The sequence below is a fragment of the Mustela nivalis genome (genome assembly GCF_964662115.1).
Source record: "Mustela nivalis genome assembly, chromosome: 1".
NCBI lineage: Eukaryota > Metazoa > Chordata > Mammalia > Carnivora > Mustelidae > Mustela > Mustela nivalis.
In genome coordinates, this window is record NC_139020.1 from 91,792,048 (window position 1) to 91,934,724 (window position 142,677).

Here is a 142,677-nt window from a genome sequence, read left to right on the forward strand (position 1 = left end):
ATTTCCTGCCATGCGGACCCTCGCGCCCCTCCTCCACGTTCCTTAGGGAGCGTGTTGTGGGTTTTTTTCCGTCCGTGCTTCAGAAGTGGAAAGTTGCAATAAATCTCGGCTCCGTTTTCCATCCCCTACGGACCGGACACGGTGCGCTCAACCACCTTAAAAAGTGGAGTTCACAGAAAAATTTTAGGGCCGGGGAAACAGAACAGGGATTCGTAACTCACATTTGTTAGAGATCTTTAAAAAAATAGATCTCGGACAGCCTTGAGTAAACCAGAATATTGGCGCAGCTCCTTGGACCGCCTTGGAGTTCCTACCCTGCTCCTCATTAGAATGCCGCTCTTCCAACTTCTCCTTGAACAAAGAATGGGTTTTATTAAGTATAACTACTTCGTTCTTAATTTTAACATTCAGGATGGAATCTACCTTTTATTACGAATAAAAGCTTCTCAGTCGTTGACTTTGCTTTAATATTGTGACTAGTTTAAAAAAGAACAATCCACCATAAGTTGTAGCGGGTTTCCATAATAGCCGGTGTAATGCTGTTTTACATACAACTGGCAGATCCTGATTGTTGAATTCATGTTGCATTGGGTGAACTCTGGGGAGCTGTCGCTGTGGACACTTCAGTCTGAGAGAAAAGCTAAATGTTAGGGGCATCAGTTTCCAAAGATTGTAAGGGCGGGGAAAATACAAACGTGATTTTCTAATTTTATTCTCTATCCCTAGATTATTTGAGAAGGATCATCTATGACCCCATGTTAGAGGCTGGAGTCAGTACAGAATAGTACAGGTTGGTTGTTGGGTTAACTACCTGAGACCATGCTTAAGGATTGTTGGCCTGCCTAATGTAGCAAGCTACTTTGGGGTCACTTTAAACTTGTCTAAACTACTAACCTGTTTAAATCTCAATTTCTTAATTTGCAAAATGGTAATAAGACTTGTCTTGCCCATCTCTCTGGGATGTCGAAGTTGAAGTCAGATAATTAGGTAGCCTTATTTTCTTTTAGAAAAAAAAAAGCACTTTAAGAATTCTAAAGTGAAAAGTGAGTTCATGCTCTCTACAGTGATTTTGAATCTAGTGAGTGCAGCATCAACTGTTCAAACTGCCCTCAGAGAATTATTTTTCACACTTTATCCAATCTAGGTTTGCTTACAATCACGAAAGTGGGAGAGAAGTACCAAGGAACAAAATGCATCTCTTCACAAATGCTTGACTCAGGTCTACTTACTGATACTTGTACAATGTGCCCATTGTTTTTACACCTTGGAGCCTTTGCACTAACGTTCCCACTGCCCAGAGTATGCTTCTGGTCAGTTCTAAATCACTACATACTTACCGGGAGTGCACCATAGAGAGCATCAGGGAGGGAGATAGAGATGAAAAGGGAAATTCTGCAATCCCTAACTTCTAAGAACATAGCTAGTGCAGGAGAAAGACAAGCAAACCAAGTAAGGCTGCATAAATTAAGTGGTCAATAGAAGTACAAGTAATGCAATATGCTGGAGTACAAAATGAATTTTGGCTGCATGGAGGAAGTAGCATCTGAGTTGGACCTATAAGTTATCTAATTCTATAACCAAGAAAACCTTTTATTGTATTTTGAAAATATCTCTAGGGACATTATCCCATTTGAACCCCACAACGACCCTGTGAGACGGACAGAGATCAGCAGCCCCACTTTATGGATGAAGAAATTGATCTTCAAATTGTGGTGCAGTTGGTAGGTGGTAGAGCCTGGACCGAAATCCATATAGGCTGTCCCTAAATTCTGAGGAAAGGGCATTGCATTGGGTTCAGTTCCAGCTGTCTTTCAAGCCCAGCCCCAAACCTAAGTCTACTAGAAAAGTCTACCATGAGCCTTCAAGGTATTTCCCTCCGTTGAGCCCCAGAGCATTTCATATTTCTCTGAGAACATTAAATCACTTCTATCCAGTATTACTATAATTAAGGTAAAAATTTCACCTCTAATACTAGACTGCTGGCTTCTTAAGGAAAGGCTCTGACTCCTAATTGAGCATTCATTGCACTTAGCACAGTGCAGTGTATAGAGCAGATATGAAATACTTATGTTAATAGTGCCATCATTATCAGGAACCCAGGTCATTTTACACCTTTCTTCTACCATTCATATCTAATTTGACACCAAGACTTGTCAGTTTTTTGCAATTTCTTCTTTTTAATTCCTATTGCCTATAATCTTGAGTATAAAACTTGACTACTTTATATCTAGACTAATAAATTAACTGATCAAATCTCCAGGGCCTTCCCAGTCCAATTTATCTTCCAGCCTACAACCACATTCATCTTAATTTCCTGTGTCTCCTGCTTTTTGTCTTTAATTATTCCCCTCTTTCTATGGGACATTTAACACGAAGACTTGTTCTTAGCCTGTTCCCTGTGAGACCTTCGTTTCACTACCACCAGTCTGGTAAGCGTGCTTTGAATATGCTTTGTTCATTCTCGTCCGGAGACCCTGGCTCTTTTCCATTATGCTTTTCTGGATATCTGCCCTCTTCCTCCTCCTCTACCACACACCCATTCTAATGCCACCCCATTCATGATGGCATACCTTTGCTATAAAATCTTTCCTCACAACCACCTTCTTTCCATAAACCTTAATAAACTTAAATCTATATCACTCATTTGGCACACATGTTGTACTACAAATTATTCTTTTTCCAAAGGAAGTACAAGATCTCCAAGGTCAAGAATAGTTTCCTCTAGCATTTAATTTGGCTCTACTCAATGGTTTACCATTATTTTCCCCCAACATAGAAATGCAAGAGACATGGACAGTCCAATAATTCAAATACTTCCTGTTCCCCCAGGTACTTATAATATACAGTTTTCTGTCACAAATACTCAAAACATTTTTTTCTAACCATTTCATCTGTATTCAGAAGCATCTTTGATGTACTATGTTGGGTCCAACTTCTTTAAACTCGGCCTCGGTGATCCACATGTCCTGGAAGGCAGACAGGGATGCAAGAATAGAGCCTCCCATCCACACTGACAGTTTCCTTTCTGGGGGAGCTGTAACCTGCACAGGCGTATTGGCAGGTACCATATTTGCTATATCTTTAACTAGCCGCTTGTCCAAACCAGGGAAAGAGGTTGATCCCCCAGCAAGGACAATATTAGAGAAAAACGAATTCCTCAGGTCCGTATCGCATTTCATTATGCTGCTGAAACACAACTTATCGATGCCAGGGGTATCAAGGTTCATAAGATGTGGAGAGAAGAGGGCCTCTGGACAATGAAAGAGCTGGTCATGGAGCTTGATCATCTTTCCATCAGGCAGGTGGTAAACTTTCTCTACAGACTCAGGATTCTTGGCCATTTCCTCTTCATAGTTCATTACCACATAACAAGAGGTTTCCTTAATGTCTGCAACAATCTTTCTGTCTGCAGTACTAAGCAACATGATGCCATGGTCCTTCAACAGCATCATGAGGTAGTTGGTGAGGTCAAGGCCTGCCAGATCTAGCTGCTGGACGCCATGAGGCAGACAGTAACCCTCGAAGATGGGCACACACTGGGTCACTCCAGCACCTGAATTCAACACAAAGCCAGTTGTGAAGCCAGCGGCAAAGAGAGCAAGCACCCCTTGGATGCACATATAGAAGGCAGGAACCTGCAAATGCTCAAAAAACACTTCAGTGATCTGTTGCCGGTTCACCAGTGGGTTCAGTGCTGGCTCGGTAATCAAGACTGGGCCATCACAGGCCTTTAGCTTCAGATTATGATCATAGATATGCTTCCACATGATTTCCATGTCTCCCCAGGAAGTAACCAGACCACGCTCCACTGGGTAGCTGTAGGAAAAGCAATAAGATAAATGGCAGCAGGTTTTGCTATTTTGTTTTTTGTTGTTTGTTTTTGTTTTTGTTTTTTTACAATGACAGCTTTTAATTTTTCTAGGGCAGTGACTGCCAGTCAGAAAAGGTAACTGCCAGCAACAGTTAGCATAGCTACTCTCTTCCTCCGCAATTTTTGTTGATTTCCATTTTTCCCACCTTCAGAAGACAAATAATCCTTTTTTTTTTTTTTAAGATTTTATTTATTTGGCAGAGAGAGACACAGCCACAGAGAGAACACAGCACGGGGAGTGGGAGAGCGAGAAGCAGGCTTCCCTGGGATCAGGGAGCCTATGAAGGGCTGATCCCCGGACCAGGATCATGACCCCAGTGGGAGGCAGATGCTTAACATCTGAGACACCCAGGCGCCCCCACAAAAATCTTTTTTTTTAAAAATCAGGGAATCTTTACATAATAGTACAGTTTTAAAATCAATTAATTAAACCCACATGATGAGGGTACTATGAATTAAGTGATATTCTTAATGAACTTATATTTTATGAATAACTTTATACATTTGAATACATCTGTTTAGATACCGAGAGCAAGTGATGTTCACTCTTGGATGTTTAGCACCCCTTGGAGATTTGTGGCCTGCACCAGCGGGGCTGAAACTTTCCTGTTCCTCATTTCCATATCCTCGCATCTTTGAGCCCCTCATCTGGATTCCCACTGCCCCTAGTGGGTCCTGCCTGCTGGGAGAAGGCCATACCTGATGGACAGTGAGTGTCTTCTTTCCTGCGCCTCATCGCCCACACACAGTTCTAGCGCGCTCTTGGCCTCCCAGTTCTGGCCTTTGGCTCGGCCAATAATATTCGGGTATACAAACTGGGGTTCCCGCGAGCCAGCCAGGCCCGCCTTGATCATTCCCGAGCCGTTGTCGATCACCACTGGTAGCTGGTAGTAGCTCATGCCGCCGCTGCCTCCTGTCGCCTGGCCACACCGGCCACCCTGCCTGTGGGCTGCGCCAGTGGGGCGGAAAGTGCGGGGCACAGGCCCTGGACAGAGTTAACAGACCCACCGCCTGGAACGTCGCGTCACAAAGGCCCCGGCCTGCCCCACTAGGCCTGCGCCCTGGCCAGGGCGCGCAGGGGGCAGGGAGAGGCCTGGCCCATTGACTCTCCAAAGTACTGCCCACCGATTGCCTCTCACGGGGGCTGGGTCACTTGCCACCCCCTGGAATCCAGGGATGCCAGTATCAGGAAAACCCAACTTTCTTCCCTGAAGATACAAATCTAGCCCTTTACAAGTGGCTTTCTCTAATACCTGGGTGGGCCATGAAAACAATTTTCTTTTCCAAAGGCTTTAAATTCCGCCTAATAGGCATCTGTCCATGGAAAGCTCTGGAATGTGCCCTTGAAAGTAGGAAAAGGTGGAGAGAAACAGGGGAAAGTTGTCGAAGAAGCTGAATTTCAGAAGAAGCTTCTGAAACCCTCAACTTATGAAAAGAAAAAGGAAAAAAAAATGCTGTGATTTAACGTGGGTTTTATACAGATGAACAAAGGGGAAGGGAAGGAAAAATGAAATAAGGTAAAGACAGGGAAGCAAACCTTAAGACACTCTTAAATATAGGAAACAAACTGAGAGGTGCTGGGGGGGGAGGGATGGGATAATTGGGTGATATAATGAGCACTGGGTGTTATGTGCAACAGATGAATCACTAAATTCTGCCCCTGAAACTGATACTATAATATATGTAAACTAACTTGAATTTAAATAAAATCTTGAAAGAAAAAAAAAGTGGGTCTTATATACTTTTATTATTGTTTCTATATGATGGGCAAATACTTTGTTGTGTTTCTTTCCTGCAGTTTCTAAGCAAAATGTACTCAAAACCAAAATGGTAGAGACTTGCTTTTTTTTTTTTTTCTTTTGATTGATTGATTTTTAAGAATCTCAGCTGGTTATCCCTTGTGTGATATGTAAGGTCATTCTCATTTCCTAAAAATACTTGATTTTTAGGCATAAGGACGTGCCTGCCTGTTTACAAGAAAAGTGATATTCCCTCGGTCATGTGAAGTGCAAGATTAGAATAATTTAAGTACACTGCGTGCCAAAAAGTGCATCTTGGTGTTTGATTTTTTTTTATCCCCTTAATTCTACACACTGTGTAGAGAATTTTAAAGTAGATAAGTTCGGACCTCTGGTTGGTCTATGAGAGCAGGGGAGGAAATTCAAAAAAGCCCATCCTTCCACCAGAGGCTGGAAGGGTCAAGTTACCAAGTAACAGAGGTGGCGTTTGCTGCTGCAGACCACTGCAAGAAGGGGGACTCCAACGAAGCCCCGCACTTGCCCCGGGCTTCTCAGCACTGCGTGGCGGGGAGAGAATGCCAAATAAAACATTTCTTTCCCACAGAAGAGAGTGTACCAAAAGGAAGTGCAAGGAGCCAGTGCCTGGTTTCTGCAGCGGTCCGTCCCTAGGAGCCGGGGGCGGGGGGCGGGGGGGGGGGTGGATCGCACGCAAATTCCAACTTTCAAAATACTTTCAGCATCACACAATTAAAAGTGTAGTCATTTTTCCTTTTCTGTTTGTTTGTATCTTTTTCTATAAAAGCTACCTTAGTACTGCTTTAAGTGCCGGGAAGTCCATGGAACTACATCCATATCTAGGCCATTCTGAAGCTGACAAGCCAGCGAAGTTTCCGTAGTGTAGTGGTTATCACGTTCGCCTAACACGCGAAAGGTCCCCGGTTCGAAACCGGGCGGAAACAAGTGCTGTACATTTTTCTTTACTACCGGGTTCCCTCAAACAGGGCCGTGTCACTTTTACCAATCTAGCTTTCTAAAAGACAATCTAAATACAAACTTGTGGAACAGTATAAATTTGAACTTTCACCTTGGTTATTTTATTCAGCAAATGTTTTCACAGACCACTGGAGACGCAGAAATGTTTCAAAATTAGAAAAAAAAAAAATTTCAACTCCCAAACAACTACTGATAAATAATGTAATGTACAACCTAGAGAGGAGCGCAAACACGGTGTTAAAAACTGTTAGCCCTGTTGCCTCCTGAGCATTCTTTGTATTACAAGTTATTTAATTTTCCATTAGTTCTCCCCTTCAGATTGCAAATTCCCCTAAACGCCAAGAGACCATATATTACTCATACTATGCATAGTTGGTGTTACGCTTAACACCTGGTAGACTCATAACTATTTCTACTGAAAAGGGTTCCGACAAAATATAAAAGAAATAAGAAAGATGAAATCAAGAACCCAACTCAGCTTTTTCCTGTTATAAACATAATGATAGTGACTTTATCCACAAATATGATTTTTACAGACGAGAGAAAAGAAGCTAAAGAGGAAACAATGTGATTGGAAAAATCTCGGAAGAAACGAATAAATTCCAGTTGCTGTCCTTTAAAACGAAATCATAAGTAAATATCCAAAAGTCCTGACACTACTTTTTTTTTTTTTTTTTTTTTTTTTTTTTTTTTTAGTATTTTATTTATTTGGCAGAGAAACAGCCAGGACAGGAACAGGAGCTGGGGGAGTAGAAGAGGGAATGCAGGTTTCCCGCCGGGCAGGAAGCCCGATGCGGAGCTCGATCCCAGGACCCTGGGACCAGGACTTGAGCTGAAGGCAGGCGCCTAACGACTGAGTCACCCAGGCGCCCCTGACACAACTTTTAACAAGAAAAAATGAAGTTTTGTTTTTCTGAGGCTTATGACGCCCACCAAAAACTAGGGGGAAATTCACCCTAACATACTAACTTATTAACTAACATATTAACGTTTGTATGTTACGCAGATATCTGGCATCCTTTTCCTTCACTGTACAAAATCTGCATTCGATGTAAATTATTATATTAAAATTTTCCTGGTCCAGACGCAGAACCTCTTCCGGTATAAAGCCCACCTTCCTGCAATGTTGCGCGTGCCCAGTGTACCCTACTGCTTTGCTCCGCTTTGCTGCATCTCAGACTTGTAACAGGTAAGGATATCCTGGAAACTAAGCTGCAGTCGGCTGATGCAAACCAAACCCAGGGGGGTCCCAAGAGCTTTCGGGTACGTAAACTGAAAAGGGGTGATCTGTCTCAGCTTGAAAATCTCCCACGGCCAGGAGCCTAAGTACACAAGCTGCCTGCACTCGCGGGGTCCCGAGGAAGGGGAGGATGATGGGAGAAGAAGAGGAACTACAAGCCCCAGCATGCAGTGCACACTCTGGCTCCTGGAAAGAGGGCCTCGGAGAGGTGCAGCCCAACCGCGGGCCGTCGAAGAGATGCCGACGGCCGACCACAATGTTCAGAATGAGGAAGACAAGCGCGGCGCTGTGAAAAAGCCTTAAGTCCCGTATTCATGACGTTTGCGGTTTCGCGGGGGGCCCTACTATGCTGAGGAGTGGAATTTCCGGACCACACTGGCCGGTCCTCGCCAGGCTCGGACCTCCACAGTCCCAGAGCCTCCTGCGTTTCCATGGAATGCACGGGCCGGATATGATGTCTTCGTAGAGAAAAAAGGAAGAGGCGGAGCGGGGCGCGGTGACGTCCTTCCAAGATGGCGGAGAGAGCGTGAAGAAACTGTTCCCCTTTGGTTTGCTTTAGGTGAGTTCTTTTTTCACCCCTTAGATTGCCAGTCCCACTCTCTAGACCCTGGGCCATCGGAGGGCACTCTTTTTGGAGTTCCAGTTCAGGTCGGGGAGAAGGTATTAACGTGGAAAGCTCGAGGAGGCAGCCCGATGTTGGCCTTGGCCACAACCTCTGCTGTGGGAACTGGAGGTAGTGGGAGCTGGGCGAAGGGCAGTGCGGCACAAGCCGGGAGACGTTGGCTTTGGTTGTCACTCTCCGTTGCGGTCGGGAATGGAGAAGTGGGAAGAAAGGGGGTGTGGCTTCCTCCGGGCGAGTGACGGAACCTTGACAACTCTTGGCTCTGCTCATTCTCCGCGCCTGGGTACCCACTTGGCGTTTTAAAGCAGCTGTGCACTACGGAAACTAACTGCTTTAGTGATTTGAGAGCAATTTTAAAGAACTCATACCGTGTTTTTTCGCCATCTGTTCAAAGGGGGTCATTTCTTAGTGGTTTGTTGTCTTTTTTCCCCAGCATGTGCGTGCGAACTGAGCTTGAAAGTCTGAAGGTTCTATTTCTGCAAAAGCGTGAAATTTTGCGGTTTTTTTTTTTTCAGGTCATGCAAGTGTTTTCATTTATCGCCATTTATTTATGTGACCCAAGGATTGTGTTAGTTGTCCAAGATGTAACATAGACAGGAACTTACCCTTCAGCATTTTAAACTATTCTGTTTGATAAGAATTTTCGTTGGGGGAGGCAGTAAATGAGAACTGACTTTGTTTTTGTCCATGTTCTGTCCCATGTCCCTTCTCCCCTTACCAATTGCTTGGGTGAGATGTTTGATGAAAACTTAGGGTTACTGACTTGCTATTTCTTTTTGTCTTTTAGAACAAGGGTAAAATTCCATTCTGATACCAAAATGCAGTATTCGCACCACTGTGAGCACCTTTTAGAGAGACTGAACAAACAGCGGGAAGCAGGTTTTCTTTGTGACTGCACTGTGGTGATTGGGGAATTCCAGTTTAAAGCTCATAGAAATGTGCTTGCCTCATTTAGTGAGTATTTTGGTGCAATCTACAGAAGCACTTCTGAGAACAATGTGTTTCTTGATCAGAGTCAGGTGAAGGCTGATGGATTTCAGAAACTGTTGGAGTTCATATACACAGGAACTTTAAATCTTGACAGGTAAAGTACACATTTTATTTTCACTTATAAAAGCTAGTCAGCATTCTGTGGGGATAAAGTAGACTTGTATTTTTTCCATTCAGTCCCTTAACTTGGAGTCTTCTTATAGTCATGTGTACAATACTATTGTTGTTTTTAATAAAGAAGTCAGTATTACTGATTTGGGGTGAACAGACTGCATTTCTTAAGCACAAAAGGCACAGGCGTTAATAAGATTAAAGCCTTGTTTCTGACACATTTGATTTATCTACTGAAATAAAGCCTGTGATTTCAGTTATGAAAACATGAGGAACATATACAATGAATTCTAAGTGAATTCCAGTTTCTTTGGTCTTTATGTACCTCTGCTCTTCTCCCTCTCTCACTCTATCCCCTACCTCTTATGGTGGTGGAGGTAAGGGAGTATAGATGAAGAAAGAAGGATAAGCCTCTGTTCATTTGGTAATACTCCCATTTCTAACCATAGATAGCAATGTGCAGGACCTCTTCCTGATCTTGTTTCAGAAAAATAATTTCCTTGGAGCGTAAATGGCAGTGGTTCCTTTTATCTCTGTAAAGCTATCAGTGCTAATGCTTAAATCAGATCTGAGGTGCTAGAATGCTTTTTTGAAATGTTTAATGCTCTCACTGCACTAACAAGAAGTAGATTCTGAGGAATTTGATAATGTAGGTGCTGTGTGTCTCCCATGCATAGTGAACTACATAATTAAGTTTAATACTAATGCATTTATTAGTTGTGGAGGGAAATGTGGAGGTGGAAGAGAAACCTATCAAATTACTCCTGTTTTCTTTATCTCTTATGAAAGTGTGAACATGACTAGATCATAATCTGACATGAAAATATTATGGGCTTTAGAGTTAGGTCTATCCTGTCAGTCACTGTGTCTCTGAGCAAGATGCAACCTCTGAGGGCCTCAGTTTCCCCATCTGTAAAAGTGAGATGGTAATAACTACCTTGGTGTTACTGTAAAGATCAAGGATTTACTTGAAGGCCCTCCTCCTGATGAACATTAGTTTCATTTATCTACCCTTTTCTACTCTCCTCTTCCTTTAATTCCACAATTTTTGGAGAATTAGGAAAGAAGCCAAAAGGAAACACCTGAAATTCTGCCACCCACTGATAATCATTGTTAACATTTCGATTAAATATTCATTCATTCTTTTCTAGATGATCTCTCTCTCTATATATATACACTATATATATACACATAACACAGTAAGCAGAATCCCTCTCTCTGTTTTACACTGCAGCTTATTCTTTAAAAAGCTAGAAGCAGGATGTTCCTTAATCCTTTTGAAAAGAAAACATTTGTACTGTTTGGAATTATTTTTAAATTTTGGGGTGATGACATCTTTGAGTCAGTTCTATATGAATTGATTAAAGGAACAGACCAGTGTCATAGATTAACCCACATGACAGATTATTTAAACTTACTGAATAGTTGACTCTACAGGTGCCTCTTACTTAAATATTTAGAATATGTAATATAAAATAACCATAAAACTAGTGAATTTGGGTTGATCTTCAATTTAGTAGTTTCCCTTTCTCAATTAACTTTTCCAGAACAATCTTGAATTGATTTGAACACACTGAAGAGCATCTTACTTTGAGCCTTCATGCAAAGGACCAATGTGAAAAGAGCCAGATTTTTGCTCTTGGCAAATGGATAGAGATCTATAGATATTGTAGTATATGTTTGAAGATCTGAGTGATTTATGACACTAGTTAATTTTTAATTTCAAATTAAGATTTTTTGGTACATACCTTTCCTGGGAACTAGTTGTTTGAGCCCAGCCACAGATGTGAGAAGGCTTACATCAAAAGTAGAAAGTCTGTATATAACTTAGTGATTAAATTTAGTGGAAAAAAAAATAAAGAATTAAGTGGACTCATGAGCCAGATTTCCTTGATCAAATCGTAGTTTTAACACACTGTGATCTTGTACAAGTTAGCTTTTTTTGGACCTCTTAGCCTTCATTTGTATGTAAAATGAATTATTACGGATTGCATAGACATGTCCTAAGAATTAAATGAACTGTTCATGTAAAGTGTTTAGCCATATATCTGGCACTGTGTAGTTAAATGACTTTCAGTGACTGTTTAAAAGATGAAAGCAAGTTTGCAAGCACTGTAACTTCATGCTTGTAAACAAAAGCAGTTATTGATGTGAACAGATGCTGATTGGTTCTCTTAACCGTAACTGAGATTATAGGCTGTCTATGAAATAGATGAATAATTGGTATGAAATACTGTATCAGTACTGAACAATTAATGTGCCAATTTGTGTTGGGCTTAAATGCTACCAGACCTTGTTATGTGTTTGGTGGTTCATTTTATGGAACACTAAGTCACAATTATAATTGGAGGCCTTAGTATAATGAGTGATAAATTTGGTTTTGTTCTAGTGGTATTTCTCATTTATTATAATTTAATAATAGACTGTAACAAAATTAATAAACATGCTTAAGGAAAAGCATAACATTTTTAGAAAGTGTTAATGCTACTGTATATGTGGCAAAAACAAAATACTTTGTATAAAAGATGAACAAGATTGTGTTTATATTTGGAGCATTTGTGCTTTATCTTTGCAAATAGAGAATTAACTTCATTATAAAGATCATTTGTTATATATTCCAAAATTATAACTGAGGGACATAAGAAGTCTTTAGGTAATGTTTTCTTATCTAGGGAAAAGACTCCATTTGCAAGTAGGTTATATTCCAAGAGTTTATAGTATGTTTAGGAACTCAGGGTATATTTTCCCAGAAAATAAAATGTTCCCTAAACTTGTGATTAGGTTTCCAAACTGGCCTATCAACCTACTTAATCTGTAATGAGCTGAAAAATGATTATATATATAAGAAAGGCAATTTTTAAAAAGCCAGTGTAATGTTAAATTAAAAAAGAAGAAACAGGGACACCCAGGTCCTAGAACTGAGCTCTACATTGGGCTCTTTGCTCAGCAGGGAGCCTGCTTTTGCCTGCCTCTCCTGCTTGTTCTCACTCTCTGACAAATTTCTTAAATAAAAAAAAAAAAAAAGAAGAAGCATACAGGTGGCACTTGAAGGAAAGAAGTTTTCATTAGATGATGAGAAAATGGATAGAGATCTATAGATATTGTAGTATATGTTCGAAGACCTGAGTGATTTATGACACTAGTTAATTTTTAATTTCAAATTTTACTCTTTTTTTAAAGATGTATTAATAGCACTATATATTAATCAGCTGTGACTAAAACCGTTTTCTGGTTTATATGTATAATGAAGAGGGGACAGGGAAAATACATTTTTTTCTGAAGAGTTTAATATTATTTGGGGGAAATGGCAAGTAGTAAGTTTGCTTGGAGGGTGTGTTTCTGTGTGTGTATGTATATTTATTTGCAGATACTTAAAAGGGTCATATTTTTATATTAGTTACTCAATTCTCAGATTTTTTTTTTTTTAAGATTTTATTTATTTATTTGACAGAGCTCACAAGCAGGCAGAGAGGCAGGCAGTGGGGGAGGGGGTGGTGAAGCAGGCTTGCCGCTGAGCAAAGAACCCAATGCAGGGCTCAACCCAGGACCCTGGGATCATGACCTGAGTCGAAGGCAGAGGCCTTAACCCACTGAGCCACCCAGGTGTCCCAACTCTCAATTTTTTTTTTTTTTTTTTTTTTTTTTTTAAAGATTTTATTTATTTATTTGACAGAGAGAAATCACAAGTAGATGGAGAGGCAGGCAGAGAGAGAGAGAGAGGGAAGCAGGCTGTCCGCTGAGCAGAGAGCCCGATGTGGGACTCGATCCCAGGACTCTGAGATCATGACCTAAGCCGAAGGCAGCGGCTTAACCCACTGAGCCACCCAGGCGCCCCTCAAATTTTTTTTAAATGAAGGTTTTGTTTATTTATTTGAGGGATGGAAGGAGAGAGCACAGAGGAAGAGGGAGAAGCAGGCTCCCTGCTGAGCAGGGAGCCATATGTGGGGCTCTCTTCCAGGTTTTCAGGATCATGACCTGAGCTGAAGGCAGACATTTAACCAACTGAGCCACCCAGGCACCCCTCAACTCTCAGATTTTATAGCTAAGAAAATCAAAGTGCCTAAATGTCCTGACTTACCGTGATGAATTCACCTTGTAATGCCAGAGCCAGTACTAGAGAAATCAAACAATTTTTCTTTGCAATATAAACTTCTGAAGGGCAGGGACTATCTGATATTTCTAAATATCCCTCTTAGTGGACCACACATGATAGATGCTTAGTAAATATTGACTGGAATGTTGAACTGGGTGAACTTAAGTCTTTTTATATAATTCTAGTAATGACAGACTCTCCAACTAACATGAGTTGAGTCACACACACACACGAGGATTGTTAGAGCTGAGTGCATTCTAAATCCTTGTTCCTTCCAAGTATAATCAGTAAACCAGCAGCATTGGCATCACCAGCAGGTATATTAGAAACGCAGACACTTAGGTCCCACCACAGACCTCCCCACAGAATCTGAATCTACATTTAACAAGATACCTGGGTGACTCACAGGCATGAGAAAGTTTCAGAAGCACAGTTAAGGTCCCTCACAGGGGAGCATAGAAAGATGACAGGAAGTAATTTTTTAGACTCGCTGTTGTCAGTCCACAAAAGATGGTTGTATCTGAATAGGCCTCAGGATGAATGAGAGGAGGCAATAAGTTGCCAACAGCTACTTTTTGTGTTGCCAGTATTTTTTAAAACACACAGTTATTATTTAACATCTTATTTTCTCATAGTGGTACATAATGTAGTATGTAACGAATTGTTTACATCTTTTCAAGTTGCAAAACTGGAGATTTTTGCCTACACGTTATTCTGAATGAGTGAATGAATTTTTGTAAATTTGTTCTTTTAGTTATGCCTTTTTCATCATTTTGCTGCATTAGGTTTTTAAAAGACATTGAAATTTATGTGCAGCTCTGTTTTCACAAATAGCTTTTCTTTGTTCAGAATATTGTCATTTAGCCTTGTTTCCTTACAGTTGGAATGTTAAAGAAATTCACCAGGCTGCTGACTATCTCAAGGTGGAAGAGGTGGTCACTAAATGTAAAATAAAGATGGAAGATTTTGCTTTTATTGCTAATCCTTCTTCTACAGAGATATCTAGTATTACTGGAAACATTGAATTGAATCAACAGACTTGTCTCCTTACTTTACGAGATTATAACAGTCGGGAAAAATCAGAACTGTCTACAGATTTAGTTCAGGCCAATCCTAAACAAGGGGCTTTAGCAAAGAAGTCATCTCAAACTAAAAAGAAGAAGAAGGCCTTCAACTCCCAGAAAACAGGACAGAATAAAACAGTGCAATATCCCAGTGACATTTTAGAGAACGCGTCTGTTGAATTATTCTTAGATGCAAATAAAGTATCCACACCTGTAATAGATCAAGTTTCACAAAGAAATGATAATTCAGAACTTGAGTTGACGTCAGTTGTGGAAAATACTTTTCCAGCACAAGATATTGTGCAGACTGTTACAGTGAAACGGAAACGTGGAAAATCACAACCCAACTGTGCTCTAAAGGAACACTCTATGTCTAACATAGCCAGTGTCAAGAATTCTTACGAGCTGGAGAGCTCTGGGGAAGAGCTGGATCAGAGGTATTCCAAGGCCAAGCCAATGTGTAACACATGTGGGAAAATGTTCTCAGAAGCCAGCAGCTTGAGAAGGCATATGAGAATACATAAAGGAGTTAAACCTTATGTCTGCCACTTGTGTGGAAAGGCATTTACCCAGTGTAACCAGCTGAAAACGCATGTAAGAACTCATACAGGTAAGACTGGTTTGTGGGAGATAAAATTGCTTTTATATTGAAATAACATCTTTGTACAGAACATATTAATAAGCAGTGTTGACTTGTTTTTGACCAACATTTGGTATATACTTGCATTCACAAATGCATGTTAGATTGTTGAAAATTTATTTGTAATTGTGACCAAGTATTTAATGGTTATTTGTTTTATTGCTGCTGATCACTCTGAAGTCCTAATGTTTGAGGTCTTTGTGCCATTTTCTCTCATAGTTACAATAAACACAAACTTGATTCTAGCGTGCTAAGTATTTAACAAACAGATTAAGAGAACTGATAAAAAGTAGTTACAACTCAGGACAATTCTCAGACTTCGCCAACCATCTTACCTTCTGCTTCCTAGAGTGTCAACTTCTGAACATGTTTCTTAGAATTACACACACATTCATTCCTCAGCCTCTGTGTTAACCTTTGTCAGTACACTTAGATTTGTACATTTTAAGATTCAATGTGTATTTCTCTCATTGATCACCTTTCACTATTATGAAATGAGAACACTGATTTCTTTTAATTCTACTAATGTTTTCAATAGACAATCCGGAAAAAAATCCCATTTGTTTTTTTTACTTCTAGCAGTTAACATTTTCTGAATACTGAAAATAGTACTGTTGATGAACTCTTTTGAAAGCTTATGTGGTTCAAGCAGCTCAAACAATATCTCCTTTTAAATATAAATTTTATTTGCTTGTTCTTTTAGGTGAGAAGCCATACAAATGTGAATTGTGTGATAAAGGATTTGCTCAGAAATGCCAACTGGTCTTCCATAGTCGTATGCATCATGGTGAGGAAAAACCTTATAAATGTGATGTATGCAATTTACAGTTTGCAACTTCTAGCAATCTCAAGATTCATGCAAGGTAAAAAACAAAACAATGAGTTGTTTGGTCTTTGAGTCTGCTATTCACCGTAGTCTTTGGAATAGCCTACTTTATTAGCACTCAGGACAGAGTTCTAATTGTGGCTCCACCATTAAATTTTCTTAACATAGTCAAGGAACCAGAAGGAAGCCATAGTGACTGGAGAGGAATAAATAAGGGAGAGACATAAGATTAGAATGGTGATAGGGCATCTAGATTGTATAAGATTTTGTAGGTCATTATAAAGCTTTTACTCTTGAGATTGAAAAGTAAGTAATATATCTTGTTTACATTTGACGGATATGACTCTGGCTGCAATATTAGAAAAAGAATGTAAGATTGCAAGAATGGGAGCAAAGTTACCAGTTAAGAAGCTATAGAAAAAATCCAAGTCAGAGTGATAATGATACAGGCCAAAGTGGTAACTGTGGAAGAGATAAGTAATTGTCAGATTCTAGACATACCTTTACAGGTAGAACAACAGATTTTGCTGCAGATTGGATGTTGGGTATGAAAGGAGGAAAGAAGAGTGGAATCAAAGATAATTCTGAGGCTTACAGACCCAAGCCTTAGATAGAATTAATATTAACTGAAATGGAAATTTGTGGATAGAGCAGTTTAAGAGGGACTGGAGATCCAAACATGTTAAATTTGAGGTGATTATTAGACATCTGAATGGAGATATACATTGGTTATGTAAATCTGTACCTCAGGGGACTGGTTTGAGCTGAAGGTACAAATTTGGGAGTCTTCAGTGTATTGATAGTATTTAGGGCTATAACATGAATGAGGTCACCAGGGTAATGAATGTGGATAGAAAAGATACCAGAGGACTGAGTCAGAGTCACCCAGAGGTGACTAGGAAGGAACAGCCAGTCTGGGAGGAAAACCAAGAGCAGACTTCCCTGGAATCCAAGTGAAGGAAATTATTCCAGAAGGGAGCAGTCAGCTCTGTCAAATTCTGAGGATAGGGAGGTAAAGACTAAGAATTCAGTTGAATTTAGTAGAGTGAGAGGTCAGCAGTGCTCTTAACAAAAGCAATGTTAGCAGAGACTAGTAGAGAATAGTAGATAAGAAAGTGGAAACAGTTGGAGACTCAAATTTTTGATAAAGGGGAGCAGAGAAATGGAGGAGCAAAAGAGGTCAGGGGTCTTTTTTTTTTTTTTTTTAAAGATTGAAGACTTCAGTATATTTATGCTGTGATACAATGGGATGGGAAAACTGAATGGTGGAGGAAAATACAGGAGTGATACTGAGTAGGAATGGGGGATAGGATAGTATCTTCATTATGCAAATAGGAGTAGTTGAGTTCAGATGAACGGTCACCTTCATGTTAGAGTTAAGAAAAGAACAGCAAATACATGAGTACCTCTATAGGTGGAGAGTTGGGATGGTGGAAATTTTCTTCTGATTGCTTAAACTTTCTCAGTAAAACAGGAAGCAAGGACATCGGCTAAGGAAAGAGTTTTAAAGAGTGAGTGAGTGGCGGCTGGGCGGTTCAGTTGTTAAGTGATTGCCTTCAGCTCAGGTCATGATCTTGGGGTGCTGGAATTGAGACCTGCTGCTTCTCCCTCTCCCATTCCCCATGCTTGTGTTCCCTCTTTAACTCTGTCAAATAAATAAATAAAATCTATAAAAAAAAAAAAAAGGCATGAATGGACAAGTGAAAATAATTGCCTGTGGTATTAGGGGCATACTTGACAACCATATAAAGATGATGACAATTTTTTTTTATTAACATATAATGTATTATTTGCCCCAGGGGTACAGGTCTGTGAATCATCAGGCTTACACAATTCACAGCACTCAACATAGCACATACCCTCCCCAATGTCCATAACCCAGCCACCCTATCTGTCCCCCACCCAGTTCATTTCCTAAGAGTCTCTTATGGTTTGTCTCCCTCCCCGGTCCCATCCTGTTTCATTTTTTTCCCCTCCCTACCCCCCAAGACTCTGCCGTGCCTCTCAAATTCCTTATATCAGGGAGATCATATGATAATTGTCTTTCTTTGATTGACTTATTTTACTTAACATAATACCCTTTAGTTCATCCATCTCGTTGCAAATGGCAGGACTTCAGATTTTTTGATGGCTACAGAGTATTGTGTATATATATATACACCACATCTTCTTTATCCATTCATCTGTTGATGGACATCTAGGCTCTTTTCATAGTTTGGCTATTGTGGACATTGCTGCTATGAACATTTGGGTGCATGTGCCCCTTCGGATAACTACATTTGTATCTTTGGGGTAAATACCCAGTAGTATGATTGCTGGGTCGTAGAGTAGCTCTATTTTCAACTTTTTGAGGAACCTCCATACTGTTTTCCAGAGTGGCTGCACCAGCTTGCATTCCCACCAACAGCGTGGGAGGGTTCCCCTTTCTCCACGTCCTCGCCAACATCTGTTGTTTCCTGACTTGTTAATTTTAGCCATTCTGACTGGTGTGAGGTGATACCTCATTGCTTGGCACAATTTTTTGTTAACTAATTTTAGAACAGGTTTTTTGATAACAACCAAAACATTTATTTTTGACAGTTTACATTGAAACTATTAATTTTAAATAGTATTTTTGGTCTGTTAAGATGAAATAAAATACTGCGTGAAAACTGTATGAAAGATGTTTATTGCAGAGACTGGCCCAAATTGTTTTACTTACCAGCCTATAACTTTATATTTATTTATGAATAGGAAGCATAGTGGAGAGAAGCCATATGTCTGTGATAGGTGCGGACAGAGATTTGCTCAAGCCAGCACACTGACCTATCATGTTCGTAGGCATACTGGAGAAAAGCCTTATGTGTGTGATACTTGTGGGAAGGCATTTGCTGTCTCTAGTTCTCTTATCACTCATTCTCGAAAACATACAGGTAAGAATTTGACAGATGTTTAAAATAAGGAAAAGCTGTAAATAAAAGAAAGAAAAAGGGAAATTGAGCCCTTAAGGAAAATAGATTATAGACTTTGTGTTGTATATCTGTTGCGTTTGTGCTTGTTAAAGCTTTTTGTGTTTGTGGTTTTCACATAAATACTAGCTATTAAAGCAGATTTATTTTTTAGAGTAATAATGGTGGTTGGAATTTTTTTTATCATTTAACTTGTGTACATTAAAATCAGATAGTTTTGACAGGATATAAACTTGAGTTATATTTTATGACCTTAGAAAAACTCCTTAGCCTCTGTTTTACTTTTCTTGGGTAAAACTGTAGAGTGAAATTATGGGGTGAGGGTGGGTTTAGGTAGAACATAGATTTTTATGACTTCTTAGGACTTTTCCTAAGGGAAAAGCAGACATTCTATGATTTGCAAATTAAATGGATACTTCAGAGGCAGAGTATCAGTTTTGAAGCAAATCATACTCAAAGTTTATTTTCAGTTTTGATAGGGTACCTTTAAAAACAGATCTTTCCTAAATAATCTTACTCTTCTTAATATAGTAGGTAGCAAGAATGAAAGTAATGGATTGATGAATTTTTAATCATATGTTTGTAATCATATAAAAATTGAACTTCTTGCCCAACTCTAGTCTACTGGAAGAATTTTGCAGAAATCAAGTTTTATTATATGAAAAGCATCAGGTTACATGAACAGTGTAAAATAATTACTAATGTTCATCTAAGTAGGTTCACACTGAAGATACCTCTAAAATACAATATATAAAGAGGTTTTAATTTAAATTCAGGTTACTTTAGATTATTGTAATTGATAAATATTATATTGGTATAGTACACCACTTCGCTATCTTTTATTTTCCATCTAGGTGAAAAACCATACATATGTGGTATTTGTGGGAAAAGTTTTATTTCCTCAGGAGAGCTCAACAAACACTTTCGATCCCATACAGGTCTGTGTTTAGGGAGAACGTATTATTTTTGGTTCTCTCTAATTTCTTTTTATGTAAACCTTGACTTTTAAACCATTATGGACTATATGGTATCTAGTCATACTCTACCTATAGTAATGTATAAATATTAACTTTACTTGCTTTGATTTTTTTTTTTAGTTATTTGAAGTAGTATTAATTAAATTTGGTCTAGAATTGTATAGACTTTCTAATATGCCAGATAATAATAGTTTTTAGATTAATTTGGATTAAGTTGCACAGGTATACCAAGAAATGAAAAGGAATAGATAATATCAAGATAATATATTTTCTTATCAAATAGCGTTCAGTAAGCAGGTTTTCAGAATGAACTTAGCATTGACATGTTTTTTGTAATAGTATTGTGTAGTATGAAGAAAATATGGAACAAATTAACTTAAAGGAAAATGCCATTTTGAAATGAAATCAAAAGTGAAAATATACTGTTGTGATTTTTTATTTTTAAAATTATTCCTCACGATTCCTATCTAGAGTAATGTGAGCACCTAGTAGACATTTAATAAGCATCTATTTTCTCACGCTCTTTGTTTATAAAGCATTGAACAGTTCTTATTTCAGAGGAATTACAATTTTGTAGCATTTTATTCTGTCACCGTTTTTAAAGGATTTTCTAATTTGTAAGCTGCCAGAAAGCAGAAACCATAATTACACTTTTTTCCCTTAGCTGTTCCTCTTAGGGTCTGGCAGATAACTCACACTCACTAAATGTCTAATAGAATTAAAAGCGTAATTAAATTTCTGTTAATAAACATGCTCCATTTTCCCAGAAATGGGGATGCTTTGTTAATAAAGTAAAGGAGTGCCTAGTATGTATAGAAGTTTTCATTTCACTGTATTATAACCAAGTGATTAAAAAGATCATTTAAAACTAAATTTAAACAGTATAGTAGTGTTTGCACTTTGTTCATAGGCATTGATATTTTTGTCTTAGCAGTTTCTAAGATATTGAGCTTAAACTTTTTAACTTGCTTTTCAGGAGAAAGGCCATTTATCTGCGAATTATGTGGAAATTCTTACACAGATATTAAAAATTTAAAGAAGCACAAAACAAAAGTCCATTCCGGTAAATGTTTGTGTTTTATAAAAATTTGGTGCTCTCATATTGGTGCTATTCCTAAAATTTTGAGATGCACATTTTGACAGCTTAAATTAGGTATATATTTTTGAAAATTAGGTATACCCATATTAGGAAGGGAGCTTCATAATTTGTAGATAAGTTCACTAAGAATTTCTTTCCATATTGACTTTCTAATAAACAATACTTGAGATATTTCCTCTTAAAAACCTGATTTATGGAGTTTCAAGAGTGAAAGAATATAAAAAACATATATATATGTATCTATCACTATTCTCCATACTAGAGTCTGGGTTACCTGGGAATAACTATAGTTATGTGAAGAAAAGGGCATCATGAGCCCTAATCCAGAGACCTATAAGAAGGAATATAATAGAAAGATATAAATAGGGGAATAGGTAGCCCCAAATTGTTACATAGAAATGGAAGGATAGACTATAAAACTTTAAGTCTGTTGCTTAAAATAAATCTTTGAAAAAGTTTTACTGTGTTTGTCATGATTAGAAACAAAATACTAGGCTTCTTCAGTGTGTAGAGATGTTAACAAGTCTGATGGTGAATAGAAATATAATAAGGATTAAGTCAGTAACTTCTGAAAACTGCAGTGTTGTTAATTGAACAAACACAAAATGCCTCTACCTCCAAAGTACACATTACTGCAAGATACATGAAGTTGAACAAGGCACATTCTTAGTCCTCAAAGAATTTGCAGTCTAGTGTGGGAGACCAGAAAGCTAAATAACTGTGATTACAAGATAAAATGTAGGGTATTATAGAGATACAAAAGTGTCAAAGAAGAGATAAAGTCTTTCTGTGGTAAGTTTTGGAAAGGCTTAATTCTAGGGAACTTGAAGGTTGAAGGATGGAGATAGGAAAAAGAGCATTTGTCTCAGGCAGAGAGAGCATTGTAAGAGGAGTCGTTGGGAAGTGCAGGTTACATTCTTGGCTGGTTGAACTGAAGAGTGGTTTGGCAAGAACAGAGAAGTACAGTTTTATGAAAGTTAATAGGCAGTTTTGTCTAATGAAGACCGGGAGATTGAAATCATGTAAGTACTTTGGAGTGACAGGAGTATGATAAAGCTGATGGAAAATTTGAAGTCAAAAGTGTATCATGGTCAGGGTGATAATCACTCCCTAAGTGGAGCTAAATTTCTCACTTCTGGAAATAAACAAAAGTGCCATACCTCTGAACTTGAACTCAGAGAATAGTATGAACTAATTAATATGTTCAGCAAACAAATTTATTATGTATATAGCACTATTATTAAGTACTTTTAAGGAATTAGGGAAGCATAACTTGATCTATACCCTTAAGGAATTTATAGTCTGGTTGAGAATTCAGGGCATACTGAAGTAGAATGATCAGTAGCAGTAAGAGAGATATCGCAAGGTGGCACATGAAAAATTGACAAGCGAGTGATAAAATAGATAACAGCTCACCCTAGTCTAGAACAGTTAAGTCCATTTTAATTTCAAGTTTGTGCTTGAACCTAGGCTTGAGGCCCCTATTGGATTTGAATAGGTGATGAATGTGAATCAGTGTAAGAGAAACAGCATGAGTAAAAGGTGTGGAGGTTGGAATGCAATGTTCTGAAATGGTAAGCAGATTTAGTCTGTGGGGTTTTGTTTGGTTTTCAAAGATAGCCTAAATTTGTTTCCCTCTATTTTAGGTGCAGATAAAGTTCTGGATTCTAGTATAGAGGATCATCCCTTGAGTGAACAAGATTCTATACAAAAAAGTCCGTTATCAGAAACATTGGATGTGAAACCTTCTGATATGACTTTACCACTATCTCTTCCACTTGGAACTGAGGACCACCACATCCTTCTGCCTGTCACAGATAATCAGTCTCCTACATCAGATACATTGTTGAGATCAACTGTGAATGGGTATTCAGAACCACAGTTGATTTTTTTACAGCAGTTATACTGACTTTGTGAGGAATATGGAATTGCTAAGACGTCTCTGGTAGTAAACATAAACATCTCTGGTAAGGTGCATATGTTCATGTTAAATTACCATTCATTTGAGTTGTGACCATTATTTTTCATTCACTGAAGTAAACACCTGATGCTGCATCGTAACTGCAACGCTTGTTTTGATTTTTAGCTTTTATGTCTAGATTATAAACACAGCGTGTTAAGGAGTGAATTATACTGTAGTAGTACTATTTTGCATGGGTAAGTTATATTTTCTTTTAGAGCTGCCTTAATTCATGTTTATTTTGCATTTTTAAATTGCCTTTCATTTATTGAAGTGGAGTCTTTCCATTTATATGAGTCAGTTTTGACCTGTGGGATTTTTTAGGTTTTTTTTTTCCCTCAAAATTTTAAGCAAAATCCAGGATAGTATCCGGCCAAGAATGTTGCAGTTACCCAGCCCCATAGATCAATACATAAATTCTGGGGGGGAAGTAAATTTTCATATTTCTACTTAAGAGAGTTTAGGTACTGAAAGACTTGTGCTATTTAATATATTCCATTGGAGGTAACTTTTCTAATGAATTTTAAAAAGTGTTTTTCTTAAAAGCTAGAAAACTGTATGTACGTTTTTGTTCTTTTAGAATTCAGTATTCTGGAGAAAAGCAAGCTTCAGTACTTTCGACTCAATAACTGAGTTATCCTAGACTACTTTTGCAAAATGAGTTTTGAATAGATCATTTGATTTTTTTACCTTGTTAAAAGACAGTTTAAAAATGTGATTCAGGTTATGTTTTAATAGGTTTCTAGATTACTGGCGATGAGGAAAATATACTGAGTTTTGAGAATTTTTGATAAGCCTCTCTTACACCTGTTATAATCTTTTTAAAATACTAAGCTCTAAAAGGAATTTTTTAAATATAAACTTAATGCATACTCTAAATCACTTGGCCTCTGAATTGACACATAATAATTACAAAGAGAGTTAAGAAACCAGCTTCAATTATAAGTAAACATTTGAGTTACCAGAAAGCCAGTTTATTTACTATTTTATATTTAAGTTTTCTGTGAGTTTTGAGTTTTAAAATTTTATAAATTAAACCATAACATTTGGCTGTTGTCATAATTTCACAGTAGTCTCTTTCCTTCCTGCTGAATGTAGAAAATAGAATATCATTCTAATATTCACTACCAGTCTTCCCCATTCCACTTTTCCCACATAATTGATTTATTTTATTGCCTAATCTTTGGACATTAAATTATCAGTTCCACAGAGTCAATTCCTATACTGCCGATCAAACACCATGGTGACATTATTTCTTATTTCTGCCATTGCTTTAGCTGTGGCTTATTTGTTTTCTGACTTTAAATTACACCTATAATAAATTTAATGTGAGGTTTTGGGTATTGATTTCTTTAATTGTATTTTCTCTGGCATCTTAGTCAGAGGAACCAACTAGAAGAGGATATAGTAAAACTCCTTAATTCTTGTGGAGATTGTGACCATTTCCCAACACAGTCAGCATTTTCACAATGGATTGCCACCAGTGGGACTGACTTAACTGAATAGACTTTGAACTGTTGCCTTTGTATAATAGACATCAAGCTTAGTATTTAATAATTTATCGAAGAAATCTAATTATGCTTGTGTATTAATATACTGGTTTAAATACAATTTACAAAGTTACAAAATGTTCAACTAATCTATTCTGGCTTAAATTCAATAGGAATTTATTGGAATGTGAAGAAATTAAAGAAAATTAAAAGACTCAGCCTCTTTAAGAAGTCTGCTGAAATGGAGAGGTTATATTTAATTCACATCTTCATTAATCCAAGCATCTAAAGAATAAAATTTCAAAATCTACAGTGATTTCAAAATTTTATGAGAGCAGTAGTTACCAAATTTCCACTAATATGATGGTAGTTAGCATTTACATAGACTAGTCTTCAAACTTATTATTTTTAGTATTACTGGATTGGAATGGCTAAGGTTGATTTATTGTGCTTTTTCTTCATCACGTTATCTGCTTCATAGCTAAAATAATTCTATTTTAAATTGACATGGCTTGGTGTTCTTCCATAGTTACATATAGTAAGTCTCAAAGGCTGAGGTTCCTGTCTTTTCATTCTTCTCATAATGCTATACTCTTCTTTATCATAATGTGGATATATTTCAGTTGTATCTGGTATCATCCTAACACTCATAATTACCATTTTAATTATGCCCATTTTTAAATATATTTGTTACAATACAGTTTGTGGAAGTCTATTCTTAATTAAATATGACTACATTTTTGAAAGTCTGTTTAGGATGTTGAAGATCTTACTGAGAAATTATTTTCTAAAATAATTTTGTATGTATTAGATTATTTCTACTGTATTGTTAGACTGTAGAATTTTAAAAAAGAAACCATAGATTATATATAAATGATTTTTTGCTGTTTTTAAATGGTATTTGTTTTATGTTTAATTTTATAGATTGATTTTGATAGACAACTTTTAGAAAAAATTTTTTTAAAGAAAAGGTTCCATCCGTTCTCTTGTAAAAGTTTATTACTTCTGTATGTTTCAGTTCTGCTGAAATTGTACAAATGAGAGTAGTTGAAATGTACATTTATAAAGACAATGTACATGTTCTTGTTTTTTAAAATTATCCTAGAATAACTGTTCTGACATTTGATGCATATCAGAAACATTTTAAAAATAATACTAGCCAAGCCCCACCCCTCCTTAGGCCTTTGGGAAGTACATGCTAGAAAATCTCCACGGGTCTTTTAATGTAACCAGATTTTGAGAACTGATAGCCTAAATGTTTCTTGGTTTTCTTTTGGGAAGCATTTAAAATTGAAGCTCTTGATAGAAATTTCCATTTTATACTCAGATTTTTGAGTCTTTAGAATTTACCTAGAAATACCGCCTAGTAAATTCTACATTTTTACTCATTATTTATGAACACTATGGAGATTTAGTTACTGGAACATTAATTTCTTGAGACAGTGATATGGTTACTCTTTGATTCTCTGCGACCCCTGCTCCATTCATTCAAGAGAGATTTGGTATATTTGCTTAAGGAATTTGGTGATTATCAGGTAGACATAATAACGATCTAGAAATAGGGTGTTTAATTTCAAGAAGAATATACTAAAGTAAACATCATGGATGTGAACATCTATTTGGATTAAAATGTCTGGCCAGGGGGCGCCTGGGTGGCTCAGTGGGTTAAGCCGCTGCCTTCGGCTCAGGTCATGATCTCAGGGTCCTGGGATCGAGTCCCGCATCGGGCTTTCTGCTCAGCAGGGAGCCTGCTTCCCTCTCTCCCTCTCTGCCTGCCTCTCTGACTACTGTGATCTCTCTGTCAAAATAAATAAATAAAATCTTTAAAAAAAAAAAAAATGTCTGGCCAGTATTTCAGATACTGGAAAATTGAGATCAGGATACATAAACCTAACAAAGATAAGATAAATGCCACCCTTAAGTCAAATGGGAAAGACAGACGTGACTATAATGGCAGTAAAACAAGGCAGAATGTCAAGTGTTAATGGGGGAAGACAAGGAAGGAACTACGGAGCAGTCAGTGAGAGTTGAATGGACAGAAAAAGGACCATTGTTCCCCTGCATAGACAAACCAGAAGAGATGGATGATGGTGATGGGAAGGAATGTGCACACAGCTAACTGAAATAGGCCAAATGAAGAAAGTATGAAACAGGGAGGAGATAGGAGTCAAAGACATATCCAGCGCTATGCCTACACCATCTTACATGAAATAGTCCTCTGTCCTTAACCTGTGCTGAAGGAGTAGGATTGAACAACTAGGTTTGTAACTCCTATAATCTCACACACCCAAGCACAGTTGACTGCTGAAGGGCAGGGATTAGAGGATTAGACAGCCACATTTATAATATATGACTCCATATCAATGTCCAGAGCTTAATTGAACACCTTACCAGGGAGAAACAGTTCTTAAGTCTGACTGAGCTAGTTAGATTCTCAATAATTTGAGCTCTGAAATTCAGAGACTGTTATGTTTTGGCATACGTGTAAGTGAAAAGATAATTTAGAACTGGCGAAATATAAAGGAAATGATGAATAAGCAGAGAAAGCTAATCTATAGAGTGAAGCAAGGGAATGAAATAGGTTCACAGAACCAAGCCACTGATTGCCTGTGAGAGATTGGTGTGGCCTTGGTGTCTGGCTTTGCAGTCCCATTCTTGAGCTGGCGTAGCTTTATGCTTTATTTCCTTATCCCCTGGGTGCCAGTTATTTTTTCCTGTTACATCCACACAGTAAATCCCCCTCTTCTTAGACAGTCTTGAATCTGTTTCTTTTCCTTGCGGTTAACCCTGACTTAGACACCTTAAATTTTGTTTTGTTTTAACATTTTTATTTGTTTATTTGACAGACAGAGATCACAAGTAGACAGAGAGGCAGGCAGAGAAAGAGTGGAGGAAGCAGGCTCCCCCCGGAGCAGAGAGCCCAATGTGGGGCTCGATTCCAGGACTCTAGGATCATGACCTGAGCCGAAGGCAGAGGGTTTAAAACCCATTGAGCCACCCAGGTGCCCCGAGACACCTTAAGTTTTGATCCTTAATGATTAAGAAGGTGGTGATGCCATTAACTGTGATAGGGAAGATAAGGAAGAGGTTTATGGCAGAGAAGACTTTATTTTAGATGCACTGAATTTGTTTGGTGGTACAATAGCCTTGTGAAAATGTCTAGCAGTACTTGGAAATGGAGCCCCAAATCTAGGAGAGGTTAAAGCTAGGGATACGGATCTTGTAGCATAAGGCTAATAATTACTGCAATAGAAATGATTAAGGCAGCCGTGGGATATGGTAAAGAACAAAAGCTAAAAAAATCTTTGGGGAAATACATTTAAAGAACGAGCAAAAGATAGGAGTGCCTGGGTGGCTCAGTTAAGCATCTCACTTTTGATCTCAGTTCAAGCCTTGATCTCAGGGTTGTAAGTTTAAGACCTGCTTTAGCTCCACACGGGGTGTGGACCCTCCTTTTAAAAAATGAGCAAAAGATAAAAAAGGAGATTAAAAAGTAGAAGGACACCAGGGTAGTGCAAGTTTTAAGAAGGCAAGTGTTTTGTACTGGTCATACAGTACAGAGAAATGAAATAGGATGCAAATCAAAGACAACTTTGGGTTGGGTAATGGGGGCATGATGACACTTGGAGAAGGCAGTTGTATTAATAGCAGGAGTAGAAGTTAGGTGGATATGGTTTGAGTAGTTAAGACATTGAATACTACTATTTAGCTGAAAAGCAGTGTGGTACAGGATCATTTTTTGTCAAATACGTAAAAAATACAAAGCACATTATTATTTGTTTTCGCATCTCAAACACTAAAATGATCAGCATAATATGATTTGCAACACTGTAATCAGAGGCTGTATTTTCGAGCCTGATCTTGAAAGTGGAAGGAGACTATATGGTTGCAGATTTACTCACTACAGTTCAGGTGTGCAGAGGAAGTGGAGTTTCTGACAACTTGAATTTCTTTCCTCTTGAGCTCATACCCCATGGGAAGTCAGGAAAAAATTAACTTTTGAACCAGTTTAAAACTTAGTTTGATAAAAAGGAGATACGATTTATAAGATTTTGAGGTAATGCTTAAACTTTTGGGAAAATGCTCTTATTTCTATCCTTCGTCTCCTCTTTAAACTGGTGTTTAGGTATATGAAGGGGACTTAACGTGATACAATGTTATCAGGGAAGACAACGTCTTCAGTTCTTCATTCTCTGGGCATCCTACTGGCCTCTGATGCAGTAGGCCACAGCTTGTGAAATATGCGATCAGGTTTTTCCTAGCTTGGTCAAATACCGGTAGTTCATGACTGAGTTGGCCTCATCTTAGTTCCAAGAAATGTGGAGAACTCTCACACTTCTGCAGCTCTGTCTCAAGCAGGCCGGTATAGATCAGGATGCAGGTTTCGCCTGTGCTACCTTCCTGCAGGCTCAAAATAAGCCCCCCCCCTTTTTTTTTCCCATTCATGAGCTTTCTTCCTACTCAGCTACCTTCTGAGTTTCCCTTTGAGAGAATATAGAAACTCTTGGGTCCCCTTCATACCACAGAAGAACAAAGATTAGCTTGGACAAACAAATCTCATTACCAAGATTTACTTTCATGTGACTGTGCCCTGCTTAGCCTGATGAGAGGCCATCTCATTCCAGAATCCTATAAACTCTTCTACTACCCAGCATATTACAGATACTTCAAAGCAATAAAAGATGGACTGTTGCTACATTAAACATGAATGAATCCCGTTAATGTTGTTCAAAAGAAGTCAGACAGTGTATTCTGTTAAGATTCAGTTTATATAAAATTCAAAAGCAGGCAAAACTACTTGTGATGTTAGAAGGCAAGAGAGTGGTGTTTTTTGGAAGAAGTTTGGAAGAGCTTCTTGAAACATGTGGCATTTACTATCTTTATCTAGGTCATGGCTGACATGGGTGGGTTAGCTTTGTGGTAACTCGTTTACCTGTTCAGTTAAGATTTGTGTACTTTTCAAGGGGTGCCTGAGTGGGTCATTCTTTTAAACACCCAACTCTTGATCTCAGCTTTGGCCCTGAGCACAGGCTCTGATGTCTGAGTAGTGAGTTCAAGTCGAATATTGGGCTCCACGCTGGGCATGGAGGCTTCTTAAAAAAGATTTGTGTACTTTTTGTATGTACATTTAAAAAAGTACATATTAAAAAAATGAATTTGAAGAATGAAGAAAACTAGAGTATTGATTTTTAAACTTTAATAAGCCTAAAGACCTGGATTGTAAAAATGCAGATTCCCCAGACTGTCACCTGAAGTTCTGATTCAGTAGGTCTGACTCTAAGAATCTGTAATTTTAACATTTGCCCGAGTGGTTCTGATGTTCCATGCTTTAAAAATGCCGACTTAGCATCTGTAGTTTAACAAATTCTCCTTAACTCTCTGGACAGATATTTAAGTATAAGAAGTTTGTCATATTAATTGTTACTTGGATCTCTAATGTCTAGGAGTAACATTTCCTCACCACCTTAATGTCTTACAAATGTAATGACAGTTGTTTAAAATGTTCCTTTTTTTTTTTTTCTATAGCGTGGTTTTATTGCATCCATTGAATTCTGCAGATTTTCAAATTTGATTAAAAGAAAAAATTTTATTCATTTCCTATTGCAATTTTTACAGTACAAAGACATTTGATTTTCCTGGGATATATTGCCTTTTTAGATACAGATATTTAGATCTAGACTACTCAACATGTGATAATGTCAAAGAACTCTCTAAAAAACAACCAGTCTTTATATCTGCAAAGCAGAGATCTTAAAATGGAAATAAAATAAGATTTGAACACATAGAATGTTGCCAGGTAAGGTTTGGTAAAACTTAATAAGTAAAATCAGTCAGTTTAAGTGTCAGGATACATAATGTCATTTATAGAATTCCATAGTCTATAAAGTATAGCTTTGTTAGTTCCACTGTAAACAATGGCAGATCTTTATGTGATTTTCACATCAGTGGAAGGTTGTATTATTTGTAAAATTCCATGATTAGATTGTGGTAATTTTCTTTGATATAACATATAAACTATATTTATCTAAAAAAATACCAACAACTTGAAATCCATTTCACACATACTTAATATGAATTATAGAGTATGTATTTTTCAGCCAATTCCAGATGTTTTAAGATTTTGTTTTTCAGCACAGACTCATCCTGATAGCAACCATCTGTCCTGTCCTGGGTGATTCACATTCATCTCTGAAAGCATGAGAATGGATTTGGTAAGGCATTTAGGTCTTTTCTGGCTCAGTAACTCTATAACATTAAGTGAAAATAATGCCTGAACAGTTTATTAGATGTTCTTCCCCTTATGTAACCACCACTACCCTCTGTGCCCACCCTTCATTCCCCCCAGGGAATATAGGAACATGGTGTTAGGTGCCAAATACAAGGAAATACCTGTAAACCTTCAAAACTCATTAAATAGTGGGTAGGGGTTACTGATCTTAAGTGTTTAATCTACTAAAGGGGTGGACAGATGTGATTTTTTTGATATGCTAATTTTTAAAAAAATAAATACAGCTATAATTGAGGAATTCACAGTACTTTTAAGTGAAGGCTGGTATTTTGACAACTATGTAAAGTTGACCATCACCTTTATTCCACCTCCTCCCTGTAGACCTTTAGAGATAGATGGTATTTTCTTTTAGACTGTAGGACCTAAGCATAATTTAAAGTAACCTTTTAAAACTGTCCACATGTCTTTTTTTCACACTTTGACGAGTAAATCATTCAGGTGAAGCATCATCTTGGCATGTGTGAATAAATTTGTGAATATAGGTCTGTAATCAAAGCATCATAGTGTTTGTTGCCTCCTCATAGAAATCTTAATTTGAAAACAAGATTGGCCATAGACAACAGAAATTTGCCATCAAATCATTAAAATCTTACTGGCATCTTCTAAAAGAGAGTGATCTTAAAAAGTTCACTGGCATTACTGACTTGTTTAAAAAGCATAAATTTAGGGACACTAGGTGGCTCAGTGCGTTAAGCCTCTGCCTTTGGCTCAGGTCATGATCCCGGGTTCTGGGATTGAGCCCCACTTCGGGCTCTCTGCTTGGCAGGGAGCCTGCTTCCCTTCCTCTCTCTCTCTGCCTGCCTCTCTGCCTGCTTGTGATCTCTGTCAAATAAATAAATAAAATCTTAAAAAAAAAAAAATGCATTTATATGTGTTTCTATATATTTCCCTGTGTTTGCAAAATTGTATCAACAATCATTATTATCTAAATAAGTTATATAAAATACCTTTTCAACTCTGAACCGCCTGAAATTCCCTTGGATTCTGCCACCTGAGCCATTTTTACCACTTCATGACAACTGTCAGTTAGGATACCTATAATGGCTTTTCCTTTTTATGCTATTTTACTACTTAATGATATTTTGTTTTTAAAAGCATATTGGTTTAATTCCTTGATTTTTTTTTTTTTTCTCCATGGCTAAAATTTTAGCCTCTACTCTTCCCCCCCCCCCCGTCTTTTTTTTATTTTTTAATTGATATGTAGTTGACATAGTAGTTTCAGAGTTACAACACAGTAATCCAACAATTATATACATTACAGAGTGCTCACTATGATAAGTATGATTATCATCTGTCACTGTACCATGTTACTAAAATATTAATGAATATGTTCTCTGTGCTGTAGTTTTCATTTTCTTCACTTATTTTAATAAGTTTGGAAATTTTTACTTCTTAATCCCTTTCACCTATTTTGTCTAAATTCTCATCTCCCTCCCCTCTGGCAACCCCTAGTTTGACGTCTTTGAGTCTGTTTTAACATTTTAACAATATTACATCTTCTAATCCTTGAGCACAGGATATTTTTCCATTTGTGTTGTCCTCAGTTTCATTCATCAGTTGTGTGTGTTTTTTTTAACTTTAATGTTTTTAAGAAAGCTCTACACCCAGCATGGTGCTCAAACTCACAACCCCAAGATCAAGAGTCAGATGTTTTTCTGAGCTAAACAGGCATCTCAGTATTTTACTCTTTTTGATACAGTTTTACATAGGGTTGTTAATTTCCCTTTCTGCTGTTTTGTTATTAGTGTACAGGAATGCAGCAGATCTTTGTATTTTGTATCCTGCAACTTACTGAATTCATTTATTCTAATAATTTTTTTGGTGGAGTCTTTAGAGTTTTCTATATATGGCCTGTGTCTCTGCAAACAGTGATGGTTTACTTCTTCCTTACCAATTTGGGCACCTTTTATTTTTCTTGTCTGAGTGCTATACCTAGGACCTCTGGTACAATATTGAATAAAAGTAGTGAAAGTTTGGACATCCTTATTTCTGACCTTAAGGGCAGAGCTTTCAGCTTTTTTACCATTGTGATGTTAGCTTTGGGCTTATCATATATGTCTTTCATTATGTTGAGGGATGTTCCTTTTGTGCCCACTTTGATAGTTTTTATCAGTGGATGTTCAATTTTGTCATTCTTTTTCTGCATCTACTGCAGTGGTTATAACACTTTTATCCATTTTGTAAATGTAGATCACATCAGTGATTTGCAGGTATTAAACCGTCTTTGCATCCCTGGAATAAATATGACTTGAGTATAGTGAATGATCCTTTTAATGTATTTTTGAATTCTGTTCACTAATACTTTGTTGAGTTTTATGCTTTTATGTTCATCAAGGATAATTGGCCTATAGATTTGTTTATTTGTTTTGTAGTTTGTTTTGGTATCAAGGTAATGCTGGCCTTGTAAAATGAATTTTGAAGAATTTCTCCCTCTTCTGTTTTTTGGGATAGCTTGAGGATAGGTATTAACTCTTCTTTAAATGTCTGGTAGAGTTCATCTGTGAAGCTCTCTGATCCTAGCTTTATTGGGAGTTTTTTATTATTGGTCCAATTTTGTTACTAGTAATTGGTCTGTCCAGATTTTCTGTTTCCTCCTGACTCAGTTAGAAGATTGTTTCTAGGAATTAATCTCTTCTGGGTTGTGCATTTTGTTGGCTTTTAGTTTTTTTGTAATTGTTTATAATTTTTTATATTTTTATGGTGTCAGTTTTAACTCGTCTTTCATTTCTGATTTTGAGTTCTTCTTGATTAAAACTTCTGGCTGAAGTTTTTACCAATTTTGTATCTTTTCAGAGAAACAGCTCATGGTCTCATTCATCTTCTCTGTTGTTTTTTTAGTCTCTATTTCATTTATTTGGGCTTTGTTGATTCTTCTTTTTCTGGTTCCTTAGATATAAGGTTAGATTGTTTAAAATGTTCTTGTTTCTTGAAGTAGGCCTATATCATTATAAATTTCCCTCTTGGAAATACTTTTGCTGTGTGCTGAAGATTTTGAACTGTAGTGTTTCCATTTCTGTTTGTCTCCAAGTATGTTTTGATTTCCTCTTTGTTTCTTTGTTGATCCATTGGTTGCTTTAGTAATCTGTTATTTAGCTTCCGGTTATTTTGTTTTTCATTCAGTTTTCTTATAATTGATCTCTTTCTAGTTTCATACTCTTATAGTGGTAAAAGATGCTTGATAGGATTTCAGTGTTTTTAGACTTGTTTTATGGTCTGCCCTGTGATCTGTTCTGGAGAATATACCATGTGCACTTGAATAGACATTCTGCTGTTTTGGGGTGGAAAATTCTGTGTGTATCTGTTAAGTCTACCTGGTCTAGTGTGACATTCAAAGCCACGGTTTGATTTACTGTCTGAGTGATCTATCCATTGACGTAAGCATGTGTTAAAGCCCCCTACTATTACTGTGTTATTGTCAATTTCTCTCTTTATGTCTGTTAATATTTGCTTTATATATCTATATGGTGCTCCTATGTTGGATGCATAGGTATTTGTAATTATTATATACTCTTAATGAACTGATCCTTTTATCATTATTCAATGACCCTTTTTGTCTCCTTACAGTCTTTTTTTTAAAGTCTATTTTACCTAATAATTAGTATTGGTATCCCATCCCCCCCACTTCATTTGCATGGAATATCTATTTCCATCTCTTCTTTTTTTTTTTTTTTTTTAGGATTTTATTTTTTCATTTGAAAGAGAACATGTACAAGCAGAGGGAAGGGATGGTGGGAGAGGGAGAAGCAGACTCCCCGCTGAGCAGGGGGCCCAATGTGGGGCTCTATCCTAGGACCCTGGGATCATGATCTGAGCTGAAGGCAGACACTTAATCTACTCCATCCCTTCACTTTCAGTCTGTATGCATGTTTAGGGCTGATGTCTCTTGTAGGCAGTATATAGATGGGCCTTGCTATTTTATCCTTTCAGTCACCGTATATCTTTTCCTTGGAGCATTTAGTCCATTTACATTTATTCATTCATTTATTTACTTAAGATTTTATTTATTTATTTGATAGTGAGCACAAGTACGGGGAGCAGCAGGCAGAGGGAGAGGGAGAAAGCAGGCTCCTTACTGATCAGAGAGCCTTGTGAGGGGTTGGATCCCAGGACCCTGGGATCATGACCTGAGCCAAAGGCAGATGCCTAATGACTGAGCCATCCAGTCATTTATTTTTTTTAAGATTTTATTTATTTGACAGAGAGAAATCACAAGTAGTCGGAAAGGCAGGCAGAGAGAGAGAGGGAAGCAGGCTCCCTGCTGAGCAGAGAGACCAATGGGGGGCTCGATCCCAGGACCCTGAGATCATGACCTGAGCCGAAGGCAGCGGCTTAACCCACTGAACCACCCAGGCGCCCCCATCCAGTCATTTAAACATCCAACATTTAAAGTAATTATTGATAGGTATGTATTTACTAGCATTTTGTTGTTTACTGGTTGTTTGTGTAATTCTCTCTTCCCTTGTGATTGATGGTTTTCTTTAGTGTCCTGCTTGAATTCCTTTCTCTTCTTGTGTATCTGTTAGAGGTTTTTGCTTTGTTGTTACCCTGGGGTTTATATATAACACCCTGTGTATAGCAGTCTATTTTGAGATCATGGTCTCTTAAGTTCTCTAAGAGCACTTAAGTTTTATTCCCCCCTCCATGTTTTAGGTATATGAGGTCATATTTTACCTCTTTTTGTGTATCCCTTGACTAGTTTTTATAGATAAAATTGATTTTACTACTTTTATTTTAACCTCCTTACTAGGTTTCTAAGTGATTGATCTACTACCTTAACTATATGTTTGCTTTTACTGTGAAATTTTCTCCTAATTTTCTTCCACTGTGGCCTTTTCTTTCCACTTAGATAATCTCCTTTAACATTTCTTGTAAAGCTAGTTTAGGGGTGATGAACTCCTTTAACTTTTGTTTGTCTGGGACACACTCTTCCCTTCAATTCTGAGTGATAATCTTGCTGGATAAAGTATTCTTGGTTGCAGAGGTTTTGTTTTGCTTTTTTCTTTCAGCGCTTTGATGATGCCATGCCCTTCTGGTCTATAGCGTCCTGCTGAAAATGAGCTGATAGCCTTATGGGGTTTCCCATGTATATATGTAATTGCTTTTCTCTTGCTTTTGGGACTTTCTCTTTAATTTTTGTCATTTTAATTATGTGTCTTGGTGTGGACCTCCCTGGGTTCATTTTAAGACTCTTCTTGCCTCTTGCACCTAGAGGTCAGTTTCCTCCCCAGATTAAGGAAGTTTTCAGCTGTTATTTCTTCAAATAAGCTTTCTGTCCCCCTTCTCTCATCTCCTTCTGGGATCCCATAATGCAAATGTTCATGTACTTGATAAGTCACAGAGATACTTTAACCTATTCTCATTTTTTATTTTTACTGTTGAGCTTGAATGTTTTCCATTACCCTGTCTTCCAGATCACTGATTGATTCTTCTGTATTTTCTAATCCACTGATTTCCTCTAGCCCATTTTTAATTTTAGTTATTACATTCTTCACCTCTGACTAGTTCTCAGTTCAGCCACTCTTCTCTCAAGTCTGGTGAGTATCTTTCTGACCATTACCTTGAACTCTATTAGGCATATAGCTGATCTCTTTTTCTGTGGTTTTGCCTTCTTTCATTTGGAACGTATTCCTGTGTCTCCTCATTATGTGTTTCTGTGAATTACATAAGTCACCTGCTTCTCTTGGTCTTGAAAGTAGTGGCCTTGTGTGGAACGTGTCCTGTAGTTACCTGTAACATGGCCCTCTCTGGTCACCAGAATTTATTGAGGTTGAGCTATGATGGATGCTGGCATGCTGGTGGATGATGCTAGCCCTCTGCCCTACCGTCTACAGTGATCATCCTGTAGTGTTGAGGGCACACTGGTGGGCAGGGCTTGTCTGCTGCACAGCTGGCTAATAAGCCCTAGTCATCTCTACATCATGCAGACTGGGCCAGCACTCAGCCTGTCTGCGGTGGTCTGCATTGCCTGCTCTGGGCTCACTTGTAGGCAGTGCTGATTTCCTGTGTGGGTGGCTGTGAGACCTGGTTGCAGCCCTTGTGGGCTTGCTGTCTGGAATGAGAGTCTGTAACTGCTGCAGACACACTGAGGGGTAGGGCTCTAGAGGCAGCTGAGAAGCACAGATACAGCATCTGCATGTGCACTGGTATATGGGGTTAGCTCCTCACTCCCTAGGGCAGGAAATGTGCCTATCACAGTGGGCAGGTTGGAAGGGCAGGGCACACAGTGCTAGCAAGGTAGGGGGAGAATGTCAGAACTGGCTTCTACAAGTGACTGTCTAGGCTGGGAGAGGACAAGAAAAATGGCACCCACCAGCACTTTCAAGCCTGGGGAAAGCTCCTGTTTATCTCCTATAGATTCCTGCCCCTCCTGTACACATCCTAAAACTAGTTGATAAATCTCTCTCAGATGTACCCCAGGCACTTTTCAAACTGCTGCTTCTATGCTCTGTCTTGGGCCAAGTTATTTAATGTGTTGACTTCTAAAGACTTGGTTTCTTGCAGCCCTCCAGCTCTTCTGGAGTTAAGCCACACTGATTTTCAAAGCCAGACATTATGGAGACTGGTCTTACTAGTGCAAGTTCTCAGGGCCAAGGGTGTCCATTGTGGGGTTGCTCCTCGCCTGTGATGTCCCTCACCTTTGTGAGTAGTCACTCCAGGAGTTTCATTACCAATGGCAGATGGCAGCTCTGTACCTCCTGCGCTTTTGATGTGACCTTGCTACACCTAGCTGTGGATGATCTTCACCTAGCTGTAGATGATCTGTTCTGCCACCCGTCAGGTAGTTTTCAGAGTGAGTAGCAGTACATGCAGCAGTTGCCACCATGTGTGGCCGGGGTGGAGGGAGGCGGTGAATTTAGGATTCTCCTACTCTGCCATCTTCCCTCTCCTGTAAAATTTCTTTTAAAACAATGATACTGTTTTTCCACAGTGGACAGTTATACAAAGTCATTTTAATATAATCATTTTTTTCAAATGTATAAAAGGTAAGATGTTCTAATTTAAGAATTTAATAGGCAATAAAATATTAACATAAGACAAATAATGTGAAAATTTCAGAGCTTGTTTTTCATAGATGTCCACCTACTGGTACAAGAGTAAAACCTGCATTAGGTGAGTTTGTGCAAGCTTCTCCATAAATTGGTCTCCAGTAGTAATGCTTTTTAAGGCCATTGGAGACTTCTGCAAGATACATATGTCCATCCACCACAAATGGCTCCACATCTGTATTGTCTGGTTTTAGACGGCCCGTTTGAATTAAGTCTGAATAAGCCTAAGATTTTTAAGAAAAGAGAGACCTGTCATTAAGAAAATTGTTTAATTTCCATAAAATGAATAAGCTAATTGCAATTTTCAGATTAGCTGTGCTGATTTTCAGTTTAAAATATTCTGAGTAAATACTAAATTTTAGTATTTTTTACATACAATTTTTATTCACTTAATTTCACATAATTATAATTTTGAAAAAGTTACTTCTAAGTTTTGAAGTATTTTGTTTTATGGCTCCCAGAATTAACAGTTCTCTGTATTACAGATTTTGTGGGCCAAAGGTCTCATTGTCAAAATTTTCAAGTCCTGCAGGGGTTTGTAAGTGAGGGAGGAAGGGGTTGTGTATGCCTTGAAAATCTGATGATAGCCAGGGACCCATTTCACAGGAAAATATGCAACCAGATTTTGGCATATGGGTGTATGGAGTTCATGAACTCCCTGAAGCTAATTTATAGATTGAGGCTAAGACAGTTTCTGTAGTATCAGATGCTGACCTGGCTGTAGCCTAATTCTGTCTTCACTGTAGAATTTTCTTTGTATATCACTAATGGATCATTGGTATCTTTGTAAGGGTATCATACAAACATGTTAAAATGGTTGGTTAATAAGATTGTGAGTATAGAGAAAGATATATAGACAGTAAAAAATTTAAAATTTTAGCTGTTTTCTGCTTAGGCTTATTATTCCAAACTCATTCTAGTGTGCAGAATATGATCTTTTTCTGAAATCAAGGGTTTAAATAGTATATTTTATTACTCTTTTTGGAGGTGGAATTTTGGATAGTCTTTTTGCAAATTGAGAATTTTAGCATCTTCATTCTTTCCAAATAAAAACTATTTGTTACAATGCTTTTTGTTTTGCAAGTGGTATCAAGGGCTGTGTTTACATAAGCAACCTAAAAGCAACATAAAAGACTAGGTCTCCAAATTCCATGTCTTGGTTTAATTATTGGGCAACAGACTGGAGATTGTGCTACATCAAATTTAGAATAAATCAATAGTTCTGGTTTTTAAAATATTTTTTTAGAGGAATTGGGATTGCATAATTCATTGATCTCTATATTAATATGTGGTATTCGTTGCCTTCTATTTAAACCACAAAACTTTCCAGTGCTTAGTTTTTAGGACTTACGTTAAAATTTATCAAAACTGAAGTGTCTTACTATATTTTGGAATAATTTCCAAGGCCACCTGTAAATGCCCGATACTATAGAGAAGACCCCAGGAAAAGCCTTTAGTGAAGGAAGAAAAAAAAAAACTTACCACACATGTAGCCTCATCAAATTTGTTTCCCCAAATGTAAACATTCGAGAGTGTGGGATTTGTTTTCATTGACTGTGAAAGTGCAACCAGTCCTTCTCCCTGTATGTTGTTGCTGACTACTGACAACCTATCAGAAACAAGAAGTAATAACCCTGGAAACCAATACATACTTACACAAAGAAGATGCATAAGTTAGCCAACAACATTTATTTTATTGTGTAAAATCTTAGAAAGTAAAGATACTAAAGAAGAATGCTAACTGGGGCGCCTGGGTGGCTCAGTGGGTTAAAGCCTCTGCCTTCCGCTCAGGTCATGATCCCAGGGTCCTGGAGCCCCACATGGAGCTCTCTGCTCAGCAGGGAGCCTGCTTCCCCCCACCCCTCTGCCTGTCTCTCTGCCTACTTGTGATTTCTGTCTGTCAAATAAATAAATAAAAATCTTTAAAAAAAAATAATAATGCTACGGTGCTTGGGTGGCTCAGTTGGTTAAGCAACTGCCTTTGGCTCAGGTCATGATCCGGAGTCCCGGGATCAAGTCCCACATCGGGCTCCCTGCTCTGCAGGGAGTCTGCTTCTCCCGCTGACCTCTCTCCTCTCGTTCTCTTTCTCTCTCATTCTCTCTCTCAAATGTCAATATGTCAGCTTAGAAATTTTTCATATTTCATCATGAATCTTGGGTTTTAAGGGGATTGATGTCAGTTTTTTTTTTTTTTTAAGATTTATTTATTTGACAGAGATCACAAGTAGGCAGAGAGGAAGCAGGCTCCCCACTGAGCAGAGAGCCCGATGTGGGGCTCGATCCCAGGACCCTGGGATCACGACCTGAGCCGAAGGCAGAAGCTTTAACCCACTGAGCCACCCAGGTGCCCCTTAATGTTAGTATTTTAAAAGTTTAAGTTTTTTTCTTGATTAAATACAAAACCATACTAACGCTCTAAGACTCCTGTTGTGTGAAGCAAGAGTTTCACTGAGATGCTTTGCTCCTGCATTTTCTATTCTGTTAAAAGAAAGATCCAGTACTTCCAGGGTAGTATTGCTTTTCAGTACGTCAGCCAAAAACACCATTCCGTCACAAGTTATTTTATTGCTGGGAAGGGAAGAATACATGGTTACATTTGAAAATATGAAGTATTCTTTTATTTATAGAGATTAACATGCCTCAGAATTGTTGTATAGAACATTATTTTTCTAGGTTAGTAAAAGATTTTAATCACTCAGTTTCCAAAAAGGTAATGAAAATTTGCTATAAAATGTTGCTCCATTCTGGTTTACTCATGATTAAATGCTCCATTCACACTGTTGAGATAAAATAATCAGTATAAACTAGATACTAAAGCTTAGTACAAAAAGTTGACAACAATGATTGTATCTTCTGATCTTAGGAATTACTGTCTTAACAATATAGCCTCTGTATCATGAATATTTACATAGATTATTCCCAGGACTTCTAATGTATTATCACTTACCAGCTGACATCAAGGTAGCGTAGGCTTCTGTTCAGATACAGTGCGTCACATAACTGTTTTATACCACAGTTTTTTATATTATGCTTACACACATGTAGTTCAACAAGGCAGTGATTTTCTTTCAACATGTGGCCTAGATGAACTGTGGATTCTTCCTAAAAATAGGTAAAATCTTCTAAAATACAGTTTTGAAGCTGTACATTTGAAGCTGTACCAAATATATGCTAAGTTACTTAAATTAGCTTTTTCTTTTTTTTTTAAGATTTTATTTATTTGACAGAGCTCACAAATAGGTAGAGAGGCAGGCAGAGAGAGAAGGGGGAAGCAGGTTCTCCACTGAGCAGAGCCTGACATGGGGCTCGATCAGGACCGAGACCATGACCTGAGCCGAAGGCAGACGCTTAACCCACTGAGCTACCCAGGCGCCCCATTAAATTAGCGTTTTAAAAAGATACCAGTTGAGACTATTAGCCTATAATTTGTATTTGCTTTGGCTCGGTTTTTAAGAAAAATCACTTTTGCCACAAATGATACTTTATCATTTTAAAAACCAGCAGCAGGCACTTGGAAAGTACGGTGACTAAGTGAGGTAAATAGGCTGGTGTAAAAAAGTCTGTTCTAAACAATCACTCCAGAAGGGTTGGGCGGGGGTGATTGGCCCCATGATATATTGCACATATTAAGCTCCCTTACTGTTGTCCTTTCAAGAATCTCCAGATGTTTCTTATACCCATATGTTCCTGAACTTTACTCTTTATCTCCACTCTTTATGGATAAAATACAAAGCCATTTCTCGGGGTGCCTGGGTGGCTCAGTGGGTTAAAGCCTCCCAGGGTCCCAGGGTCCTGGGATCAAGCCCCCTCTGCTCAGCAGGGAGCCTGCATCCTCCTCTCCCTGCCTACTTCTCTGCCTACTTGTGATCTCCGTCTGTCAAATAAATAAAATCTTAAAAAATACAAAGCCATTTCTCAAATGTTGGTTCTATTTTAAAAATACACTCAGTCCTGTGATATCCAATTCTTCCTTTTTATAATCATCCCAAATCTCTAAATACATTTTCCAGTCACTGGAAGACTTATTTTTAATTCCAAACTCTAGCTCCTTCCAAGGCAAAAAGTATATAACATCAATGAGGATTTGAATACCAAGCACTTTTTTTTTTTTTTTTTAACAAAGTCAAAGTAGGTCTTAAAATGAATGGGTCAGTATTTTATGGTAAGAAGTCCTCTTACTTGATTGCTGCTTTTTTTCTTTGTAAGTAAGCTCCATGCCCAGCAAGGAGCCCAATGCAGGGCTTGAACTCATGACCCTGAGATTAAGACCTTAGCTGAGATGAAGAGTCTGATGTTTAACCGACTGAGCCACCCAGGCGTCCACAGATTGCTGTATTTGTAAGTTTTACAGTCACTGGAAATGCTGATCACGAACATGGATATCTATGTATGCTCAAATTATGTACTTCTACATAATAACTGAGAAAAACTACAAAAGTTAAATCATGTAGCAGTAGCAGATAGTACATGAGTTGTAATAAAAGTATATGAGCTTTATGAGAAAACTGTCCAAATACTAGCTCTATACTAGCTGCCTGCCTTTGGGCAAATGATTTCATCCAGCTAAGTCTGTTTCCTTTTCTGTAAGGTAGGTAAAATTATACTTCCCTCACAATTAACAAAAAAGTACCTGGCATAAAATAACTGATCTATAGGACACTATAAAGCATTTTTTATTGTTCAGTAGTCTATAATCCTGTATCTGATTTATTTAAATTATTGCTGACACTGAAAAAGGCCCAAAGGGAAGCTATAGTTTGGGATCTTAACAAATGCAAACTGACCACTTAGGGGGTCCAGTGTTGCTCTGCATGGTGCCTGGAACCAGGATACATGTTTGTGTTTTATGCTTTGATTGTGTTTTTTTTTTTAGATCAAGAAATTTGGTTGAGGGACCACCCTTATTAAGGAAGGGAACTAAAATAGAAATAGTGTTTTTAGATCATTTATCAACTTTGACAGTTTGCTTAGGATGGCACCTGGCATCAGTATCTTTCCATGCTCCCCAGATAGTGAAATGGAATAGGTTTGCAGGCTTATGTTTGGGAACAGCAAAGTATGAAGAAACCCAGGAGGACTCTACTCCACAGCCACTGAAGAGACTAGGACTCAAAAGGACAGAGAGTGCCTGCCTCGGAGAGGAAAAGAAAGCAGCCTGGAGTTTAGCTGACTGCTAGAAGCACTGGGCTAAGAGCAAGAGCCTGCACCTGAGAAAGACCTTGGGCTTTTCTTAACTATTCTCCAATTTGGGAAAAATGACACCACTCAACACACTTAAAAGAGGAATGGTGTTTCTAATGTGATTTCACATAGTTTAACATACTTATTTCCTCAAGGCTTTAATCAGAACATTTTAATTTAGCCTTCAGATCTCATGTCCTCAATCTGAGAACCTTGTCTGCCACTTCTAAAAGAATGTTAAAGAACAAGGAGAAGCCTTGAAAGCAACTACCATCTTGTCTCCAGAGTGCAGCTTACCTATAGGATCAAGTCCAGACTTCCCAGGCTGCTCTTCATACACATTCTGCCATTGTTACTCATGATTTCAAAGCAGTTTAGTGATAGTAATATAACAAAATTCACAGCCTTTAAAACTTTAATAATTGTTTCCGTCTTGACTACTCTGCCTCTTTACAGGTTTACTCACCGTTAATCTGAGTTTACAAGAAAGAAAAAAAAGACCTGTTTACTGCTTAAATAAACATCTAAAATCATAATTTAACTCAGTTTTTCTTCAAATAAGTTCTTTGTAAATACAGTAAATTCTAAAAATATTAACCTTGAAATAACCTTCAGTAAATAGTGCCTTCGTTTTTTTCACATGTAATAATATTAGCTGTCATCACTTTGAATACATACCTGTTCACCATACAGTATAGGTCGGTTTAGGTTTATTCCCTTAATTGTTTGGTTTTGCGTTAGGACTGTAGCAAATGCTATCACACTTTGCATTCCCTAGAAATAGTAAATTCGTTAAGGAGCTGACAAAGTATATAATCTCCCTATTTCAAAACCAGTAATCTAGATTCAGAGAAATAAACTATTTTAAGATTTTATTTATCTGTCAGAACTGTAAACCCTGAATTATAGTTTGGTCAAACTCAGAAGTAAATTGTTACTATGTTCTTTTCTCTCTGCCCTAAAATCTATAACATGCACAGGGAGTTTCTTAAAGTTTCAGTATCTATTTCTTAGGACATTCACCTCTTGGTTTGCTCCTGAGTCCTTAAGTTTCTATGTGTTTCTGACCTCGGATATCCAGACACACAAGCAGATCTCAGCTAGGGTTCTACACTACTTAGAACAGACCTTGTGAAAGCATTCTTTTATGTGCATACTTGTTACTTTCAGTGCGTGTGTGCAGTGGAAATACCTTATTGGAAGGGCCGAATTCTCCCTGATTTCTGTGTTGGACACCACCACACAACCCCAGCTGTAACACTAGGAAACCTGGGCCTCCACTTCACCAGTCTACTCACCGTCCCATCCAATTAATCAGTAAGTCTTAGAGATTGTCTCTAAAAGACATCTCAGATTAACCCATCTGTGTGCCACCACCCATCCCCAGTCCTTTTAACCCACCTGGACCATAACTTGAAGTGGTCAGCGAGCTTCTTGCTACCCTCTAATTCCCCACAGAAACCAGAGTGATCTTTTTTTTTTTTTTTTAAGGACAAATCAAATCACATCACCCCTCAAAGCCTTAAATACATCTCAGAGATGTATTTAGAACTCAATTCCTTTTTCCCCTGGCCTTGACCCACAACCCATACAGCACTGCTTGATCTGGCCTCTGCACACCTCTCACCCACACTTTGAGATACTCTGACTAGCCACTCTGGCTTTTCAGGGCTTTTCAGGTCCTAAACCTGCCAGACTCAGCCTTTCATTATTCATGTACCACTCATGATTTTTGCCATATTATAATACCAGTTTTACTGTTTACTTAATAGTTTTCTATTAAGTCAACTTACTTTTCCCACTTTAAAGTTCTATCACTACCATAAATGGAAAACTAATTCCTCAAAATAGAGCATCTGCAAAAATAAATACATGAGTAGTAAAATTACCTCTATCTGTAATAGCTGTGCTACCCGTACCGTAGTCAGGGTAGCACTATCTTAGAGTCTGTGTGTGCTGGACCCCTGCCTGGGATGTTCTGCCATGGACCCTCTCCAAGGTAGTTCCTCAGATATTAGGCGACTGTGTTATTATGCAGATTACCTCCTACCAGACAGAGTACTTAGCTATCTTTGTAGCGCTTTTCTTTTTGATGTTTTACCAACTAGAATATAGGCTTTCTAATGAAGTAGCGTTTTTCAATTAAATTTTTTTTCTCAAAAACTCCTGTATAGGTTAAGAAGTGTTATAGATAGAAGCTTAGGAAGAATTTTATTCTAGTTATTCCTCTATAGTATTATTTAATACAATCTTATTAATAACACTGATATGCCTAATAGTAAAAGCAAAACAAAACAAAAAAGAAATTCCCTGATATTAGATATTAGGGACAAGCTTAATCAGTCATAAGACTCTCATTTAGCTGATCTCTTCAACAATTCCTTATCCTATTTCCAAAAAGATTGATGCAGTACATGGGTGATTTTTCTCAACCATTTTACTTACCAGGTCACAGTCACCCAAATCTAATTTTTCTAAAGATGAATTAATTTGTAGCATTGCAGCAAAAAACATTCCACCTTTATTTTCAATCTTGTTTCCAGTCATTCTTAGGTATTTCAGAGTTGTATTCTTCTGAAAAGAAAAAGAATAAAAACTTCATTAAATTTGTATTCCACAAAATTTTTTCTTGATTACAGCAGACTTTTACTATTTGCAGACTCAAGTTTTCATGGTTTCATGGAGATAGAATAGGATATTCCTTAAAGGTAACATTTAGTTTCCCAATAAGATAAAAATCTGGTTTAATTTTTTACTGGAAAGAATGCCCAGGAAACATGCTCAGTAAACGAAGCAGATTTTATAAGTTTTCCTTTCATTGAGAAATCTATAGATTCGTTTTTAAGAAAATTATACCACCTTTTTTTTGAGGTAAAATTCACATAACCCAAAGTAAACCATTTTAAAATATACAATTCACTGGTTTTTAATAAATTCACCATGTTATACAACCATCACCTAGCTAGTTTCAAAAACACTTCAATCCCCCTCACCCCCAACAAAGGAGACCCTATACCTATTAAGCAATCACTTTATATTCTCCCTGTATCACTTATAAAGGAATGTAATTCTTCAGACACTTGCGAAGTTTAACTCCTCTCATTCCACTCTTGATAATCCTTTCACAAAGAAAATTAGACATTTCAGTGTCCTAATAAATAGTAGAGGACATAACTGCAAATAACTGAAACCCCTTAAGAACAGGAAGAAAGCAAGGAGGTCCACTGTTAATACTGCCATTTAACAGTGTACTGCAGGTTCTAGATGAGGCAGTTAGGCAAGGAAAAGAAAAAAAGGCACCCACATTGGAGAAGAAAACTATGTCTGCATGTAACAGGATATATGGAAAATTCTAAGGAATCCACCTAAAAAAGTTGTTAGAACTAATGTGTTCAGCAAGACTGCAGGACACAACACCAATATATAAAATCAATTGTATTTCTACACACTAGCAATGAACAATCCAAAACTGAAATTAAGACTCCCATTTAGGGGCACCTGGGTGCCTCAGTCAGTTAAGCATCTGCCTTCGGCTTAGGTCATGATGCTGTTGTCCTGGGATCGAGCCCCGCATGGGGCTCCTTGCTCAGCGGGAAGCTTGCTTTTCCCTCTCCCACTCCCCCTGCTTGTGTTCCCTCTTTTGTTGTATCTGTCAAATAAATAAAATATTAAAAAAAGAAGACTGTCCCATTTGTAGTAGCATCAAAAAGAATAAAGTATTAGGAATAAATTTAGCAAAATCAAGACCTGTTCATTAAAAACAAACCACTGTGGGGGGCGCCTGGGTGGCTCAGCGGGTTAAAGCCTCTGCCTTCGGCTCAGGTCATGATCCCAGGGTCCTGGAATCGAGCCCCACATCATCAGGCTCTCTGCACCGCAGGGAACCTGCTTCCTCCTCTCTCTCTGTCTGCCTCTCTGCCTACTTGTGATCTCTGTCAAGTAAATAAAATCTTTAAAAAAAAAAATAAAAAAACTACTGTTGAAGGAAGTGAAAGATACAAATAAATGAAAACACATCCCACGTCATTAATCAGAAGACAATACTGTTAGGATGACAGTACTCCCCAGATTTTCTAAAGATTGAAAGCAACTCTCTCAAAATCCTTGTTTTGGGGGGCACCTGGGTAGCTCAGTGGGTTAAAGCCTCTGCCTTCAGCTCAGGTCAGGATCTCAGGATCCTGGGATCGAGCCCAGCATCGGGCTCTCTGCTCATCAGGGAGACTGCTCCCTCTCTCTGCCTACTTGTGATTTGTCAAATAAATAAAATCTTTTAAAAAAAAATCCTTGTTTTTCTTGCAGAAATTGATAAACTGGTCTTAAAATTCATATGAAAATGCAAAGGACCCAGAAGATCCAACACATCTTGAAACAACAAAAAGGACTTCTTGACTTCAAAACTTGACTACAAACTACAGTAATCAAGATTGTGTGGGACTGACATAAGGACAGACATACAGGTTAAAAGAATAGAATGAAGAGCAGAGAAATAAACTATTTGTAATAAATTTTTGACAAGGGCATCAAGAAAATTAATGGGGGAGGAATAATCTTAAACAGTGTTGGGACAACTGGATATCCACATGCAAAAGAATGAAATTAGACTCCTACCTCATACCATATACAAAAATTAACTCAAAATGGATCAAAGAACTAAACAAAGGAGCTGAAAACACACTTAGAATATGCAAATATAAATCTTAATGATTTTTAGATAGGCAAGGCCTTAGATATAACACCAAAAGCACAAAGGAAAAAAGCTGAACTTTATCAAAATTAATTTTGTGCTTCAAAGGATGCCATGAAGGAAGTGAAAAGGCAATCCACAGAATGACAGAAAACATTTGCAGATCATGTATGAGAGACTATATCCAGAACATACAGACTACTCTTAGCATTTAAAAAGACAACTAGACATGGGCTTTGAACAGACATTTTTTCAAAACAATGCCATATGAAAAGATGCTAAGCATCATTATTCATGATGGGAATGCAAATCAAATCCAAAAAACCTCTGCATATCTACTAGGATGGCTAAAATCAAGAAGACAGTAACAAGTGCTGGATGTAGAGAAACGAGGACACTCCTACAGTGCTGGACTTGTAAAAAGGCAGTTTGGAAAACAGTTGAACAGTTGCCAAACGATCTAGCAGTTACATTTCTAGGTATACACCCAAGAAAACTGAAAACATGCACACAAAAAATGTGCAAATATTCATAGTACATTATTGTAGACAAAAAGTGGAAACCTAAATGTCCTTAACTGATGGATGAATAGGATATATCTAAACAATGGAATATTATTTGGCAATAAGAATCAAGTATGTTACAATACAGATGAACCTTGAAAGCATTAAGCCAGTCATAGGAGACCACATATGTTAAGATTCCATTTATGTGAAATGTCCAGAATAGGCAATCTATTAGATGGAACACAGATTAGTGACTGCCAGGGGCTGGGAGGGTGAAAGAAGCATAGAGAAGGACTGCTAATATGTACACGGTTTCTTTCGGGAATGAAATGTTCTAAAAACAGTGATGGTCATGCCATTCTGAATGTACAAAAACCCACTGAACAAAAATCTTAAAGGTAAATTTTGATGGAGAAAAAGTAAGTTCTTATGTATGCTAAGTATCTTAAAGCTTTTTAAAAATGAATTTAAAAATGCTCATGTAATATTACATTTTAATAAATTAAAGTGTAATAAAAACACACATTTGCACAATGAGTTCACAATAACATTTTGGTTAATTACACGCTATCAGAAGTTAAAATGCCAAAAGAAAATGTCTGAGGTATATAAATGCTTACATGTAGTGCTTTAGCAATCAGTTCTCCACCTTCTGGCCCAATATCATTAAACATAAGGTTTAAGTAAACGAGTTTATGTTGCTTCTATAATAAGAGAAAAGAAGCTATTACGTATGTAATTATTAGGGGGGAAAAATACAGGCACTGCTTTATTTAAGTAAAAGAATTTACCTCCAAAGAAAATCTTTGTAACAGAAAATCTCAAAGTCCAACAAAAGAAGCTACAAGGGGGGTGGGGTGGGCTGTGGGAAACATCATGCTCATTTAAACATAATTGCAATGTAAGTGAAAGAAAAAGACTATTCTATTTTGATCAATTATTCAAAGTATGAATGCCCTTTATTTAACCACAGTGTACAAGTTTGCAAAAGATGACTTAGAAGCTCTAGTTACCAGCAATCTACCAATAACAAATACACAAGTGGGTTTTCAGTTTATTTCAAGTGTTGTAAATATAGTACAAGGTCAGGACCTGGACATTTTGCAAGACTAGCATTTTGTGTGTGCCGCTAGACTAGGTGGTTTCACTGCAAACAGAATTAAGAAAACTTAAGAACATTTTGGTGATTTTTGCAATATTTTTGTAATTGCTGAGAATTAGTTCATATTTCTTAATCTTCACTCTGTCCTTGTGCTGTGTGCCATCTCATGGATAGGAGAAATTTTTTTTTATGATTTTATTTATTTAACAGAGGGATACACAGCAAGAGAAGGAACACAAGGGCAGAGGGAGAGGGAGAAGTAGGCTTCCTGCCAAGCAGTGAGCCCAATGCCGGGCTCTATCCAGGACACAGGAATCATGACCTGAGCTGAAGGCAGATGCTTAAGGACGGAGCCACTCAGGTGCCCCTCATGGAAATGAGAATTTTAAGATCATTTTTAAGCTCATTAGAAGCATATTTAGCGATTGGGGAAAGCAGTTAGGAACTTAAAAAGCCAATTTAAACAATAATGATAATGCTGCTTTAAACATTTTAACTGAAAATACAAACATACACCTATATTTGCCAATCTTCTGAGGTTGAAACAAAGCCTTGAAGTACACCTACTCTGATTGGTGGACCACACTTTTTTTCTTTTTTCTTTTCTTTTCTTTTTTTTTTTTTTTTTTGGACCCCACTGTCTCTCTTAAATGAAATGCAGCCACAAGGCAGCATTTCAGCATGGGCATCTTCAAAGAAGTCTGCAATAAAGGGTTATTAACTTAGCGGACTTGAGGTACTCAAACCACGTACATTTTCAAAGAAAAAGTACTGGCTCTTAACTGACTCCTGGAAGAAAACAAAAAGAACTAACAACATTTTGTAGTAAAATACCTGAAGCAGTCTTGCAGCATAGTATGCACCAACATCACTTATGAGGTTATATCTAACATCCAAACCTGAAGAACACGGATGAATAGAGGCTGATATTCCTTATACTGAATAATTAAAATCAGGAAAATTAAGAGGTAATGATTTTTAAGGAGACATATACCACTGATATATGGACTCTTCTTTAAAATTCTGAAAAGAATCCAAAAATCTTTGCCTGTTACTCTTTCTTCTGGCATTAAGCGACTGTTACCAGCAATATTTAATGTGATTCCTTCTGACCTATTAAAATGCAAAAAAGAAACCCACTAAAGAAATAGAAGTATTTTCCCCCTATATAAATAGTAACATCATGAATAGCATTTACTGAAACCAAGTATGTATCACAATATAGATTTATATCAAGTAACTTAAGACGACTGAATATTCAATAGATTTTGTAAACACTTCTATAGTATATAATTTTATTCTCTCTCTCTCTCTCACACACACACACACATACACACACTCCTCCTGATAGGTAATCACATCAAAGACTTCAATATTTTCACAAATAAATCCAGCTCCCAGGAGCTCAGGACAAATCTGAAGGCTAGACTTGGAGGCCACTGGTCTACTGTTTTTCCTTGTGTACTCTGCTACCTCCAAGACCAGCTAACAGTGTCCATCAGACACTGTTCTAAATCAAAAGGTAGATCTGTTTTAAAAGCCATGTACAAATCGCTTTAAACAAATCACTCAGTATTCCAGGATTCTCATACAGAAGGAGGTCAGTGTACTACTTTGTAATCAAGTATTTGTCTTCCTTACCCCTTTTCGAGTTCTTCATCGACTTCTTGGAGTATATGCAATATAAAAGTATTAATTTTCTGGGACTTTTCCATACAGAGATTATAGTAAGTTTCCTGGAGATGGCCAGTAACTTCTGGAGCTTTTGAAAAATAAGTGCATTACTCTTCATCACATATAAATTATATCAGGACCTTTCCTGTCCCCACTCCTTCCCCTCCCTAAAAATTACACTTCTTCAAAGATACGAATGTGTATGTTTAGAGTCAGGAGTGAGGAAGAAAGGGCAAAAGAATTAAGACTAGAGAAAGGAAGAAAATAGAAGGAATTAGGGGGAATAAAAATGCTGTTTGGAGAAGCAGGGCCATAGAAACACCCACTGAGGCTAGGCAGACACTAACTTGCAAGTGACACAAAGAAGAACTAACATCCTGGTAGCAGAGGAAAAGGATATTCAGAGAAATTAAAGATTTTGCCAAAATCATACAGCTAATAAGGGTAGAGTATAAAAACAGACTCCAAAGCCTCTTTCCACTCTACCACACTGGGTTAGGAGACTCACATTTTCTTATTAGGACGTCAAATAAAAAATTTTTATTTTTATTTTATTAAAAATAAAAATTATTAAAAATATTAAAATATAAAAATATTTAAAATAAAATTTTATTTTTTATTTTAATCAAATAAAAACATTTTAATCAGAGGATCTAAACTCAAAAAGGATCTGAAAAATCCGTGAGTCCCCAAGGCTCCCTGGATACCCTCTACACATGCACGTTGATGGCATCTTTGACTACAGCTCTGTTGGTTCCTCCTAAAACTGAGTTGAGGCCAGACTCAGAGAAGCTCTTCACCTACCCTGGCCTTTCACATCCTCTTTGTAAAGGTTGATTTTTCTCTGTTCAGTCCTTAATGATAGAAACAAAGCAGGAGTTGAAATCTCCTTCCTCTGTTATGCCTGAAGCTTTCCTTAATGGTCTTACTGTTTTGGATATTAATTTACAAGGATCTTTGGAAGACCCAAGCCTTCTGGGGGTAGAAGTGATGTTGTTCCTCTTCTTAGAAGCACCTACCACTATCTTTGTTTTCTGTCTTATCTTTTGTATAGGTCTTTTTTTTTTTTTTAAGATTTTATTTATTTATTTGACAGAGATCACAAGCAGGCAGAAAGGCAGGCAGAGAGAGAAGGAAAAGCAAACTCCCCACCGAGCAGAGAGCCCGATGCGGTGCTTGATCCCAGGACCCTGAGATCATGACCTGAGCCGAAGGCAGATGCTTAAGCCACTGAGCCACCCAGGTGCCCCTGTACAGGTCTCTTAAAAAAAAAATAACAATAAAATAAAAAAATAAAAATAAAAATCTGTGCTCAGAGATCTCACTACTCAACCAACTTGGGGTCTTCAGGAGCCAGCCTCTTGAGTTTCTGCATCTCAAGAGATGTACTTGGCTGAGATTTCTGCACTGTATGAACTCAAGAGTTTGCTAAACAAACTTGCAGAACAAGATTTAAAATGAGGAACATTACATTAAAAATGGAAGCACTAAACTTTTCTTAATAGTTTTCTTTTAAATCAGCTTTTAAAAAATTAATTTAACCCACTTATTCCAGACAAGTTGAAATTTCAATATCGAAAGGAAATAAATATCAGCAATCCCATGTTAAAGAACCATTACAATTAAGGTCTCTGGGTATTTCCTTCTTATTGTTTTTCTCAACTATGTACATATTACCCTTTTTTAAAAAATCGGAATTTTTCAGTACAGTTCTATATCTTTTCAGTTAACATTGAGTTTTCCCATGTCAGTCTCAGAAAAATTTTAATGTCAACAGAATTTCCCGTCTTATGGGTTGATGCATATAAAAAACCCTTCCTTATTTTAGGAAATTTCCATGAATCTAAATAACATTTTAGCACAATATTTCCCAAACTGTGTTCTTCAGAATACAAATCTTTTGTGAGATGATCAAACATGTTCTAAATAGAATAGATTTTATTGTCAAATACATTTGGGAAGTTCTAAATTAAAGCTAAACAAACCTCTATAACACTTCTCAGGACATTTACAACACTGAAGGGCACAAAGACTTCAAATTGTTGAGCCTGGAGAGAAGGGAGAATAAAAATATTTCGTTTCCCAGACTTATGTGACCATGGTTCACATGGAGTTCAAGCTACAAAATGCTACTTTAGCATTCTCCACAGACAACACAGCAAATTGATCTGTAACAAATTTACTTGTTGGAGCTGGGCTCCCAGGAGGCTTCTTTTCTCGCTTCTGGCTACTACCTTCCTTAGTATTAAAAAGTGAAGACTGGCCTGAGAATCTGAGTCAGGGCCTGCCCTCAGCTGGCTACACCACACCCAAGATGTACCCAAGAAATGTGTCAAGACTTAGAACTCATGTTTCTCTGAGGGAAGGAATCTTAGACTACAAGCTAAATATAGCTAAAGAAAGTTACAGGAAAATTCTTAAGAGCTCCTGGGTGGCTCAGTGGGTTAAGCATCTGACTGTACCTCAGGTCACAATCCTGGGGTCCGGCCCCACTTTGGGGTCCCTGCTCAGCTAGGAGTCTGTTTCCTCCCTCTGTCTCTCTCCTCAGCTTGTGCTCTCTCTTGCAAATAAATAGATAAAATCTTTTTTAAAGGGGGGGGGGGGGGAGAAAAGGAAAGGAAAAGGAAAGAAAATTCTTATTACCTGACCATGGATTTAAAGTACTTAAAATTTTTTGCTATGCTCTTTCATGTTGGATGTCAGGATTTTATGGTACCAAAAATTTATTTCCTGTATTCATCTTAGGGGAGAATACATCTTCAAATTGTAAAGCTAAAACTAAGACTAACCAGTTACACAAGAAAATATAAAGAATCTAACTCAAATGTCATTTTTCTTGTATTCCAAGTATTTTTTACCTGGCAGCACGTTTTAAATTTTCTAAAGAAAAGGCTCATTTTGGAGGTGGTCCCCTATGCCCTTCTGTACTGGAACAGCCAAATACCAGAAAATCCAAGGGTTGGGAGTGAGTCAGACTGGGGTGGTTGCCCAGGATCAGCTGTGTGACTTTGAACAAGTTATCTTAATTCTCCCATCTTAAATTTGCTCTTATGCTAAAAGCAGAGCACGGCGCGCATCTCAAGGATGCAGTGAGGAATAGGTAAGTGTTGTAGCGCAGTTCCGTATCTACAGGCACATTAACACAAGCATCCAAAATGGAAATGGTGGCCAGGCGAGGCACGTGCAGGCTATGCTTAATTTGCTCGAGATCATTCACGGTTGCAGAAATACTTAAAACGGAGGGGACATAGAGATGCCAAGTCAGAACGGTCTCAAGGCCCTCTGGCCCACCTAGGCCCTGCTTTCTGGAACTTCCACCAATAAAGGGCCCCAGAACTTTCCCGGAGACTCTGATGAGGGTAAAGCAACAGACACACCTTCCTCCAGGACGATGGCTAGTGTGAAGGGCGGACTCATCGGGGGAATTTGGGCTCCCTTCCCACCCACATTTGGGGGCCCCAAAGTTCTGGCCGCAGCTGAGGTTCCCGGGGGCGCCCGCCGGCCACGCCGCCTCGAGCCGGCGGCCCGCTGGGAGGAACGGGCTGTGCCGGCGACCCTGCCGCTGGGGCCGGAGCCGCCTCCCGCACTTCCCGTGGGCCCGGCGGGCGCCGGAGGACATCCGATTTCTTACCACTACCGTCCGCGGGGGCCGAGAACGGATTAGGGGTTGTAGTGGGTACGGGAGTGGGGAACCCAGGCCGGGCCCCCGCGGCCTCCTTCCCCGGGTCGCACATATTCCTCTTCACCCCTGGGCCGCCGCGGAAGCGTTGGCATGACGACGGCGCGCATGCGCCTGCGCAGTCCCCGGCCACACACCTGCTGCTTCTGGGCTGGGCTGAGCGCCAGACCCTGAGCGCCACCTCCCGCCGGCTGCGCATCCCCTGCCATTACCCCTGTGGGCCTCAGGGCAGGCTGCGATTGCCAAAGCAACGGAAGTTCCTTGGTCACCCCCTCTGGCTCCGGATCCCCTAGACCTGGGTTAAAAACACACGGAGGGAGGGTGCTCTGGCTCCTCTGCAGAGGGACGTTCTTGAGGTTTCAGGGAGCACGGCTGATGGGCTAGGGGCCGGGCTACAAAGACGATTATGACACAGTCTCCTCCCCAAAGTGTGTACATACCTGCGGCGGTCATGGGCAGTAGCAGAGAGTAGCACCAGCACGGATAAGGCACGGAGCTAAGGGAGCTTAAAGGGGTATGTGGATAGTCTTGGTGGGGGAGTGGCGGGGCGAGGGGCAGGGATATCAGGGAGGGCTTTCTGTAAGAGGTGACTTCCTAAGTAGTCCCAGTGAATCCGCCCCAGGGCGGAACAGCTTGGTAGGTGCTGGAGACGCGCTGGTACTTGGGGCCGCCCAGAGGAGTACAGGGTGGGAGGCAGGCAGGCAGGGTCGGACCCACGTGAAGCCCTTGCGCATCCTCTGAGCGGCAAGCTGTTATGGGACAAGGATGCCAAAAGCCCTCAGATAGGGAGCAGCAGGTGGAGGGTGGATTTGACAGGACCTGGGGGAGGTGAGGTCTGAAGCAATTGCAGTATCCCAGCTGAGAGAAGATCCAGCTGAGGCTGGACTTGGGGAAGGGAGGAGGAGGGGACAAAACCCAGCCACTGTTACAGGCAACATGCTCAGATACTTGGATGTGGGAGAGAGAAAAAGAGGAAGGAGGGAAGGAAAGGTCTTCTGTTTGTGGTTACCACAGACCCCAGAGGAAGCAGCTGAAGGGCCCCTGGAGAGCGCTCTGGAGCCAAGCAGAGACTCCTTGCCTGGGTGAAAGAAGGATGCCCCTCAAGGTGAAACCAAGACATATCTGAACACAGTGAAAACAAAAATGTCCAGAACCTCTGTCCCTGAATCTACCCCACTAGGCAATTCCAGAACACGAGTCCACTGCTAAGAAACTCTGCTAGGCAAGGCGGGGTCTCTTCACACCAAGTGTAGCCCAGATTTTAAGCATCACTTGAATTATTTCAGGTTAAACATGAATAGAAAATATTTTCACTTACCCCATGTTCTACCAACAAAGCCAAGAGGTAGCTTGAAATACTAAAGCATGAGTGTGCGCACAATTCAGCATACCCTCCCAACCCCTTTCAGAGTATTTGAAGTTAAGTGGAGGAAAGTAAAGGAAGGTTCAGGATTTATTAATTACTGCTCTAGGGGAAGGGAGGGATACTCTTCTAAGGGAACAAGAAGTGCCAATCACCCTTTTGTTCTAGAGAGTAACTAGAAAACACGGTCAGAACAGAATAAACAGAAAAGAGCTGCTTTTAGCTAGACAAACAGCACTTAAAACACTGTTCTCCTTATCCACCTTAGCAAAAAACAAAAAAATAATAGTATCTGTGCTGCGAACTACAGCTCCTCAAACTGCATATCACATAGGATGGTCAAAAAAACAGCAACAACAAAAAACTGACCATATGTACAACTCCTTTCCATCAGCACATTTTTTCATTAATCCAATGATTTCCAGATGGAGAAGGGATATAATTTTTTAAAACCCTCCCCTTGAGAATCACTGACTGGTGGGGAGGGGATAGGAAGTGGGGAAACATGTTGCTGAGCTGGCTTCAAGGAGACTTAAGTGGATTCACTGGGTGCTTAGGGGTCAAGAACCCAGAGTGGAAGTCAAACTTGAACCTCAGCTTTCCAGAAGTCAGAACCAAAGAGAATATATGAGGGTTTGTAGTCCCCATTCCTCTATAAAAGGCAGCATTTATATTTCTCTGGCACCTTATAGTAGGAAGGTTTAGTAGGTGTATCTTTATATAAGTAACTTAATAGGTCTTTGATTATAGTTTTATTTTAAAAAATCTGGAAGTATTTTTCAAATGTTTCTTTTATTGTAACTATTTAAAAAGCCAACAGCACGAGTTTTCATAATTACAATCCTCCTGTCTTGAGGAAACACAGATAATAGGGTCTAGGTAAGTTGTTTCCTGCTAACATGGAGACAACTCCAAGGATCTGGGAGAATTAATATTTAACACATTCATTAGTTATTTTTCCCCAGGTACCAGAAGGCTCAACTGAGCTGCTAGAAAGTGTTAGAGCAAATTCCTGGTTGAATTTTCTGACGAGTATCTGAAGTGCTGGCTTCCGGTGTTGCTCACACATGTGTGCTGCTTAGGTACTAAATATGCAGGCGGAAAAAACAGTGTTATTAAAAAATTATTTGGCCCATGGATAAAAGAGTGAGTGGTCTGAAAAGTTTACATTTTTATTACCTGATGAGACAAAAAGGTATCTGATTAGTAATAGAATAGGACCTCAAACCTCCTTCATTGTGCAAGACAATAATTCGAAAAACCACATTCTAAAAGAAAAGAAAAAAAAGGTTTTGCCTAGGAATTACTAGATCTATAGCTTGGTGGTACCTGTAGGGGAATGAAGGGTAGAAACATTTTTGAAAATGGGTAAAATACCCGTCTGAGCCTATTTAAAGAAAACAAGTCCCAAGAAGCTATTTCAGATCAATAATTTGGTGACAGCGGGGATGGGGGGACACCATGAACACGACTAACAATTCTGGCAGACAAATGTTTCTCTAAGGTCTCTTTTACCTGCGGGTGGACCCGTGCTTGGAAGACTTCACTCTACAAGACTTTCAGAGCTCATTATCAGATTATAGACTTTTTCCCTTCTATTTCTCTTAACATACCAAACATCTCCGTATCCTAGTACTAATTTGGAAGTTTCTACTTACCAAACACCTGACACCAACTGCGGGTTTTCCAAACAAGACAGTCTCCAGTTCTCTGCAGACGCCAAGTAGGTGTCCTAAGGTTTGGTTCTGACACTACACACGCAGAGTTAGTGCCCACCATACACCTTGAGAGCTCAGTCCCATAAGACTGCTTCCCGTCTCAGATACCAGCCACAGTCCCAGGTTGTCACCAGTACCAGTGGACTACAGATTGGGGGTACCCACAGCTCTCTCCTGAATTTCAACAATTTGCTTTAAAGGTTCACAGAACTCAAACACTTTACTTACTGTTATTGCTAGGTTCTAAAAACTACGGTTCACGAACAGCCAAATAGAAGAGATGCATGTGGGGAAGAGAGGGTATGAGGAGAGGGCACAGAGCTTCTCTATACCTTCTCTGGACACATTACCCTTCCGGCACCTTGATGTGCTCACCAACTCAAAAGCTCTCCCAACCCCGTTGTTTAGGGTTATAGAGGTTCCATTCTGGAAGCACGGTTGATTAAATCAAAGGTCATTGGTGATTAACCCAACCTCCAGCCTCCCTCCCAGTTGCCTCTTCTTGAGGTCCTGGACTGGGGCTGAAAGTTCCACCCCTCTCATCACAAGGATGGTTCCTCTGGTAGCCAGGCCCCCTCCCGAGGCAATCTGGGGGCCTAAGGAGAGTGACCTCATTAGTATGGACTCAAGTGGGTTGAATGGGGCTTATTATGAATAACAAGAGACGCTTCTCTCCAACCCCTCAGAAAACACTAAAGGTTTTAGAAGCTCTTGTATCAGGAACTTGGGAACAAAGACCAAATATGTATTTATTATGATATCATAACATCACACCTAGAATCTTGCCTTTATTATGGTCTGAGTCGTTTAAGATTCTCCCTTGCCCGGGCCAAAAATCTAAAGTTGCTTGCTTATGAAAGTTTTCCACTCAAGTCTGAAGTTTATATGGGTCTTCATCTCGTATTACTTGAGAGGAGACTTAAACATTTTTTCTGGGAAAAATGTTTCCCAGAAATTTTTATCAAAGCAAAGGGTGTTACCCTTACCATTACATGGTAAATCTTGTCCTTTCTTTAAATAACAGAGAACAACACTGTCCCAGAACTCTGTTGGAGGCTAGGCATATAGTAATGAGAATCTAAACCACATATTTTATGTTGCAAGGCGCAGTAATTGTAAGTGTGGGGCTCGAAGCACATCCCCTCCATCTAGGGCCTAGGCCCCTGTGTGGGAGTAGAAGCCCAGTACTCAGCCGGAAAGCCCCCAGCCTAGAAGGCAAGTCAAAGATGCTACTATCAACCAGGCCATCATCATCTCCTCATCTTTTCTGCCTTCCTTCTTAGGCTTTGGGGGTGGTGTGCGTAGGTTAATGACCAAGTACTTAGTCTTCTGTAATATAATATTAACACCTTAGGTTTATAAGACTTATAAATCCAGTAGTGCAAGTCTGCCAATTTTATTATTATTCAAGTTTGTCTTCTGCAATTCTACGTTCTTTGCACTTTCATATAAATTTTAGAATCAGCCTATTAACTTCCACCAAAAAAGAAAAAAAAAGCCCATTAATATTTTTAAAAATTAAATATTTTATTTATTTATTTGACAGAGAGAGATCACAAGTAGGCAGAAGGAGGAAGAGAAGCAGACTCCCTGCTGAGCAGAGAGCCCGGAGCAGGGCTTGATCCCAGGACCCTGAGATCATGATGTGAGCGGAAGGCAGTGGCTTTAACCCACTGGGCTACCCAGGTACCCTGCCTATTGAGATTTTTTTTTTAAAGATTTTATTTATTTATTTCTCAGACAGAGATCACAAGCAGGCAGAGAGGCAGGCAGAGAGAGAGAGGGGGGCGGGGAAGCAGGCTCCCTGCTGATCAGAGAGCCCAATGTGGGGCTTGATCCCAGGATCCTGAGATCATGACCCCACTGAGCCACCCAGGCACCCCACCTATTGAGATTTTGATTGAGATTGTACTGAAAGAAAAGATCAACTTGGGGAATACATTAACATTTTAACACTGAGTGTTTTAATCTATGGACATGATATACTTCTCATTTAATTTCTTTCTAGATTGCTGCTGTAGTTCATTTCAATTTGAGGCAATTTCAGATATCTTGCTCAAGGATTTAAGTCCCTACCCCCCAGCCAGGCTTAGGGATCTAAGACCATAAGGTCTCTCAACTTCTCCTTGTCTCAAGAAGTTCCTTTGTCTGTGAATATGGAAGACTGGCTTCTCTGTCTGCCGGTCCCCAAAGTTGAAAATGCCACCAGGCATCAAAGTGCCCACTGGTCTCTCCTTCCTTAGGAAGGGGTAGTCCATCTCTAGAATTTAATTCTTTTGGTCTTCTTTGCGTCCACAATTCTCTGGTGGTTTCGGGGGGGGGGGGGGAGTAAGCAACATTTTAAAATATTATTTTTTCCTAGTGTTCTCTCTGTGTTTATGGTAGGAGAAAACTTTTTACAATCTTCTCCATTCTACCTGAAAATAGAGTCAAGATAGGGATTTTTTAAAATGAGACTATCTTTTTTTCTTTTCATGTAAGTCAACCTGTTAGAAGGAATGTCTACTTGAATTTGTCTCCCAACATGAAACACAGAAACCTACATTTTATGCCACGTTAGAATGTCAAGCCCATTAACTAAACTTAACTAAACTTAATCTGTCTTAAGGATATGGAATCCCCTGGCAGTAAACGGATCTTTTCATTCTTTTCCCAGTATCTCGGATTTTGACTACTTGAACTTCCCTCAACACAATGTCAAATGACATTATAAAATCAGTAGGTGGCGCATCTAGAATTCATCCGAAAGATGATCCACAACAGGCCTCTGCTAGAACATTTTTTATTGATGCTTCGAATCGGAGCCTGACTACCATCCCATCAGAGATCTTGCAGTTAGAAGAATTAGAAGAAGCACATCTGGAAAACAACCAGATTGAAGCCATCCCCCCGGGCATCCAGGGTTTAAGGAACATCCGAATCCTCTATCTGAACAGGAACAAGCTGAGCGAGCTGTGCCCAGAGCTGGGCAAGCTGGGCAGCTTGGAGGGCCTGGACCTGAGCCACAACCCGCTCCTGTCCTCGTCCCTTCCGGTCCTCAGCGGCCTGCGCCGCCTGCGCGAGCTGCGCCTCTACCACACTGGCCTGGCCGAGATCCCCATCATCATCTGCAAATTCCTGCACCACCTCGAGCTGCTCGGGCTGAGCGGCAACCACCTCCGCTCTCTGCCCAAGGAACTGGTGAACCAGACCAAACTGAGGGAGATCTACCTGAAGCAAAACCAGCTGGAGGTGTTTCCCGCGGAGCTCTGTGTTCTCACCAGCCTGGAGATCATTGACCTGGACGAGAACAAACTCGCCGTCATCCCCGAAGAGATTGGGAACCTGAAGAGGTTGCAGAAGTTCTACCTAGCTTATAACAGCCTAACCCTTCTCCCCGAGGCGCTGGGCCACTGCAGCCAGCTGTCGGTGCTGGATTTGTCCTACAACCACCTCCACTCGATCCCGCACACCCTGGCGGAGCTGGTGGGGATGACGGAGATCGGGCTGAGCGGCAACCACCTGGAGAAGGTGCCGCGCCTCGTCTGCAAGTGGACCTCGATGCACCTGCTCTACCTGTGCAACACCGGCCTGCGGGGGCTGCGGCGCTCCTTCCGGCGCCTGGTCAGCCTGCGCTTCCTGGATCTCAGCCAGAACCATCTGGAACGTTGTCCGGCGGAGATCGCGGCGCTCAAGAACCTGGAAGTCCTGGCGCTGGATGATAATAAAATATGGCAGGTACTGAGTCCCTTCCTGGCTGTCACTGCGCTTCCGCAAGGGCTTTTCCCGCCCCTGGGCCGGTGCTCGTGTCCTCATTTTGACGTGGGCGCTGTTATCCTCAGTGACACGCGGGGAGGGCGAGGCACAGGCGGCGGTAATTACTTTGCCGAGGCCACACCCCTGCACGAGACAGAGCCGAGTTTCAACCCAGAGCGGCTGGGTCCTGGGGGCTGTGTGCTGAACCAAGACCACCCCCTAACTGGGGTTCCTCACAGGGCAGGGTTTTTTCCGGCACGTACAACCTCAGGCCTTGATGCTCCCCTCAGGGTGAACTGCAGAACAGTCCCCAAAGAAACTCTCTCCCACGTGTGCAGGGTGGCGCGTTCACAAAGGTCGGGCAGAGCACTGTTGACAGTAAGGAAGCACGGGAGTCGATCTAAATTTGTCGCTAGAGCCGTGAGCACACAGATTGTGCTATATTCGTAAATTTAAAAACTATACAATAATCTAACCCATGTGCCAGGGCAGATCTCAAATTTGTGACGTTTCTTAAACAGGAAAACAAACTGCAGAACCTGCAGAATCTATTTATAAATTCTTAATCACACAAACTCCATACATACACACACAACACATACGTTGTGGATTTGTATATATGCAATAAAAGGGTAAAACATATGAGCTAGAAAAAAACACGCAGAATTCTTTTTTTTTTTTTTAAGATTTTATTTATTTATTTGACAGAGAGAGATCACAAGTAGACAGAGAGGCAGGCAGAGAGAGAGAGAGGAGGAAGCAGGCTCTCTGCGGAGCAGACAGCCCAATGCGGGGCTCGATCCCAGGACCCTGGGATCATGACCTGAGCCGAAGGCAGAGGCTTTAACCCACTGAGTCACCCAGGTGCCCCCACGCTGAATTCTTAATAGTGGCTGCCTCTGGGAAGAGGAAGGAAGTCAAGGAAATGAGGAGGGGATCTCAGGGGAGCTCTGTTTTAATTACAGAATTTCATTTTGTTTCCTTAAAAATTCTTATTTGAGTCTAGTTGATGCACATTTCATCTTATTAACAAATGGTTTGGATGGTGCATGCACAGGTATTTGTTTGGTTATTTTTAATATTTGAAAATTAAGAAGAACAGTGAGTTCTGCTACAACTGTGGAGGGAGAAAGCAAGAGACTTGGAAATCCACGACTGTATCAAATAATAGGTCTGCTTTTCCTGGCCATGGGCACAGATCTCCTGTGTTCACCATACTTTATACTAGTCCTAGGTCTTAAGTGTTTGTTGGGGGTGTTTTTGTTTAAGCTCTTACTCGCTTTTTAATTGAGAACTTTGTGGGGAGTGCTATTGTTGTTTTTCCTAGTTGCTATAGTTTTAAAACAGCCTTTCCGGAAGTAACGATTCTGATGCTAATTTAGGATTTAGGAAGAGAATCTAGGGCTTAATCTCTACTTCGGTAGCAACCCACTTTGGAGGATTTTAGAGGTTTTTTAGAGGCCATCTCCCCACCCCACCCCCCCAGCTATTCCAACACTGGGGTAAGAAGTTCCTTTTACAGTGGAAAAAGTCTGTCCAGTTCTACCTGGGAGTGAAAGGCTCAATATATGAAGTACCCTTGGGAAGTATAATGTACAGACTTAATTCCTGCTGAGTCCTGAATGATACCTAATCCTTTCCTGGGAAACATTTTCAGAGGTCAGAATAGAAGAGGGAATCACACACAAACGGCACCTTAACAAACATAAGCCTCATCCGACACCATGTTTTACCTCAAGTCAAGTTGGCTGAAATGTGGATGTGTTCAATATTATCATATTGAATGTGAAAATCTCTGTGTCCCATTGCTTGTTATTCTTCAGTTCTTATGATGGTATTTCTGTGGTTTTTGGTCTTCTCTCATTTCCTATTATGCTAATTCCTGCAGTAATTACCCTCCCAGTCCATTTCTCTTTAAAATGACACATGGGGGCGCCTGGGTGGCCCAGTGGGTTAAGCCACTGCCTTCTGCTCAGGTCATGATCCCAGGGTCCTGGGATCAAGTCCCGCATTGGGCTCTCTGCTCAGAGGGAGCCTGCTTCACTCTCTCTCTCTCTCTCTGCCTGCCTCTCTGTCTACTTGTGATTTCTCTCTACTTGTGATTTCTCTCTGTCAAATGGATAAATTAAAATCTTTAAAATAAATAAATAAAATGACACATGACTTTTAAGCCAGCTGCTTACCTCTCCTCCCCGGAAGACTTTCCTGATGGGTTGCTTGCTCTTGGAGCCTGGCCAGTAGTTTTTTCTTGTCTAGGTGGATGCAAAAGTAGCTGACTTTCAGTGTGTATCTAGATGGGTTTTATTTGTCTGGTCCATCTTCTGTTAAGGGACAACTCAACGTCAAAATGACAAAAGCTTGGTTAGAGCATCCTAATGATTGTCCTCATTTGACACTCTGTAGGTTTTCTGTACATCCAGATTTATTCCCACTACACTTTAATGTGACTATGACAGGATTAATTATTGGATCTTGAGTATGTTAAAAAATATATTTATTCAGTGTGCTTTGAAAAAGCAAAACTAAACCTATGAGCTAACTGAACAGCACTAAGAGGGAAATTACTAGGCTATAATAAAGGGGCTAGATTGAAAACCTTTTTCCTATTATTTTGAACTGCATTGATGCTGATGCTTTGTATTAAAGGGATCTAAGTGCCTGATGAAGAATCTTGGCTGTTTCAAGCCAAGAAGGAAAGCTTAAACGACCGTTTCTCGGGAGATTGACTTCCTCTGATTGAAAAATAAATAAAACTATGAACATTTTATAGCATTTTTAGGAAAATGAGCACTCACCCTACACAATAAAGAGAAAAATATAAAAGATTGCAGGTGTGTGAGACTTACTATTATGTGATTCTTCTAGGACGTTTCTTTTGACCTACTTCCCAATTATTTGTCTGTCTCCCCATCTATGGAAAGAGCAGGCTGACTTGAACTGTAAATTCTTATCATTCTCATGAAGAAGAGAAGAATGGGGGGAGGAGAAACCAGGGCTCAGGACAGGCAAATGTGAGGAATGATTTCCCCATAAGGAGTAAAGCCAGATGAAGGTGGTTCAAAGTGAGTGAAGAAAGCTGTTGATACATATAGCTGGGCTTTTTTTTTTCCTATAAGAAAGTAGGTGTCTCTGTAATGTAATCAATAGGCAGACTGTCACATTTTAAGAATGAGATTTTTCCATGTGGTTCCAGGGGGCCAGAAAGAGACCAATAAGTGAACATAATAGTGACACAAATTTTGGCTTGACAGGAGAAGGAAATCTGATGATTAGAGGTCTCCATCCAAGTAATGAGTTTTTCATTCCAGGAGGTGGTCTTTGAATGTATGCTGGATGGCTAGCTGTGAAATATATTCAACCATCCTATTAAAGGATTGGAATAGATGACCTTTGGAAAGCCTTCCAAGCCTGACAGTCTGGGAGTCTGGAAAGTGGTTACCTAATACCTACAAAGGGCATATAAGCCTTGGTGTTCATTGCGGGGCAGAATATGACAAGATAAAATCTCGACAGTCTTTGTTGTTTGCTTCCAATTGAGATTTCTTTTCTTTTAAGATTTTATTTATTTATTTGAGAGGGAGAGAGTGAGAGAGAGAGAGAGAGAGAGAGAAGGAGCAGGGGAGGGGGAGAGGGAGAAGCAGACTCCCCACTGAGCAGGGAGCCTGACATGGGGCTCCACCCCAGGACTCTGAGTTCACCATCTGAGCTAAAAGGAGACACTTAACCAACTGAGCCTCCCAAGTATCCCACACTGAGATCTCAGCTGAAGTTTCTAAATTGCTGACTTAAAGCCTTTCAGGATGAGAGGTCATGTTCTTCAACTGATCAGATGTAATAAGTGAACTTACTCAGATTATAGTTGCAATATTACACTAAAAACTTCAGTACTTTTTCAGGAGTGTCAAGCTACATTACAGTTCAAAAATTTGCAATGAATTAGGTTAAAAATTGCTTCAATTTCAAGCAGTGCCTAAAAGTGAGGAGCAGAGAGGCTCGGGGAAAGAGTGGGACTCCAGACATTAGATCTATCCATATAAATACTCTATATGCAGACACGTGTGCCAACTTCTCTTCTGCAGGAATTGCTAAATTGCTCTGCTTTATGTTTATCAATGGGCCTCAAAACTAAAAACCCCATTTATTATCTTACTGTTGAAAATAATCTTGACATGAAACTTACCTTTTTGGAATACTTCTAGTTACCGCCAGACTTCGGCTCACTTTCAAAGCTGAAGATGCTTGGATTAACAGGAAATCAGTTCCTTTCATTTCCAGAAGAAATCTTTTCTTTAGAGTCTTTAGAGAAATTATGCATCGGGCAAGACCAAGGAGCCAAGTTCACCTCTTTGCCAGAACACATTAGTAAACTACAGGTAAGCCTCTTCCCCAGACGAGTAGGCAAAGCTGTTCCTGCCCACTGATTCCTTAAGTTGGCCGAGACTGAGAAAACGGTGGTGTCCCCCCCGTAGGCTGCCTGTGGAATCATCCCGACTAGATTTCCAACTGTGAACAAGTTGTCACTCTAACACTGTTTTCCTGAGCTGCTGGGTCCATCCTCAAAGAACATAGCCAAGAAGTTATGCCATGCCATACTCCTCTCCACTGTGCTGTTTGGCATGTTTTATTTGCAGAAATTGAGCCATGGAACCACTTTCCATTTGATTACTACCTTGTTGTAAGAGGCCCCTGAAAATTGTACTTTTTTAAGTTAAAGTGTCATACAGATGACATGGCTAGGTGCCTGCCTTTTGGATGGGTCAAGGTGACCTCCCTTTCTGCATGGTGGCCAGCCAATCAGGGTATATTTAACATTGTCCTGGGTTCCTGTGGAGATGGGTCCGCAGCCCTGTGCTAAATCCTGACAAAGCAACAAGGTAACTTCATTCAAGGTAGCCTTACCCTGTGTCTTAATGTATGCATAAAGAATTGAGAATTTTTTTTCCATGTTTGTGGTACTGAACTCTTACTAAGGATAAAGTAGATGCCGGCCACAGCATGACCTCCCATCCTGGACCTGAATGACAGCGTGTGTAGCCCAGGTACTTCTCACCTGTGACACGGAGGTCCTGTTCCTGATTCTCCATTACTTTGTCCTGTGTTCAGAATTCTTCTCATCATCTGGCTCCTTGACAGGCCACGTAACACTCCCTGAAATCTTCGGGTGAGATGCAAACATTACATTTTTGCCCAGAGGATTTCAAAATAGCTAACTCATTACCTGTACATTTGGCTACTTCAAACAATGTTAGATTGATACTTGACACAATTTCAGTTTGTTATCAACTGCTGCAGATAATTAGCTGTTGAAAGGGAGCAAATGATATATATAGTTAAATTATCACAACTATCTCTCCATAAAGTTCGTGCGAAACAAACTCTTATCCCTGCAAAACTGGGAACCATGTCTAACGGTTTTACTCAAAAATAATTTTTTGTTTAGGTGATGGTTCTTTAAATAAATATGTTTTTCCCTTGATCCTAATGCATAGTATCCCCCATTGAAAGAGTATGGGAACTCTCCAGTGATTGTGGTTATTTTCATTCTTTCGTCAGTGTAAAGATCATCATGGTGTACTCTCATGTTTTTCAGAGTCTTAAAGAGCTGTATATAGAGAACAATCATCTGGAGTACCTGCCCACATCCTTGGGAACAATGCCTAACCTGGAAGTTCTCGACTGCCGTCACAACTGCCTTAAACAACTTCCGGATTCCATTTGCCAGGCACAAGGTGAGGAGTGTTGGTAGATGCCCAGCCTGGTGGACTGTGAGGCCAGCATGTCCCATAATGACGCAGTTCCCATTTCCTCCATTCACTAAAGACCAATCTCAGTTTAGAGAGCTTAGCCCGACCCCATCACCTCCTCTCAGGTCTCCCTAGCCAGACAGGGAAGGCCAGGCTCCTGATTAGTACAGCTAAGAAACTCACAAAGGTTTATTGGGAACTGAACAGAGAAGTAAATAGCAATGGCTAAGAAAATTAGCATTCGCCCATATAGTCATCATACCAATGACCATACTTTATTGCCTGCCTACTACATGCTAGAATTTGGAGTTTGCTTTAGGTCACTAAGTCACTTAAAGGAAAAGCGTTGACCCAGAGTGGTGAAATCAGCAAGGAAGGACTTTTGGAGCTGTATGACTGGCATGAAGAATCAGTTATAACCCATATTTAAACACCCAAACATTTCACGCTAGGCTAAATCATTCTTTATCTTACGAGTGTCCATTTATCCATCCATTTAACAGCCTTTAGCTGAGCTTTTCGTAGGACCAAATTAAAAAAAATGTTTTTTGCCATAGTTTAAAGTCAGGGATGAGCATGCAGTACTCCTTAGTAATGCACCTGACCATGCATTTTCATCCTGTCCTTGGTCCCTGGAGGACTGAAACATTGTCACCTTTTTTGTGTGTGTACTGTTTCTGTCTCTCATACTTATATACACTGGCTCTAACAACTTTGAATTGTTATAAGGAAGAGAACTTGGTTTGCCTCATTAAATGTGTCTTTTGTTAGATGACACAGCAGGAGACACACATTTCAAAGTAACTGGACTAAAGAATTGCCTCTTCTTAAGACAAATCTGTCATTAAAAACAAATTGTTTCAGCTTTGAAAGAATTACTGCTTGAGGACAACTTGATCACCTGTCTTCCAGAGAATTTGGATAATCTAGCAAATCTAAAGGTTTTGACACTGGTGGACAACCCCCTAGAGGACCCCCCAAAAGAAGTGTATACTGAAGGCATCCAGGCTATATGGGCACACTTTAAGAAAAAAAGAAACATGAAGATAATGGCAACCAAGGTAAAAAAACTCTGGATAGCACATTCACAGCTGCTTTGGAGACGGGCCAGTGGTAAAGATATTACATACCATGCCGGGGCTGCTCTTTACACATCTATACCTTGTCCTTGTCAAGAGTAAACCCTCTTATTTCCTTTATATCCTCAGAATTAAGCAAGAGGATCTTTGAACATCTTCTTGGCATTTTTGCACTTTCGTTCTTCATCTCTTTGCCAGTTAAGAAGACAGCAAAGAGGTGGAAAAACCCAAACTTCCAATCCCTAAAATTCTTGGATTGTTCACTGGACTGAAAAGCTTATATTCACAAAGTTGCTAAGATAAGGCTTGAAAAATTAGAAATGAAAGTATTTGTGGAGCAGGGCTGTGGGAACCAGAGTTCTGCTCTGGATCAAAGGGCAAAGAGCCTTTAAAGTGGGGGATGGGGGAATGAGGGTGACAGGGTCAACGGACATTGTCATCTCCTTGCCCCTCTAGCCCATGGAGATAATAGGCTACCCCCGGCTAGGCCAGGCCTGTGTCCGTCAGGATTCAGTATACATTATGCATTTGATCCAAGCCCCCATTGTCTCACACCTCGATGACCACCCTAGTCGTCCAACTAGTATCCCCACTTTCACACCTGCTCCCCTTACAGTAGACCTTCCACTCAGTTGTCAGACCAGTGCTGTTAAAACACAGGTGAGATCTTATCACTACTCTACTGAAGTCCATGATTCTCTTTTTCACCTGAAGCAAGAGTCAGTCTTTACTTTGCAAGACCCTCTTCTGGCAAAGGCTCTCAACCATATCAAACCTAACACCCTCTCTTTTATGCTAAATAGTATGTGATACCTTCTTTACTCTTCTGAAATTTAACTCAGATAATATGACCTACCAAAACCTGTAATTTTGACAAATGAAAGTAATGCCTGAGCTGCAACGTAAAGAAGAAAGGAAAATAATTTATATTAAAATATTTATTTTAATATGTATATACTCAAGAATGGCTACACTGGAAGAATGAATATAATACTTTTTGGATACTTCCCAAAAGTGTTTTGAAAAATCATGTACCCTCTTGCACATTTTGAAATTGATGTTTAAATTCTTTTGCCACTAAGTTTAAATTATTGCAAAGGATTTACTTTTTAGCGAGTTTTAAATATTGACATCTTAAAATAGAGCTCTTAGATAAGTATTTTAAACATACCCAGTGGAATCTAAATACTATTATGATTCGATATGTCAGTCACATCAATTTACAAAATTCACGAGCAAGCTCTTATAGCCAGATTTTTTTTTTTAGGATCCCGCGCGTGCACGTGCATACACACACACACACACACACACACACACACACACACGTGCGTGCGTGCATGCACATGCGCACTGAGTGGGGGTGGGGCAGAGGAAGAGGGAGAAAGAATCTCTTAAGCAGACTTCATGCTGGGTTCCGAGCCCAGAACCAGTGACTGGGCTTAGTCCCACAACCCATGAGATGGTGACCTGGGCCAAAACCCCCAGTCAGGCTTGAGCCACCCAGGTGTCCCATAGGCAGAAATTTTATATCCTTTTTTTTTCTTCTTGAACATGTATTTCTATTTCACTTTCCCTTAAGAATTGAGCTTAGGGGCATGTGGGTGGCTCAGTGGGTTAAAGCCTCTGCCTTCGGCTCAGGTCATGATCTCAGGGTCCTGGAATTGAGCCCTGCATCAGGCTCTCTGAGGAGCCTGCTTCCCCCTCTCTCTCTGCCTGCCTCTCTGCCCACTTGTGATTTCTGTCTGTCAAATAAATAAATAAAATCTTAAAAAAAAAAAAGAATTGAGCTTAATGTTTTATATTTATAACTTTAAGTTATTTATAGATCTCCTTTCATACTTTTAGGCAGCACAAATATTTATACTAATTAAGTTTCAAAATTAAAATATTTTTATTTGATCATAGGGTTTTTAATGTCCTAATTAAGTCATATTACAATTATTAGTGGTATAAAATTGACCAAAACACTATAAAATCCATTACAAATTTTGGTATTTAATTATTTGACCTAGAGGATTTGGGGAAAATACATACACAAATGTGAGACTTCTCTGATATAGTTTATATATCCCTGTATAATTGTTAGTTATTGCTAGAATGAGACAGGATTGATATCAGTTCTATTCCTATTTTTCATTTTGCAGATGAAACGCTGAGAAACCTTATTTACATAGATTAGTTACAAGAATGGAAGAAGTTTTTTTGTATGTGCCTATATTATTTCATTTTAAATGGTAATGCTTCACACATCTCTGAACTTCTTCCAGATTTATATCCCCAAAAATCAGATAGTGGGCTCTTGGCTGGCAAATCAACAGGTCTTTCAATTTCCTTGAAGGCAAAGAGCTGGGAACCATTTGCCTTAGAAAAGAATTGGTTACCTAGTCCCTAGGGCCAACATCAATACTGCTAGTCTTTTATTATTGAAATATAATTGACATACAATGTTATTTTAGTTTCAGGTGCATAACATACTGACTTGAGAATTCTGTGCATTGCACAACGCTTACCCCAAGTGTAGTCCCCATCTGTCACCATATGACATTATTACAGTATTATTGACTGTGTTCCTGTACGCTGTACTTTTCATCTCCATGACTTCCTTTATAACTGGAAGTTTGTACTTCTTTTTTTTTTTTAATGAAATATTTCATAACTGCAAAGACTTCAGGTAGATTACTCAAGAGGGAGTTACTTTTTTTTTTTTTTTTAAAGATTGCTTTTATTTATTTGACAGACAGACATTACATGTAGGCAGAGAGGCAGGCAGAGAGAGAGGAGGAAGCAGGCTCCCTGCTGAGCAGAGAGCCCCATGCGGGGCTCAATCCCAGGACCCTGAGATCATGACCCAAGCCGAAGGCAGAGGCTTAACCCACTGAGCCACCCAGGTGCCCCTGGAAGTTTGTACTTCTTCAGCCCATCAGCTCTTCCACTCATCTAACCATCCCTCCCCACCACAACCAACAGTTCTTTATAAGAGTCTGTTTTATGTTATTGTTGTTTGTTCGTATGTTTTGTTTTTCCAATACTACTATTTTGTATTGTCTGGTTTTTGTGGTGTCCCAGAGGTCTTTGGAGTCCAGGGCCACACACCCCAGTCAGATTCGGGTGGCCGAGAGGTGTGCCAGAGGGGCAGCCAGGAAGCAGGGTGGGAATGGAGAACCAGCAGCCTAGTTCCTAGGCAGATACATTGGGGGCAGCGGTGGAAGTTGAAGCTCTGGAAATGGACTGCCGCTGAACTATCCAAGTGTTCACACCCTGGGAAAGTGTGCCCTGGGGCGTGTGTCAGACCATTGAAGATGGCTAAACCTCAAGACATCAAAAAGCCAGGAAAATGCCTAGAATGCCTCTAGAGGGCAATACTGTTCCCCTGGAAAATCACCCCCTGAACTCCTGTGTGGCTGCTCTCACTCTCCCATATCCTCCAACCCATTTTTACATCATAAACAGATTCTTGGTGTTTTCCCAAAGTCCGAGCCTGCTCCTCCCTCTGCCCAGAGATGCGTCTCCCGAATATGGACAAGACCCCGGCCCTCACTTAGTTCAGTCCTTGCTCAAATATCCTCATACCTGCCCTTGATCCATCTTATATAGAACAGCATCCCCCAACCACCTCATTCATTCATTTAGAAAATACTTACCGAGCTTCTGCTAGGTGCCAGGCACTTTTTTAGGCACTGGAAATACATCAGTGAACAAAACAAATTTTTCTTTCCTCATATTGCTTAAAGTCTAATATCATGAAAATAAAAACATGAAATATAAAACAGAAAATTATATAGTCTGTTAGAAAGTGATATGTGGCATTGGAAAAAGCTCAAGCTAAGGGGAACTGAGGTTGCCAGAAGTCGTGTGTGTGTTGAGTGGGCTGGGGGGGTGGGGGCGGGGGGGAGGGTTCGATTTAAATGAGATGGTCAGAGCAGGCCTCATTGGAAAAATGACTGTCTTAGTCAGCTCTGGCTACCATAACAATATACCATACACTGGATGGCTCAAACAACAGACATTTTCTCGCAGTGCTAGAGGTGGGAAGTCCAGGATTAGGGGGCCAGTGTGGTCGGACACTGGTGAGAGCTCTCTTTCCTCCTTACACGTGGCAGTCTTCTTGCTGTGCCTTCATGAGACAGAAGACTAAGTTGTGTGTTGTCTCTCATAAGAGCATTAATCCCGTTTTGAAGACCCCATAAAGACCACATCAAGCCTAATTACCTCCGAAAGGCCCACCTCCAAAGACAATGACATTGGGGGTTAGGACTTTCTTTCTTTTTCTTTTCTTTTCTTTTTTTTTTTTTTTAAGATTTTATTTATTTGAAAGACAGAGATCACAAGTAGGCAGAGAGGCAGGCAGAGAGTGAGGAAGGGAAGCAGGCTCTCGGCTGAGCAGAGAGCCCGATGTGGGGCTTGATCCCAGGACCCTGGGTTTAACCCCCTGAGCCACCCAGGCACCCCACGGCGGGGGTTAGGACTTTCAATATGAGCTGCGGATGGAAAGAGACAGTTCAGTCCACAGCCATGATGACAATTGAGGAAATACTTGGAGAACTGGAGATTAAGCCATCTGAGTATTGGAAAGAGCTTTCCAGGCAGAAGCAGCAGCAAAAGCAAGAGCTGGGGGGTGGGGTTGTGTGGGGTGTGGCTGACTGTGAGCTAGCCTGCCAGCTGAGCGAGCAAGGGGAAGGAGAGAGAGAGGTCCTTTCAGTTAAGAGGAAGGGATCAGATCTGAGTGGCCCTTGTAAGCCCGTTGTAAGGACTTGAGCTTTTATCCTGGGAGAAGTGGGGAGGCCCGGGGAGGTTCAGAGCCTACCGAGGGGAGAGATGTTTCTGAGTAGGTGGGAGGGCACAGGACCTTGGAAGGAATGGGTGCCGGCTGTAGGCAGGAGCCCGGCAGTCCAGTGAGGAGAGGGAGGGCGGGCGCAGGCACTCCCGACTCCCCATACTGTGCACTGTTGTCTCTCTGGCGCCTACCGGCATCTACGAAATCATACCTTCCTGGTTTATTGTCTCTTCTCGCTGCAAGGTGAGGTCGGGGACATTGGCATTTAACTGCTGTTCCCTGAAGGTCTACAGCAGTGCCTGGGGCATAAAAGCACTGATTTGTTGTTGTTTTTACGTTTGCCGGAATGGCCACTTGAAAGAGAAAATAAGGTGTGGCGTTCTGATGACATTCCATTCTTCACATCTTTAAAACTACATACCGGAATGAAGAGATAACCGTCCCCGGTCTTGAGTGATACCAGCTGATGCTTTCTGGGTTGATCTTGTTTTCAGATTCAGGCATGGTGGCGTGGCATTATGGTCCGGAAAGGATTGGGGAGGTTTGAAGAACTGCAAAAAGTGCTGAAGAAAGGAAAGAATTCTCCAAAAGATAAGAAAGGAAAAAAGGATGTAAAAGGAAAAACTGCAAAGAAAAACAGGAAATAATTCTATAACGAACTGAGGTAATGAACTCTGTTGGATTAAGAAAGCAACATGTGTAGGAATTAGATGGCCTACCACACTAAAATTATTCATAGCAACATGACTATGTGCAAAAATAAAGGTTCTCACTTTGTTGAAATATTTATGGATGAAATGATATGGTGCCTGGGAACTGCCCCAGAATAATACCTGGGAGAGGTCAGTGTGGGGGATCCCAATGAAACAGGATTGGCATTAAGTTGTTAATTGTAGATGCATGTGATAGGTAAATGGAGGTTCATTGTACCATCCTGTCTACTTTTAAAAAAAACTTTTTAAGTTTATTTATTTAAGTAATCTTCACCTCCAACATGGGGCTCAAACTCATGACCCCGAGATCAAGAGCCGGATATGCTTTGGACTGAGCCAGCCAGGCAGCCCTAAAACTTTTAATTTTGAAATAGAGACTTACAGGAAGTTCCAAAGAAATAGGCAGGGAGGTCCATGCACGCTTCACCCTCCCTCAGTGTTGACATCTTGCATAACTCTAATAGGATACCAAAACCAGAAAACTGATATTGGTGCCATAAACTGAGCTTATTCAGATTCTATGGGTTGTAGGTAAACTTGTGTGTGTGCATGTGTATGTGTGTGTAGTTCAGTATTGTTAATGTCACATGTAAGCTTTACATAGTCATCACCACAAATCTCCAGGTGTTACTCCTTTTGATGAAGTCCAGAACCTAAGTCAGGTTCGGTGGGGTGAGGTTCGGAGCTGACGACTTTGAATTCTTAAGACATCTTTGGTGCAAAATGGTGGTTTATTAAAGCACGGGGACAGGACCCGTGGGCAGGAAGAGCTGCTGCCCCCGGTTGTGAGGAGTGGCTGGTTATATACACAGGAGTTGGGTAGGTGAGGACAAAGGGGTATCCAGAAGGGCTATTGGGGCAAAGAATACTATCAGGATATTGAAGGCTTAGTTGCTATCAAGTATAGACAATTGGAAGTCTGGTGGAATGTTACATTCCTGCTATCAAGCATCCTTGTTAATGAGATTTAGGTTTAGAAGAAATTTAATTTTATTTACTTTTCCTTCCACCTCCGCCTCCTTCGGTTTTTTATGGAGGGGAGGGTGACATTAGGGCTTGAGGAACTGAGTTCTGTGTCTTTGGAAATTGGGCTATTGATAAGGTAACTTATTTGTTGTAATCTCAAGGACATTTGCAAACCAAGGGAGACTCCTGTCTTGCAGGATTGTGATCTCAGCAAGTTAACTATTTATCATTTTATGGCAGTCAGGGGTGCCTGAGGAATGCTACACATATGGAGGGGAGCGGATGAGGGGGGCGGTGCAAAGCGCCAGCTTTTGCTTTGTCCTCAGCCAGCCTCCTGCTCCCTCATCACTTTGAGTCACACTTACTGTCTACCCCATCTCTGGATCCCACACCCTGTCTTCAGCTGTACAGTTTTATTTCAAGGATGTCATGTAAATGGAATCACATAGTATATAACACTTTTTTACTTTTACTTTTACTTTTACTGGCTTTTTTACTCTGCGTAAGTCAAAGTCCATCCACATTGTTGCATGAATCAATTTACTGCTGAGTGGTATCGCCTACTATCATAGTTTGTCTAACTATTCACCCTTTGAAGGATATTGGTCTGTTTCCGGTTTTGGGCTAGTTGTACATAGGTTTTGCATATGTTCATGAAAATACATGAGCACAGGTGCTCATGGAATTCATGGAAATGCCCAGAAAATGAAGAATACCATGATTGCCTAAAACATCCCCATCTATACCACCCAAAGTCTCCTCGTTCCTGATGACTTCCTTGACTGATTTCAAATTCTACATATCGGGGGCGCCTGCGTGGCTCAGTGTGTTAAGCCTCTGTCTTCGACTCAGGCCATGATCTCAAGGTCCTGGGATCGAGCCCCGCATTGGGCTCTCTGCTCAGTGGGGAGCCTGCTTCCTCCTCTTTCTCTGCCTGCCTCTCTGCCTACTTGTGATCTCTCTCCATCAAATAAATAAATAAAATCTCAAAAAAAGAAAGTCTACATGTCCTTCAAGCAATAATTGCAATATAAGTTACTAGTGTAGCAACAAGAAACCAAGCATAATTTGCTTAGAGTGATTCAGAATAGAAGTGTGTAAGCAGACAAACACTTCTGCTGTGAATGGGTTTCATACTCCTGCAAAAAAATAACCAAAAATTTCAAAAATCATTTAGAGCAAGACAAAAACTTTATTTAACAAATTAAATAGATTTTACATAGAATAGTCCTTATCAAAAAGTACCCAGAGCTAATGTTATTTTATTTTAGCAATAAAAGATTTTACTTTATTTTATTAAGATGTGTTTTTGATACTGGGTTTCAAAGTCTTGACCACTTTTTACTAAGATTTATGAGTCTGTGACCATTATTAGTGTTCATGGTTTATATCTGAGATAAAAAGCACCAGAACATAAAATAATAAACCAGGGAAGAGTATACTTTCTGACAAAAATGCAAATAGATTACATTAAGACACATATAATAGTAAAGATAGCATGAAACTATCATAGCCAGTGCCTTTCACATTAGAATTTCACGCACACACTTACACATACACACACTCACACGCACTTGTATTTAGAATATTTATCACATGGGAAAAGAAGACAGAGAAAATTCTAGGTCAAGAAAAAAGGTATTACCAGAATCTAAACATTTTTGGCAGGACTTCTAAACTATGAACTATATATCCAGAATAAATGAAACTCCATGGAAACACATAATCTTTGCCATTGGAATGTAAAGTTGTACTTACCTCAGATTACCATATACATATTTACAAAACCTTCATTAACATCAATCCCATTAAACAGCCCAGAAGCTGATATTCCTTTAATTACACTAAGATTCATTCTTGCTCTTTTCCTCCTCCAGATAATGGTTTATAGCTTAGTTAAGCCTTGGGAAATCAGCTTCCTGAAACTCACCGAGGTCAAAGTGAATGTTGTGTCTGTGATCTTGGTAAAAATGTTCTAGTTCTTCCTTCTGTGAAGGGAGGAGGATCCATCTTCTCATTCCTATCTCCGTGATCTCGGAAAGTTTGGTGATAGCATTTAACAAGTGTCCAAACCATTGTCCACAATCTTGAGAAATTGACGGCCGAAGGCTAATATCCAACTCGGTCAGCTCTTTGAGGAACCACACGTTTTGGCAGAAGATGGCCCATCCTGCATCACAGATGCCATCATTATAGCTCAGGTCGAGCTCCTGTAACTTGGCCAGGTGACCTGTATGTATTACCGATGCTGAAAAATAAAGTCACAGTAAATGCTAAAATACAAGAAAACTGTCTCCCGTGGCTGTTTGCCAGTTCCAAGATCAGTAATGATTGGTGATTAGAAATGATTTGTTATTAGCTAGCAGCTTTATTCGGGGCATCTGAAATCAGGTTAATACCAAATCTGTTCTCTGTGCATCCCAAGTACAGCTTGAAGGTTTTTTTTTTCCTCTCTCTTTCCAAATCCCAACCCAAAGAATATCTTTTGTGTCAAGTTCCTGCTCTTGGCTCCACTAAAGTCCCAGCTCTTCTACAGACTCTAATTAAATGTGAGGAGTGATGGCTCTCACTTAACTGAGGACCATTTATAAATTGTCATCTTGCTATTTAATACCGTTTAGTTGGTCACTGCTCATTCAGTCATTCTTCGTTCAGCAAATATTTAACTGAGCACTTTTCATGGCCAAATACACATGGGTGATTTCTAAGTCGCCTAGGGACCTCCAATTCATAGAATAGTTTTCCCTTTGAAGAGCACATATCACAGTACGACCTAAAATGGCACTTGATAATAGTTTGTGATGAAGCTAAGAAAAGATAGTAACACTAGATAGTAACTAGCTTAGTTAACAAGAGTGTAACACTTGAGTAACACTCAAGATAGTAACTTGAGATAGGAGAGCTTCCCAGAGCAGCCAGCATGTGCTTCCCCTTGCCAGCCAAATGCAGTGATGGACCACAGAGGTCCCATGAGTAGCATGGGATCTCAGAGTTGGCAGGGACCCACCCTGGAGGCATCCTTATTCAGCCTCTGGATCAATGATCAGAGATGACTCTCCCTCCGGCTTCTCTACTGGTCACCAGCCAGCTCCTGCCTGAGGCACCCTTGCCGGTTGCCCCCGCGGAGTGGGGTGGCTCTCAGCAGGAGGAAGCCCCCCGTCCTTCAGGTCCCTTTCTGCGTTCCGGTGATGTTCACTGATGGCTCCGCAGCCAGCCAGACGCTTTGGCTCCTTCCTCACACCAGCCTTGCGGTGTTGGACAACAGTCTGTTCCCCTCGTATTCTCTCCCTTTAGGAGTAAGTGTGTCCCGGTCTTTCAGTAGTTCTTCATGTGTCCTGGCTCCCAGAGCAAGCAGGTTGCTCCATCCCCATTGTTTTCACTTGCCCAAGGTCTGGGTCCACTGTGCATTCGAAAGCTTAGCATTCCATACACTCGAGAGCCGCACTCTGTTCGTGGGTGTCCGTATTAATGTGGGTCTCTTCCTCTTTCTGCAACATTACTCACCATATTCTCAAGACCTAATTGTTAGAGACAATGTGCATGCTTTTCTGTTTTATAATTTTTTTTATTATGTAATTGTGGCAATTTTAAAAGGTATAAAAAAACAGACTGAATAAACTCCCATGTCCCTGTCATTCAGATTCAACACTTACCTTCATTACAACGATCTTGTTTCACCTAATCCTTCCCTTCTGTTTACCTATTTATTTTTTTTTTTTAGTACAGACATTCCTCCTTTTACCGTACTTCACTTTACTGTGCTTCACAGATAGTGCTTTTATTAAATTAACAAATTGAAAGTTTGGGTCAACTCTGCATCAAGCACCATTTTTCCAACAGCATTTGCTCACTCTGTGTCTTTATGTCACATTTTGTAATTCTCACAATATTTGAATTTTTTGCCTAATTTGTTACGGTGATCTGTGGTAGGATTTGCTGAAAGCTCAGATGATGGTTAGCTCTTTTAAGCAAACAAGTATTTTTTTAGGGGCAGTAGGGTCAGAGGGAAAGGTGGGGAGACGATCGTAGGCAGGCTCCTTGCCCGGTGGGGCTCGATCTCACAACCCTGACATCGTCACCTGAGCCGAAGTCACGAGCCAGATACTGAACAGACCGAGCCACCCGGGTACCCCACAATAAAGTATTTTTTAACTAAGGTACATTCTTTTTTTAGACATAATGTATGGCATGCTTAATAAACCACAGTACAGTGTACACATAACTTTGTATGTATTGGGAAACCGGAAAATGTACTCGACTTGACTTTTTGCATTATTTGCTCTATTGTGGTAGTGTTGAACCAAAACCACAATATCTCTAAGATATAACTGTATTTTATTTTTCTTATTTATCCTGTAGTATTGTTGACTGCATTCCCTATGCTATACTTCTCATCTGCATGACTTATTAAGTTTTTATACCATTTGGTTCTCTTGATCTATTTCACCCATTTTCCACCTCCTCTGGTAACTAATGATAAGTTTGTTCTCTGCATTTAAGAGTCTGCTTTTTGTCATTTGTTTTGCATTCGAGATTCTGCACATAAAGGAAACCATATAGTATTTGTCTTTCTCTGACTTATTTCACTTAGGATTATACCCTCTAGGTCCAACATGTTCTTGCAAATGGAGGATCTCATACTTGGGGCATCTGGATGGCTCAGTCTGTAGAACACAAGACTCTGCAGAAGTTCAAGATTGTTGAGCCATTGATCCCATTGTTGGGTCATGAGTTCAAGCCCCATGTTGGGCATAAAACTTACTTTAAAAATAAATAAATAAAATGTATGTATCTTAAAAAACAGATCTCATTCTTTTTTATGGTTGAGTAATATTCATGTGTGTGTGTGTGTGTACCACTCTTTTCTACCCATTTATCCATCTGCGGACACTTGGGTTGCTTCCATATCTTAGATATTATAATTAATGCTGGTATAAACATAGGGGGTGTATATCTTTTCAAATTAGTGTTTTTGTTTTCTTTGGGTAAGAACCCAATGGTAGGATTACTGGATCGTGTGCTATTTCTATTTTTAATTTTTTGAGGAACCTCCATATGGTTTTCTAGGGTGGTTGCACCAACTTACATTTCCATCAACTATGCAGGAGGGTTCCTTTTCCTCCACATCCTCTCCAAGACTTTCTATTTCTTGTCTTTTTGATTTTAGCCATTCTGACAGGTGTAAGGTGATATTCATATTGTTGTGGTTTTTGAGATTTTATTTTTAAGTATTCTCTATGCGCAATGTGGTGCTCAAACATACAACCCTAAGATCGAGAGTCCCTCTACTTACTGAGCCAGCCAGGCCCTCCCTCATTGTGGTTTGATTTGCATTCCCCTGATGATTAGTGATGCTGAGCATCTTTTCCTGTGGCTGGTTGACCATCTGCATGTCGTCTTCAGAAAAATGTCTCTCTGGTTCCTCTGTGCATCTTTAAATTGGATTTTTTGGTTTTGGAATTGTTTGAATTCTTTAAATATTTTGGACATTAATGCCTTACTGAATCTATCACTTGCAAATATTTTCTCCCATTCAGTAAGTTGCCTTTTCATGTTTTTTGGTGTTTTCCTTCATTGTGCAAAAGTTTTTCATTTTGTGTAGTCCCAAGAGTTTAGTTTTGCTTTGGTTTTCCTTGTCTGAGGAGACATATCTAGAAGAATGTTGTTAAGGTCAGTGTCAAAAAGATCACTTCCTATGTTTTCTTCCATGAGTTTTATGGTTCCTGGTCTCACATTTAGGTCTCTAATCCATTCTGAGCTTTCGTGTGTGGTGTTAGAGAGTGGTCTAGTTTCATTTTTCTGCATGTAGTTGTTCAGCTTTCCCAGAACCAGTTATTGAGAGACTGCCTTTTCCCCATTGTATATTCTTATTTCCTTTGTTGTAGATTACTTGACCACATAAGCAAAGATTTTTTTTTTCCTGCCCTGGGTCTTTGCTCTGTTCCATTGATCTATATGTCTGTCTGTATCTGTGCCAGGGCCATACTGTTTAGATTACTACAACTCTGTAGTGTATCTTAAAATCTGGGATTATGATATCTCCAGTTGTGTTCTTCTTCATGACTGTTTTGGCTACTTGGGATCTTCTGTAATTCTATACACATTTTAGGATTATTCTAGTTCTGTGAAAAATGCTGTTGATATTTTGATAGGGGTTACATTAAATCTGTAGATTGCTTTGGATAGTATGGACATTTAACAATATTTGTTCTCCCAGTCCATGAGCATGGAGTATCTTTTCATTTGTTTATGTCATCTTCAATTTCTTTGATCAGTCTCCTATAGTTTTCAGAGTACGGGTCTTTCTCCTCCTTGGTTAAGTTACTCCTTGGTATTTTATTATTTTGGGTACAATTGGAAATTGTTTTCTCAAATTTCTCTTTCTGCTGCTTTATTATTAGATATAGAAATGCAACAGAATTCTGCAAATTGACTTTGTATCTTGTAGCTTTACTGAGTTCATTTAGCAGTTCTAATAGTTTGTGGTGGAGCCTTTAGGGTTTTCTAGACATAGTTTTATGTCATCATGCATCATAGAGAAAGCTTTACTTCTCCTTACCAATTTGGATGACTTTTATTTCCTGACTGTTGTGGCTGGGACTCCAGTACCATGTTGAATAAAAGTGGCGAGAGTGAACATCCTTCTCTTGTTCCTGACTTCAGAGAAAAACTCTCCATTTATCACCATTGAGTATGACGTTAGCCGTAGGATTGACATAGATGACATTTATCATGTTGAGGTATATTCCCTCCAATCCCACTTTTCTTGGAGTTTTTATCACATGTGGATATTGACTCTTGTCAGATGCTTTTCTTTGCATGTCTGAGATAATTATATGATTTTTGAGATGATCATATTACTGTATTTTAAACCAAATCGCATGCATCATTTTAACTTACTTGTATTGTTTGAATTTTCCAATCATGCAAGTATCCTAATTATTATATTTCACTATTTTATACTTATTAGATATTTTTAAAATCTGGGTAATAGGATCATAAGTTATGGAAATATTTTTGTAGTTTTCTCTGAGAAACTGTTATTATTTATAAAAGAAAAAAGCTATAAGTGATTAAGTATTTCTTAAAGAACATTTGTTAAAGTAATCCAAGTAATCCATTTGTTAAAGTAATCCAATATAAAAGTGGCAATAGCTAACCAGATAGAGTAAAACTTGTTATTCACAAAAAAAAATTTTGGAGGGGTGCTCATCACTTAAGAGATCTGGGGACGGATGGCTGCTTGGTCCTGGGGATGTGGGCACAAGGGTAGAGGAGAGACACAGATGTACTCTCCAATTCATTATTTCCCAGTGGGAAGTGGACATAACAGAGGCGATTTTAGGGGAGATTTGGGAAAGGTATTATATTATATACCCTGGAATCCTGCAGTGCAAAACTTATTCCTTATTCAACTCTCTTTCCATCTTTCTAAATTGACATGGAGAAAGCATCAGATTGATGTTCTTAAAGACCTCTCTTCCCCTTTTTCTAACAGAGAGAGGATGAACCTCTATTGAAAGCCTTCAGCTGGCAACAGTGTACTAATGTCTATGAGAGGTGATTCCTGTATTTCAGTTACGGTGATGATGAGTTTCCTGTTTAAATGAAAGCATTTAGGTTAAAGACTCAGTATAAAGGAAAAATTAAGTAACAGTGCAGGTACCACGTGGACAGGGAAAACTTTGTGAAGGCAGACTGGAGGGAACTGAAGTTTGAGTAAGAGACCAGGACAGTCCTTCCCCTCCCTGTGCGGGGAAGACAGGGAGCAGAAGCTGGAACGCCCCACCGCCACGTCTATGCCCATCTGTCCCTTTGTGAAACGCCCTCCTCTGTCTTCCTGGCTTGGGAATGGCCCTTGTTGGTTTCCACCAGCTCTCTCCTAAGCAGATATCCAAGAGAAAGAAGGGAAGAGGCAAAGAGGGTCCACCACAGGCCTGGCCCGGCTCCCTGCCACCCTTCCCCTGCAGCAGGCGCCCTGGGCTCCCAGGGCTGAGACTGCCGTGGGACCAGTGGATACCAACCCAGGAGTGCCACGTCCTCTGTCACCAAGCCACAGCTGCTCAGTCTCAGCACGCGAAGGGACGCTAAGAACTTCAGTGTTTCCAGAAGCAGCTTCAGGTTGCCACCAATACATTTATTCCAAGAGAGGTCGAATATTTCCAGAGCAGGGAGGTAAGCGGAGGCTTCAGCTAAAATTGATAACAGAACAGCAATCCTTTAGGCTTCCCTCTCTGCAACTGAGGAACCTGGGGCAGCATAGTAACGTAACTGGGATAAGAAAGTTACAGGAACTGTTGTCTTCTGCCCGCAATTCATGACCACAACTTATGCTGTCTATTTTTATTTGGGAGAAATGTTGGAAATTTAGAAAAGTAAGACTTGATTAAGTGAAATTCACTATCAACTGGGATTTTTCTCCTTTAGTTCCCATCTAGGAAGGAGAAAGCAGCAGAGGATTTGGACAGCTAGTTGAGATTTCCAGAGCATATCCTCATTTTACATATTCTTGTGTTTAGTCACAGCAGAAGCTCAGAAATGGCGCCAAGCCTCCTCCAGACTCTGAAGCACCCAAATGTGTTTGTGTCGACCTTCCTGCAGTTTCAGAGACGAGGAAGAGCACTAGTGGATTTGGGAGAGATTTTAAAATGAGGTTGAAAAGGTTCTGCTTAATTCTCAGCTGCCCCTAATATTGAAATTAACCCAAACGATTCCTAAGATATAGTTAATTACACTTTAATTCCACTCTTCTTTCTAAAGAATAACAGGCATCCAAGGAGCAAGTCTATGTCCTTTTATGATATCTAATAAGAAAATCCCTCCCACCTGCATGGTACAGAGACCTATCAATAAGAAATGGAACTTTTTCTTCTAATAAAAGTGTTGTGGAGAATTATATGTTTACTTGACTTCTTTTTTTGGGAAGCCAGGGGGAGAAAACATGAGAATGTAAGGAGGGGAGGGGCAGAGAGCAAGGGAGAGAGAGAATCTTAAGCAGGCTCCCGCCGGCATGGAGCCTGACACAGGGCTTAATCTCATGACCCTGAGATCATGACCTAAGCCAAAAAGATACAGAGGTTCCTCATTTAGGTAAGAGATGGTATCTTAACAGGGAACCTTTATGCTGAAATCTGAAGTCAGAGCTCCCCAGGAAAGAGAAGGAGGCTGGTGGGGGTGGGGGGCATTCCATCCAGAGAACAGGAAGGCCTGGAGACAAGGGAGAGCTCAGTGACAGGAAGGAACTGAAAGAAACCAGCTGAAATTGGTTCCGGGAGCAAGGGGGAGACGGGCCAGTGGCCCGAGGTACTAGGGCCGGATCACCTGGGTCTCTTAGACACCGTGAAGGATGTGGATTTTAACTGAGGTGCTGTGGGCTGCCATTGTGTCTTTTTAAATTGGGTAGTGGTAAGATCTAATTTACTTTGTAAATGAAATTTATAGTTTCTCTCCCCACAATAATATTAACAACTAACATTCACTGGGCATTTACAATATGCCAGGCACCTTTCCAAGGACTTTACATGTATCAACATATTTAATTTTTTTAAAAAGATTTTTATTTATTTATTTAACAGAGTGAGAGAGAGAGAGAGAGAGAGAGAGCACAAGCAGGGGGAACAGCAGGCAGAGCAGGCAGAGGGAGAAGCAGGTTCCCTGCTGGGTTAGGGGCCCAATGCGGGACTCGATCCTAGGACCCTAGGATCATGACCTGAGCCAAAGGCAGCCACTTAACTGACGGAGCCATCCAGGTGTCCCAACACATTTAATTCTTACAACCCGATGAAGTATGTACTATTATTCCACTTTACATTTTACAGACAAGGAGACTGAAACACAGAGATGTTAAATATCTCAGGTCACAAGAGCTAGAGCCAGAATTTGATTTTAGGCAGCCTAATCCTAGGTGCTTTGAAGCCAGAAAATGTACCACATATTTCCCCACAAAATAATTGCAATCAGTTTTCAGGAGTTCACAGCCCCCTCCCCCAGGCACAACTCTAGACTGACTTGCTGACCCAGGTTAAGAACACCAGATCTGCTATTTTGCCCATCCAGACATGGGGACAAGGAGATGAGCGATGCTGGGAGGGGTGGGCACAGTTCACAGCAAGAACCAAATCTATGTGGGCCGAACAAAGTACTGGGCTGAAAGGCCGCAAGTGTGCCCTAAACGTAGAGGTCTTAGAATTTGGGGTGGATTACATGCATTCATTTCTGTTAACAGACATTAATAAATAGCTTATTTTCTTACTGGAATATGTTTATTTCATTACTTGTAACTCCTGTCTAGTCCATGGTACAATTCATTTTCCTAGAAATGTCAACGGACATAGAACCCTTGGGGGCCAGAGAGAAGGACTCTGTTTTCCTCCTTGTCCAGGAAGCACCGCAGTGTAAGCTCTCTAGTCCGTGCGTGTGTGCAGAGCAAGAGTTAACCTGCCAGGCCTGAGGCTGCCACCCACTAAAGACTTCCTGGCAAGGCTGGCCGGCGTGTGGGCACTTGTAGTTGGATGTGTTCCACCCCTTCCTCACCTAATAAGAGTGGCTCGCTGCGCCTCCCCTGTATGTCTGCAAATTCTATGACTTACGCTGAACACCAGCTTTCCTTCTGTGCTCTGGAATTCCTAGATGTGCCAGTAGAGGGTGCCTGTGTGGCCAACCCCCAATAAAAGCCCCAGATGGAAGGTTCAGGTGAGCTTCCCTGGAAGGCATCACTTCACATGTGTTGTCAGAAGCCAGTGGGCGAAGGAAGCGTGTCCTGTGTGACTCCACAGATGGAGGGCTCTTGGAAGCTTGTACTTGGTTTCCTCTTTGTGCCACATGCCTCTCCCTTTGCCAATTTTGACTTGTATCCTGTTGTAATAAATCCCAACAGTGAATCCAACTCTAGGCTGAAACCTATGAGTCCTCCTAGTGAATCACTGAACCTAAAGGTGGCGTTGGGGACCCCCATCCAGCAATGTATGCCCAAAGTGCTCTGCCTGGGTGGCGGATTCTGCAGAATGATGCCATGTCACTTTGCCTCAAAGTATTTACCTCTAGGGGCGCCTGGGTGGCCCAGTCGTTAAGCATCTGCCTTCAGTTTGGGTCATGATCCCAGGGTCCTGGGATCGGGTCTCACATCAGGATCCCTGCTCTGTGGGAAGCCTGCTTCTCCCTCTCCCACTCCCCCTGTCTATGTTCCCTCTTTCTCACTGTCTCTCTCTGTGTCATATAAATAAATAAAATCTTAAAAAAGTATCTCCCTCTATCTTGTAGACAATATTCTTGCCCCCGAAGAGGCAGACATTCCAGATTCTGTAGACCCTTGATCTAGGCTGGACAGTATTTATGACCTTTAAGCAGGCCCAGATTCCTAGAGAGGCAATGAATTCTGTTGGAAAGTGGGTGCTGGCCATCAATTACTCAGACACCAGGAATTACCCCACTTTCCCCATCAGACTCCCAGCAATCCAGTTTATATTGGCACCTTGGTGAAATCCCAAGTTACCACGGATATGGACCTCCAGAGTTGGCTACGTACACTTTAGCTTTTAAAAATGTTAAATTTGCGAATCAGCCAGAATCATTCATCTGGCCTTCAGAAAGATACTTTTAAGAGAACACATTTCCTGAAAAGAAGACAAATTATTAATTCACAGCCTTGCCTCTGGCAAAGGCTTGCCGTGAGAGTTCCATGTAGGGAGTATGTGTTCTCATGTGTTACTGCACATGCTTGCAGGGATCTGGGGAATTCTCTTACCCAGGGCGGTAAACGTCTCACTCTCCAGAGCACAGCTGTTGATGAGTAAGGACTTCAGTGCTGGTAAAAATCGGAGCCGGCTGAGGAGGTTTTCGGAAGAGCTGCCCATCTTCTTGTTGGCAGATAAATCCAACTCTTGAAGACTGGAGAGTAAAGGGATTACCTGGGCTGTGGAAATGTCAGCAGTGACATTGTTTTAGGCACCATCTCATGAAGAGTCTGCTGGATATTTGGGTCCCACAGTCCCACAGTCTCCCTCCCTTACGCACACGCACACCAGCCACGCTCCCCAGTGTGCAGGGCTCTCGCCAGGCTAGACATTAGGAGCAAAGACCTTGGAGACAGAACTGGGTCCTAATTATGCCTCTGTGGCTAAAGAACTGTGTGATTTTAGGAAAGTTACTTAACTTCTCTGAACCTCAGTTACCACCATAGTAAGAACGACAACAGAACTTCACAGGGTCACTGGGAAGATGAGATGACTCGGTATATGTCAGTATGGTGGGATCTCTGTGGGGCTGCCTCACCTCCGCAGAGCCTTCCAGGGCCCCCTAAGCTACAGAAGCCCTTGGTCACTATTATGTCACCCTATTCATTTTTGCTTATGTGTTTTTCTGTCCCCCCTCAGTGAAGATGAGCTTGTCTGTAGCCCTGCTTCCTCCCCAGAGTATGCGGAAGAATCTAGAACACTGGAGGCACAGACGTTGGTGAAAGGAGGGAAAGAGGATAGGAAGGAAAGGCAGGCAGGCAGGTGGGGTCCCAACAGATGTCACAGTGTCTTCCTCTTCACTGTGTGGGTGGTTGATTCCTGTCCCTACCGGATGGAGGCTCCTGGACTATGAATTTCCCTTAGCCCATGGCACAGTGCCTCGTACAACTAGATGATTTGAATCAAAATTTGTTGGCTAAACGACCTGTAATTCTATTCCTTTGGAGTATCTAGAATGATCAGATAAAAGCATGGTGAGCTATTTAACCTCCTAAGATATAAACGGAATGTATTTTCATTTCCATCTCTTTCAAATTAGACAGTAGGAGAACGATGCACTTTGTTACAGTTCTTCTATAATCATTAGCTTTCCAGGGCCGTTCACCTGTGCTGGTGGCGGCACATTTGGTAACGGAAGCGGAACCCCTGTTAGGCTTGCGGTAACAACTGAGGTCCCTCTAGCCCTGGAACCTTCTTCTGAGTAAGAAGACCTGAGGTGATATTCATTTCTTTTGGCTGTAACAAGGAAAATTCATTCTTTGGAATCTGGCTGTTGATAATTCAGGGGTATCTCCTCCAGGTATGAGGCTCAGAAGGAAAGGGGATGGTGATACCCCATTCGCCCCACCTGGAGCTCAGAAACAGATTTGTTTTGTTTCTTTAAAATCTTTATGAAAGGGGCACCTGGGTGGCTCAGTGGGTTAAAGCCTCTGCCTACGCCTCAGGTCATGATCTCAGGGTCATGGGATTGAGCCCCACATTGGGCTCCCTGCTCAGTGGGGAGCTGCTTCGCTTCCTCTCGCTCTGCCTGCCTTTCTGCCTACTTGTGATCGCTGTCTGTCAAATAAATAAAATAAAACCTTTTTTTTTTAATTTTTAAATTTTTAAAAAGATTTTATTTAATTATTTGACAGAGAAAGATCACAAGTAGGCAGAGAGGCAGGCAGAGAGAGAGGAGGAAGCAGGCTCCCTGCTGAGCAGAGAGCCTGATGCGGGACTCAATCCCAGGATCCTGAGATCATGACCTGAGCCGAAGGCAGAGGCTCTAACCCACTGAGCCACCCAGGCACCCCCTAAATAAATAAAATCTTAAAAAAAAAAATCTTTATGAAAGCCTTGAACTTTTCTCTGTTTTCCAAATTGAGGCATGAGACCCAAATGTAATTTAGCAGGTCTAAAATATAGATGTTAGACCTAAGAACCTGTTTTAGTCTTTTCCTTCCCAAATTGTACTAAAGAAAGCTAAAAAATTCTTTTTATTCTTGTTTTCTTTTTTTAAATGCTGTTTTTAAAAGATTTAATTTATTTGTTTATTTGAGAGAGTGAGAGAGAATGAGAGCAAGTGAACATGAGAGGGGAAAGGTCAGGGGGAGAGGAGATGCAGAGCCCCCACTGAGCAGGGAGCCCAATGTGGGACTCGATCCCAGGACTCCAGGATTGTGACCTGAGCTGAAGGCAGACACTCAACCAACTGAGCCACACAGGTGCCCTTATTCTTGTTTTCAATCGATTCATTCATTCGATCATATTCAACAAGAATTTCCTGGTGCCAACTCTGTGCCAGACCTCTGTACCTAATGAAGGAGAGATGCAAAAGGGGCTCCCAACACAGGAGGGGCCATGATCTGGAGAAAGAGCAAGGACAAAGGCCCCAGGACAGGAGGTCAGCACAGAAAAGTGGCTGGGGTAGAATCGAGGAGAGGAAGGCTAGGCAACAAAGTCAGAATGACAGAGGAGGAAAAGGGAGACCACTTGGACTCGCAGTAGTCTGGGCACAAGATGACAGTGGCCTGAACCAGCCCGGTCCAGGTCTAGATGGTAGACCTTGGTGATGAGATCCTGGAGGTGTTTTGGAAGTTTACTGTGGTCACAGATGGAATAAACCCCTTAATGGCAAGGATGCGCTTGGCGCTGTTTGTTATGGGAAACTGCATTTATACATTACATGTTATAATTACAGGATTATGTCTACAGTGGAAAGAGTGTAGGCACCTAAAGTTATAATGTATACCCGTGATGCACCACACTAAATTATTGCGTAATTTTATTGTATCCACGGGGCTTAACTTCACTTGTTAGTCAGAAAGCTGCAGTCTCCTCTTTTGGGCCTTCTCTCTACATCCCTGTTCGAAACAAACTTTGTAACAGAGTCATTTCTAAACAGTAACACATATTCAAAATTTTCTCCACCAAGTGCCATATCCATCATTTACAAACGTGTATAGGAGGAATTTAGATTCACTCATATTTACTGAGCACATAATAAAATATTGGGGCATTCAAAGAACTTTTATGGTTTGGTGCTTTTGGTAAGTTTAAGGAGACACCTCAAATTTGCCAAGTTCCAAACATATACTGAGGTTCCAAAAGTCCTTCCTTGACTCTCTTGTTCACACTTACTCAGAGATGCCACGTCATTGGCCGTGAGAGAGCACTGGTGAAGATCCAAAACTTCTAGATGCTCCAGCGTGGCCAGCAGAGCTGATGAGTCTTCAAAACCTCCACCCAGATCCCTGTTGCAGGAAAGGTCTAATTTCTTCAGTCCACCCAAGTACCTAAAAGCAGCATCTAAAAGAGAAAATCAAAAGTCCCATTCTGACAGGCTAGAAGGTGGAAGGCAAGGGGGCAGGTGTGTAGAAGGGAGATGGTGAAAACACACCAGGTTGAGAAAAGACAAGATGAGGGAAGAACTTTAGACTTCCTACCATCTGGCCCTCTCTGGACTTGACAGTGGCTTCAAACACCCCCCCCCACCCTAACCAACACCCCGTGATCTGCGTTGACTGCCAATGGCTTCAGTGGAACCCTGCAATGGCTCATTCTCGTCCTCCTACACTGGCGCATTGGCATTTCACAGAATTTTAGACTTATTCAAACTGCCAGTGAAAAGGATATTATAGGCTCTGTAAGTCGAAGGGGAACACAAAATTTCATGTCATGTTCTCCCTACAGATGCCACTGAAGCTTTCTTTTTATCAGTACCAATTCCTTCCTACTACCGAGCATAAAATAATGTTGACATTTTCAAAAGTAAGAGAAAAATGGAGAACTTTTTTAGCACATAACTTTTCTTTTGCCCAGTGTCTCTCTCAAACCCGGAATATCCTGGCCTTTTCAGAGTCAGCCATCTTAAGAGGTTATCTTTAGACTCATGAAAGTATATGCTTATTGTAAAAGAGTTAGAAAAGAATAAAACAAAGAAGATTTAAATTACCTATAATCTCCTGCCCCAACATAACCGCTGTGTATATTTAGTTGAATTTCCTAACAACTTAAAAAAATTAAATATAAACTAAAATTACGTATGTACAGAAAAATCCCAGTCATTGCTAACTCACCCAGCAGTTTGACACCCTCTTGTGATAGCCCACATGAGTGCAACTTCAGTACTTTCAGATTTGAGGTACTTCGTAATCCCTGAGCAATACTGTTCAGACTGGCACCAATATTTCTGTTAAGGGAAAGGTCAAGGACTTCGAGATTTTGCATCATGGGTAGCAACTGACCTAGAGGGAAGTGAACCCAAATGAGAAGAGCAACTCAATAAAAATGCAGGGTGTAACTGTTGGGGCAGGAGGGGGAGGGCGGCCTCATGTGATCCCAGGGGTATAATGAGCCCTTCTTCCAATTCAGGGAGAGATAAAGCACAGCCAACTTTGACCCTTTGACCCTCAGACTGTCTGCTCATGGGCATCTTCACATTTGTTTTCTGGGAAGGACCCTTCCAAATTCCACTTACCCACAAATGCCCCATCTTCAGATGTGAGGTCACAATCCACAAGCTCAAGCGTTTGTATCTTGCTCCCTTCTTGGAAATTCTGGAGGGTCAGAGGCAAGTTCCCCCCCACTTCACTGTTCCAGGACAAGTTCAGCTCCTGCAGGTCAGTTATGCCCCCGAGTGCTTCTCCTGTTACAAAACAGCCCAAATATTGGGTCGATTGCTAATCTGAAAAGCAGGGAGTCTGCCTCAAAATCAGCACAAATGTTATTTATGGAATGATAATGGCTGAGCCAGGGACTGGTCAGGTGCCAAAGAACAGAGTAGACCCAGTTCTTGCCTGGTCCCAGCAGGCTGAGCCCCTGCATTTAGAGGCTCAGTGATTCTAGTCCCTCCAAGGTTCCGAAGCCAGACCTCTGTACAAAAATCATTGTCCAGAAAATCCCACCTGTCAGTAGGGTGGTTTCGCGGAGTTGGTTTTGTGGTAGTAAATACGTGTACTATTCCAACTGCTTTCTCTCATCCACCTTGTCTGGGGTCAGCATCACTGGGAAGCTGGACCAGAGGATGAGGAGAGGCCAAGCAGGGCACCTGCCACCGTGGGGGCAAAGCTCAATTAGACATCAAGAATATACAACTGAACCGAGCCCTAGAGAGAATCAGTAATTAAGCACAAGATGCTAGCAGCTCGTAATAGCCCTGGAGAGTGGAGGAGGGTGCAGTGAGAAAAGGGTGGAAAGCATCTAAGGGCTGGAATGGAGGCTGGAGGAGAGCAGGGAAGCGACCAGGGAAAGCAGCCTTAGGAATGACTTCTACTGTCCTGGGTAGAACAGGGCAGAGAGGCACACACATGGAAAATGCACTTCCTCGATGTGCGGAGTCAATCTCAACACTGAATGATTAAGAGTAATGGAAAGTCCCCTGTGTCTAGAAGCCTCTCCTCCACGGTCCACTACTGGCCTTGGACTTCTGCCACTGACCATTCTTTGTGTGGACAGAGGTTTTGGGAGTCCAGGAGCCTCATGTTAAAATGCATGTTCTCTCAGCCCAGGTGCCATTGTGTGTGCCATCGCCAGTCAGCTGGGGTGGCTTTCTATACCTGGAAGCCCTCCTCAGCATCAGGGACAGAGAGTGCAGGACTGATCAGCCATGTCTGCTGTGTACATGGTACGGGGGAGCCATCATCGATCATCCTACACTCAGCAATTGTAACAGGTATGATAACATTGGCGTGCCCCTTGATTTATGGTCTCTTTTCATTAAACCGTTTATTCTCCCTGTACCACATCTGCCCTCAATACTAAGGAAGGCCCCTTCTGATGGGAGAAGATGCAGAAGCCCTTCCAGAGAGGAGAAGGAGTCTGGGAGAGGGAGCAGGTTATAAAACATCACGGTAACAAGGATGTAGCTTCTCTCCTGAACCAGGTAAGTTTGGAATGAGTTCCAGGGCAGAAATTCCCATTTCCCCATTTCTTTTTTTTTTTTTTTTTAATTTTATTTATTTATTTATTTGACAGACAGATCACAAGTAGGCAGAGAGGCAGGCAGAAAGAGAGAGGAGAAAGCAGGCTCCCCACTGAGCAGAGAGCCCGATGTGGGGCTTGATCCCAGGACCCTGGGATCATGACCTGAGCCGAAGGCAGAGGCTTTAACCCACTGAGCCATCCAGGTGCCCCCCCCATTTCCCCATTTCTTAACATTGGAAGATCATGAACAAAATTTAGATAAATGACAGAAAATAGAGAAACTACATTTTCTTTTCACCCCTGAGTAGCAGTTAAATTTGCAGTCTGCTACATAATAATCAGCTGCTAACCAGTGGGGCTCAACTCACCACATCAAACCACTGAAAGTTAATTTCGAATGAGGGAGTACTGAAAGGAGGACCTCTCCATTACTGAGCATGTACTATGCGCCAGGCATGTAGTAAGTGCTTCATAGAAATTATTTAATCCTCACAATAGTTTTTTGAGGTAGATATCCAACCCATTTCAGAGAAAAGAAAGCTAGAAAGCTGAGGCTTAGGAAGTTTAAATAATTGTCCATGGTCACAAGACTAGTTAGATGGGGGGCTAGAATGTGAACTAACATGTGGCCACTTATTTGGTGTTTCTCAGCTAAAGGAAGGGTGGGCCAGGGGGCGTCAAATGACCCTGATTTCCTACAGAGGGATTAGAGAGAGGACATTTGACGTGAACTGTGTTGTTTTTACAGAGATTTTTGCAGAGATGTAAATGATCAAAATAGTCGCTGAAATAAGAAACTTCAGACCAAAAGAATACTTAAAAATCTGAATGGCATCTGAAACCAGCAAGGATCGTATAAAGAGTTGGGTTAATAGAGTGACAAATTTTATCCTACATTCTGTGTCCAGTATATAAATTAACTTAATTGAGGTCCTAGTTCTATTTAAACCATTGCTTTTAGTTTAAAAATCTTGTTTTGATCCATTTTTTTAAGATGGGAATGGAAAAATAGAAGAGATTATTTTGGGATCGGAAAATAATCATTATCTACTCCAACTCCTCAATTTTACAGACAATTAGCAGACAGAGAGTAAGCAAATTTGACAAACTATCTCCGTTGAGAGCAGATGTCTTTCTGGCCAGCCTTGTTCCCTACTCTGTCCTGGGGCTTACTACAGTGCTAGTAGGTACAGGCTGCAAGTGTACTGGAGTTTTGCAAGTGCTAGATCATCCAGGCGCTCTCATTCACAAGCACCTGGGGGGGGGGGTGACCCAGGGAGTTTGCCCTTGACACTTCAGAGCCGCTTCCAGTGAAACATTGACCATACCCAAGGCTTGCACATCATCCGTGGTAAGTCTGCAACTTCCCAGCCTCAGGATTTTTAACTTGCTGAGGAGATGCAGGTGCTGTGTAACTGAATGGAGGTTTCCGCCTACAGAATCATTCCAGGAAATATCCAGTTTTTCCAAGTCTGGGAGAAGAGGCAGCAAAGCAACTGGAAATGAACAAGAGGATATACAGGGTTGCATACGTAACTACACGAAGGAGCGGTGGCCATACTGGCCTTCAGCAAAGCAGGGGTCCCTCAGCCATGCAATTGGGAAGAATGACGTTTGTATTTCCTATTTCCTAGGATATCTCCTATTTCTGCCAAATAAATGCGCTCCAAAAATGTAGTGGTATCTTCATAAGATTTCATAGCATAGAAGCTCCTTTATTGTAGCAGAAATGGTAATTCTACTGTTAACTACCACTGCCACTGTGATATGCATACTAGTCCTTTATTTTGCAAAAATAATTCCTCACCCCTTCATCCTATTGGATCCTTGGGCTGAAAGCTGGAGGACTGCTCCGTTGGCCAGGATTGCAGAGATTGGGGGTCCATGTTACCCCTTCTTTTAGATCATGATTTCCTGGGTGTCACCACCTTAGAAAGCTCCCATTATATTTAAATAGACCAATATGTGGAGGTTTAGACTGGCACAAAGCCTGACCAGAACCTTCTCTGAGTATCTGCCATTGCCCATTAACAGTGACGTTACTGTCTGTGATAAAGATTCGCTAAGGCTGTCTCTGTGTCCTGAAGCAACGATACTCAAGAGTAGAAATGCCAACCTGGAGCAGGCAAAGAATCTTTGAGTATTTGCTTTTAAATACCTATCTTGAAGGTTCAGGGCAGCAGTCAGAAGTAGCAAGCTGAGCTCTTACTGTTTAAGGCACAGCAGTGTCCAATATTCTGAGGCCAGGCTTAGGAGTGAAATTTGTTTTTGCTTTTTTTCTACTAGCCTTCAATTTCAACTTGTTTATCAAAATCCTAACTTTATCGAGCAGAGAAGTCTACTGAACACACGAAGAAGGAAAAAAAAAATTAAAAACAAGATTGCTGGGGCCCGCTCTCCGAGACTCCAGGTCAGTGGTCTGGGTTGAAGCCAAGTGAACACAAACTCTGCGAGTGATTCCGACACACGGGCATCTGGAAACACAGACAAGGGTAGGTTCTCGCTGAAGACAATGTCCAAAATGTAATGGCATGGATTTCCGTTAAAATGGTCAAGGACCCCTCACTCACGATCCAGTTCTTTTGATGCCTCTGTGCTGGGAGACACAACTAGTTTGAGGGAAGGCTGGCTAAGAAAAAGGGAAAAGAAAGGTGGTCATAGATGTGTGGGGAGGGGCACCTTTGCAACCAGACTGCTGCTTCTGTGTGGCAGCTGCCGCTCACGCTGCTGAGCGTGTAGGTTGTGAGCAAAGACTGCTGGCGGCTCCTCTCTCGCCCCACAGATAACTACGCACCCAGCAGGGCTCGGGCATCACGGACGGGCTGCATGAGTTTATATCTCATGCTGTGGGCGAGACAAATGTTTTTCAGGGAGTAAGGAGCCAGCAGTAGGGGAGGTGAAATGCTCAGGGAGAACTGACAGACAAAGGAACTTTCCTCCTACACTTGGCTCAAATCTTTGAAGCTTGAGGAAGGATCAACTAACTTATTAAAAAAAATATATAGTGGTGCAGCTGCTATTCCCGAGTTGTCTGGGGCCACCCTGAGACCCGGGGTTGCCAGGTGAGTAATGAGTGTGTTTTGCCCACCGGTGGCAACCCGAGGGCTCCCGTGGCCCTCCGTGTGTGCCGGCTCTTACAGACCCGCTTCCCTCAAGTCGGCCGCCGTCAGCCTGCAGTTGTTCAGATCTAGACACTTGTCCACGGCTGTTCTGCCCAGCTTCTGCAGGAACTGCTCCTTTTCCTCCATGCTGGGTCCACATTCCATTTCTGAAGTGAGAGGCTGAGCTACATGGTGAGAATAAAGAAGAACGTGCCCTGAGTGAGACCGTGATAAAGAGGCACAGTGATGGCAATAAGACAAGTCAACAAGACTAACAACAGTCCTGAGCAAACCTCCGCCCAGAAGGGAAGCGCTAAGCAGAGACAGAACTTCACCACTGTCCTGCCTCCAGGTGCTGGACACTGATCACTGCAGTGACCCTCTTCCGGCAAGGAAACTGAGGACTCAGACGCTTTTCCTTCACTGCCTGACAGGAGCTTGTCAGCATATAGACACGGTTGTCTTCCTGGATGAAGTAGCGAACTTGTTAGCACAGCCTTTAAGGGACGCGCAGCCTGGTGCATGCCAGGTGGGGAATACAGGTATTTGACCAAACCAGTGAGGAATGGGAAGCATTGCAGTCACCTGCCCTCACCTGCCTGGAGCTTCATTGGCTACGGGAGCCAATGAAACGCGGCTCCTAGACCATTCAATTGACAGATCCAGAGGGCCGAGTGGCTGGGAGAGCTTTTCTCCACCCCTGCCAGTGAATACACCCAGAAAGCCTCATTTGTCCTTCTTGTTGTGAGAAACGACTTATGTGGCCCCCTCCTCTGTACTAATGCTGGGCTAAGGCGAACATTAAGCTAAGAAAAGCTTTAATTTCATTGAACACCCATTATGTCCCAGTATGTGTCAGCATTTAAGACACATATAAAACACATCATGCTTTTGTAAGGAAAAACAAATATGCAGGTACTGACAGTGACTTTAAGGAGGTTTTGTAGATGAAAATGTAAAATTTAAAACATAAAAAGAGTATACTGGAATCCACAATGAAAGTGTAAGTTCCAAATATGCAGTGATACTCTTCTAACCTTTACGAAGTACAAAACCACATAGCTAAAGAGAAATGTATTGGTACCAGTGAAAATTAATAGTAGGATTTCAGTAGTAATCAGCCTAGATTTAAATATTAGGAGAGGAACACAAACTCTACTTCTCCTCTGCAGTGTGTTTGCTGGCTGGCTATGATTTTTTATTAACACATAATATATTATTTGTTTCATGGGTACAGGTCTGTGAATCACCAGTCTTACACAATTTACAGCACTCACCATAGTACATACCCTCCCCAATGTCTCTCATTCACTGGCTGTTTTTTTTTTTTTTAAGGCAACTTGAATTTTATTTTTATTTATTTATTTTTATTGACATATAAGGTATTATCTGCTTCAGGGGTACAGGTCTGTGTACAGGCTTACACAATTCACAGCACTCACCTTAGTACTTACCCTCCCCAACATCCATCATCCAGCCACTCTATCCCCGCTCCACCCTCCAGCAACCCTATATATGTTTTGTGAGATTAAGAGTTTCTTATGGTTTGTCTCCCTCCCAATCCCATCTTGTTTCATTTTTTCCCTCCTTATCCCCCAAGACCCCTCGCCCTGCCTCTCAAATTCCTCATATCAGGGAGATCATATGATAATTGTCTTTCTCCGACTTATTTTGCTTAGCCTGATACCCTCTAGTTCCATCCACATCGTGGCAAATGGGAAGATTTCATTTCTTTTGATGGCTGCATAGTATTCCATTGTGTATATATACCACATCATCTTTATCCATTCGTCTGTTGATGGACATTTATGTTCTTTCCATAGTTTGGCTATTGTGGACATTGTTATTATAAACATTTGGGTGCAGGTGCCCCTTCAGATCACTACGTTTGTATCTTTAGGGTAAACACCCAGTAGTGTGATTCCTGGGTCATAGGGTAGCTCTATTTTCAACTTTTTGAGGAACCTCCATACTGTTTTCCAGAGTGGCTGCACCAGCTTGCATTCCCACCAACAGTGTAGGAGGGTTCCCCTTTCTCTGCATCCTCGCCAACATCTGTTGTTTCCTGACTTATTAATTTTAGCCATTTTGGCTGCTGTGAGGTGGTATCTCATTGTGGTTCTGATTTGTATTTCCCTGATGCTGAATGATGCTGAGCACTTTTTCATGTGTCTGTTGGCCATTTGGATATCTTCCTTACAGAAATGTCTGTTCATGTCTTCTGCCCTTTTCTTAACTGGATTATTTGTTCTTTGGGTGTTGAGTTTGATAAGTTTTTTATAGCTGTTTTTTATATTCTGTTAGCTGTCTTTTGGTGTTGTTGACTGTTTCTTTTGCTGTGCAAAAGCTTTTGATCTTGATGAAGTCCCAATAGTTCATTTTTGCCCTTACTTCCCTTGCCTTTGGCGATGTTTCTAGAAAGAAGTTGCTGCGGCTGAGGTCGAAGAGGTCACTGTCTGTGTTCTCCTTAAGGATTTTGATGGATTCCTTTCTCACATTGAGGTCTTTCATCCATTTTGAGTCTATTTTGTGTCTGGTATAAGGAAATGGTCCAGTTTCATTCTTCTGCATGTGGCTGTCCAATTTTCCCAACACCATTTGCTGAAGAAACTGTCTTTCTTCCACTGGACATTCTTTCCTGCTTTGTCGAAGATTAGTTGTCCATAGAGTTGAGGGTTCATTTCTGGGTTCTCTATTCTGTTCCACTGGTCTATGTGTCAGTTTTTGTGCCAGTACCATACTGTCTTGATTATTACAGCTTTTTAATAGAGCTTGAAGTCTGGAATCATGATGCTGCCAACTTTGGTTTTCCTTTTCAACATTCCTCTGGCTATTTGGGGTCTTTTCTGGTTCCATACAAATCTTAGGATTATTTGTTCCATTTCTTTGAAAAAAATTGATGGTATTTTGATAGGGATTGTGTTAAATGTGTAGATTGCTTTAGGTAGCAAAGACATTTTCTCAATATTTTTTTTCTAATCCATGAGCATGGAATGATTTTTCATTTCTTTGTGTCTTTCTCAATTTCTTTCATGAGTACTTTATAGTTTCCTGAGTACAGATTCTTTGCCTCTTTGGTTAAGTTTTTTTCTAGGTATCTTGTGGTTTTGGGTGCAATTGTAAATGCGATTGACTCCTTAATTTCTCTTTCTTCTGTCTTGCTGTTGGTGCATAGAAATGCAACTGATTTCTGTGCATTGATTTTTATATCCTGATACTTTACTGAATTCGTATATGAGTTCTAGCAGTTTTGGAGTGGAGTTTTGGGTTTTACACATAAAGTTTCATATCATCTCCAAAGAGTGAGAATTTGACTTCTTCTTTGCCAACTTGGATGCTTTTTACTTCTTTTTGTTGTCTGATTGCTGAGGCTAGGACTGCTAATACTATGATAGAAAACCAGAACAGGGGGCGCCTGGGTGGCTCAGTGGGTTAAAGCCTCTGCCTTCAGTTCAGGTCATGATCCCAGCATCCTGGGATGGAGCCCCACATAGGGCTCTCTGCTCGGCAGGGAGCCTGCTTCCTCCTCTCTCTCTGCCTGCCTCTCTGCCTACTTATGATCTCAGTCTGTCAAATAAATAAATAAAATGTTAAAAAAAAAAAAAAAGAAAGAAAGAAAGAAAAAGAAAACCTGAACAGACCCATAACCAGGAAGCAGATTGAAGCAGCCATCAAAGATCTCCCAACAAACAAGAGTCCAGGGCCAGATGGCTTCCCAAGGGAATTCTACCAAACGTTTAAAGAAGAATTAATACCTATTCCCCTGAAACGGTTCCAAAAAATAGAAATGGAAGGAAAACTTCCAAACTCATTTTATGAGGCCAGCATTACCTTGATCCCGAACCCACACAAAGACCTCATGAAAAAGGAGAGTTATAAACCAATATCCTTGATGAACGCAGATGCAAAAATTAGCCAATAGGATCAGACAGTATATTAAAAGAATTATTCACTATGACCAAGTGGGATTTATTCCTGGGTGCAAGTTTAGTTCAACATCCACAAATCAATCAATGTGATACAATACATTAATAAAAGAAAGAAAAAGAACCATGTGATACTTTCAATAAATGCTGAAAAAGCATTTGACAAAGTACAGCATTTTTTCTTGATCAAAACTCTTCACAGTGTAGGGATAGAGGGTACATACCTCAATATCATCAAAGCCATCTATGAAAAACCCACAGCAAATATAATTTTCAATGGGGAAAAACTGAGAGCTTTTCCGCTAAGGTCAGGAATGCGGCCGGGATGTCCACCATCACCACTGGTTGGCTGTTTTTAAGAGAACACCTATACTGCGTTCATCTTTGCAGGATGGTTGGTGTTACCACACTATGCCAGTAGGAGGCAGCACCATCCACCATTTTGCGATTCACTCTGGCCTTCCACTTGCATTGTGCATTGATTGGATAGATCGCATTTTATTTTGGGCAGGATTGCCAGATTTAGGAAAAACAGAAACAGCCTTTCCAATAAAATTTAAACTTCAAGTAAACAAGGAATCATTGCTCAGTAAAGCTATGTCCCAAATATTGCATGTATTCTATCTGGCAATTCTAATTTGGGGTGGAGCAGAAGAGAGTGGTGGGTGGGGGACTAACTTTTTTTTTTTTTTAAGATTTTATTTATTTGACAGAGATCACAAGTAGGCAGAGAGGCAGGCAGAGAGAGGGGAGGAAGCAGGCTCCCTGCAGAGCAGAGAGCCCGATGCAGGGCTGGATCCCAGGACCCTAGGATCGTGACCCAAGCCGAAGGCAAAGGCTTTAACCCACTGAGCCACCCAGGCACCCTGGGAGACTAACATTTATGTGCCAATGGGTACAGGATGCTTTGTGTAAACTTCATGCAAGGAGTCACAATCACACTATTTCATAGGTTTGGAACATGAGACACAGAGAGCCTGTCAATTAGTAAGTAGCAAGTCAGAATTTGAACCCAGAACGGTCTGCTCCAAAGTCCATTATATGAATGTTTGTGTTAGAGTTTCTATGTTAAGAAAATCTCTGTGTGTGCTATCTGATGCTTTCTCCCTTCTGTTTTTGAGCTTTTTATCTCCATAGGCTCAACCTACAATCATGCTCAAGTTCCAGCTTAACCAAAGCTTCTGTTTTCTCAAGCTACTGTTTGGTCCATCATTAGGAAATGATTACTGTCAAATGTTTGGAAAGGGTGGTTTGGGCTTGCTGGTCCCACGTCACCCCATTTGCCAATTAACCCTCTATGTTCTGGTGACCACAATCACCTATCCCAACAAATTGTTTCTCAAAGGTCACCAGCAGTGACCTACCAATTGACAGTTTCAGGAATCTCTTCTCATACCGCATCCTACTTGGGCACTCTGTAATCCTGGATATGACTGGCAGGTCTAAGATAGCATGAATGCAAGACCTGGTTCAAATCATGGGTCCCTCAGGTGAGCAAGTCACTGAACTTCTCTGAGCCTCGGTTTACTCGTCTGGAAAGAGAGACTATAATTCCTACTTGGTTCACTTCTCATTTACTGGGGCCTCCCAAGGGAGATGGGACTCTGCAGTGCCTGTTATGTGAGAGGTATTCTATTAATATTTGTTGAATGCACAGATAATTGAATGAATGAATGAATATTAGCTTTAAACTCCTTAATGACCAAAATAAGTCAACATGATAAATCTTTATCAAACTCCCAAGTATAAATACAAGTACCAATTTGTGAGGTCCTTGGACATGTCCTTGCAGACCGCACATATCATTTTTTTAATACATAAACCCATTTCCTTAAAGGATAGCAAATGTCACAGCTCAAGACATAAAACTGGATAACCAGTGAGGTAGGATGACTGACATGCCACGAGGAGGACAAAGCTGTCACATGTGAGCAGTTCTGTGGAGTCATTCAGAGACTTTTCCTGGCTGTTTTACTGCTGAACCAAGATTTTGCCTTCTCCACGTGATCTTGTGAGCTAAGCAGTATCTTCACATTAAGTTCTTTCCGACCTACATCTGTAAGGGTTGGTTTCTTGCTTATGAACAACCAAGAATCCCAGTGGTTTCATAAAACAGATTACACATTTGTAACATGGGTGGCACTGTACAGGGAACCAAGATAACAAGTTCCTGTTTTTAAGGAGCTACCTGTCTAATGGAAGAGACAAACACGAAAGCCATGCCCACCGCACAGAGGAGACATGCAATGGTGGAGGTGTGTGGAGGGTACCTGGGAACACATGGTATGACAATAAGTACCTCAGGTCCCAGGACAGGTCTTGGCAAGCTTTCAAGAGGAAGGGATACATGAATTACACCTTAAGGGAGAGGGAGAGTCAGCCAGGTGGGTGGACATGAGGGAGAGATAAGTGGAGGAGGGGTGCAGAAGCAGCATGGTGACATAAGGGAAGGTCTTTATAAGCCCAGGGAACCCCTTTGAAAGAATATGTATGGCCAGTTCAGGAAACTGCAAGTGAATCTCAATGTCAGGAGTAGAGGATGAACATGAGGTTGGGGGAAGGCAGAGGACACGAAGAGAGGTCCATCTGATCATAAGCACCCTGAATGCCGTTGCATTTACAGGTCCCTTTGCCTGGGAACCTGTTGCCATTGACGTCCACGTGACTGGCTTTATTCCTCCATTTTCCTTGGCTTACTTTATCCAGACCTCTGCTCAAATGCCACCAAATCCGAGACTCTTTCCCCACAATCCCATCTAAAGTAGGACCCCATCCATCCTCTGTCTCCTTAGCCTGCCGTATTTTTCTTCCGGTCACTTATCACACTGAAAGTGTGTGCATTCGGTTCTTTGTGTACACAAGGTCCTGTTTCTCTGTGGCCGCATTTGTAACACAACAGTAGCTGTCATACAAAAGGTAGTGACTCCAGGTTTGTTGACTGCCTGACTGGCCATAAATGCATGCATATGAACAAAAGACTAAAAGAATCTTGAAGAAAGAATCCTTTGTGTTAGAATGAAAGGAAACAAGGTATCTTCTCTATACCTTCCAGTAGTGTTACTTTTGATCATTAAAAGTCAAATTAGCAAAATATTTAAAGCATTTAAGTCACGTAGTAAACGCTTAGAATAGAGACTCAGATTAGTTTTAGTTTAACCCATACAGTCTCTTTAGGAGAAAGCATTATTCTAAAAATTAAAGAAGTAAGAGCAGTCAGAAGTTTACCAGTATCTAAGGTGGCTGTTCTCTGTGCCTCATTGCCGGGTTGGAAATCAGTCGTTTCAAGGTCATTGCTCTCTGTTCGGCTTTCAGGTTTGGAGGACATGAATTTTGAGTTCCTAAGGAATCTGTTGAGAAATGAGGTCCGGGGTTTAGTTTCTCCATTTGAGGAATTCTTCTTCTGTGTTTGACTCATGGTCAAGTTGAAGGGGGCCTGTCTCAGTAAGACATCTTCCTGTTGTTTTCTGTTTCTAGGATTACTGAGAAGAAAAAGACTCTGTCAAGCCTGTGTGAAATCAGAATTTCCCTGCATGAGTTTTTATTTCCCCCTTTCCTTTGTTTTTACTACTGGTAATGTTTAATGTAAAAATAAGAATGACGTAACCCAGGATCCGGGAACCAACAGATGGTGGCAGATACAAATCTAAAGCAAACTTGGTTTTTAACTTTGCCCTATTTTATTATGTGAGATACGGGTCATTAAAAACCACTTGGGCAAATGCATCAGATGTGTCAATACAGTTGAAATTTCAGCTGTCAATTACAGTTACCTTCAAAGGGACGACAGTAAAAGAGGATTTAGCACACCTCTCAACTGTCTGGCCCTTTGCAGAATTGCTGCCCAGGAAGAGTTTGCCTTCAGTGAGCCCAGGCTCCTTTCTCCACATACTGCTGCTTTTTCTTCTGGCATCTTCCCTTTTCCCACTCCAGCCCCCCTCGGTTCCCCCATGGAAAACACATTGGCAGTAAAACTTTCACTCACTCCATAAACAGAGCCTACTCTGGGTCAGATGCGGCTCTAGATAGGAGAGTCCATGAGGAGCAAGACATAGCTCCTGTCTTTGATGGAAGCTTAACCTGTAAGTCGGAGAACACACTGGGCTAAGGGCTGCCAGGGAGGAGGGACCAAGGAAGTCAGGGAAGGCTCCGATGGACTGCGCCTGCCTCCTAGAACAGATTTGGAGCCCGGGTTTTTAGCCTGGGGAGTTAGCTAAAAAGAGGAGAGAGGGAAGAGTGGTCCAGGCAGAAAAAAACAAGCTCAAAAGTCTCAAATAAAGGCTGGGAAAAGCCTAGCGTTGGCTCCAGCAGTGAATTCTGATCTTCCTGGAGCAAAAGATGTGGAGATGGAGGTAAGGAGTGGGTCTGGTGTGATTTGAGGCTAAAGAGTCATAAGGGTCTATCTATTGTCCCTCCTGGGATTTGCCTACATTTTAAGAGAGGGTTAAATACTTAAACTGCCAATGGCATTTTAGATTTTGGGGGGCATTTAAAAAAATTTAAATTCAATTAATTACCATATAGTATATTATTAGTTTTGTAGAGTTCAGTGATTCATCAGTTTCATACAACACCCGGTGCTCATTACATCCTGTGCCCTCCTTAATGTCCAGCACCCAGTTACCCCATCCCTATCCCACTCCTAGAATTTTAGATTTCGTTAATAAAATTTAGATCCTGTCCTTGGGACAGGACCTATGTTTTTTTTTTTTTTTTTTAAGATTTTATTATTTATTTGACAGAGAGAGAGAGAGAGACAGTAAGAGAGGGAATATAAGCAGGGGGAGTGGGAGAGAGAGAAGCAGGCTTCCTGCTAAGTAGGGAGCCCAATGTGGGGCTCCATATAGGGCTCCATGCAGGGCTCGATCCCAGGACCCTGGGACCATGACCCAAGCCAAAGGCAGATGCTTAATGACTGAGCCACCCAGGCACTCCCCTAATAGGTATTTTTGAAATTACAATGTTCATGGCTTCTTCCTATAAAATAGGTCTTTCTGTAATAGTATGTTCTAGAAGGACTCAAGAACATTTTGCACAGGGGCTCCAAAAAATGACCTTGGAGAGCCCCCCTCCATGCTAGGGAATCTCAATATTCTATACACCTGGAGCACTAAAATTTTAGAAGTCACAATTGGGCATCTTTTGCTTTTTGCATTTTCTTTTCAAATGAGAGCAGGGGGCAGCCCAGGTTTACCCAGGAACACAGCAATGGAACCAAACAGTAGCCCCCCACTGCAGGCCCACAGCTGACCTGGCCTCAGTGGGTTGGGTGGGAAAGAAAAAGAGACCTCTGGCAATGAACCAGCAGCCCTGGCCATCCCATCCTGATTCCACCGTCACCTCAGGGGCCCTTGTCCTTTGGTTGGTCCTCTGGCCTCCCCCTCCAAGATTTACCTCCATGGTCATTGTCATGCAATTGCAGATTTTGGTGGACACAGCCCTTCTCTGGAGTGTCCTCCCACTAAATGGTTTCACTTTTTCTCCCACTAAATAAGCTGACTTCAATTCCCAAGTCTTAAGAAAACACTGCTGGATGGTGTTCCAGGATGTGGTAATTTACCCAAGTGAAACCCCACCCAGCTTGGGAGGCCCCTCCAGGTCCTCTGAGGAGGAGCACACTTGTGAGCAGAATGGGAAGGGCGGTGTTGGGGGGTGGGGGAGGCAAGATACAACCCAGGATGCAGGATTCAGGACTCGGGGGACAGAAGAGGAAACAGAAGTTGGAGGGGATGGGGGAGGGGAAGGCAGAAAGAAGAGAAAGGCAAGGGTAAGAAACCACAGACAGGAAGCCGGGGAGGTAGAAAAGGACCAAGTATAAGGAAGGCAGACGTGTGAGTGCCAAGCAGAAAGCATTTGCACATTACTTAACATACAGTGGGTAAGAAGTAGGTTACCATGCTCACTCTAAAAACATCTTTTTGCTTTTTCTTTTTTTCCAGAATGTGTTCCGGAAATTCCTCTTTATATACAAACTTGAACAAGTACTCCAGCTTCCCGTACCAACTCAGGCTTACACACCTTCCATTTTCCCCTTGTCCCTGCACTGGGTTTTACACTGTGAAGGCAAAGCCTGGAAGCAGAATTGGGAAATTTGCAGATCACAACACAACAACCAGACTACAGCCGCTGAAAACTGGGCTTTGTCTCTTTTTCTAGGATCAGACACATTCATTTAAGAGGCCTTTAGGAAAACTGGGCTGGCACTCCAATTTGACTTAACAACATTAATTGAGCAGTTATTATTTGGATGTGTACTATATTATCACTAGATAAGGTTATTTGCCATGAAACTCCAAGGATAATATGCAGTTGGCATGTTGTTTTCTTGCATCTAAGCTGCATTTATTTATATTTAAAATGAGAAATGCCTTTTCTTCCTTTTCCATCCTCAGGTTTGGGCTTAACATTACTTAACGTTTCTGACCCAGTGTTTCAGAGTGAATCATATTTTCACTGATGCTTGTTAAAGGGAAATGCATCATTCTTTCTCGACCAAAGGTGCTTCACTAAGAGGGAAGTCCTGACACATGCAACAACATGAATAAACCTTAAAGACATTATACTAAGTGAAATAAACCAGTCGCAAAAAGACAAAGGCAGTGTGATTCCACTTATGGGATGGGGGTGGGGGGAATATAGTCAAATTCATAGAGACAGAAAATAGAACGGTGGTTACCACAGACAGAGTGGAGGGGAAAATGAAAAGTTGTTTAATGGGTACAGAGTTTTATAAGATGACAAAGTTCTGGAGATGGATTGCACAACAATATGAATATATTTAAAACTACTGAACTGTACCTTTAAAAATGGTTAAGATGAGGAGCACTTGGCTGATTCAGTTGGTAGAGCATGCAACTCTTGATCTTGGAGTTGTGGGTTCAAGCCCCTCATTGGATATAGAGATTGCTTTAAAATAAAATCTTTAAAAAATGGTTAATACGGTAAACTTTACGTAATAAGGGGGTTTTAGCACAACTAAGAATTTTATATATATGATACAGAGAACTAGAACACTAAATGTAAGGAAGTTTTAGACGTACCTTAATTTCAGCTTTTATTTTCCTTATGTATGTACAAGTGTGATATGATATGATTTTTTAATATCCATGCCTAAATATATTTTCATGAGTATAAAGTAAAAATCCTAGGTAATTGTTTCAAAAGTATTATGGTGGCATGCAGGGTCTTGAGTTATATATCTGATGGTCTTAGTTGAGACTTACTCAGAACTCTTCTCTAGAAAACACATTATTGTAAATATATTTCTAGCATTATTGTTAGTACTACTATTCTCAGTTTAAGCAGAAATGGAATTTATTAAAAGTATTGCAGAGATAAATAGTATTTGCCTGCACTCCTTTTGAACCCCACTTAAATAATAATTAAGCGATTTTTTTTTTTTTTTCTAAACCACTTCATAAATCTCTAAGGACGAAGACAACAGGCTAGATGTCAACAAAATTTTGGAATCTAGAGAGGGTAAGGAAGAATTTAACTGATTTTATAGTTAAGTGCATGTAAGTGCTGAGGAACAAATTTTTAAAAAATTTCAGTATACCAACAGACTCAGTAAATGAACCAATAATTGTACCAGGTAACTCTGAAGGAAGAGGTGAGTATGGGTGGACTGAGAACAGAGTGATTAGTTAAAAATTGTAAGAAGTTTTTTTTTTTTTTCTTTTTAAGAGTTTACTTTTAAGTAATCTCTACATTGATCCCATAAACCCGGGATCAAGAATTGCATGCTCTGCTGACCGAGCAGCCTGGTGTCCCCACCTAAACAATTAAGTTTTATTTCTGCCTGGGTGGCTCAGTCCACTAAGCATCTGCCTTTAGCTCAGGTCATGATCCCAGGGTCCTGGGACTGAGTCCCACGTCGGGGTCTCTGCTCACCAGGGAATCTGCTTCTCCTTCTGCACCTCCCCCTTTCACCCCCACCCCTACTCGTGCTCGCATGCTTTCTCACCTTCTCTCCCACTCTCAAGAATAAATAAATACATTTTATTCCTCACACCAGGGCAGACAGAGATGACCTCTTCCCCACCCTGGCAGAAGATAGAAAGTTTATTTTCAGGACAGTTTGAAACATTGAAGATCTGGACTCAGACACTGGTCATGTTTTGAGTACCTTTTTGGATAGGGAAATTGAGTAAGGTCTGTGTATTGAACAGTGACAACTTCCCCTTCAGTTCCTCTAATAACACACTAGCAACCAAGCTTGAACCTCCCCCTCCCCCACCCCATAGCAGCATATGGGAGGACACCAATCTAAGGAAACCAATACTGACTGTGCGGTGTCCTTTAACTACATAAATTTGCCTCTACCAAGCAATTACAGAGATGTTCACTTACTGAGAAGTCATACATATATACACAGAGCTCCTAAAAAAATGCCCAATTCTATATATGCTTCAAGGGCCAAAGATCTCAAGATAGTGGAGGGAAGACTGTCATGAAAATGACATGCAGAAACAATAAGAAAAAGGGAAATTAGAGAAAATAAGAACAATGTAGGGAGAATAAAAGATTTTTTAAAACTCACTATTGTACTTAGAGAGTGAAGTGTTGATGGAGGGTCCATAAACCAAGAACCAGATGTAAGAAAGGGAAAATCCAGAGAAGAGAAGACCTTCTAGAAATTAAGAAAGTGATACTTTCTGTGCAAGAATAAAGTGGTATCATTTTGAATCTACCTAATCCTCCAGCAATAACCACCACCACCACAAGTGCATAAGAGTGACCTACTATGAAACTAATAAGGTATCCTGTGAATTCCCAAGTACAAGGAGAGGGCTGATTAACTGACAGCAGCAAGACCCACATGATATCAGCAAGTGGCAGGAGATAGTAGAAAGCAGGCAAAGCTAGGATCTTCTGGTGGCACTGAGTGCCCATAAACTCATTATCAAAACTGCCAAAGGTATTTATCCCAAAATCTAAATGTCCACACTCAGCATTGAAAGCTAATTGAACTTTTTGGGGAGTGGTGCTAGAACTGGAAAGGGGTTCCTAGGGGTGAAGGCAAAAGAAAGGCTAGATTATATGGGGCTGTTTGGCCCTATTAAGCCTCAGCACTAACCAATGGAATCTCTTTTGCAGAACAAAGTCCCTCTCAGAGGAAAGTCTGCTGGGGTGGAATCTAAATGAAGCAGCACAGAGACATTGTGGGCAAAGGCAAGAGAAGATCCAGGTAAAGTGGGGGAGGAGGCAGAAAAGCTAGTTTCAGAAAGCACAAGGCAATATTGTTTAACTCTTTATTTTTTTTGTAAAGACTTTATTTATTTATTAGGGAGCCCGATGTGGGACTCGATCCCAGGACCCCAGGATCATGGCCTGAGCTGAAGGCAAAAGCTTCACTGCCTGAGCCACCCAAGCGTCCATGTCTAACTCTAAAATAATAATAGACTAGCCACAGAGCTAGGGAAGCAGTCCTGGCCCACTCTCTCTCCTAAGGTACACCATGTGGGCCCCTTCATGGGGCTGGCTTGATGTGTTCTCACAAAATGGCAGCTGGCTTGCCAGAGCACATGACTCGTGAATGAGAGCAAGGAGAAAGCTGTGAGGCCTGTGGTGACCCAGTCGCTCATCATGCACTCTAACATATTCTATTCGTTAAAAGTGAGTCACTAAGTCCAGCCCTCACACAAGGTAAGGGAAACTAGGTTCTACCCCTTAAAGGGAGGAATACAAAAGAATTTGCAGACATTTAAAATGTCCTACAAAAAAAATTAGAAAGTGGGAGATATAAATAGATGATAGGCAAAGATAAACCAACATGTTTGGGATTCCCTGAAGAAAGGGGATTTCTTGAAGAAGAAACTCAAAGCAAATACTAAAACCTTTAGTTCATGAAACTACTACTTTTTTTTTTTTTAAGATCTTATTTATTTATTTGAGAGAGAGAGAGAAAGAGTACAAACAGGGGGAGCAGTGGAGGGGGGAAGCAGGCTCCCTGCTGAGCCGGGATGTGGGACTCAATCCCAGGACCCTGGGATCATGACCCAAGCTGAAGGCAGACACTTATGCATCTGAGCCACCCAGGCACCCTGTGAAACTACATCTGAAGGAAGACTTAAACCGGCATATTTAAATGGCATAGAGCATACCTAGGACAAGTTACCTGGAATGGATAACACCAAGACATATACCAGTAAGACAAATGAGCTTTAAAAAGAAAGAAAGAAAAGGCAAAAAGATGAGGTCATCCGTAAGGGAAAATAATCAGACTGTCGGCAGACTTTTCAACAGTAGTTTACTATTTTTCCCAGACAGTGGGATACATATTTAAAATACTCAAGGAAGAAAATGAGCCAAGGATTTAATAATTAGCCAAGTTGAACTCTGTAGGCATACGGCTATGAGCATTTAAGAATAAGGAAATATGGTTGCCATGAACTCTTCCTGAGAAATCCTAATCTAAAGATTTATCTTTGGACAACAAAAATAATGAAAATGACATCAGCATAAGGCCTAACTGATGTTGATCACTGAATATATACTTACATGTGGTTCTAAGAATAATTGATATATTTAAGGAAGACCAAGTATTTAATGGTTGTGTGCTCTGACAGTATGAATATTAAATTATGAAACCTATGAAAAAGTAATAGCCCTATAGTATAACAGACTATCATTTCTGTATTATGGAAAAAACTAAAAGAAATAGCTGCAAGTAAAATGATCAATAATAGTCTATTCTCTCCAGAAAGACAGAGAAAAAAAGCAAAGAAATTACATAAGAAAACTTCCCGGAACTGGAAAGTGTGAGTTTCTACATTGAAATAGCCTCCCAAGTAGTCATCAAAAGAATGAAGAAGAGAACACCTGTATCAAAGCACCCGTTCCTGACATTTCTAAACAATGACTAATAGAGGATGCTAAAAGCTGCTATAGAGGAAAAACTTAGATGCATAAAGAAGATCAGGACTCAAACTGACATTGGACTTTCAGCATTAACTTTAAAAGCTAGAAGACTGAAGGGACGCCAGGTTGGCTCAGTCAGTTAAATGTCTGCCTTTGAAGATATGGTCCATATATATAATGGAATATTATGCCTCCATCAGAAAGGATGAATATCCAACTTTTGTATCAATTGGATGGGTCTGGAGGAGATTATGCTGAGTGAAATAAGTCAAGCAGAGAGAGTCAATTATCATATGGTCTCACTTACTTGTGGAGCATAAGGAATACCATGGAGGACATTGGGAGAAGGAGAGGAGAAGTGAGTTGGTGAAAATAGGAGGGGAAGACAAACCATGAGAAACTGTGAACACTGAGAAACAAACTGAGGGATTTGGAGGGGCGTGAGGTGGGGGGTTGGGTGAGCCTGGTGGTGGGTATTAAAGAAGGCATGTATTGCATGGAGCACTGGATGTGGTGCATAAACAATGAGTCTTGGAACACTGAAAAAAAAAAGTCTCCCTTTGGCTCAGGTCATGATCCCAGGGCCTTGGGACGGAGTCCTACCCTGGGCTCCTTGCTCAGTGGAGAGCCTGCTTCTTCCTCTGTCTGCCACTCCCTCTGCTTGTGCTCTCTGTCTCCCTCTCTCTCTCTGACAAATAAAACCTTTTTTAAAAAAGGCTAAAAGACTATAGAATAGTGTCTTCAAAATTCTATGGGAAGTTATTTCCAATGTAGAATTTTACATTCCCAAGTAACCTGTCTTGTGGAAGGTAAGAGATAGAGATTTTGAACAAATTGAGTCTCAAAAAAATTTCCCTCTCATGTATACTTTCAGGAGGCCAATGGATTATATGTACTGCACACCAAATGAGGCAATTAGCCAAGATAAAGAAAAACATAGGATCCAAAAAGGAAAAAGTCCCAAGATATTTACAAAGGGAAATCCCAGAATGACAGGTATTAGGATTAGGGTTTCCCAGGCCATTAGTGGTCAAAACCAGGGATATTTCAGTAAAAACAAAACAAAACAAAACAAAACTGGGGCAAGAGTGATCTCTGATTTATCTGGCCATATTGGAGGGAGTTTTGAAGCTCTACCAGAATCTGTGCATGAATTAGTAATAAGTACAACAGAAAGCAAATTTTAAACTGCAGCGATTCTGAACTATACAGAACACACTAGGGTTGTTGGAGGGGAGGTGGGTGAGGGATAGGCTAAATGGGTGATGTGTATTGAGGAGGGCACTTGTGATGAACACTGGGTGTTATAGGTAACTGATGACTCATGAAATCCCACTCCTGAAACTAATATTACACTATCTGTTAACTAAACACTTAAAAAAAATAAACTGTAGCAATAATTAGAAACTATTAGAAGTATTAAACAAGTTTGTCAAAGTTGTGCAATCAATATAAAAAAATCAATTGAATTTCTATACACTTATCAATGAACAATCCAAAAATGGAATTAAGAGAACAATTCCATTTATAATAGTACCAGAAGAATAAAACACTTGGGAATAAATCTAACAAAAGAAGTGTAAGACTTATGCTTTAAAAATTATAATACATTGTTTGAAACAACTAAAGAACCTCTAAATAAATGGAAGGATATTCCATTTCCAAGGAGCAGAAGACCTAATATGTTAAGATGGTAGTACTCCCCAAACTGACCTACAGATTAACGTAATCACCATCAGAATCCCAGTTGGCTTCTTTGTAGAAATTGATAAGCTGATCCTAAAACTCACATGGAACCTAAAGAGCCAAAAAAGAACAAAGTTGGAGGACTGGAGCTTCCCCTGTTCAAAACTTGCTACAAAGTAGCAATAATCAAGCCAGTGTGGTCCAGCATTATAATAGACACATAGATGAATGGAACAGAATTGAGAGTCCAGATATAAACCCACTTATTTATGGTCAAATAATTTTCAACAAGGTGCTGACACTATTCAATGGGAAAGAGAGCTTCTTTCAACAAATAGTTCTGGAACAATAGTACCCACATGCAAAAGAATGAGATTGGACCCTAATCTCACATCATTACAAAAATTAACTTCAATAAATCAAAGACCTAAAATGGTTTGGGCGTTTTGTCTGTTTGTGGTTGTTAGTTTTTTTTTTTTTTTTAACTTTATTTTATTTATTTATTTACTGGAAGCAACTAAGATATCCTTTTTTTTTTTTTTTTTTGCTTCAGGGAAAATGTGAATCATCAGTCTTACACAATTCACAGCACTCATCATAGTACAAACCCTCCCCAATATCCATAACCCAGCCACCCTAACCCTCCCCTTCCCAACTCCGCAGCAACCCTCAGTTTGTTTCCTGAGATTAAGAATATCTTATGGTTTGTCTCCCTCCCAATATCATCTTGTTTCATTTTGCCCCCCCACCTGCCATGACCCCTGCCCTGCCTCTCAAATTCCTCATATCATTGAGCTCACATGATAATTGTCTTTCTCTGATTGACTTATTTCACTTAGCGTAATACCCTTTAGTTCCATCCATGTCATTGCAAATGGCAAGACTTCGGCGTTTTCCACGGCTTCATAGTATCCAATTGTGTATATATGCCACATCTTTTTTTTTTTTTTTAAAGATTTTATTTATTTATTTGACAGAGAGAGATCACAAGTAGGCAGAGAGGCAGGCAGAGAGAGAGGAAGGGAAGCAGGCTCCCCGCTGAGCAGAGAGCCCAACGCGGGACTCGATCCCAGGACCCTGAGATCACGACCCGAGCCGAAGGCAGCGGCTTAACACACTGAGCCACCCAGGCGCCCCTATATGCCACATCTTTATCCATTCATCTGTTGATGGGCATCTAGATTCTTTCCATAGTTTGGCTATTGTGGACATTGCTATTATAAACATTTGGGTGAACGTGCCCCTTCAGATCACTACATTTGTATCTTTAGGGTAAATACCCAGTAGTGCAATTCCTGGGTCATAGGGTAGTTCTACTTTCAACATTTTGAGGATCCTCCATACTGTTTTCCAGAGTGGTTGCACCAGCTTGCATTCCCACCGACAGCGTAGGAAGGTTCCCCTTTCTCTGCATCCTTGCCAACATCTGTCATTTCCTGACTTACTAATTTTAGCCATTTTGGCTGCTGTGAAGTGGTATCTCATTGTGGTTCTGATTTGTATTTCCCTGATGCTGAGTGACGTTGAGCACTTTTTCATGTGTCTGTTGGCCATTTGGATGTCTTCCTTGCAGAAATGTCTGTTCATGTCTCCTGTCCTTTTCTTGATTGGATTATTTGTTCTTTGGGTGTTGAGTTTGATAAGTTCTTTACAGATTTTGGATACTAGCCTTTTATCTGATATGTCATTTGTAAATATCTTCTCCCATTCTGTCAGCTGTCTTTTGGTGTTGTTGACTGTTTCCTTTGCTGTGCAAAAGCTTTTGATCTTGATAAAGTCCCAGTAGCTCATTTTTGCCCTTGCTTCCCTTGTCTTTGGCAATGTTTCTAAGAAGAAGTTGCTGTGGCTGAGGTTGAAGAGATCATTGCCTATGTTCTCCTCAAGGATTTTGATGGATTCCTTTCTCACATTGAGGTCTTTCATCCATTTTGAGTCTATTTTGTGTGTGGTATAAGGAAATGGTCCATAAAACTTTATTTTATTTAAATCCAATTAATTAACATGCAGTGTATTATTAGTTTCAGAAGTAGACTTCAGTGATTCACCAGTTATATATAATACCCAGTGCTCATTATATCATGTGACCTCCTTAATGCCCCATTTACCCCATCTCCCCAACCCCCTCCCCTCCAGCAACCCTGTTTGTTTCCTATGATTAAGAGTTTTTTTATGGTTTGTCTCCCTCCCTGATTTCATCTTGTTTTTTTTTTTTTCCCTCCCTTCCCCTATGTGCCTCTGTTTTGTTTCTTAAATTCCACATGAGTGAGATTATATGATAATTGTCTTTCTCTGATTGACTTGTTTCACTTAGCATAATGCCCTCTAGTTCCATCCACGTCAAAGACCTAAAATGTAAGAGGTGGGGTGCATGGTTGTCTCAGTTGGTAGAGCATGTGACTCTTGATCTCAGGTTTTAAAATTTGAGACCCTTGTTGGGGGTAGAGATTACATAAGGATAAAATCTTTAGGGGCACCTGGGTGGCTCAGTGGGTTAGACCTCTGCCTTCAGCTCAGGTTGTGATCTCAAGGTCCTGGGATCGAGCCCCGCATCTGGCTCTCTGCTCTTCGGGGAACCTGCTTCCCCCTCTCTCTCTGCCTGCCTCTCTGCCTACTTGTGATCTCTCTGTCTGTCAAATAAATAAATAAAATATTTTTTTTAAAAAAGAATAAAATCTTTAAAAAATGTAAGAGACAAAACTATAAAATTCTTAAAAGGTAACATAGGAGTAAATCTTTGTGACTTTTGACTTGCCAGTTCTTAGATATGATACCAAAACCCCAAGTAACAAAAGCAACAAAGAGAAGAAATAGATCAATTGGCGTTTATCAAAATTCAAAACTTTTGAGCCTTGAGGGATATTATCAGGAAAATGAAAAAACTCACAGAATGGAGAAAATATTTATAAATCATTTATGTGATTAAAAAAAACTTGCATCTAGGGGCGCCAGGGTGGCTCAGTGTGTTAAGCCTCTGCCTACGGCTCAGGTCATGATCTCAGGGTCTTCGGATCAAGCCCTGAATCGGGCTCTCTGCTCAGCAGGAAGCCTGCTTCCCCCCTCTCTCTGCCTGCCTCACTCTGCCTAATTATGATCTCTCTCTCTGTGTCAAATAAATAATTTTAAAAATCCTTAGATCTAGAACATGTAAAGAACTTTTACAAGTCAATACTAAAAAGACTAACCCAACTCATAACTTAAAATGGGCAAATGATATGAATATACGTTTTTCCAAAGAAAACAGACAGATGGCCAATAAGCTCATGAAAAGACACTCAACATCATTAGTCACCAAGGAAATGCAAATCTACACTAGGATGAGATACCACTTCATATCCAGTAGGATGGTTAGAATAAAAAAGTCAGATAACAATGTGGAGAATTCAAAACACTGCATGTACTGCTGGCTGGAACAGAAAATGGCAAAACTGGCAAAATGGCACTTTGCTTTTTTTGTTTTTGTTTGGGTTTATTTTGTTTTGTTTTGTTTTTGAGGGGGTGCACAATCACTTTGGACAACAGTCTGGGGGTTCCCCTGTGCCCTGCACCAGGAAAACATTAAAACTCAGACAAAATCCCAAGCCTCAGAGGTCTATCTAGACAAATCCTGATCGTGAAATCAGCTTAAGGTAAAGAAAGTCCAAAGATAATTAGAGAGCTGTAATTAGCTGTTCAGTTAGTCACAGAAAATAATACAGGTCCAGGGAGGTTTGAAACATCTACTCCCCTCTGGTCCTTAAGCTAGATGCTCAATGTAACTCATTCCAGCTGCATTTCTTTCTTTCTTTCTTTTTTTTTTTTCTAAAGGACCCTGAGATTACAACCTGAGTGGAAGGCAGAGGCCTAACCCACTGAGCCACCCAGGCGCCCACCAGCTGCATTTCTTATGCTCCCTTTTAAACCTCTTCAAAGCAGTCTGGAGCGACTGCCTGATAGAGGAACGCAATGAGACAAACATTTGTATGATAAGCATGTGTATGTACGTTACACAGCCCTGAGTTCTGACAAAGCTCACCTTTGATGAACTTGTCCTTATATAGCTTCTATATTCCTAACATAGAGAACAGATAAACAGAAGGGAACATGCTTTGATGAAATGCGGAAGAAATGGAGAAATACGGTGGTTTCACTCTTGGCAGAGAAAAGACCAAAGACAAGAAATGCAGCACTAGATACATACAGGGTTTTCAGCTTCCCCTAAGTGGCCTCAGGTGATCTCTGAAAATGGTTTGCCAGTCACTTGACCCAGAAAACCCTACAAAATCATGCAAATCAAGAGGTTCAAATCTTCGTGCTCACTTTAAGAACTCACATGAAACTGCCCAGGCCATCAAGGGCATGCATATCTGAGAAGCCACCAGGTATCTGAAAGATGTCACTTTGCAGAAGCCACGTGTGCCATTCCCCACTGAGCCACCCAGGCACCCCACAGGTGGTGGACCTGGCAGGTGTGTCTGGGCCAAACAGTGGGACTGGGCACAGGCTTGGAAGGCTCAAAAGTAGTGCTGGATTTTTACCACGTGTGCTTAAAAATGCATAGCGTAATGCTGAACTTAAGGATTTAGAGACAGATTCTCTAGTCACTGAGCACATCCAAGTGCACAAAGCCCCAAAGATGCAGCGTAGAACTTATGGGGCTCCTGGTCAAATGAACTCAGCCATGAGCTCTCCCTGCCATGCTGAGATGATGATCCTTACTGAAAAAGAGAAGGTTTTTCCCAAACCAGAAGAGGAGCTCACCCAGAAGAAAAAGATATCACAGAAGAAACTAAAGAAACAAAAGCTTGTGGCCTGGGAGTCGATTCTGCATAAAATAAATACAGAAAGTACAGGGTTTGCGAAAGCTGAAGTGAGAGCTGGAAGGCTTTCGAAAGCGCGGCTCTCATTTAAATCTGGCTCCTCTGAGACGTGGTGTGATGAGCACCACGACTTGCACGTTCAAAATCTCCTTCAACCCTCTTCCAGCAGCTTTTCCGTATTGCAGGGACTACAAGCCTTTTTTTTTTCTTTTTCAAAAAAGGTTTATTTATCTATTCATTTTCTTTGAGAGAGAGATGTGCAAGCTGGAGGAGGGATTGAGGGAGGGAGAGAGTCTCATGCCAACTCCATGCTGAGTGTGGAGCCCCACTCTGGGCTGGATCTCATGACGCGGAGATCGTGACCTGAGCCAAAACCAAGAGTCAGACACTTAACCAACGGAGTCACCCAGGCGCCCTGAGACTACAAATTTAAGGATTTTTCCCAGCCTCCCCGAAAGCTAGGTTCTGGATGTGATCTAAGTCTGGCTGATCTCTCACGTTGGTGCAAGCCTTGAATCTGTAAGCAGGGTACTTGGGGACAGGGGCAGGTCACGTGACACCCAATTTCCTGATGTATGTGGTCTCAAGCCAGCAGCTGTGACAGCTGCTTCCAGTTTCACAGGCACATCTTTTTTTTTTTTTTTTCAAAGATTTTATTTATTTATTTGACAGAGATCACAACTAGGCAGAAAGGCAGGCAGAGAGTGAGAGGGGAGAAGCAGGCTCCCTGCTGAGCAGAGAGCCCAATGTCGGGCTCGATCCCAGGACCCTGAGATCATGACCTGAGCCAAAGGCAGAGGCTTAACCCACTGAGCCACCCAGGCACCCCACAGGCAGCATCCTTAATGTCACCCCGGCAGCAGTGTTCTTGCTGGGCCATTTCCGTGAGGGTGGCTCTAGGTTCTTCCTGGAAACAGTATAGAATCCATTTCTCCATGATTCCGTAAGCCATTTAATACCTGTAATAAATGCCTTTCTACCAAGCTAGCCAGAGCTGATCCTAGATCAGGCTGAATACCTCCAATGGCAGGAGGCGATGGTAACTTCTGAAGGAGTGGGAGACACCACTGGGAAAACTTATAACAGGCGGACCTGCTCAATCTTTCAACTTGGTTCATTGCCTCCCAACAAGAAGGAGCTCAGTGCCCACTCCACAAGGGCTGCTGGGGTAAAGAGAAGGATTATAGAAGGGTGATGCATGACCGCTGTTTGTTTAAAGAAAACCCAAATAAATTTAGAACAACTTATTGAGGTCTTTAATGAAGTCCAGAAGGCCCATCCAGTGTGGCTTCTCTGTGTTTCACAAGCCCGGTAGACCATTCCCCTACTTTTTCTTGTCCAGCCATGCTGGCCTTTCCTTTTTTGGATTGACTATGCCCTTCTCTGTTCCCAGCCTGGAACATTCTTTAACTGATGACTCCTACGTGTTCTCAAGTCAATCCTCCCATCAAATCTCAGACTTTGGGTTGTTCATGTTATGTGCTCTCTTGACATGTTCTATCTCTCTTCGTAATGAGTCACAGCCAGAATTAAATACTGATTTATGGAAGTTAAAAATAGGGGTCTGCCCTGCAGACAAAGTTCAGGAGAGCAGAGCCTGCCTTATGGGCTAGCATATTCCTGACGTCTCACAGGGCTTGGTGCGTGGCTGGTACTCAGTAAGTGTAGTTTGAGTCAAGGCGCTCCATCTTCCTGGTTCAGTTTTGTTGCATCTCTGAATACGTGCCCCCAGATTGTGGCAGCAAGGGAAGATAGCCTGCAGAATCGGCCACAGGTTCCTAAATACTTCTGCGTGGGAGTGACCTGCTTCCCTTCCTACTAACATTTTTTTGGCCAAAGCAAGTCACGAGGTCATCTACCTTCAAAAGGGTGATCAGGAATGGGAGAAGGACTGGAAATTTTGACCTCTTGCAGCTCCCCACCTGAGAGGCTAACCTAAACATTAAGGTTGGGATGGGGGAAGTACTGATTAGTCTATAAGTAGTGGCTTGAGTTTTACTTCCTAAAGCAAGCACATTGCATTCTTTGTTCTAAGGCACATTTTTCCCCTTTCAGTTTTATTGTTAGGTTCTCTCCTGGCTAATGAGCATTCATATCTTGGCAGTCCTAAGCTCAGGGCTTTACCAGAAATGTCCCTGTGAAAATGAACTTTAGGTCAATAGCAGAATTTGCTTACCCAAGCTGGCTCATCATCTATTCATTGCCTTAATGAGGACAAGCAGACTTAGTCCCTTTGTTACACATGAACCATGGGTGTACTGTTGCTTTCATTCATTTGTTTTGAAATTAGCTGTTCTTGGGTCTTTGCAGAATGGTGACTGCAGATTGCATCAACAATCAACCACACATTTATTGAACATCTGTTACCTATAATTCCTTTACTAGGTATTGAGAGGTAAAAATACAATTTATGGCACTTGTCCTCAAGGAACTAACTCCAGCTGGGAAAACAAGATGTATCCCACCCCTACCCAAATATCACCTAAACTCATGACCATGTAAATTTAAACACAGACTCAGTGGTGGGGCAATAAAAAGGATTTCAGAGGCAAGAAAATTCTACATAGTGTTGTATAGTTAGGGTCTCTGGAAGGTGATCTGTGCCTGGGGGGTGGTAGATCTCAGCAAGTAAAATATGGGTCTCCCCCTGCCCAACCCCAGGCCTAGGCTGCCTTAGAGAGAGCTTGAGAGAGCAGAGAGAGGAGCATGATGAACAACAGTGATAGGGAAGGAACATTTACCATCCATGGTTGGAGAGAGGAGGCTGTCAAAGCAGCAGGGAGAAATATTGAAAGCAGGGGACTTAGCCCAGTGGGGACCTCCAGTTGGTCCAGACATCTCAGTCCTGAGGTTGGGTTGTCCTCAGGTCATAATTGCAAGTGAGAATCCAGAAATTCTAGGTCATCTAGGAAACCCAGGATTGGGATTAACATCCAAATACCATGTCATGTCAAACATCTTTGTGTTGTGTCTGACATCCTCTCAGCCCACGGTTGCCCTGCCCATTATTGCAACAAGCAGGCCTGTGTAGGCCTAACCTGACAGCACGCCTAGGCTGAACCCAAGGACTCTTCCCGGCTCTGGAGCTCTGCCGCCATTTTGAAAGATGCTGAGGAAGCTGCCCAGACATTCTTCTGTGGCCACAAGTCTCAAGTACCAGGGACTTAACACCCCTGGGGCAAACCTTAGCCAAGAAGGGACTTGTGAGGGGCATGCACCAGATACGTGCTCCCCTCCTCCCAGGCTGACAATTCTGAGGGTGTTTTACATATTTCCACAGGGGTTCCCCAGAGAGAGTGAACCACCGTTGCCTTCTTTAACACACTTTGGACTGGCTTTTCCTCCTCCTGTTTCATCTTCCGAGTCCCCAGAGAAGTAAGTCCTCATGCCCAAATAAGGAAAGAAAACTCTTTAAACTTGTTCACTTCTTTCATCATTACAGTATTTACCCCTTTGCCTCAGGGTTATTTATTGAGGTTAAAAAAAGCAAATTCTTTGCTCCTTGATCTTATAGTTTAATAAATTATATTGGAGATCTTTTCATTAGTACATATACATCTAATTTTTGAAATAGTATCCACTCTGTGGAATATCATAATTTATATAATCAGTTCTCTATTCACTCTTGTGATAAATACTTCAATGGACATCTTTTGGGGGGATCATCAAAGATCCTTTACTGAACTATTTTCCTTTGTCGTTCTTAACTAGTGGGGCATTCCATGGCACCAGTGTTGAGGTTATCAGCCATCAGCGTGGCAGCCCACAGATTGGGCAGTCCCCAGGATCTTTTTAATGGTTCCAGAGAATTCTCTGGCTAAAGATCAGTGCTGCACCTGTCAAGGCAACGTTGACAATCCCATCAAAAGTGGTATTTCCCCTGTGTTGAATGTTTTTCTGCCTCTCCCTGTTTCTTGGCAGTTTCTTGAGGGCTCTCATGATCAGGCAGAGGGAGAAAGTATCACTTCAATCAGGGCCTGTCTGTTCAGAAAGGTCATTTTCACTGTTATCCTCAGACCCTTCCAATCACTGGTTGTCTTGGTGAGATCATCACCAACCTTTCTGGGAGACAGACTCAGGCTCATACAAGATCACACTCCTGATCTTGGGAGCCAGGGCAGACAGGCACGGACTTTCCCGTGGTCACCTCAGGTACACGACTTTGATCCTGTTGGGGTGACCTGGTGTGGTAGGGTGGAGGCAGCTGGTGTCAGATGAGCCCAGAATCAGGGTGACCAAAGACAGTTGCATCCTCACCTCCCCCTCTGAGCTGAAAGCCAAAAGCCCAACGGACATCTCTATGTATGTATGCGCCCTCTTTTCCCAAACTGTCCTTAATCTTTATTTTAATGTGATTTCTCCTGACCCAAATGTTGGGAGAAAAATCCTAGCCTGTACTTTATTAGGATAGGCCAGGATGGACAGCCTTCAGGCAGTAAAGCTGAACTCAGGGAGTTTTGCAGGACGTACTAATGTGCCTTTATACCTGTGAGAGTTTAGCCAACTGAGAAGTTAGAACAGTGTGCACACAGGCTACCCTCACTTCTGACACCAGTTGCAAGTTCGGGGGTACCTAGTACCTGTAACTACCCTTGGGTTTGATCATTAGCTAAACTCACACAATTCACTGAAAGCTGTTATGCCCTGGTCAGGCTGTAACACAACTGATGGATATTGATTGGAATCAGTTAAGGGAAGAAGTACCCAGGGCAGAAGTCAAGATTGAGTACAAAATGAACTCCCCATGAACCCATGATACTGCCACTTTCTTGGCATTGATGTGACAAAATATGCAGTGAGTATTGCCAACCAAGGAGGTTTACCCAAGCCTTGGGGTCCAGAGTCTCTGTTAGGGTCCCATCCAGTGGGAGATCTTGGGTTCTAGCCCCTCGGGAGTTCACCTGTTATCACAAGGCTCAAATCCCCAACCCCTATCAAGTTGTGACTATCTGTTTGCGGCAGAGCCCTCAGGCAAACAAAAACACTCCTATCATGAAGCTGAGGACAAAGGCCAGACCTCTCTTGGGAGTGAAGGCTAGATTCTTCACTGCACAAAACCAAAAACAGAATCGAGTCCATTAAATATTTCTGGGAGGGACGCCTGGGTGGCTCAGTTGGTTAAGCAGCTGCTTTCGGCTCAGGTCATGATCCCAGCGTCCTGGGATCGAGTCCCACATCGGGCTCCTTGCTCCGCAGGGAGCCTGCTTCTCCCTCTGACTCTGCCTTCCACTCTGTCTGCCTGTGCTCGCTCTCGCTCGCTCTCTCTCTGACAAATAAATAAATAAAATCTTTAAAAAAAAATATTTCTGGGAAATTTATAATTAATAATGTCCAGTTTCTTGGGGCACCAGGGTGGCTCAGTCAGTTAAGCATCTGGTTCTTGATTTGGGCTCAGGTCATGACCTCAGGGTCATGGGATGGAGCCCCAAGTCAGGCTCAGTGGGGAGTCTGCTTGAGATTCCCTCTCTCCCTCGGTCTCTGCCCCTCCCCTGCTTTCTTTCTTTCTCTCAACTAAATAAATAAATCTTTAAAAAATAATGTACAGTTTCTTTCCTTAGAATTATGTTTAACCAAACAAAACAGGACGAACTATCAGTTGACTCACTAACAAAAAGTGTCCTTGACAGCAATTGGCTCAACATGTGGCAAAGAGAAAACCATGCCAGGATCCAACCATGTCAAATGATCCACCCCCACTACCCCCAATTCACTCTCTGCCCACACATGCCTCCTCTGGCAAATAGCAAGCTGCACTGGGACCTCATGTTTTCCCCTTGGTCAGGGATCTTTGTATATTTTAAGGGAAATAAAATCCTTATGTTTTTGAATCATTTACAGTTAACTCATTAAAAAATTTCACAGTGGAAATTTTGTGGTTCTCTTCTTCTTTAAATTTTTGTGGGAAAAGAGTAAAGAAGTTTATACCAGATACTTTAAACATTTACTATAACCACAAACCCAGTTTCAGGCCAGAAAATAATACATGATAATATTGGTGTTAGTATCATATGGACCATATTCTTCCAGACATTGAGTACTCATATCACACCATAGCCACAAAGCTTCCTGGGGCAATTCCAGACAAAAGTTGTCTTAGTACATTTAGGCTGCGCCAACAGAATATCATAGACTGGGTGGCTAATAAACAAAAATTTATTTCTCATGCTTCTGGAAGCTGGGAAATTCAAGATCAAGGTGCTGACAGGCAGATTCTATGTCTGGTGAGAACATGCTTCCTGGTCCCCAGAAAGCCATTTTTTTCACTGTGCCCTCACACAGCAGAAGGGGCTAGGGAGTTCTTTTGGGTCCCTTTTCAAAGGCATTAAGCCCATTCATAAGGTTTCCACCCTCATGACCTAATCACCTTCCAAAGGCCCCACCTCCAAATACCATCACATTGGGAATTGGTTTCAACACAAGAGTTTTGAGGGAATGCAGTCAGTCTGTCTATAGAAGAAGGGATCTCTCAGCCTTTGTGAAATGTTCCCCCACACTTCTGATCTGAGCTAATATTACCTATGTGCTTATCTCTCCAACTAGAGTATAAAATCCAGCGCTGGAAGGTACTTCATACCTTGACACACACTGCACCTTGCCAAGCACAGAACACTTTGATAACCGCTTGGCAGAACGCATCGTGGGGCTTCAATAAACATTTGTGGATGATGAAACAGTTTAGAATTTTGTAGGTTTCTTTTGCATGTGTTTATTTATTTGATCCCCACAAGGCTTATTGTTACTTTGTCCTAGGTTTGGAAAGCAGGCTCCTTTACCTTCCCCCTACCCCACCCTGCCCCCCATTCTTTAGTTGCAAAGGACTGTACCACTAGGTACATACATACATTCAGTAATGCCCAGGACCAGCACTGGATACCTATCAATCACATATCTTCTGTATGACACTGACAGGGTAAAATTACACATGACTGAATAGGAATAGAAACAATCTGAGAGAACTCCTGGAGGGTGGGAAAAGAGGGATTCTGCCGTGAGGAATTTTCTCTGGTTTTTAATATATTTTATTTTTTTGCCTCACTGAGAAAGTATGCAATTAACCTCAAGAACCAACGTTCAACAAAAACCTACTAACTCTTTTGTTCCTCAAATAAGCTTTATGTAATTTATACATTAACCAAAGTTAGACCTTTCCTGGAGGTGCAGTCACCAATTCCCAAATTCTGTGGCTAGGAGCAGTATCATTTAAACACAGTACTGGGTTTCCACTATGTAATTACTTTAAATTAAACCACTGGTTTGGGCAGGACTGTGAGACCACGTTCTGCCCTAGAAGAGCCCTTAATGACTAACTGTTGTTGTCTAGGAAAACAGTGGAAACTCTGCTGCCATTCAAGAAAAATGTGGTCAGAGGACTGTTCCCTTGATTGCTAGAGCAACTCCAGGGTGTTTTAGTGGGTCAATTTTCAGAGTAGTCCGGCCATAGTGAAGATTTTGTAAATCCGGTGTTAGATACATTCTTTAAGGCTTTGGGAGTAACTGTTAACTATACATATAAACATTCCTTTTTTTCTCTGGCCTCGTATCCATTTTTTCCAGCCTCACACTTCTGAGGCTCCAGCTGCTTTATCTGGTAAATATTTTATTAAACTGGGACAGTTGTTGACTCTCTTTCAAAGGTACTCCTGTAAAACAGGATAGATTTTTAGTGGTATGCTATGACTTACACGTGGTCTTGTAAGACATGAGCTCAAAGTCTCCCCCAGAGAAGAGATTTGGGGCCAAAAAAAAACCTTCCACTAAGGTCCTTGAGGTGAAAACAATTTTCATAACAACACGAAGAAGTTATTTGCTTGCTTCACTCTCATACACTAATGACTGTACAGTGGAAATTGCCAGAAACTACATGACATGATATCACACCAGATGGAATAAGAAGCAGATAGGAGAATCCAGCTGTCTTCTTTTAAGCCAGACACTCCAGAGATTGACAAAAATGGAAAACAATGCCATTCTTCAAACTAAATTTTTTGAAAAGATATTATTCATAAATACATCTTACTTACATTGGGAGAGAAATCGGAGTGGGACATGAACCACAAGAGACCATGGACTCCAGGAAACCAAGACTTTTACAAGGGAGGGGGTGGGGGGATGAGGTAGCCTGGTGATGGGTGTTCAGGAGGGCACGGATTGCATGGAGCACTGGGTGTTCTGCGCTAACAATGAATCATGGAACACTACATCAAAAATTAATGATGTACTGTATGGTGACTAACATAATACAATAAAAATTATCTTACTTCATGAACAAGTAAACTGTTGTTTTTGAATGAATTAATATTTTTTAACTTTTTTTTTTGAGAGACAGAGAGAGACTGAGTGGCAGAGGGAGAGGAAGAGAGAGAGCGTCTTAAACAGGTTTCATGTCTAGTGCAAAGCTTGATGCAAGGCTCGATCTCACAACCCTGAGATCATGACTTGAGCCAAAATCAAGAGGTGAACTCTTAATCAACTGAGCCACCCAGATGCCTCAAACTGATAAATATTTTTTTAAATTCTCTTGGTTGAATTTCTTGTACAGTAAATATTGATGTATATACCCATTTAAACAAAAGTTTTCTGAGGCATTCAATACATTTTAAAAACAGAATGGACCCTGAGACCAAAAATAGTTTGAGAATTGCCGGTGTGAGGGAAATACGGCAATATGCTTGCCATGTACTAGCCACCTTTCCACATGTTCCACCTTGAAGAGCACACAACACACATACACACACCAATCATACTCTTTCCCAACACTTACTTAAGAAAAAAACTGTTTCATTCAATAATTAATATTAAACAACTCATCAAAGCAATTGAAAGAAAAAAGTTCCCCAACTGAGTAACAAAGGAGGAAACCAGAGTATGTCACCCGAAAATACGCCTCTTTGAGCTTTTACGTTGAGCTGAAGGCAATAAAGCAGCAGCAAACATGGGGAAACCCTCTACCTTCCAACTTTTCTGCCTAAAGGCAGGATATGAATTCCCTTTTCTTGGAGGTGACTACAGACTCATCAGCTCAGAGACAGCTCCAGAGAAATCTGCCAACAAATCAATTTCATTAGCTTCCGCTCCGTATTTCCTTCCCTCAGTTTGTCTCCCTTGGAAGGCTAACACAGCTCTCCTTGGTCCTGTCATTTCTTCACACATTTGTTGTTCTGCGTGGAAGATACTACAGAAGGAGTAGAAGCCCCCCTTTTTATTTAGTTTCTCTTTTTCTGAGTTTCTCCCATGCATACATAAGATACATATGCTAACAAACTTGGATTACTTGGTTTTTAATTATTCTTTGTTACATTAACCCAGCTGAAAACACAGAAGGTGGAAGGAAAGGTTTTCCCTCCCCTATCAATATGTATTGATAAAACTACTCTATAAAATGTAGTTTGGATATGGGAGCAAGGAAGGAAAAAGCGCAAAGTAAGAACTAAATGTAAATGATGGTTTTGGTATTAGGCTATACTTGCACATGTATTCAACTATAATTTGGACATTCAAAAAATTTTACCTCTTCTATTAGCTAAAAACCCTAGGACACTGTTTTCCTAATTTTCTAAACAGTCTTCATCACATAAGGCCAAGCACAAGACAGCATGTCCCTTAAGGAAATATTAAGCACTTGTAAACAAATAAATTTCTCTATTGGTTCTGATATGGAACGATTTCTAAGATATGTTCAGTGAAAATAGCAAAAATCTAACATATAGTAGAGTGCTTTCTACATGCTGGGCCCTGCTCTAAGCATTTACTAGACGTCAGCTTGTTTTATCCTCCCCACAGCCAGAAGAGGCAGGCACTCCTGTTCGCCTCCTTGCAGAGATCAGGGAGCAGACTCCGTGACTTTTGTCCAAGGTCACCCTGGTAAAAATGGACAGAGTCAAGACTGGACAGAGTCAAGGCTCCAGAGCCTCAGCTTTTAAGAACTCTACCATACCACCACTCTGTGCTTCAAGGCACAGAGTAGCTACCTTTTTGTAACACGGAAGGGGGAGGAAAGAGTTATCATATTTACTTACATATATGCATAAAACAGCTTGGAAAAAATAAGCAAAAGCCACTCAGGTTGATTGCCTCGAGAAGGGAAGTTGCAGTCAAAGGGCAGGGGAGAAAAGGAACTCTTTGCAATTTTGAACCTTGGGAATACATTATTTACTTAAAATAGACAATAAAATGTAAGTAATAAAAAACACAACCCCAAGTCCAACTTCCTTCCAAAGGGCCTCCCAGGCCCTCAATTCCAGATACACCGTGCCCAACAACTGACATTTGGTTGTTGCCTCATTTTTTTTTTTTTTTTTAAACATAAGTGGTCTTTCTCTACTAGATTATAAACTCTCTGAATGTCATACCATCTCAGTGCTCATAGGTCTCGGCGTTCCCTGCAGCATTAGCAAATGCTTAATAAAGACCAATTTATTAACTCGTAAACCTGTTCCCAAGAAACTGCAATCTTGAACCTGAGCCGGCTTCCTGGAGCAAATTGTCTTTTGTGATGAAAATATGTGGATGGGGTCTGCAGAGGGGAAAAGCCCAGCATGGGCAAAAGAGAAGCACATGCTAACCTCTTTTCTGAAAAAGTTCGTATTCAGTATCTGAAAACAAAAATTTTGAAATTGAAGTAGTCATCATGGGAAATAGAAATCCTTTACTGGACTCCCTACAAATATTTTATATAGTTTGGAAGGTTTTTTTTTTGCTTGTTTACATAATAGAAAGAGCACTGTTGTCTTTTCTTGGGGCCTCTAAGCACTTAATCCAGTTGAGAAGTCAAAAGGAAAGGAAGATTTTTCCATGATGATGTAATCTATTTGTCTCTCTCTCTCTCTTTTTAAAAACAAATTGATGATGCTGAGCGTTTGTAGAAAAATCATTTAGAATCCCAAGGCACTTTATAAATGAAGCCGTGAGAGGGGTGGGTTAATATCACACAACCGAGGGGCCAGCCAAGCCTCCTTCAGGTGAAGGTGGTTGTGATGGAATAAAGGCTCTTTAGGTTTCACTCTGGGCCTTCCCCCTGCCCCAGTTTTGTGAACTGAACTTCTGGTTAATGTCTTGTATGGATCCTAAAATTGGTCATATTTTATTTTTCAGTAAGAGTGTTTGGGGTTACAAAAATAGGGCTTAAGTTCTCATATAGAAAATAAGTCAGTAGGAGTGAAATAAGGCAAGCAGAGAGAGTCAATTATATGGTTTCACTTACTTGTGGAGCATAAGGAATAACACAGAGGATATTAGGAGAAGGAAAGGAAAAGTGAGTGGGGGGAATCGGAGGGGGAACGAAAGATGAGAGACTGTGGACTTTGGGAAATAAACTGAGGATTATGAAGGGGAGAGGGGTGAGCGGATGGGTGGGTGGTGGGTATTACGGAGGGCACATATTGCATGGAGCACTGGGTGTGGTGCATAAACAGTGAATCTTGGAATATGAAAAAAATAAAATTAAGATGCTAAAAAAAATAATTAGGGGGAAAAAAGAAAAGAAGTCAGTAGGCGAGAAATTTTCCCATTCTTTGAAAAGACACTCAAAAGTTTCAGCGTCTCTGCCTGGGTCCCATCAATCAGTAGAAAAACACGACTTATACACAAAATATTAGCAACATGATGTTCCGCTCTCCAGGCATATTTATATTCTCCTAGGATCAGCAATCCTTAACTCACAGGAATGACCTCAGATGATGAACCATTCAGAAATTTCTACTTCCTCTTAAAGATTATCTTACTCAGGGGTGGCTGGGTGGCTCAGTGGGTTAAAGCCTCTGCTTCCAGCTCAGGTCATGATCCTGGGATCGAGCCCTGCATCGGGCTCTCTGCTCAGCAGGGAGCCTGCTTTCATTCCTCTCTCTCTGCCTGCCTCTCTACCTACCTGTGATCTCTGTCAAATAAATAAAAAAATAAATAAAAAATTTTAAAAAATCTTAACAAAAAAAAAAGATTATCTTACTCTGAGGTCTTCTTCCTCTTAACTTTCTTGCTACAATTGCAAATTATGAGCAAAATTCTATATTTAAGTTTAGAAACTGTCAGAAGAGCACATTTTATTTTATTCAAATTTGCTTTTGAGCTTTTCACAAGAGAGAGGGAATAATAGCCATCACTTCAAAAGCCAAATGCTATTCTGATGTTTTTTTTTATTGTTTTGGAGAACAAAAGATGGGGTTTTTATGTTGGAAATTTTGGAGCCAATTTTATGTTCAGATACTTTGAGGAGATTAAGGACAGGTCCTGACATAAACCATCAGTACTTCCAACACCTGCCTTACTTTTAGATGTTCTGTAATTTTCCAGCCACCTTTCAGAGTTATTGACAAGCACAAAGTTCTGCCATTTAGATGGGTATCAAAACAATTGGGCAGTAAGGCGTCCTCACAACTTATACTGAATATCATAGCTGAGGGAACCCGCTACTTAGGATGGAGCCAAATCTCTACCTCAGAGCTGGTCTTAAACAGGTTACTTAACCAAGTCACTGGTGTAGCAGCCTGAGTCATTAATATTCATCCTTTGGTTTTATCGGCACAGAAAGCCAATGAAAATGTCATTTAAAAAAAAAAGATTTTATTTATTTATTCAACAGTGAATGAGAGAGAGAGAGAGCACAAGCGCACAAAAAAAAGGGAAAAGGAGAGGGAGAAGCTGAGCAAGGAACCCAAGATGGGACCCGATCCCAGGACCCTGGGATCATGACCTGAGCCAAAGGCAGACGCTTAACCAACTCAGCCACTCAGGTGCTCTGAAAAGGTCTTTTTACAGTTATTTGCTTTATCAATTTTTTTAATTGAAGCTGATTGCCCTTTTAAAGGGAGTTCAACTTTTGCAGCTTCAGAGTTCTCCTTCCTAGAAAGAAAGCAGACATGATTCTACTTCTGTATCTGTGGAGCTAGCCTGCATGCCCCCTTGCTGAACATTGGTCCCACGAGGACTGCTTGCCAGATTGCAGGATGGTGAAAGAGCTTGGTGGGCTGCCAGGACACTATTGGCATCTCTGTCCTGCTCATGGCCAAGCGCTTGGCAGGAAGCAGGGCTGAGCTCTCCAGGCTGCGGTGCTGTAGGCCAGCAGCCTGGTCTCTTCTAGGATTCCTGGCTCCTCAGCCAGCAAACGTGGAGCTCTGCCATGGCCGAGATTCTTGCCCCTCCAAACTCCCTGTTGGGTTGGCTAAGAGAGCTATGTCTAATGACCTCCTAGGCGACTATCATTTTAAAACATTGTTTATCTCAGCTCTTTCTCAACATCCAAGATTTCCATTTGGAGTTTTGTTATGTATCTAACATATTAACTCCTAGGATGTGTGTATAATTTATAAATAAGCATATAGAGGGGATTCATGCTTGAAAATGTTTTCTTCTTCTTTTTTTTTTTTTATCATGAAGAAACTGTATTTAGATTTAGCCAGCTGGTCTCAGTTTAGATGATCCCAGTTTTGTTGGCAACATCCAAAGCATCATAGTCAGGGGCCAGCCGAACGAATGCCTTCTTCTCTCCATCAGGCCTGATTAAGGTGTTGACCTTGGCTACATCAATGTCATAGAGCTTCTTCACAGCCTGTTTGATCTGGTGCTTGTTGGCCTTGACATCCACAATGAACACAAGTGTGTTGTTGTCTTCTATTTTCTTCATGGCTGACTCATTAGTCGGGGGAACTTGATGATGGCAGAGTGATCAAGCTTGTTTCTCCTGGGGGCGCTCTTTTGAGGGTATTTGGGCTGCCTTCGGAGACGCAGAGTCTTGCGTCCCCGGAAAGTAGGTGATGTGCGGATCTTCTTTTTTTTGTGACTGTGGACGCCTTTCAGCACCACTTTTTTGGCTTTCAAAGCCTTTGCTTTGGCTTTGGCTTTGGCTTTGGGAGGGGCAGGGGCTTCCTTCTTAGCTTTCGGCGCCATCTTCGTAAAAGGGGTTGAAAATGTTTTCTAATGGGAGTTCATAATCAAAGAAGTTTGGATACCACTGATCCAAGAGTGAAAGTTCTGGTAAGGGTTTGTGCCCTTTTCCCAAAAGCAGTTAAAAAGCTTATGTCCAAGATTCAAGAACCAAATTGAAACAGCTCCAAATAGCCAATGATGGGACAGTTTGAGTACTAATACCAACAATGAATTAAATAAATATATAAATATATTAAATAAATTAGAAAGTCATGTGAGTTCATAATGGAACTTTTGTGTGTGTGTGTGTGCGCATTTTTTTTTTAAGATTTTATTTATTTATTTGTCAGAGAGAGAAAGCACTCACAAACAGGGAGAGCAGCAAACAGAGGGAGAGGCAGGCTCTCTACTGAACAAGGAGCCTGACTCAGGACTTGATCCCAGGACCCTGAGATTATGACCTGAACTGAAGGCAGCTTAACCCACTGAGCCACCCAGGCATCCCAATAATGAAATATTTTAAAGTAAAGTCACCGGTCCTCATTGGAAGATATTAGTAAACCAGTTATTCTAAAATGAGTCAAAACTTGAATCTGTCTTTCCTGTGTGAGCTGTACCCTCACACTCAAGGAATAATAGAATTAGAATATGACCATTTGGCAAATCTCAAACGAAATAAGATCTAGGTTTTGGCTATCTGCAGCCACCATCGCAGGGGAGAACTGAACAGGATGTGCCTCCTGATGGAAGATTCAACACCATCTTTATATAAAGTGACCTCGCCAAAATATTAAACCTGAATCAGATCGAGCACCTAAATCTAATATTTCAGGAATATGAAGGCATGGGGAACATGGTAACACCACCAGGGGGGTGCCATTATCAAAACCAGAGACTTGAATACATTCCAAGGAAATAGAAGGGAGAGGAGAACTTAGAACTTCACAGAAAGTCAGTACATATCAACAAATGCACATACATGGGCATTTTTTGGATTCTCAAGTGAATCAACTTTTTAAAAAAACTATGAGACAAATCAAGGCAACTTGAACCTTGACTAGACAATAAATGATGTTTAGAATTGTGGGTGATCAAGATGCAGTCATGGTTTCATGATAATTGTTTTAGGGTCTTTCTCTCTTAGAGGTATAGACTGCAGTCTTTGTGGATGAAATCCCATAGCTGGCATTTGGTTTAGTATATTCCAGTGTGGGGAAGGAGAAGCAGAAGGCATAAATGAAACCAGAGCAGGCAAGAGTTTGTCATTGTTGCGGCTACATTACTAGTGCATTCAGGTTTATTGTTCTAGTCTATCTCCTGTAGACTATGTTTGAAATTAGCCATAATGAGCGTTATTTTTCAAGGCTATGTCCAACCACCATCCTCTTCTGTATTCCTAAACTGTACAACAGAGGCAAGAAAATGTTCCTCAGAAACAAGAATTTTATATGCTCTAGTGGAATCCAACAAAACTAGATAAAATGGACGAATGAGTCTCTGCTCCAATCTCACCTCTAAGGGAAAGCCAAGCAAGAGAGGCCATGATTATCCTGATGATTTTTCCATACAGGATTTCTACTCTGGAAAGGGAAATCCTGCAGCATTTAGTGCATTCCAGAAAATAGTCCATACAGGAACCATGTTCTCATTGAGACAAAGGACACCCTGTTGAATGCCCTGATTGCTGAGTCAGTTCTCTCCACCCCCCCTCCCCTCTGGAGAGCTGGCCAGGGCAGCAATGTTGGAGATGGATTTCAATACATCTATTCATTAAAATATTTTTAAAAAGAGATGACAGAGTATTTAATTTCATTTGATTTGTCATGTTTTGAAATCTGCAAGGACAGGGCACCTGGGTGGCTCAGTGGGTTAAAGCCTCTGCCTTGGGCTCAGGTCATGACCCCAGAGTCCTGGGATTGAGCCCCACATCAGGCTCTCTGCTCAGTGGGGAGCCTGTTCCCCCTCCTTCTCTGCCTGCCTCTCTGCCTACTTGTGATCTCTGTCAAATAAATAAATAAAATCTTTAAAAAAAAAAAAAAAGAAATCTGCGAAGTCGTTGGGCATATAGTGGTTGCCTGTAAGTGGTCTTTCAATGAACATTTGTGCATAGAGTGTTTCATAGGATTTACACTCATGCCACAGGAGAGAGGTCAATCTAGTGATTCACCAGAACATGGTCTGGATGGAGAACACAAATTTAAGGGGCATAACATTATCATGATAGTGGGACCTGCCATCCTTTGGTTCCCTGATATTAGAACTGAAATGTTCTGATACTGGTGCTCTGAGGTTTTTCCTGGATATGTTAGTTGCTTGGGGCCACTACAACAAAGACTCACAACTGGGTGACTTAAACAACACAAGTTTTTAGTCTTACAGTGTGGAAGCTAGTAGTCTAAGATCAAGGTATTGGCAGGGCTGGTGCCTTCTGAGGACCTGAAAGAAAAAGTTAGTTCCATGCCGTTCGCTTAACTTGAGATGATTTGCTCATACTTTTATAATACGTTGGCTTGTAGAAGCATCATTCTGGTTTCCACCTTCATGTTCACATGCCATTCTCCCTGCATGTCTGTGTCCAAAGTTCCCTTCTTAAAAGGACAACAGTCACTAGATTAGAGCCCATTCTAATGACTTTAATAACTTTAACTTGGGTGAGGACTTCTGTAAAACCCTATCTCCATATCAGGTCACATTCTGAGGTACTGGGTGGGGGTTAGGTTAGGACTTCAACAAATAAATTCTGGAGGGGCACAATTCAACCCATAATACTAGGTATCTCGTATCTTCCCAGACCTCCCTGTCCTTGGGGACAACTGCACTAGCTTAGACAGAGTTTTCCAAGGAAGTCTCTTGGTGACAAGATCTCGATCGAGCTTCTGAAGCTTTCTCAATACGGCTGCGGTTAACATTGCCTGTTCTGGTTCCTGGTGGCCTGGCTTTGTGGCTGTTACTTCCCTGTCACTGGAACCTGCTTCTCTACTCCCTCTTCTTTTACTTCAGTGATCCTTAATGCTGAAGAAGAGTCTCTTCCTCACCAGCAAAATGCTTTTTTGGTCTTACTTCCTGTGGCTTGGCATTATACTGGCTATTCTTTTCTTTGAGCTTTCTTTGAAAGGTAGCCTGCTCCTTTTGGAGGAACTTGGGAAAAATTTCCCAGATCTAGACAAATGTGGGCAAGTAATAGGGATTTCTCATCTATTGACCTTGAGAATTTTTTTTTAAGATTTTATTTATTTATTTGAGAGTGGGGGAGCAGAGAGAGAGAGAGAGAGTAGAGAGGGAGAGGGAGAAACAGACTCCTTGCTGAGCAGATAGTCTGACATGGAACTTGATCCCAGGACCTGGGGATCATGACCTGAGCCGAAGGCAGACACTTAATGACTGAGTCACCCAGGCACCCCTTGAGCTCTTCTTTAGGGACCAGTTTTCCTTCCCTCATTCAAGACATGGTACATGATTGGCTTCGCAGGGTACCTATGTCCCCATAAACTGAAGGAAGCCTTCATCACATCTTTGAGAGTCCTCATCTTGATGGTCTAGGAGCTTTTAACTTCTCAAAATTCACTTCCCTGTTTTTCCAAGACCCTGAGGGGTCCTCATGCAACAGAAGTCCTAGTAACCTGCTAGGATATTCCAGACTTCTCACAGCTAATGTGCAAACCAGTGGCCACCTAGCTCTTCCTATAGGATTACATCTTCATGTAACTATCACTCCTGCTGTTTGTAGTCTCTGCCCAGAGCAAGCAAACAAAGGACAGCCTTATCCTTTTGGATATAAAGTAGACTTCCAATCCGATAGGCTACATTCTTACTCACAGTACTTCCAAAATTAGAGCTAGAAAGAGGACATCCATGGACTCATGTCCCCTTAGCTAAAGAGTGCCAAGCGGCATTAGCACAGAACCTTAAGAAACTTATACTCCCCTTGTGTTTTCTAAGAGGGGACAGTTATAGCCCAGGTCACCAGACAGCAGTAATAATTGCGTGCTGAGATCTCAACTGCAAGAAGAAAAAATGAATAGCCTGAGGCCGCAGGACTCAGAGCAGGACAACCAAGAAAAGGCCCAGAGCCTCCAATGGCAGAGACCTAGCGGGTCAGGAGTAGGGTAGGGAGTGAGAGAGAAAGTGCTCTGCTCCAATTCACTCAACTCCAACCTAAGGCAATGAGAGAGAGTGAGAAGCTTGTAAAGCCAGACAGACTTGGGCTCAATTCCAGGTGTCTCTAACCAGGAATTTGAACTCACCTGTGTCCTTGCCTTAGCACTCTTGTTTATAAAATGAAAGTCATAAACTAGTACCAGCTTACAGGTTTGTTGTGATGAATGCACGAGGCAGTGTATAAATACCTGGCGCAGGGTTTACTACAGGGTAAGGACTCAATAAATGTTAGCTCTCAGCGTTATTGTCGTATGAAGTGCAAGGCTCTGTTCTGCTGGAGGAACAGAGAGGACTCCTTTAGCCTCGGCTGCCTGCATTTATGGACAAAGAAGTCCCTCTCTCTGAAATCCAATCAGCACCTTGAGGTCAGTGTTAGCCTATGAGAAAAACATGCTGCGTGTTTCCCCCAAAGGCCAGGACAGAACTCTCGAATTTCTCTGGCATTTTGTAAGGTGGACACGCATCTTCCAATGTCACATTTCAGAATCTGCCCGTCTTTACACTTTTGACAATTCAGTGAAATGCGGCTCACTCATCAGTCTCACCGAAGAAAATGAAACACCCACAAAATTGAAACCATGTCCCAAAAGGCATGCCTCAAAGGACTTGAACGCAAATGAGATCTCTCTAATGGAGGGCAGTTTACACGGGCAGCCTTCCCTTCAGGAGTAGGAAGGGGGATACTCTATATGCTGGAGCTTGGGGAGGGCCAGAGAAGTGGGGAGGGAAGGCTGTTGCCACGGTTTCTGACAGGAGTAGAGGCAGCAATACCATTTTTGCACTATAATAGATGGAAAAGATAAGGTCTCACCTTATCTTTGTGTGTGGGGGCTGGGGGAGATGCGCCCCAAGGAGGCTGTGTTTGCTGCGTAGTAAGTGCCATGCCTGATTTTCCTCAACATGTCCCACATTTTCAAGCCTTTGATCTTTCACTGTTTTTTAAACCTTGACTCAAAATCACAAGGTAATTGGACCTTTCCTTTAGGTGATGGGTTTTAAAACCTCCAATCTGTTGTAGGAAACATGATTGACCATGTGGTAAGGACAAGGAGTGTGAACATTCAGGTTGATTCCCTGGGGTGTGAACTCCAGTTTCTAGAACTATACCCAACACCAGGAGGCTTATTTCCTTTTGTCAGGATTAGCTTTTCTAGATACCATCCTTATAAGCAACTTTGGGATTCCACTGTAAGTGACACGTAAGGCAAGCTCTCCCTTTAGCTGCTGAATATTTTTGTCACACTTAATCATGTCCCCATGATTTTAGAAGACATGAAAAACCAGCTGCTTATATCTGCATATATTGAAAATGTTTTATTTAATTTTATGTGTGTTTATATTACATTATTTAATATCTTAATTGATTACACATTAAAATATTTAAATTGTATTTAATATAGTAACATGTTGGGACTATTTTTGACTTTTAAAGATATATGACATTTTGAAATTGGGACTCAATGAGTACACTCTCCATATTAGGATATTATGAGATTTTATATAGGTAGATGTATAATGACTAAGATTGCAACATGATAGGAAGTGTTGATTTGGTGACTTGAATAGTATAAAAGGCATTGCTGTTCATAACGTGATTTTTTTTTTGTAATGATGATCAACTCTCAACAAGATATAGAACAGAAGACAACAATTTTCTCTCAATTTACATCATAGTTGAATATCTGGAAAAGTTGGTGTATTTCAAATACCACACAAGAGAAAGCTTTGTGTTTCATGCAGAGTTCTAATTCTGAGCTTTACTAATTATAATTTATCTTCCTAAATTCCCGTGAAACACTTAAAAATTGGGTATGAGGTAATACAGTGCTTTGTCGAACGGGACTATCCACACCTTGCAGGATGTCTCCTATCCCTGGGACTATCCATAAATTCCATAATGTTCTCTAAACAACCGAACAACCAAAAACCTTCAACAGGCTTCCACAAAGTCCTTGTGGAGGCATCATTGTCCCCAGTAAGAATGCCTGGTCTAAGATCCCTGCTAGTTCCAGAATGTGGTGGTTCTATTTATGTACTTTACTGCTGAACTTAATTTAATTAGTTTTAATGCCTAGTGTGTGCTTTTCCATTCAGGGTGGCAAAGACAAACACATGTCTTGTTCCTTTACAATGACTTCCCAGTGTCTCCCTAATGTCTAGCACAGTCCCTGATACATAGTAGATACTCAGTAAATAGTTCTGAATGTGAGCAGACACCAAGGGAGGGCAATCAAGCAGTACAAAACACCATTCTTTCCCTGACCTTCTAATTGGAGGCAGCAGCCATTTCTACTACATTATCATTGGTAAATGAGGAACAACATGTGACAACAGAAACATGACGGTGCAAAATAAGAGTTCATTCAGGGTGCATCTTCTGGTAGAAACTGTAAGGGCAATAAAGTGATAAGAGATTACTGAGGCACCCAGGGAGGAAGGTTTTGTACACTCTATGGAATTGGAGCTGGACCCTGAAGGAAGGGTTGAACTTGGGTGAGAAAGGAGGTAGGCTTTCCAGAGAAATGGGGAGGAAGCGGGGCTCAGAGTCAAGCAGGGCGCAGGGGCCAGATTTAGAAAGACTCTGAATAGCAATTATTGGAGACCTACTTAAAAGCTTTCAAGGAGAGGCCAAAGTTACCACTATTCTAGAAACCCAAGCAGAATGTTGCAGTGGGTGGGGTGGGTGGAAAAAGTGTGGATGTTTGAGGGCCAGAAGTGGTCTAAGCAGCATTGTGCAGGGCCAGCTTGCAACAACTCACAAGAGCTGATTATAAAATTCTGAGGGATTTTCATGTTGGTTGTTAAACACACCCGTTATTAAAAATCGAATCACATAGACTCACAATTGAATCCATTATCTTAAAAATAAACATAATACATACTCAAAACTTATCACTTCTTAATTATTTTACCACGTTTTACTATTTTCTATGGTTTTGAGATGATTTACATCTCCTTATCAGAATGATGGAAACAATGTATAACCATGTGCCTCTCTTCAGGGACAGTGGTGGCTTGAGACCTGCCATGGCTGTGAGGATGGATACCACAGAATCAGAGAATGCCATGAATTAGAGCTTGATACATTGTTTTGTTGATCGTAGACTTAAGAGAGTGATGAAGAAAATGTTAATAATCCAGATGAAACGTTAAGCGTCATGTCTCTGAGAAGCCATTACTTAGAAAACAGCACAAAAAATTGAGAAACTATTCTTTCAATATTTATATTTTTTCCACTTTATTGAGGTATAATGGACAAAATTATAAGATATTTAAATGTTCAGTGTGATGATTTGATAAACACACAGGTTGTGCAGAGAGTCTCCCTGTCAAGTTAATTAACCTATCCATCATCTCACATATTTACCTTTCTTGGGGGTGGCGCTAAGAGCATTTAAGTTCTATACTCTTAGAGAATCCAGACTATACAATACCATGTTATTAATCATGGTTGTTATGTTTTACATTAGATACCCAGATTTTATTCATCCTAAATGAAAATTCATACCCTTTTACCAAACTTTCCCTATTTCTTTCCCCTTCCAGCCCCTGGCAACCACTTTTCCACTTTCTGTTTCTATGAGTTTGATCTTTTTTTCTTTTTCAGTTCTACATCTAAGTGATACCAGGCTTAATGGGGGAAAGTCCTATATCTGGTTTGGGGCTAAGAACCAGAATATATAGAGAAGTCCAGCAACAAGACAACAACAACAAACAAACCCGAGCAACTCGATTAAAAAATGGGCAAGGGACTTGAACAGACATTCCTCTAAAGAAGACAAACAAATGGCCAATAAGCACATGAAATATGTTCAACACCACTGATCACAAGGGGAATGCATATCAAAACTACAATCAGGTACCCCTTCACACCCAGTAGAATCACTATTGTAAAACACACACACCTCTCCACACACAAGACAGAAATAGCAAGTGTTGGCAAAGATGTGGAGAAATGGAATCCTTGTGCCTTGCAGGCAGGAATCTAAAATAGTGCAGCTGCTGTGGAAAACTATAGAGTAGTTCCTCAAAAAGTTAAAAATAGAATTACCATATGATCCAGAAATTTCCCTTCTGGATATGTACTCAAAGGAATTGAAAACAGGGTCTTAAAGAGATATCAGCACACCTATTTTCATAGTAGCATTATTCATAATAGCCAAGGGTAGAAGCAACCCAAAAGTCCATCAATGGATGAATGAATTTTTAAGAGATGGTATATACATACAATGGAATTTTATTCAGCCTTAAAAAGGGAGGAAATTAAACTTGAGGACATTACACTTAGTGAAATAAGCCAATCACAGAAGAACAAATACTGTATTGATTCCACTTATATGTGGTACCCGGAGTAGTCAAAATCATAGAAACAGAATGTAGAATGGTGGTTGCCAGGAGTTGAGGAGAGGGGGAGAAGGGCAGGAGGGGGAATCTTTAAATGGAACAGAGTTTCAGTTTTGCAAGATTAAGAGAGTTCTGGGGATTGGTCGTACAACAATATGAATGAAACTGCTGCTAAACTGTATGCTTAAAAATGGCTAAGATGATACATTTTATGTTGAGGGTACTTTACCACAAGTTTTTTTAAAAAAAAGATCTTTCACGCCATGTGGTACTCATAAGAGTGATTCATTATTTAGATATAAAATATAGACTCCTTTGCAACAGGAAGCTGTTCAGAGCACTAAGCTGGAGTAAGGGAACCTGGGGCCACTTCTGGTTTCATTGATGATGCAGTGCACGTGAAATGCAGTTATAGCATTATTGTACCTTTTGAGGATTTGATCAAATGCTATCACTGCTTTCAAAGAAACTGTTTCAGGTATGGGTATGAATGGGATAATATTTATAAAACAACAGTGGTGCCTTACCAAAAAGAAGACTGTAGAAAAGAAAAAAGCCACCCACTGGGTGGCTCAGTCGGTTGAGCATCTGACACTTGGCTATAGCTCAGGCCATGATCTCAGGGTCATGAGTTTGAGCCCTGAGTCAGGCCCCTGTGTTCAGCTCAGACTGCTTGAGAGTCTCTCTCTCCCCCATTCACCCACTCTCTCTCTCTCATAAATAAATAAGTAAAATCTTTAAAAAAGAAAAAAGTATATCACTGGTATTATTATGCTACTTCTGCAAACATTTTACATTGTTAAAAAGAAATCTTTCCATTTAACTGGTCAGGGCTAAATATCTATTAATGATAGGCTGTTTGTCACAGCAAGTAATATTTAGTTTCCAGAAACCAATCTTTAAAAGCCTGCTTTGTACAACTGTTGAAGTCTATCATTACAAGGATTTATTCTTGGCACTGAATCCTGGAGCTTTGGCTAATAGCAGTCAACTGAGGTAATTCTAGCTTAATTTTGCAAGTGTTCTAATGGCAGTAAAAATATGTTACTCATGAATCATAATGACACTCAGCAAAAGCGCTCAATATTTTATAGAGCTTTAAGAGCATGGCAACTGTAGTTCCCATTTTCCACGATCATCCTTTGTGGGGAATAGTTTTATTATTTAGAGAAATGAAAATAATTTTTGGAATCAAATTCCATTATACCTAATCCCCACATAACAAAAATATGTTCAATTCCAGAAGTTTTGTGATGTGGCTAAGTAGTCTAGATCCAAATTTCCTGGAAGAATTGTTAATCCTGTCATCTTGGTGCCAAAGAAAATATCACCACTAGAAACCCCGTTTACAAATGCAATTGTTTTAATGACCCTTTCAAATTCATTTTCCTGTTCGAAGATGAAACGCTATTTCTTTCTGTTTGCTAGTCTACTCTCTTTTCTATGCCTTGCCAATCATTTTTTTTGTATTTAGTTATATGCTATATCTACACTGAAGAGGGAGGAGCAAATGAATCATGTAGCAGGAACAAGGGTCCTTTGTAAAAAGGAGGGGAGGAACATTTATATGCTAGAAGCAAGAACCATGTGTCTGGCATACAGTTTTCATGGTGCTTGACATTTTTATGGCCATTTAAAAAGCATTATTTAAGGGGTGTCCAGGGGGCTCAGTCAGTTAAGCGTTGGACTCTTTTTTTTTTTTTTTTAAGATTATTTATTTATTTATTTGACAGAGAGAGATCACAAAGTAGGCAGAGAGGCAGGCAGAGAGAGAGAGAGGAGGAAGCAGGCTCCCTGCTGAGCAGAGAGCCCGATACGGGACTCGATCCCAGGACCCCGAGATCATGACCTGAGCCGAAGGCAGCGGCTTAACCCACGGAGTCACCCAGGCGCCCCAACATTGGGCTCTTGATTTTGGCCGAGGTCAGGAGACTGAGCCCTGCATCTCCTTTGCACTGGGTGTGGAGTCGGAGTAAGATTCTCTCTCTCCCTCTCCTCTGCCTCCTCCCCCAACCCTGTGAAGCATTATTTAAGATCAAATGATGTTTTTGAAAGCACAGTGTTGTGCAGAAAACAATTTTTAAATATTATTTTTCTTTTCAGCGTTCATGGCTTTCTTAATCTTAGTAATTATTTTTTAAGGGGAATATTAAGGAAAGTGAGACTTTAAAAAATTGATAAAATGAAGGTAAATAGCAAGTAAAACTAGCATCTAGAGAAACGAAAACCCCTGTTGATTATTTTCTTGTCTTACCATTTCCAAATTGTTGTCCACTTGTAAAATATAAATGAGCAAGAAATAAACCAAAGTTCACTGATTCAATGGAATTGCCATTATAACAGTAACATATTTCATAGTCTTGAATATATGCAATAGATGTAAAGTATGTTTGCTATTTCCAGCTCGGTTATTTAAATAAGCAAACGCTTTCATCCATACAAGCCTTATCCTAAATATTGTTAAACAATGAAATTGTGCAGCATTAAAATTTAGCACATAACATGTACAGAAGAAATTATTTAATGCTACCATATTTTTAATAAATGAATCACAATTTCATTACACTAGAGATCTCAATTTTTCACAGTTTCCATAGATCATGAAATAATCACCATCTACGTTCTGGGCAAGGAAAGGGAAATACAGATGAAGAATAAATATTTCCTATTCTTTGGAAGTCTTTTGTTTACATGGAAAACATGTCTTTAGAACAAATTCTGTTACATTCCATTTCTAGACCTACATGCTTACCCTCCAGGAAAAGAGCACTCAGTGCTACAGAAAATAATTTCAAGTGTATGGTGGATTGGACGTGTGTCAGTATCAAAACAAACAATACAAAATAGCTCTAAAGTCAGATTTATATGACTTTAGTGTATCCTTTGCATATTTAGAGAAGTCACTGATGGACAGTAAGAACTTTAGCAATAAACCAAGTTTGAAGCTAACTTTGTTTTTCAAAAAATAGAGAAAATACCAATATGTGATGATAAAAAGGCATCAGCCATTTCTTAAGACTACCATGAGACTTAGGGCCACAGGGAAGGAGAGGGGGAGAATGTTTATCATCAGAGCTGTGCGTAGAGTGCGGGGTCCGAGGTGGGAGGGCGGCTCTGCTTTTGAGTCCCCAGCTTCCTTTTTTCACCTGCTTAATTGAGACGTTTTTCTTAAAACTAGTTTGTGGGGAGAAGATGGATCATCCCCTTTGGTAAGCCCAGCATGAATGAGGACTGTGGTCCCCACTCACCGGCACACAAGCAGGGAAGTCCCAGCAGATAAGGAAGAAGGTGGGTGGCCTATGCTTTGAGAGCAGGAGCCTGACTTAGCTTTCCTGAGTGATCCTGAATGGTGTGGAAGGAGGGACCAGGAAGTGCCTGCATCCTCTCGGATGATATG

General features: G+C 40.7%; 5 protein-coding genes and 2 pseudogenes across 25 annotated transcripts; 3 read left to right on the forward strand and 4 right to left on the reverse strand.

Annotated features, from left to right (window-relative positions):
- Positions 1–2,720: 2,720 nt before the first annotated feature.
- On the reverse strand, positions 2,721–4,874 carry ACTRT3 (actin related protein T3). The gene is made up of 2 exons (XM_082695067.1): positions 4,571–4,874; positions 2,721–3,816 (listed from the first exon to the last, which is right to left on the reverse strand). Exons 1-2 carry the CDS (start codon positions 4,768–4,770, stop codon positions 2,898–2,900), a joined length of 1,119 nt encoding a protein of 372 aa, XP_082551193.1. The 5' UTR covers positions 4,771–4,874; the 3' UTR covers positions 2,721–2,897.
- Positions 4,875–7,333: 2,459 nt separating this feature from the next.
- On the forward strand, positions 7,334–48,904 carry MYNN (myoneurin). 11 transcript variants are annotated; one of them, XR_014314377.1, is made up of 10 exons: positions 7,731–8,402; positions 9,253–9,549; positions 14,540–15,333; positions 16,067–16,226; positions 18,923–19,101; positions 19,992–20,075; positions 21,091–21,177; positions 22,860–23,180; positions 30,796–30,875; positions 47,479–48,904. XR_014314377.1 is itself a non-coding variant. In XM_082741694.1 (8 exons), the coding sequence occupies exons 2-8, from the start codon at positions 9,284–9,286 to the stop codon at positions 23,120–23,122; spliced, it is 1,833 nt and encodes a 610-aa protein (XP_082597820.1). In that variant the 5' UTR covers positions 7,334–8,402; positions 9,253–9,283; the 3' UTR covers positions 23,123–25,762. The 11 variants fall into 11 exon arrangements, 2 of the variants coding, with proteins under 2 accessions (XP_082597820.1, XP_082597821.1); XR_014314372.1 differs by lacking the exons at positions 30,796–30,875; positions 47,479–48,904 and adding an exon at positions 24,837–25,762 and having other exon boundaries at positions 7,721–8,402; XR_014314373.1 differs by lacking the exon at positions 19,992–20,075 and having other exon boundaries at positions 7,730–8,402.
- On the reverse strand, positions 30,231–54,945 carry LRRC34 (leucine rich repeat containing 34). Of its 6 annotated transcripts, XM_082741811.1 has the most exons (12): positions 54,777–54,945; positions 51,113–51,233; positions 50,466–50,584; positions 50,306–50,370; positions 48,990–49,073; positions 45,625–45,753; positions 43,858–43,953; positions 40,946–41,100; positions 40,411–40,566; positions 39,481–39,607; positions 38,037–38,222; positions 30,231–30,852 (listed from the first exon to the last, which is right to left on the reverse strand). In XM_082741811.1, exons 1-12 carry the CDS (start codon positions 54,877–54,879, stop codon positions 30,847–30,849), a joined length of 1,347 nt encoding a protein of 448 aa, XP_082597937.1. In that variant the 5' UTR covers positions 54,880–54,945; the 3' UTR covers positions 30,231–30,846. The 6 variants fall into 6 exon arrangements, with proteins under 6 accessions (XP_082597937.1, XP_082597941.1, XP_082597936.1 ...); XM_082741815.1 differs by lacking the exon at positions 38,037–38,222; XM_082741810.1 differs by lacking the exon at positions 30,231–30,852 and having other exon boundaries at positions 37,883–38,222.
- A 332-nt stretch (positions 54,946–55,277) lies between these two features.
- LRRIQ4 (leucine rich repeats and IQ motif containing 4) lies at positions 55,278–83,399 on the forward strand. Of its 4 annotated transcripts, XM_082741772.1 has the most exons (7): positions 55,278–55,338; positions 60,562–61,622; positions 65,840–66,013; positions 67,231–67,369; positions 68,249–68,445; positions 73,732–73,901; positions 83,344–83,399. In XM_082741772.1, the coding sequence occupies exons 2-6, from the start codon at positions 60,600–60,602 to the stop codon at positions 73,882–73,884; spliced, it is 1,686 nt and encodes a 561-aa protein (XP_082597898.1). In that variant the 5' UTR covers positions 55,278–55,338; positions 60,562–60,599; the 3' UTR covers positions 73,885–73,901; positions 83,344–83,399. The 4 variants fall into 4 exon arrangements, with proteins under 4 accessions (XP_082597898.1, XP_082597897.1, XP_082597899.1 ...); XM_082741771.1 differs by lacking the exon at positions 83,344–83,399 and having other exon boundaries at positions 73,732–73,941; XM_082741773.1 differs by lacking the exons at positions 65,840–66,013; positions 83,344–83,399 and having other exon boundaries at positions 73,732–73,941.
- LRRC31 (leucine rich repeat containing 31) lies at positions 76,095–103,090 on the reverse strand. The gene is made up of 9 exons (XM_082741753.1): positions 102,805–103,090; positions 95,695–95,838; positions 93,881–94,048; positions 91,108–91,275; positions 90,707–90,874; positions 89,769–89,936; positions 86,660–86,827; positions 82,941–83,108; positions 76,095–77,164 (listed from the first exon to the last, which is right to left on the reverse strand). Exons 1-9 carry the CDS (start codon positions 102,992–102,994, stop codon positions 76,809–76,811), a joined length of 1,698 nt encoding a protein of 565 aa, XP_082597879.1. The 5' UTR covers positions 102,995–103,090; the 3' UTR covers positions 76,095–76,808.
- Positions 103,091–116,346: 13,256 nt separating this feature from the next.
- LOC309859594 (large ribosomal subunit protein uL22 pseudogene) lies at positions 116,347–118,743 on the forward strand (annotated as a pseudogene). The gene is made up of 2 exons: positions 116,347–117,097; positions 118,654–118,743. The product of its transcript is annotated as a large ribosomal subunit protein uL22 pseudogene (transcript).
- An 11,574-nt stretch (positions 118,744–130,317) lies between these two features.
- On the reverse strand, positions 130,318–130,799 carry LOC309863931 (large ribosomal subunit protein uL23 pseudogene; annotated as a pseudogene). Its single transcript has one exon. The product of its transcript is annotated as a large ribosomal subunit protein uL23 pseudogene (transcript).
- Between the last annotated feature and the right edge of the window lie 11,878 nt (positions 130,800–142,677).

What these genes read in the sequence shown, in the direction of transcription:
- ACTRT3 (XM_082695067.1), bottom strand. Translation starts at nt 4,770, where the DNA reads ATGAGCTACTACCAGCTACCAGTGGTGATCGACAACGGCTCGGGAATG. An exon ending in AGACACTCACTGTCCATCAG is followed by an intron (nt 3,817 to 4,570) that starts GTATGGCCTTCT and finishes CTTTTCCTACAG; the next exon opens with CTACCCAGTGGAGCGTGGTC.
- MYNN (XM_082741694.1), top strand. Translation starts at nt 9,284, where the DNA reads ATGCAGTATTCGCACCACTGTGAGCACCTTTTAGAGAGACTGAACAAA. An exon ending in AATCTCAAGATTCATGCAAG is followed by an intron (nt 16,227 to 18,922) that starts GTAAAAAACAAA and finishes ATTTATGAATAG; the next exon opens with GAAGCATAGTGGAGAGAAGC. An exon ending in ACACTTTCGATCCCATACAG is followed by an intron (nt 20,076 to 21,090) that starts GTCTGTGTTTAG and finishes CTTGCTTTTCAG; the next exon opens with GAGAAAGGCCATTTATCTGC.
- LRRC34 (XM_082741810.1), bottom strand. Translation starts at nt 54,879, where the DNA reads ATGTGCGACCCGGGGAAGGAGGCCGCGGGGGCCCGGCCTGGGTTCCCC. An exon ending in TGATTGCTAAAGCACTACAT is followed by an intron (nt 45,754 to 48,989) that starts GTAAGCATTTAT and finishes TTTTCTTTTCAG; the next exon opens with AAGAATACAACTCTGAAATA. An exon ending in ATTTGGGTGACTGTGACCTG is followed by an intron (nt 43,954 to 45,624) that starts GTAAGTAAAATG and finishes TACTATTTCTAG; the next exon opens with GGAATGCAAAGTGTGATAGC.
- LRRIQ4 (XM_082741772.1), top strand. Translation starts at nt 60,600, where the DNA reads ATGTCAAATGACATTATAAAATCAGTAGGTGGCGCATCTAGAATTCAT. An exon ending in ATGATAATAAAATATGGCAG is followed by an intron (nt 61,623 to 65,839) that starts GTACTGAGTCCC and finishes GAATACTTCTAG; the next exon opens with TTACCGCCAGACTTCGGCTC. An exon ending in TTCCATTTGCCAGGCACAAG is followed by an intron (nt 67,370 to 68,248) that starts GTGAGGAGTGTT and finishes AAATTGTTTCAG; the next exon opens with CTTTGAAAGAATTACTGCTT.
- LRRC31 (XM_082741753.1), bottom strand. Translation starts at nt 102,994, where the DNA reads ATGAGTCAAACACAGAAGAAGAATTCCTCAAATGGAGAAACTAAACCC. An exon ending in GGCCGACTTGAGGGAAGCGG is followed by an intron (nt 94,049 to 95,694) that starts GTCTGTAAGAGC and finishes GTTCATTTCCAG; the next exon opens with TTGCTTTGCTGCCTCTTCTC. An exon ending in AGAGGGTGTCAAACTGCTGG is followed by an intron (nt 89,937 to 90,706) that starts GTGAGTTAGCAA and finishes TTTCTCTTTTAG; the next exon opens with ATGCTGCTTTTAGGTACTTG.